The 144,179-nt window shown below is 39.1% G+C and overlaps 2 protein-coding genes across 2 annotated transcripts; one reads left to right on the forward strand and one right to left on the reverse strand.

Annotated features, from left to right (window-relative positions):
- The first annotated feature begins 12,867 nt into the window (after positions 1-12,867).
- On the forward strand, positions 12,868-99,890 carry LOC149226406 (cullin-4-like). The gene is made up of 17 exons (XM_089377481.1): positions 12,868-13,514; positions 28,257-28,372; positions 28,477-28,823; positions 74,552-74,732; positions 74,828-74,950; positions 75,059-75,346; positions 76,079-76,204; positions 76,325-76,426; positions 76,526-76,579; positions 97,498-97,604; positions 97,809-97,869; positions 98,047-98,178; positions 98,279-98,416; positions 98,547-98,627; positions 98,716-98,796; positions 98,892-98,972; positions 99,278-99,890. Exons 1-17 carry the CDS (start codon positions 13,223-13,225, stop codon positions 99,389-99,391), a joined length of 2,424 nt encoding a protein of 807 aa, XP_089233607.1. The 5' UTR covers positions 12,868-13,222; the 3' UTR covers positions 99,392-99,890.
- Positions 99,891-139,395: 39,505 nt separating this feature from the next.
- LOC149226407 (uncharacterized) lies at positions 139,396-143,369 on the reverse strand. The gene is made up of 4 exons (XM_089380191.1): positions 142,902-143,369; positions 141,965-142,761; positions 139,659-141,440; positions 139,396-139,549 (listed from the first exon to the last, which is right to left on the reverse strand). The coding sequence occupies exons 1-4, from the start codon at positions 143,367-143,369 to the stop codon at positions 139,396-139,398; spliced, it is 3,201 nt and encodes a 1,066-aa protein (XP_089236317.1).
- Positions 143,370-144,179: the final 810 nt, after the last annotated feature.

The following is a 144,179-nucleotide window of genomic DNA, read 5'->3' on the forward strand; positions in this document are numbered from 1 at the left end:
TCATGTAAGTGATATCAATTCTTGTGTAAAGATGGCAAATCATAAAGTCCAAAGGAAAAGTTCCCAAAGCATGATGATGGATGGGGTTATTAGAGACAACTACTATAATTATATATATAATTGGTAAAGGCATGACAATGCCTTGGAAGAGACCACACATTTCAACCTGGTTGTTAAAGGCTATGCTTAGGCTCCATGAGTATTTCAGTTCTATTTGTCCTTCAGGGTCAAAGAGCCCTCCCCCAATTGCCGCACTTGGATTTTTCTTGGATTCCCCATTGAAGGATAATATATGAGAGTTATGTGAGCATATCCAAATCCGAAGTTGTTCTTTTATGAGAGAGAGTTGCCATGATTATTCCCCAAGTGTTGGAGATGAATTTAAAATTTGCAGACTAAATTGATAAGTCCATGTACCTTCATATCTATACAATGATTAAGGATTTGAGAGCTCTATATTTTCACGTGCTTTGCTAAGATGACTTTAACTTTTCTAGCAACCATTTTAGGTAAAGGCAAATAGTCTTGAAAGTGCATCGTTTCTAGCTATCCATATTTCCCAACAAAGAATCTTTGGGTGAGCCATCCAAATTCTTTTGGAAGGAGGTTTCCCTTTGAAGGGGACTCTATAAAGCTCATTTGGTGATTCAAATAATTGAAGAATTATTTTTGGCCACTTGAATCAATGCAGTAATGATTGTAGAATCAATTTTCAAAAATGTTTAGTAAATTTGCATTTCATAAATAAATCCTTGATGGTTTAATTTAATTGTGGCCTAGAGGACATCTTGATGCACCTTGGATCCCTCTCTTGCTAAGACTTTCCATAGTAATGATTTTTTGATGAGCTAAAGTTCAACATAAGTTTAGATCTAAGACTTTTGTGATCCATAATGTAGAGATAAGTCTTTTGGATTAATCACATTGTTAGGATTTGGTCGACGTTTCGAACCAACTAATGTGGTTCATCCTCAAGACAAGGTGAGAAATCCATTGATCAGAAGGAATAAATAGTAAGGATGCAGCATTGCCCAGAGTTAGCCGTTAGAAATTAGCTGTTGGTGAATTAGTTAGTAGGTCAAGAAATTAATTATTTTGGAATTAGGGGTGAGGAAAAATATTCTAAATTTAGTTAAAAATAGATGTTAAGGAATAATTAAATATAAAATAATATTTTAATATTATTTATTGATGTAGAAATCATCTTGTTTGTTATGGGTTGACTTATTCATAATAGAAAACTAGTTGTTAGGAAAATATATTTAATCCCAAAATAATTCATTAATTAATAACATTAATTTCTATATTAAGATTATATAATAATAATATCATGTTTATATTATTGGATAGGGGGATGCTTAAAAAAAAGGGAAAAAAAAAGGAGGGAATCCAAGATAAATTAAAACAAAACAGAGTCAAAGGATAACTGGAAAATATTTAATGTGATGTATAAAAAAAAAAATATTGATCTTATGAAAGCTATCAATATTCCAAATATTTTACCATAAATTAGAAGTGGGGTGTGGAGCACGCATTTGGGATTCATATTCTTTCGTTGTTGTGTAAATGGACTTTCCTAATTCCCTTTTATTAGATTCAAAAGTTGAAAGAGATGCACAACTAGCGAATGACATCTTCACCTCATGGGATAAATATATTAGCTATAGAGGGATGGAAAACAAATTCCACCTACACCATTGACCCTTGTGGTTCCATATTGAGATATCAAAAAGGGAATGCCAACTCACTTGAGATAGTTATGGTTTGAGAGAGAGGAGAGATGGTTTTTATTCCAATGGAGAGTTTCTCAAAATACTATTCCTCCAAATGTTGATTTTGTTTCCATTACATGGTATCCATGTGAGCTTATCTTAGAGTACATGAAGAGCAACTGCCATTAGTTTCTAGATTTGTGACCCTCCTTTTGAGTTTTTGTGTTGATGCAAACTTCTACTTCTATCTCCACTTAAGTATTGTTGATGAATTACTTATTCCCACTAGTTGTAATCTTCAAAGGTTGGCTGCCATAATAACTTCCCACCTAGAGCCAAGTTCATTAAGGATGGATCTTTCACACCAAGGCCACCATGATTCATAGGAGTTTTGACAGTTTCCCAATTGACCAAATGATATCTTTTGGTATTTGTTTTCCTACCTTGCCATAAAAACTTTCTTAACTCTCGAGCAATGGAATTTCTAACACATGGGAGCAAGCATTACATAGAATTGGAATATTGGAAGGGATAATAGGACCATCTTTAGAAGGACCAATCGCCTAGCCGGATTTTCTGTTGGGCTCCCCATGAAGAAAAAAATGATTTTAGCTTATTCAAGACTATTTACCAAGAATGAGAAGAAGTCTTAAGGCTTATGGAGAGACCTAAATATTTGAAGAACAACCGTTAATCTTAGGTAGGGATTTGGAGTTTAACTTGCATGGTTGCTTTCCTAAAGGTAGTATTCCATGTGAGGAGAAGGTGTTTTCTTTTGTTTATAGGACCCCTTGAAGCCTAAATGAATTGTTCAAGAATGTCATTGAATTTGGTAATTATAATTGTCGAGGCTCTACCCAATAGAAGCATGTCATCGATGAACTAAACATGGTTAAATTCCTTGACAACTCTGACTCTTATGATCTAAGGAAGACTAGAAATCCTTCTTTCACACTATAGCTTTCTACATAAAGAATCAGTCTTTGAGATATAAAGCAAAGGGGACAAAGGACACCCTTGTCGAAGACTATGAGAGGCTTTAAAAAAACGAGTTGATCTACCATTGACTAGGGGCAAAATCCAAGGGGAGCTTATACAAGCAAAGACCCAAGAAATAAATTCAAAGTTGAAACAATATTTCCACAAAAGATCAGATATAAAACTATGTCTAACCTGATCAAAGGCATTAGCTAGGTCAAACTTGATAATCACTCATTTTTTTCCATCGCTGCTTGCTTGAGTGAATGGCTTCTTGCACCAGTATGATGTTATCAATTATTATATGATTATGAATAAATCCACCTTGATTTTCAGAAGACTGGCTTTCCAAAAGAGGTTGATCATGTTTGCAATGTTTTTTGTTATTATCTTGTAGAAGGCATTACAAAGAGAAATGGGTCAAAATATATCAAAGGAGGATGGGTTAACTTCTTTCAAAATTTGGACTAGGAATGCAGAGTTGAACCAACCTTCCATTTGGAAAATTTGGGAACATGAGATACCATTCTGATTAAATCCTTCTTTATTAATACTCAATAGTGCTTGTAGAAGTGTACTGAGAAACACTTTGGGCCAGGGCCTTTATCAAGATCAAAGGAATCTAGAGCTTCTTGAACCTTATCAACTAAATTTGATTTTTTTTTAGGTTGTTGTTTTGTTTTAGAGAGACTAAACAAGGGATAGGTTCAAGCATAGATGCTTTTACTTCTACATCCAACATAGGTTGTTCTTTGTAAAGGTTAGCAAAGTGCTTTTTTGTAGTTTCCTTTATTCAAGTACAAGTGGATAAAGTGGCACCCCCAAAAGTGGTGATTTTATCGTTAGTGTTCCTCCATACTCGTTGTTTGGCTTGCTTATGGAAACAAATTTTGTTTCGATCTCTTGCCTTTGGCCACATACTTATAGATTTGAGTTACCAAAGTCTCCTTCGTTCTCAATTATGTTTGAATTTTTTTATTTTTTTTTTGCCATAAGAAGTCTATCAGTCATGGTTCGTTGCTTTAATTTTTTCTTGGATTTCTTTTAGCCAAAGTGTAAGAGATAAGATCAACTTCTTTTCTTTTGATACTTTGTTCTTAGCCCAACTTCTGAGAGCTAGCTTGTCTTGCTTTATTTATTACTCCTGATTGTGAATCAAAGAGCCCTTGATCCATTGGTTCCACGCAATGGAAACAAGCTCGAAGAAGTGGCGATTGGGTCTAGATGGGGTTGTATCCCAAGAGAGGATTTAAGATTGGGGAGTGACATTTTCTTAAAGCAGGGAGTTGTTGACTATAAATCTATTGAGCACAGCCATGATGTGGCTAGGTACTGGATGTCTGTTTGACCAAGTGAGTTTTCCTTCAAGGGGCTTCAGATCTACCAAGTCAAGGATTGAGATAAAGGTCTCTCATAGATTCTCTAAAAGGATCTATGATCAAAGACCCCCTTTTTTTCCCCAAGCATGAATGGTGGTATTGAAATCTCTTAAAAAATGCTATTATGTTCCCAAATTGTATCTTTTAGACTTAAGAGATAATTTCAACAAGCAAGTTTGTAAAAGATATGAGTTTGACACATACACATTAACAAACTTGACCGTCTTACATGATGAATTGTTTTGCTTTTCTAAAGAGAATTTTTTCTTCTAATTTGGTCTCTTGGGGCAAAAGAACTTGACGGTTCCCATCTTTGATTAGATTCCTTACTAATTTCCATTTTTCATCACTTCTCAGGGCTCCACAGTTCCATGACATGGCTTTCATTATCTATTGTTTGTTTTGGGAACTCATTTTGTAGGAGGAACTAAATTTTCTTTAGAGTTTCTCGTGTTTTTGCTATAACAACATTTTACAGTGTATTATCTCCCTATTCCTTTTTCTTGATATGCCTGTTCTTCTTGTTTTTACTTACTGTATTTTCTTCCTTGCTTCTTTATAAATTTACTAAAAGCAAAATCATTGATTGCTTCATCTTTTGATTGTTCCTCTCTCTTGTCAAGTTCCAGGAGAACAACACCTATCCTTGATCTACAGTTCCCTGCATTTTTAGAGATCGCAGAGCTAGCTAGTTGAGAAGTGGGGAATCCTATTTTCGAGGTGTGGAAAGGAGCATCTTCAAGAGTAGACATTTCGGTTTTTCCCATTCTTTTCTCGTTGTTTCGATTCAATAGGGTATCCACGTGCACCAGTACTAGGAGAGGAGTGAGGGTTCAAACTTGAGGGTGGGGGTTCTTTTAATGGATCTCGAGAACCTAAGGGTTGAGGAGGCTTTTGTGGGGGGCTAGGAGGGGGGTCATGGCTGGCTCTCCTTCTCTTAGGTTATTACAATTGTTCTTCTTATTATGGTTGAGATTCTCCTATAGGTTTTTAAGGGCATCCAAGAGCAAAACACCCATACTCGTGGTAGGTTTTATACTTAAATGGAATCTGATCTTGATCCACTTGTTGTAAGAAAGTCCAATTGTATAGTTTTAATTAGATTGCTTCTGGTAATCCTTTCTCTAGGTCTACTTCCACACAACTTATGACACATGCAAATATTCCATCATTAGGTTCAACTTTATCTATGTATTTTCCGAGGGCAGTTCCTCTATTTTAAATGTTCTCTTCATTCCAATTATGGAGAGGGAAATATAGAGGCTTTATCAAGATCAAGACTACTTAGGGTACATTACTTTTAGGGTTTAAGTCCAATTTCCATTTATTTAAATACAATCCCTGAACCCCCTATGAAATATGGTCCACTCTTGAAGATCAAATCTCTAATTGACTTTTCTTTGAATAAAAAGGTGAAAAAACATCTCCCATAAAAGGATAATGACAACTTACCTTTTATCAATCGTTTCAAATTCTTTTCTACCCATAAGCGTGAGTGAGTGGGGTGACGACTATATACCTGTGCATTACTCGATGAGACCCCTTTTTACCAGACAAAAAGGCATGGGCCATGACTGTGATAGAACTACAATTTTTGGAATGTCTTTCAATCTTTTCACAAAATGTGAGTACTGCAACTTTGTTGATTTTCCCTGGGCTAAGACAAGGGTGTTAAAAGCTTTGATATTTGATTGCGGGGGGGGGGTTGGGGAGAGAGGCCTTCTCATGAGGAGCAACTCATTCTCAAGTGCATAACTACCAACAGCAAGGGTTTGGTGTGCAAAGCTCTTCAAGGCTATTGTATGTTTCTATATGTTGAATTATCATTGTAGAATCCCCCACCACAACTAGTTACTTAGTCCCTTTATCGTTAAGAATTGGAAAACCTTATAGCGATGCCAATATCTTAGGTTGATTATCGATGATCTCGCTTATTCCCCAAACGAAACTTATTACTTTATTTCTTTTGGGATCTAAAACATTGCCTCTCTCTATTTGTTTTTTGGCATTAAGAGGAATCAACAACTCAGTCGAGCTCGTACTCACATGACATAGGGTCGATTCCAATCGCTACCACAATAACTTCTAGGTCAACACATATACGTCCCTACACATGATTCATATAATAAATCAATAAATTTGAACCTCAAATTTACATAACATCTTCATATCATGGTGATCGTCGATCAAATTACACCTCGAGGGCAAAACATCATCTCACTTAACGTTCATTAAAATTAATTACGCCGTAAGGCATTCCCTCTGAAATAATCTATCCTAACTACCTCCGTGTCATAATCTATACCATTAGATATTTTGTTAGACGATTGAGTCAAGATGATTTGTAGATTTGAATTCCCTGACAGTTGTTAGCTTTCCCAACTGTACAAACTAATTTAGCTGGTGAGTCAAACGTGTTTATTTCCCCCCTTGTTTCACTTTGGATAGCTAATCGATTGCAACCGCTCTGGATAGTTACTTGGCTACTGAGTCAAGCGTGTCCGTTGCAACTGCTCTGGATAGTTACTCTGGCTGGTGGAACTTATGCGCTTGGGCTTGTTGCATGTACTCAGTGTGCTTGAGATGGGCAATTTTTCAGAAAGGAAACAAGGCACTCAAGAGTGTAGAGACTACCTTGTTTGGATCTGTGCTCGGGGTTGTTGCATGTACTCAGTGTGCTTGAGATGGGAAATTTTCCAGAAAGAAAACGGTTTGACGGTTGCCATTTGTTAAACGGTTTGACTATTTCTTAACAGTGGGATGCCCTATTCAGTGGGATGCCCTATTCTCTGAGTCGCAGCACCAGCGCGACGCAGTCGCCATGGATCTTCACTAATAAAACACCAGCCAAAGCATGTAAGGGATGAAGATGACATCGTTTCAAACGTTTGTTCAACCGCCGTGTCTTCCCCTGTTTCTGCTGCTTCGGAACGGAAGGCTTGTTATTGTAATCTGCATAGTTTTCTGGAATCTACTGCAATTCCTCTTCAGTATCTGCCAAAGGTACTTGTTGTGAAATCCTATTTAGATGAGCATTTATTTTATTTCTAATACTTTTCTAGTATTTAAAGTGTATTTATTTTCCCCTAGTAATGTTTGACTTGTGGCTGGATGTACATTTGGGGATTTTTATATCTTCTGTTATGAACACTGTATTTTCAAGAACATAATGTTTTTTTAGTTGTTCTTTCGTTGGCTCTTCATTAATTAATAGGAATAATTCTTGGTTTTACGGACATGCATGAAAGGATGGAAGGATTGTGAAGTCCAATCCATGCCCTTCTTCGACCCTAGTGATCTGTGGGAGTCGTTTAACGAGTGGAGTGCATATGGTGCAGGAGTAGCGATAGTGTTGAATGGAAGCGAAACTGTTATGCAATATTATGTATCGTATCTTTTTGCTTTCAATCTTTATTTATAATATAAAACCACTTTCTAAATTATAATATTATGTTCATAGCATTATTATTCACATCTACAATCCAAAAACAAGCTAAAGAGATAGCAGGTTTCTTTTCAACGAAGATATGGTTGGAGTTAAATAGCATAACAGAAAAGATCCTACGTTTGGATTCTCATATTCATTTACAAAATACAGTTGCTCTTTGTATTATAATGTTATGTTGAGAAACCCCTTTTACATGGAAAATGGGATAGAGATGTTAATTTAATAAACTTGGGTCAAGTAGATTTGTCAATGCAATAAGCGTAATTTAAGAAAATGCGGAAACAAGGTATTTAGATGTGAGTATCAATCTAATCTGGCATGTATATCTTTGGTCGTTAAAATATAGCTATTTTCCATTACTAACATCGGATGGCGAAGAGCTGCCCAACACTGAGCGTTCTACGTTCGATGTGCCTGTATATTGCAAATTGCAGTGGGGTGGGATAGTAGTCGAGCAATTGCTCATATGATAGCATAGCAGAAGAATGCAGGTTTACTTTCCATTACTAACATCAGATGGTGAAGAGCTGCCCAGAACTGAACGTTCTACGTTCGATGTGCTTGTATATTGCAAACTGCAGTGGGGTGGGACAGTGGTCGAGCAACTGCTCATATGATAGCATAGCAGAAGAATGCAGGTTTACTTTCCATTACTAACATCAGATGGCGAAGAGCTGCCCAACACTGAACATTCTACGTTCGATGTGCTTGTATATTGCAAACTGCAGTGGGGTGGGATAGTAGTCGAGCAACTGCTCATATGATAGCATAGCAAAAGAATGCAGGTTTACCAACCATTTAAGAAATAGTCATGTTTTTGCTTTTTTATATGACCACCATAGGGATAATCACAGAAAATGCATTTGATAAAGATCCTACGTTTGGCTTCTCATATTCATTTACAAAATATAGTTGATCTTTGTATTATAATGTTATGTTGAAAAACCCTTTTTACACGGAAAATGGGATAGAGATGTTAATTTAATAAACTTGGGTTAAGTAGATTTGTCAATGCAATAAGCGTAATTTAAGAAAATGCGGAAACAAGGTATTTAGATGTAAGTATCAATCTAATGTGGCATGTATATCTTTGGTCGTTAAAATAGAGCAATTTTCCATTACTAACATCAGATGGCGAAGAGCTGCCCAACACTGAACGTTCTACGTTTGATGTGCTTGTATATTGCAAACTGCAGTGGGGTGGGACAGTAGTCGAGCAACTGCTCATATGATAGCATAGCAGAAGAATGCAGGTTTACCAACCATTTAAGAAATAGTCATGCTGCGCAGTAAAGGTTGTATATATTAATGTTTGATGTGGTGCAAGATATGTTTTATTAATAAAAATGACTATTCTGTATCTTTTGTTGTAGTGTAGTGCAAGAACCGTAAGAGAGCTTGAGTTTTATCTGATAAAAATATAATTTTATCACTAATATAAATAGTATTTTATTTGTGTGGCCTTCTCAGGTCAACTTTAGTTTAGGGTATTACAAAAGGTATTCTTAATGGCTTCACCAACAGGGTATTTCATAATAAATCGAAATAGAATATTCTTTGGCATCAACCCGACAACGTACTCTGTAAATTCCTTCCTTTTTTGCTTTGTGATGGTTGTTTTCTAGTATTTTGTTTTATTTATAGAAAATATATTTGTTGTTGGATATTTATTTTAGATCATTGGACAATATTTAATTACTTGAAAAAACGTTTTAGGAAGGCTCATTTTGGTGGATTATTTGGCAGCCGATGCCTGCCATCTAAAATATTAAAGGAGAATATTTTAATGTTGTATATAATAAAATATTCAATGCCCAAAAAAATAAAAAATTGAATGTTAAATAAAATAAAAAGAAATATCTCCCAGATGCGGGTGCTTAAGGTGAGCGGTGGACAGATGGGGAGTCACATGGGCAGGGGTCAGCCCATGTGTGACACGCAGTACCTCGCGGGATGTAAGAGAGGTTCGCATGCTGGAATATCAACGAGGGCATTAATGCTGGTCTTGTCTTCCATAATTCGTCTCCTGGCTAACTGTGCGATGGCGATTAATAAACCGGGAGCTCCTGCTACACTTGCGCATTCTTCTGCAATCGTCTGGCATTCCGCTGCAACATTGGCGCATTACTCGGTGGAGCGGGGGAATGAGCAAGGGCATTCATGCTCTGTGGCCAATTCAGGGACTGTCACAAGCTTAAGAGCAATTCCCAGGCGTTGTGAGCCAAATTCAGCGGCCCCCGTCCTAATTAATCCCTCCTCTCTGGGTTTCTGCAAGCGGGTTCTTCTTTATCCAGCAATGCGGGGTGAGAGACTGAGAATGTGGCCTGCCCCCATTTCTCCTTCCTCCTCCGTCGAAGTCACGTCTGAGCAGCAGCACCTCCATGGTAACAGAGCCGGACGAGGCAGAGGGCTGGGGAGCGAATGCATAATTGATTGTGGACATGAGGCGCATCCTACGGTTAGGTATCGGTTACCCTGCACACTCGCCAATTCTACTTTTATTGTCTCTGTAATTGTTGAGCATTGTGATATTTTCAGAGATCAGGCAGATGCAACTCTGGAAAACCCACCTCAAGTTCAAGGGACAGTGCCTATAATTGACCTGCAACGCCCTGTTAGGGAAAGCTCCCCCTTAGCTACTCTAGCAGCTCTTGCGGGTCCAAGCGAGCCTGTTCAGGGTCTCCTTTCCAGCGCGGTGGTCCCTCTCTCCGATTCTGACGACTCTCTGCAATTTGGGTGCCGAGTTGAGGAAGCGCCCTACACCACGGACGATGAATGATCAAGTCAAGCAGTTCGCTCTCGGCAGCCTAGGCCGCAGGAGCATCACTTTGTCTTTGAATCCTGTGTTTATGTATCAGTTCGGCAGTATGGGTTTGTAAGTCTATGTGTCGGCAGTATGGGTCTATATGTCAGTCAGTCCATGTTTAAGCGGTGCTCATCATCGCCATGTTTGTCTATCTCAGCATGTCCCTGTTACGTACTGTTTAGAGTCACTGTTTCGAGTCTTAGGAGAAGACACAACAGAAGATAGTAATCCAAATTTTGACTGTGTTCAATTTTGGAAGGTGTAAATCTGGGCAAACTGTCAATTTCTGGCAGGATTTACAAGGCCATGGCCTGTTGTAACTCTGATGTAATTTTTGACCTTTTTGTACTATAATAGAATTAGCCTTATTCATAAAAAAATAAAAATAAAAAGAAATATCAATTACTATAAAATATGTGAATGTCAAGATATTTTAATGTCAAATGTGTATATATTTATATATTGTTTTAAAACCAACCTAGAAGTCATGACTTTTTTAGTGTATAAACTGTTATTGTAAGTTTTTTAAATAGGCAGGTGAAAATGTTGTAAACAATAGTGATAAGTGAACTTATTGCTATTTTTGTATATTACTTTACATATAAAAATGCATCTCTTTAATGTAATGGAGATTGTTGTTTATATTTTCAACCTTTTGATAAATATATATTTAAGTGTATGCCATATGATAACGATGCAAATACACTGATAAAATGCTTTTATCCTTGTAAATTAATATTGGACTTTGGTATATGGGCATTGGAATCTGTATATTAAATTACAATATTTTTTGTTACAGTACATACTTTTGGGTGGTGAAAAGAACAACCAAGTAGCCTAACCACCCAAGATAACTTCAATTGACAAATTAAATACCATAATTAGTTATAAATTATCATAAATTTAGTTATAATTTGAAAAATAAAAAAATATTATAAAAATTTAGACAGAACTTTTTTATAATTTGAATTATATATTTTCTAAAATATTTTTTAATTAATATTTTATATAATTATTAAAATAAATAAATGAATGAAATTAGCATCACTCTCGCAATAAAATAGAAAATGATATAATGCTTATAAGTAACCAATCTAAAATAGAAAGTGATATAATGCTTATAAGTAACAAATTTATTAATCAAATACTAAAAATTCGTATTTAAATCAAAATGTGAGCCCGACAAATCTAAGAAGTTGTTTGGTTTTTAGAGTACTAATGAGAATTTTGTAAAAATAATATATAAAAGTTAAATGTTTTAAAGCCACAACAATGGTCATACATAAATGCCCTTGGGTTGTGTTTTTTATTTATGATGAAAATAAAAAGGACATATACAATGTAATCACATCATGATGTGATTTTGTATTAATGATAGGGATAGGGTTTTATAGATAACAATTTGATTGCATGATGCAGATGGAACTTCAATCAAATTAAAAAGCATTTTTGTTGCACTTCAAATGCTATGTTTGAGATGCATAATTTTTCATGTGACACCATAATTTTTTCCACACTTATTAGCAATATTAATGGCACAACATTATACATAGTAATTGAATTTGGAGGGGCCTTGGGTATGATTCCTCTGATATAGATTGTAAATGAGTCTCACCATGTGTATAGTCAAACAGGTCTATGCTTCAATCCTAAGTATTGTGGCATGAAAAATAGACGAAATCCATTATATGAAGATCATCAAGTCCATTTGGGATCTAAAGCCATTATGGAATATTTGAGGCTTTTCTTTTTTGTTTTTTTATATGACCACCATAGGCATAATCACAGACAATGCATTTGATTTTGAAGTAGATTTTTTAAATGATATGAGATTTTTTAACTCCTAAATTTGGGTGCAGTAAAATGCGATTTCTCTTCTTATTCTCGATCCTCTTACTCAGAAGCAACTCATCCCTCGGCATCCTATGACCCCCAAAATATATGGGCAATCAATGGTTCATAAATAAGATATCCCGTTAAGACCCATCCTTACGGTGTTTCCTTTGCAACATCTGATGCAAATGCTAGTATATTCCTATATAGCTTTGCTTTTACATTTCTCTTAACCATGGGTGATTAATAAAATAACAATAATATTTTTAAACCTCTTCCTTTCTAGGAAAAAAAATATATTAAAAAGTATATAAAGGTAAATTTTTTTTTTTTTTTAAACATAAATAAATATAACATGTTATATTGCTAAATAAAGTAACAATAATATTTTTAAACCTCTTCCTATCTTGAAAAATTAAATTATTATACATAAATAAATATAACATGTTATATTATTTAATAAAGTAACAATAATATTTTTAAACTTCTTCCTATAAACAAAAATTTAAAGATAAAATAAAATTAGTATATTTTTAAACATAAATAAATATGACATTTATCATCTAACATAACCATGGCAACACTTCTTGTCGATGCAATAAGTTACATACAATGCAATGCTGAAACCATCCCCAACTCAATATTGACTATGGAATGTTAGATAAGGGAATCTTACCACTACTTTTGGGGTCTTCTCCCTTCCATCCAAGGAACACCTGACCCTGCCGAGGACGGTGCTTCGTCGGACGCCAAACACGAATGAAATGAGGCAAAATGTACCCAGTTTACGAAGGTAAATTGGTTTATATAGTCGATCCTCACCAAGATTATTATTGTTTGGGCGAAGAATCGAGTGTTGCTCCCATTCTAAAATTCTCTGTAAGACCATTGAAGGCCTCTGTTCCCATTGAAGGCAGCGGGGTTTGCTCTTGACAGCGTCACGGATTGACAGGGACTTGCTGGGGATCGAAGGTGGGAAGCGACCGGCGAGGAAATTCGCTGTTTGGTATCGTTAATTTGCAGAAAAACCCTGAGAACGGAGAGCCGAAATGCATGATTTTGATTAATGTCTCACCTAAAGAGGCCAATCAGCAGCATTAACAGCGGCAGTAATACGAACAATAACAACAACAATAATAATAGTGGGACAGGTTCGGCCATGAAGAAGCCCAAGGGACAGTCTGTTCTTTATTCATTCGATAAGAACGGTGTCCAGCATTATGTCTCTTCGGAGGACGCAATGTTGGTGGATCTCAAGAATGAAGGATCCTCGGCCTCCGCAACGGCCGCCAATTTGTCAAGAAAGAAGGCCACCCCCCCCCAGCCCGTCAAGAAATTGGTCATCAAACCCTTTAAAGGTAAAACCCTGTTCAAGGGTTTCTTTGAATTTTGGATATTTTCTTTTTCGGAAATCTTGTGCTGGATTCTGGTTCTTTTCGTTCCTTTTTGATGTATTCAGTGCACACGCTACAAAATTTGCGAATTCTCAAACAAAGCCCTTTAACAAAATCCTCAAACAGAGAATAAGATAAATACACACAGACTACTCCGATAACATCAATCTATTCTTGCAATTTGCATAAAACGGGAAGCTTTTACCAATGCAAGGTTTTGCGAGTAGCAGTTGGGGGGCGGGGGGAGATGTTGAGGGAGTAAGGTGACTACTCGGGCGCTGTTGCCAATTTACACAATCTGGAAAGTTTGGGTGTAGGAAGGGATTTAGGGTTACTGGTGAAATTGTAGAGGAGTTGCAAATAAAATACGGTGTTTGCAGATGGGGCTCTGTTCTTTTCATGATTACAGAATTCATGCAATGAAACGAGTTTTTTCATCTCTGCAACTGCGCTATGGAAGTGTAATGATAGAAACCTATGTTACCAGACAATTGACCAATAGGCCTGTTTCTCGTTCTTGTTTCCGTTACCATCTCGATACTACATTAGAATATTGCTGATCAATTTCAAATACATAATATATTCACGCATCTGGAGGGGTGTCGCATATCTCGTCCCTTGAAACCTTCTAGCACCGTTTCATTGCCGCTCTCCCCACCCCCCTTTTCATTATTGTCTCTTATTTCTGCAACACTGGCTGGAGCCATCTATCCCTGTATATGCGTTTGCCCGTGTCTGATGTAGATGCATCAAGCGGTCAATAGGCTAGAAAGTGTCTGTATTTGACTCGAAGAATTCCTTTAGTTACTTTGACCTCTGTGATGCAAATGAGGGAGGGGTCATATATCCCGGCCATGCCAGAACCTGGGCACCTAACAAGTATGAATAGTAGTTTGGTTTTAAACCTTGTATCTTTCAAAAGGAACGATAGTACTGTAATAGAGCTATGGATCAAGAAATCATGGTAGAGATGACTTTTTAAATACTATCTTCTTTGAATTTATATCTCCCATTTAAAAGTAGAGTGAAAACCAGGATCAATTACATAACATAACTAGGCTGGTTTCCAATGACTTCTCTCTCTCTCTCTCTTACACACGTGCAGAATAGTTTCAACAAGAACAAAAAGAAATATAAGTTCTCTCACAGGAAAATTGTTCAAAAGATAACATCTCCCAACGTCTCTGAAAATGTGTAGAGCTGTTACAGCCAATTCATACTTCAGAGTATTAGTTAAATTAAGGTGAATGAGACTTAAAGAGTTTTCCTGCCTTTTGAACCAGAAGTTGTTAAGTTTTGTTATGAATAATTGATGTTAACATTTATGAGACACTTTCTTCTTAGAGATAAGAGGTTTTAAATTTTAATTGCTCTGTTTGTTGTCAATAGCTTCTGCTAGCTTCCATTACAATATCTGAAGATAATGGGCAGTCCTAACCCATAAATCAATCAACAAACAACATGCAGAGTGGGAGACATAGATGGCAAGGTATTTTTGTCAGGCACCAAATTGGACAATCATAGACCCCAGGAGAGAAATGGTAAGTTCAAAAGTCATGATGCAAAACTGAAACACTAGCTACATCAATCTGGAGCTGAGAAGTGTGGCACTGCAGGAAGAATTTGAAAAAATTGCAAGTGTGCTTGATATTGAAAGTTCAATGCCAAAATTGCAGTACTGCAGTTCTGATCTATGATAAGATTTGTGCCAAGAATCCATGATAGACACAATAGGAACCCACTCTAGCATGGCAATTAAACATGTGGTATTGAAGGTTGTGAAGAGTACTGTGATTGCAGAAAATTTATGGAAGGCTATGGAGAAATGGATAAAGAAGCTGGAGTGGGAAGGTGTTAAATGCATGTCTATTGACCTGCTAATAGGAGAGGAGAGCGTTCATTTGCTATGGATTGCTAGAATAGCTTGGAGATGAGATTTTGAGTAGAGTTCTGAATAAAAGCAACACCAAGGAAGCTGGAATTTCAGAATTCCCAAAGTAGTTGATCTGAGGTTTTGATACTAACTGATATTAGTATGGTCAATAACAATGCAAAAACAAGAATGCGAATTATAAAAGAAGATTGTTGCAACTATGCATGATGTACACTCTATATTGTATTAGGTATTTATGAAAGCACAAAATTGGTGGAGAGTGATCATCTTTGGCCAAGATTTTCAGGGTCACGAAATAGAAATTAGAGTTAGGTGAGTGATCATTGTTGATCAAGTCATACATGAGATATTCACATTGAGGTGGGTGGGATACAAAATATAAAAATCCATTTCTACACATGTTTGGTCTAAGTACACTGGGAATTAGTGACCAAGTCTCATCATTACCTCCATTCCTTTCAGGATTGCCTCCAACAATAAGTTAAACATTGTGGATATTAAGTTAAAAAATAATGGCATATAATTAATGGGAAATAAAACAGCACACTAATGAGAATCTAAAATGCTATATTAAAAGTTGCAATTGCTAATCTGCTATCTTGCATATATATGATAAAGGATAAATGCTATGGTGAGAGATTAAAAGTACGTATTGTTACACCTCATTGTATGAGGTCTCACATTGTGATTTTCATCACATTGATGGGGTTTGCAATTGGTACTTATGGAGCATTTGGATGGATTTGAGGGCACACACCTTTATGGAGTGTCTTCTCTTCTTGATAATAGATTACTTGATTGAGATCTTTGGTGGAGTGGATTCAGTTCTCTATGGTGGATGGTCATCTTATGGTTTGGTGCCACTTTCATGCCTCTAGTTTATGGATCATCCAATTTACATATGGATGCTTGCTACTTTGTTAGGTTTTTTCTTTGAGCATCATGGTGTTATTTGTTTGTTTCTAGGAGAGGGTGTTCTACATGATCCCTTGTTATTGAGTGTGTGGTGGTGACTTACTTAATGTTTGACAAAGTTAACACCCTTCATATGTTTTTATTTCGCATGGTGCAGATTTGGTGTGGTGATACACTTTTCCTTGGTGGGATCTCCCTAGGTGATATAACTTTACATCTTTGTAGCATTGCTATCACCTAGGGGGGTATCTATTTGATGATGCAAATGCCCTTGTTGATGTTAATTTCCTAACCCCAACAACTTGGTTAATTACATCATAGTAGATCAGATCTATTGAATAAAAGATATGGCTAAGATTTTAACATGTAAACAAAATATAACAATGGAAGTAAATTAAAACACCATTCTTGTACAAATGCACACATAATTTCTACCCTTTAAATTTGTTTTTTCATTAATTAAAGTCTACAACATACAATGGCCCGCTTCTTTAGTTAATGTATCTCTAGGGAAAAATACCAATACATCAAAAACCTGGAATTAATTGAGCCGATCAAATCCTTGATTTGTCCTTTTGGTTTGCTATTTGATTTGGATCCTTCCCCTTGCTACCTCACACACTCTTCCTCAAACACTTCACACTTAGATGAAAGTCCTTCGCCCAATTAGTGAGATCTCATTTTCACAGTCTAGTGCTCAAGGTGTGTCTTCTCACTTAGCTAAGCATTCCTTTTATATGTTTGATTTATTGACCAAATCCACAACCCTAATCTCCATAGTGATTTAAGATTGAGATTAGATCTCATCGTCACTTGAGAATATAGGTTGAGATTCATCTAATTCACCAATGCCAATAACCTTTGAATTTCATTGGATAACTCACTATATCTTATGAAAGTCAACTACTTAGTCATTAAAGTAATTACTAAGATTAAAGGTCAGTTAGGTGACTTCCACATGGCTAAACACTTAGGATTGTGAAGAAGTACTTGCTTGAGCTACTAACATCAACAATCTCTCTTAGTGAAAAAGGTACTTTTGGAAGAGCCACTTGGAACTAGTTGTCCCTTCGGTCTTGGCACATTGCTCCATACCTCATCCTTCACCATGGCTTTCCTCCAAACCTTCTGGTTTGTTGCGTCTTCAATGATTTTACTCATTGGTGCCATGTAGTTCGAAGACTTCTTTGGAGGCTTGCTCTCGTTGAATGTGCTCTTAGGAGCCTCCACATGCACCTGTGTATCCCTCAATGTTTGGTCAAACCACTTGGGTGTCTTGACAAAACTTGAAGGCGCTATTGACTCCTCCCCACCTGAAGCTTGACTCCCTAAATTGGAAGCCTTCGCTTGCTACTCTACCTTTGGAGTCTCCTGCTCCTATTCCTTTGTCATTGCTTGTGGCAACTTATGAGACTTCCTAAATGCCAAGTTTTCCTTGAACTTAACATGCCTGTTGACATTTGTCTTCCTCTGTGCTAGTATGAAGATCCTGCAAGTGTTTTAGGTCTCACTATACCTAACAAATATCCCCTTCTATCTTGACGGACCCATCTTCGTCCTTTCTCCATGGGCACATGGATCTATATTGGAAAACCAAAGATCCTCATATTTTCTCTTTGGTGTCACCCCTATGAATATGTCCTTTGGATTCTTGTCCCCCAAGATATTGGGAGGATTCCTATTCTACACATATATTGCAGTGTTACATGCCTTGTCCCAAAGAAACATAGCTGACTCTTTATCATGTAGCGTACTTTTGCAGAATCAGTGATGGGCTGATTCATTCTCTCGACAACCCATTTTATTGAGGGTTGTATGACACTGTCATCTCCCTCTTTATTCCTGCCATTGTTTTAAGATTCGGTTGAACCGACTTCGAAACGGTCGAGCCAGACCGAGTCAAAGCCTGGCCGGGTCGGCTCGGTGGCCAGCGCGGTTCGGCCGGTCGGGTTGTTACTGAGCTGGCTGAGCTTGAGCTAACTCGGCTAGCTCGGTGGGTGCGGCTGAAAAGTGGCTTTTTTGTTGTTGTGTGATTTTTTGAGGACCCCAAAGCCCATTCTTATATGCCTTTGGGTTCTTTGGGGTCCATTTCCCTCTCCCAAATCCTATAAAAGCTACTCGACCCCTCTCATTTCCTCACAACCATCTCATTGCATTTGAGTGAGAATTTGTGAGGAGTTGTGGAGTTTGTTTTTGGAGTGTTATTTCCTCACAACCATCTCATTGCATTTGAGTGAGAATTTGTGAGGAGTTGTGGAGTTTGTTTTTGGAGTAGCAGTGAGGAGTCTTGGGCAAGCATTTGTGCAGGAGTGAGGAGCTTCTTGGGTAGCCATTGGAGCAACATTGAGGAGTTGGATTGTTGGAGCAACTTTGAGGAGGCAGTTTGTGTTTAGGTATTTTTTTCACTTCTAAAAATTTGTTTTTGCTTATTTATTTTTTTTGTGCAAATCTAGAAATTGAAAAGAGTGTTTTTTGTGAAAGAATGTACATTGAAACAATGCTATTTTTTTTGTTTTCCTTTTCAGAATTTTTCCTTTCATTTCCAAGTCAAAAAATGGCTCCTAGAGTGAAAGATGCTGCTTGGGCATATGCTGAAATGGTTGATAGTCAAATGCATCGCAAATTTTTCCATAGAAAAATTAAGGATGGTCCTGGGGGCATTAATAGGTTGAAACAACACTTGGCAGGGATTAGAGGCCAAATTAATACATGTGAATCACCACAAATTGGGGAGATTAGGAAGGAGTTGTTAAATAGATTTGAGAAGTTTCAAGAAGAAAAAGCTAGGCAAAAAGAAATAGAGGCTAAAATTGGGAGGAAGAGGAGTATACAAAAAATGATGGCCACCAACCCCTATTTTGATTTCGAGGGTTCTTCTTCTATCCCTTGTACTGATGCATCCAACCCATTTCACTATGTTCCTCCCTATTTGGAGTCTATTCAAGAAAAGGGTAAGGGTAAAATGAAAAAGAAGGGTGATATGAATATCAAAAGTTATTTAACTGTCACACCCTCCTCTCCATCAGATGCACATGGTCTTGAAGTTAGTAGAACTTTGTAACCCACTTTAGATGACCATTGGAAGAAAGAATTGAGGGAGATTTCTTGTGATTACATATGTAGATGGCGGTATGATGCTGATATCCCCTTCAATGCTTCTTGTTAACCATATTTTGAGCCTATGTTTGATGCCATATTTGCTGCTGGAAAAGGCTTCAAAGGCCCTACTATGCATGAGTTAAGGGGGTATCATTTGCAGAAAGAAATTTCCTCCATTAATGAGTATTTGAAAGATTTCAAAAACTCATGGGCAAAAACAGGATGTACCATCATGTTAGATGGATGGACTGATCAAAGGAATCGTACCATCATAAACTTTCTTATCTTCTGTCCACAGGGAACCATGTTTCTAAAATCAGTTGATGCATCTGATAGGGTGAAAGATGGACACTTGTTTTTTCAACTATTGGATGAGGTTGTTGACGAGGTGGGGGTGGCTAATGTTGTCCAAGTCATCATAGATAATGCCTCTAAGAGTCTAACCATGTTCTTGCTAGTAAACTGTTAGAGGAAAAATACAAAACCATCTTTTGGACCCCATGTGCTGCACATTGCATAGACCTCATGCTTGAGGATATTGGCAAATTAGATTGGGTCAAAAACATTGTAGATCATGCCAAAAGCATAACAAGATTTGTCTACAATCATTCATGGATTTTGAGCCTTATGAGAAGACACACAAGGGGTAGGGGTATTATTAGGCCTGCCATCACTAGATTTGCAACTCATTTTTTGACATTGCAATCTATGCTTTCACAACATAGAAACTTGCAAAAATATTTTCCAGTGATGAATGGAATCAAAGCCAGTGGTCTCTCAAATAGGAAGGCAAAGAATTGAAAAAGAAAGTTAAAGAAGAAATATTTTGGAGAAAGGCAACAGAGATTGTGAAGGTTGCTGAGCCACTGGTTAAGGTGTTGCGGTTGGTGGATGGGGAAATATTAGATATGGGCTTCATTTATGAGGTAATGGATCAAGAAAAGGAGCAAATAAAGAGGGCATACAAGGATCAAGTGGCTAAGTATGGGCCCATTTGGGCAATCATTGATGAAAGCTGGAACAATCAACTCCATTGCTCTATACATGCAGTTAGGTATTTTTTGAACCCACGGTATCATTATAAAGCTTTGGCGGTAGGAGCTTTGAGTGGGGAGGTTAGAGATGGATTGATTGATTGCATTGATCGCATGAATCCATTGGAGTGTGATCAGCTAGAGATACACCGATAGATCACAACATTCAGTAAAGCCATAGCTACCTTTGGGGAAGAACCTAGTAAAGATTGCAAGGGGAGGAGATAAGCTAGGTAAACAAAAATTTCAATTTTCAAATTCTTAATACTTATTTTGTTAAATTGTTTATAATTTGAAAGTTGGATATAATTTGTTGAAAGTTGAAACTTGAGCTAACTCATTACACTACTATGTTTTTTGCAGCACAATGGTGGGAGGCTTTTGGTAGCCATTGTCCTCAATTGCAGAAGTTTGCAATTCGTATTTTGAGTCAAACTTGTAGTGCTACTGGGTGTGAGTGCAATTGGTCTGTCTTTGAGAGGATTCACACAAAGAAGAGAAACCATTTGGATAAAAAATGGTTAAATAACCTAGTTTATGTCCAATACAACCTTTGGCTCAAACACAACCAATTGCTGAACAAAAGTCCTGATTCAGATCCCATTGTGTTGGAAGATATTGATCCAACATCAGATTGGGTAGTGGAGAGTCATCCAGTAGAGTTTGATTTTGATGAGGATCTTGATTTGGATGTACAGGTGGTGGCATCACTTGAAGAAAATGTTCAGTTGAATGCAGATCCACTTGTACCATCCTCAGGCCCAGCCCCAAGTCCTCTAATTGCAGGTGATTCCTTTGCTCAGCCACGACGGAAGCGCATATCTCGTCTATCGCAGTGTCCAACTGTTGCACAACCTGCTAGTGCTACCACTACTACAGTTGCAGTTGGAGATGATGATGATGAGGAGCCATGGGTTTCCTTGCCTGACTCTGGTTCAGAGGTTGAGCCAGATGACGTTGGCTCCTCTAGCAGTAGCCAGTAGTACTGGTCAATGGTGACTAGTGATGTTTCACAGTTTACTTTTGTTGTAGAGGCCATTTCTAGCCTCCTTGGTTATGTGTTTTTTTTTTTAATCTCTATATCATCATCATGTATGTATTGGACAGTGCACTGGGTGTCATTTTAATATAATGAATATATTCATGAGCCTACTTTGATCATATGTTGTCTTCTATCTATATTCTAAAGCTTTGTGTTTGGAAACATGAATGAAAATCTTTGAAATTAATAAAATATGTTTTAAAAATAAATAAATATTTAATGTATTTTTTATAACAATCGAGTCTTTGAAATCAAATTGGTCGAGTTGATACCGAGTTGGAGTTGGAGTTTTAAAACATTGATTCCTGCCTCCTTGCATAATCCTTGAAGTTGATGGATGTGTATCCCCCCCCCCCCCCCCCCAAATTATTTGATCTTAAGACCTTGATCTTCTTGTCTGTCTGGTTCTCCACTTAGGCCTTGAACTCTCAGAATCCATTGAAGACCTCTTCCTTGGTCTTCATGAAGGAGATCAAAGTTTTCTTGGAATAGTGACCAGTCAATGTGACGTAGTCCTGTGCTCCTTGTATAGTTGCGACTAGTATCAGTCCCCACACATTTGAGTGAATAAGATCCCAAATCCCCTTGGGCCTAGTTTCACTGTCTGGAAAGGTAACCTTGGCATTCTTGCCAAGTGCACACCCTCTACAGATGCCCTCAGGATCAACAACACCCTGTAGTGTAAGTGTCCCACCCTACTTTGCCACAACTCACAGAGGTTGTCACTGTCATGTACCAATGCCTGAATAGGTTTGCCCATCAAATTGTATAAGTTGCCCTTGACTTATTCACTTAGCCTTCTACATTATCTAGTTATATACATGTTTATGAGGCTGTCCTATTATTGTATCTTTCTTTACTTCATTTTATCCTAGATTTAGCTTTGGGATTTTCTAGGAGTTGCATTTACACTGCTACATTGTACTTGTATTGGTTTTATTTTTGTCCCATTGATCAATTTATGGTCATTCGTTGGACATTAATAAAATTATCTTATTTTATCTTATCTGTAACATGGATAACCATTGTTGCGTTTGGGCGAGACTCCTATGGACGAATGAGCACCTATCCATTCTTGAACATGACTACATATCTCTTGTCTTCAAACACTGAGACTATGAGCAAGTTTTTCTTTAGTCATGGTACATCCAATATGTTTTTAGCTTCCAACGTCCTTCTGATTCTAGTCGGAAATACATAGTTCCAACACACTTCATTGCATACTTGGCATCATTGCCAAGATCCACATGTAAATCTCAATCTCTCTTTGTCAGACTGCTCAATATTTCATGTGCCTTTGTCATATGGTGTGATGCACCACTAGCCAAGTACGAAGCACTCTTAGTGATGATGTTGGTAGATAGACATGAGACAAATTAGAAGTCCTTCTTGCACTTCACTGCAAACTCATCAAGATGCACCTCTATTGTTGCTTCTTTTTTCTACGATTGTCCCCTCCCCTTCTTCTTCTCCAAGCACTGTGTTGCATAGTGCCCATTCTTGTGGTAGATGAAGCACTTGAGCTTGCTCAAGTCCTCCTCCTTTGGTTGAGAGGTTTCTCCCTCATTATTACCATTAGAACCCTTCCCTTTGCCCTTCTTTGTCAAATTGACCAGGCCTGGGTTCTCCACTCCATTTCCTTGCTTAACAGACGTAGACTCCTCCCGAGTCCATTTCTAGATGTAGTCATTTTAAAGTCTCTCCTAATTGGCAACTTTCTCTTGAGTGTAGATTCTCTTCACCAATGGTTCTGATGACTTGGGAAAACCATTCAATGCCACATTTATGAGCTCTATGTCCTCCACATTCTCCCCAATCTCTGCAAGTTGATATTGTGTCTAGTTGATCATCATGAAGTAACTCGTAACATTTTCAAGCCTTGACATGTGGATGGATCTGAGCTTGTTTCTCAAGAACTTCTTCATGTTCATGGTGTCATTTTGGAATAGGTCCACTAGAGCTTTGAACATCTCCTTCGTTGTCTTCTTTTTTGCCAAGTGAGGGATCAAATTATCCTTCATGGTAACCATGATGACTTGCTAAGTTCTAATGTCCTTTTCATGGGCTAACAACTGTGTTGGATTTGTTGGTAATTGAATCTCCTTATCAACAATCTCGTCAGGGTCACTTTCTTTCAACAACAAAGTAACCCTTGCCTTTCAGGGCAGGAAGTTAGATGCTCCATCCAACCTATCCTCAAATCTCAAATTGGTTGTTGCCATCTCTAGATCTAATAATTTTTCTGCTTTATGCTATGACTTTCTAGCATCCATAAGAAAAGAAATAAAGTTGTTTGTTTGTAGATTTTCTAAGGCTTCTTTTGGATTTATGTTTTGGCCCTTTGAAACACCCACAAAAAATTATTTTTCACCAAACTTTTGATCAATATGGTCTCCCTTTCTCTATGAAGAGTGACCTTCGCCAATCACTTCTAGCCTTATGCTGTGCAACTAGGCAACTTTTCTTGCCCATGTACCTGGATTTTGTTACTTGTACTCTTCTTAATCATTGTGTGTACGAGGCCGTCCCCTGTTACTATTGTAGCTTTACTGTATTCGTGCATATTGCCTTCATATGATTGTACTTCCCGTGTCCTGCTGTTGATGTATGGTATAGGTCTCTTGCACATTGTTTGTTGTTGGCGGTCACCACTGTACGATGGCTATTATAATTTCTTTGTGTGTCTGACACACAACTGCCGTTTTTCATCACTTGAGCCGTCATACGACTGCATACATAATTACTTGGCGACTAGTACTCGTGTGGGCAACGACTATCCTTATCTGCTTGTACTATACAACGTGATGTCTTAGGTGTGGCTCTAGCAATTTTCTTTAGCAGCTTGTGCCCTTCGTGCAACATTTTTGACCCACGACCGCATGTCCATCCACCCTCAACTTGTCACCTTGTGACATGCTGACGACTCACTTTCCTTTGGTGACTCTTTCTCTGTCAGTGGCGGTCCTTTAAACTTTTATTGTATTTTTGTCTTACCTCTGCCGCCTCTGAAGCATGCATCCTATAATCACTTGTGTGCGCAACTCCTCGGTGTAGAGACTTAAACTTTTATGCTTGGTTGTGTCTACATATGGCTTGATTCGTACAACTATGCTTATGTATGTTACTTGTACGATTGATTCTTCTTGTTCTACATATGGCTTGATTCGTACAACTTTGATTCTTTATGTTACAACTTTGATTCTGTATGTTACTCGTATGACCAATTCATTGTGCAATTCTTAGAGATTGGTCTTCAGAGGTTGTGCTTTGATACCATGTTAATTTCCTAACCCTAACAACGTTGGTTAATTACTTCCTAGTAGATTAGGTCTACTGAATAAAAAATACATGACTGATGTTTTAAAACAAACAAAATATAACAATGGAAGTAAATTAAAACACCAATCTCATACACATGCACAAATAATTTCTCCTCTTTAAATCTGTTGTTTCATTAATTAAAGTCTATAACATACAAGGGCCCCCTTCTTGGGATAATGACCCTGTAAGGAAAAATATCAATACAACAAGACCCTGGAATTGATCTAGTTGATTTGTCTTTCCACTCTACTGGTTGATTTGGATCCCTTCCCTTATTGTCGCTTGCACTCTTCCTTGAACCTTGCACACTTTGATGGAGTCGTTCTTCACCCAATCACTGAGATGTCACTCTGACACTCTGACTGTGTCTTGGCTCAAGATGTGTCTCCTCCCTTAACTTAACAACCTTTCTTTTATAAGTTTGAGTTATTGACTGAATCCACAACCCTAATATCTAAAGTCATTGACGGTTGAGATTAGATCTCAACATCACTTGAGATCAATGGTTGAGATTTCATCTAATTCAGTAATGCAAATAAACTTTGCATTTCATTAGATTAACTCACTATATCTTATAAAAGTCAATTATTTAATAATTGAAGTAATTTCTAAGGTTAAAGGTCAATTAGGCGACTTCCCCACACCTAGGCACTTAGGCCTGTGCGGAAGTACTCACTCGAGCTACTAACATCAACAATTGATGTCTATTATTTCTCGAATTTGAGTTAGAGGGGAGTAGTACATGGGCTTTCATGGTGATATAATACTTTCCTAAAGCTTTGTTGATGTGATATTGATGTAGTAGTCCCTTGGTGGTGGTGCGCCCTAGGGTCAAGCCTTATTTCTTTTATAGTGGCTTAACTTGGTACTATGATGGGGTTTTGGTTTGTAGACAACTTTATGTAACATGGTACAATTCTTCGATGGAATGCACCCCTTCTTTGCTACACATGTTGAGGTAGATCATCAATATTTATTATTATTTTGCTTGAGTGGAGAGGCCATCTCCATTGTCTTGGAGTTTGTTGGGTTGCATGTGGATCTATGGCATGGTGGGGCATTATTTAATGATTTTTTGGAGGTTGGCACACTTTTCTAGGGCACATCTTTATGGAGTTAGTTGAGTGCATTTGAATGATTACTATATTGTTGTTGACTCCTTACACAAGTTTTGAGGAGTTGTAATCACCATCGAACATATTTTGTTATTCATTGGGGAAGTGGTTACACATTGGAGAAAGAGCTTGAGAGGAATCTTTCTACTTTGGGAGGTTGTTGAAGGTCCCAAGGTTGTTGACTTGTCTTACATGTGAAGCACTCCACTTATTGAAGGCATCTTGCATACTTATCTATGTATAATTTGGAGTGGCCTACTTTGGAGTTCACATGTAGAAAGGAGTTCCTTGTTGACTTGGTTCTTGCACACCTTTCCACACTTCCCACATGTGATGGGACATACTACCCATGGAGATCCATATGTGCTTCATGGAGGATACTTAATGCACACGTGATCATGCAGCTTGTGGACCACACTAACTATTTTGAGGAGGTGGTTGAAGAGTGCTCTCTTGGTGAGGGATTATATTATGTTCTTATCTCATGCATCTTGGAGGGCACACTTGGAGAATTTTTCTCGGTGGACCATGGAGCACACTCCCTTATGTTATGGAGTATTTTAATGTACTTCTAATTGTGCATCTTGGAGTGTGCTCTTGATGTGGACATTTTTAGCATCTTAACATGGTCAAAATCTTATCTCTAGTGATGCACCCTCTCTCTTGGAGGTTTGTATTTCACATTACTTCATTAATTTTAGACAGTGTGACTTCTCTTGGAGAGAATGGAGACTAGGGATCATAGTTGACAAGTCAACCTTGATGGTGATGAGACCTAACTACAATATTTTATTTTTGTTTGACTTGTCATAGAGTTAGGAAAATATTGTATTTTATTGAGAAAGGATTAAGCTTCCTCTATAAAAGGATTTTTCTTTACATTCATAGTAGATGGGGGGATTTGGAACATGGAGAGACTGAGAAGTGATAGGAGAATAGGAGTTTGGAGTCGAAGGTCAATGTTGGGCTTCTTTGTATATCAAACATGAAAACTTAATGAAGAAGTGAGCTATTGCTTTATTTTGTTGTATGGGCTTGTTATGCTCTTTTGTTGTTAATGTGTTGAGAAAACTACCTTTCTATCATGCTAATGTGTAAGCCTATCCATTTACAAGTAAAGCAATATGAGGAGGTTCTCCCTCTTGTTTTTCTTGCTGTTTTATTTCTCCGGTGTTATCCATCTTCTATCAAACTAGTTGCTGATTGGAATCATAATGCATCCATAAAAGCAATACCTTAATATTTGTGGGATGAGTGGCAAATCCAACCCTTCAAGACTAGTTTCCACAGCAAATACACTTAAAGTTATTTGTATCAAACTTAGCTCTTTTTACCTGGAGTACATAATTAAATTATGAATGTACCAAAACTAGTTATTTTTTCTAAATAAGTTGAATGCACCAAATTAGGCTTTTCTACCATATATCCTATCTTAAAATAGTTGATTGTTGCAAATTGACTCTTTCATTCATGCGGTATTTCATGATTCCATTGGTCCCATAGGTTGATAGGCACTGGTCTCCTAACATATCATTTCATTCCTTGTCACCTTCTTCTTCCCATTTTTTCCCCATATCCCTGCCCTCATTTCCATTTCCTTATACTAAAACCTTTGTTAATGCTTACTTTTCAAACTTCGCTTTGAGCCTCCATTTTATAGTCTTAACAATCCTGCCTCAGGGAAACCCCCTTTGCATTGGAGAAGAGCCAACCTATAGTGCGGGGAAGAGCTGCTGAAGTGACAATTGGCAATCTTCTTGGATTCCACAAAGCTATCAGCTTGGGGCTTGGAACTTTACACTTTTATGTTATAACACATACTAAGGATTATGCCAAAGAGAATGGAATCACTTGAGTAGTTTCAAGTAAGAATAATTTTGAAGTGAAGTAGAGCAAAGGGGACGGCAATGTTTTTAAATTTTTGGATCACCATGGCCTTTGGGTGTTGCAGATCTTATGGGTTAGCGGTGAAACTGGCCTATAGTCATTTCTTCTTTTCTCTCGTCTGGCTTGAGAATGCTTCTAAATCATTCTTTTCAAAAGCAGCTTTAGAAGTTGTAAAACAAATGGGTCCGTAACATTGCTTGCCTTTATACATTGTCTTGTCTAGACTGGAGATTTTGCTATGTGTTTGAGAATTTTATGTCACACCGTCATATGAATAATCCTTTTAAGTTGCACCTTATTTAATTGTGTTCTTTAGTTGCATTCTGTTTGTGTCTATGCATTTTGCAGTATTTAATGAAGTGGTTCTAAGATTGTAATCCTATATTTTGGTGTTTGTAGAGAAGCCAAAGATACCCTCTAATTTTGAAGAGGTTACATGGGAAAAACTTAAAGAAGCTGTTAATGCCATTCATATGAAGCAACCAGTATCCTGCAGCCTGGAGGAACTTTATCAGGTACGGAATGCTCTTCACATGGTCTACTTTCAGGACTACAACAGATTTATTACATTTAAAACTTACTGACCTTGACATCAATTGTGTTTTAATTGTTGTCATAGGCTGTAGAGGACCTTTGTTTGCACAAAATGGCAGGCAACCTTTACAGTCGGCTTCAGCAAGAATGTGAGGCACATATTGCTGACACATTACAGTCTTTAGTTGGGCAGAGTCCTGATCCCCTAGTATTTCTGTCACTTGTTGAAAAATGTTGGCAAGATCTTTGTGATCAAATGCTAATGATTCGAAGCATAGCTCTATATCTTGATCGTACATATGTTATACAAACTGCAAATATTCGTTCTCTTTGGGACATGGGATTGCAATTATTCCGCAAGCATCTGTCGCTATGTACAGAAGTTGAGCATAAGACAGTTACTGGCCTTTTGAGATTGATTGAGAAGGAGAGGTAAGTTTTGTCAACTATGACGATTCTTTTATGTATGAATGTTCTGTAATTCGTAATAATGTTGTAGTTTCTAGTTTTTAAACAATGAATGAAAATGATGGAAGCTCTCTCTTTCCTGCTTGTTTGTGTGAAAATGATGGAAGCTCTCGCTTCCCTACTTGTTTGAATTTGCTCTCTATGTGTTAAATATGTTGGGATGCCCATTTCTGGCCTACTTTGATGGTAAGTTTTACTTCAACTATGATGACACTTTTATTCTTGTATGTTCTGTAATTTTCATTCATATTGTAGTTTCTAGTTTTTAAACAGTGAAATAAAATAATGGAAGCTTTCCATTTCGTTTTTGTTTGAATTTGTACTATATGCATTAAATGTTTTGCTGTTATTTTATGTTTCTCCTTGATTTGTAAGAGTTTATTCCCGTCACTCAACGAAAGAGCATTACTTAAGCAGCTCAAAAGATTTTGGAAGGTGGAATATGAAAGTCAAAGTACCCGCTGGGAGTATGTTTAGTTATGGGAGTATTTTGAAAGTGAGAGCTACTTCCCATTTGAAGGGTGGGATTTTTCCATTTGGTAGCACCTTGGGATGGCATAGCCTTGAATGACGAGGTTCAAATGAGGCTTTTCATTGCCTTTCACTCCTTTTATCACAGAGGGAAGTGATTGATTGATTTCGTCAAATATATCACATTGAAAACTTCTGTTAATGAAGCTTAAAGGAAACAACATTATGAAGCATATGAGTATGTCAGACTTTGGAGTGGAAGCTAAAGGAAATAAGAAACATTTAAAACCTAAACAATCTGCTTGGTGGTGCTATTACCAGAGTTTTTAAGCCTTTTGCAGTGTTATTATCGAATATTATTTTGTTCAGGCTCTGCAGAATTCATGAAGCCTGCCTAGATGAAGGTTTAGATGGTTGAAATCAAGCAAGGCATGAAATATTGGTTGAGAGCTGAAATGTTACTGGAGGGGATTACTGACCTTATAGGAAAGACAAATCTGTGAAGAGGAACTAAGTGACAAATTGGAAATCAAAATATTGTCTAACATTAAAAGGCCTTTTCCATGTTATAAGATCCTCCTCCATAGACATTATTTCACATTTTATTAACATACTATATATGTATTTGTTTCCTGCATTTTTATTTTCTAGTCATGATAACGATGAAGGGTTGATTGGGTTTACCATAATGATAATGGTGTGAGGGTGGTTGGGTTTACCAGTATCCAGCCATGATAATATTCAGAAGATCATAACAGAGGGGTGGTTGGGTCTCCCAATGGAGCAAATATTTTTAAGATCAGTAAATGAATTTTATTGCTGTGGTTATGCAAGTTGTTACTACATGCCAACAAGAGAGAAGTCAAATAGTATTAAGATCAGTAAATGAATTTTATTGTTCCAGATAATGCGAGTTATTAATGCATGCAGGCAAGAAATAAAAATAACGATGGATTCTTATGGTTGTCAAAATACGGTGACAGAATTTTCTGCCTTGGCTTTTTCTCTATGTCGAGTTCCAATTTTCATTTTAAAGTTATTTATGGCAACAGAAATAATGGCATTTAAAATTATGTAAATCTATTGGTATTGTGTTTAACTTGAAGTGTGTATTATTTTTCCTACAAATGGTAGTAACCTTGAAATACACCACCTCATTTGGATGTTTCTAGTTCAAGAATTATGGGCTTTCGTTATGTTTATGTTTAGTTTTTGAATGAATCCGAGATGATGAATTGTGGCTCCAGAAATTACTTTTTAAACAATAAAGGAATTTGGAAATTTTAATGAAGTCAATATTCAGAGTTGGCCAGGAAAGTGTTTGCAAGAACATATAAGGAACAATGATATTAAGAATTCGGCCTTTGGAAAGGAATTGTAACAACAAACAAGAAATTGTAATTTGCAACATGCCTCAATCAGGGCTGAAAGTAGTTAGAAAATAAAAAACAGGGAACTTCAATCTGGATCCCAAAATATCAAAGTCAAACAAAATAATCTGAAGACTAGGTATGATTTAACATTAGACAACCAAACAATGCCTGTATAAGGAAGGAAGTCTAGAATGATGTTCCATGGTGTTACTGGGCACTTGCAATCCTGTAACTTGTACACTCCGTGTCATGAGCTGTATTATCTAGTTTGGTTTGATCGTTATTGTGTGAACACCAAGCTCTAAAATAGTATGTCTATCATTGCCTGCCTTTGGCCTGTAATACTAAGGTGACATTGTGTTAATTTTCCTCTGAACCTAGCACCCTTTATTGGCTTATCAGATTACAGATCTATTGAATAAATACATGGCTAAGTTCTTAACATTCAGTGGAAGCAAAAATATAACAACCAATCTCAACACACATTGATTCTGCCTAATCAAATCAGTTCATCATTAACAATGATTCAGAACCTACTTTGGCTCCCGTCTTGGGATAATGGCTCAATTGAGAAAATGCATAATACAAAATAAACCTAGATCTGATGCAGCAGATCTGCCCTAAATCGGTGCTCAATTTTCTCTGCAGATGTGAATCTCTAGCCTCTGTGCACTCCCTCGGACCCAACACTCATTGGGATGCCTCTCTCATTCTTGTGTTGCTGCAGTGTACAGTGTTATCAGAACTGGACCGGAACCAGAATAAACTGGTTCAGGATGGGTTTTGTACAGGCTCTACCTGTGCGGGTCAGCTTAAACTAATTTCTTTTTTTATTTTTTGATTTTTTAATTGGTGGGCCCACTTCTAATTCTCCCCTAGGCCAACTTAATATTCAAGCCTATGGCCCTAGTATTGCTATGCAATTCATGGCAACGTTAAATTCTTAAAGTCAAAGTGACATTCTTTTTTGTCCTTCATTTTCATCCTTTTACTTAAATTTTTAACATTACCATTGAATGACGCAGGATGCTTGAGAGTGGTTCCAACCTCTTTGGATTTCATATGGAGAAAGTAGAATTCTAGATTTCACTCAAAATCCAGCAGACTTAACAGTTTTTGAGGATTTTAGGATTGGGGGGATTGCAACATTTCCATTGGATTCTGTCATGTATGAGAGTATGGAACTGGTATTTAATAAAGAGCACCAAACCCTTTATGTACTTTTATGTTAGTGGCATTGGTTGTCGAACATCTCTATCACGACTTTACTAAAAATGTATCCATCACTCATTCAGGATGCTTGAGAGTGGTTCCAACCTCTTTGGATTTCATATGGAGAAAGTAGAATTTTAGATTTCACTCAAAATCCAGTAGACTTAACAGTGTTTCAGGATTTCAGGATTGGGGGGATTGCAACGTTTCCATTGGATTTTGGCATGTACGAGAGTATGGAACTAGTATTTAATAAAGAGCACCAAACCCTCTATGTACTTTGATGTTAGTGGTGTTGGTTGTCGAACATCTCTATCATGAATCTGCTAAAAATGTACCCATCACTCAAACAAAATCTTGACATGACATGCTACATTTTGTGTTTTTGGTCAACTATTTTTTGGTCCCTTTTTACTGGTTCCGGTCTGGTTTTGACCAGTTCTTGGTCCACAAAGATTTCCAATTTGATCACTGGTTTGGTATTGATAACATTAGTAGTGTATCTTTGTCCTCTCCTTAGCCTTTCTTTTATATCTTTACATTGAGTTAAATCCCTAACCCTAGCCTTATTCTCCAAAGTGATTGACAACTAAAATTAGATCTCGCCTCACTTGAGATCAATGGCTAAGATTAATACATAATCACTAAAGTAAATTATTTACTTTTCCTAAGTTTCCTTTAGCTCAATAAGCCAACATAATAATATGTGTTTTTTCCTAAGACTTAAGTTAAGTTACATTAGCAATCTTGGTCGCACTTAAGCAAGTGTTCTAAGGAGAATGTAGGCGACTTTTGCACGCCTAGACATAAGGCCTGTGCAAAGCTAGTTGTCCAAGCTACAAACATCGACACTCCCTCAACGCGTGACACATTTTTGCCACCTGGAACTAGTTCCGATCCTGTACTTGCATTAGTTGCTATGGCTGCTTCTTTTGAGTTGGATGGCTTCCTTGCCATGATCCTTGAAGACCTGCTCCCTGTGAACTTGTTCCTTGAAGCCTATTGCTCTTGAACATCGTGTAAGGTCATCTCATACCAAGAGGCCTTCTTTACAGATTGGGAGGAATCTGTTGGCTGCCCCTCCCCTCTTGAACCTGAAGGCTGGCTCCCTCTTAGTTGCTCAACTTTTGGAGCTACCAGCTACTTGTTCTTAGTCACGGTTTTTCTTCTTGACATTGCTTAAATAGGTTATCCCTTTAGCCTATATAGGTTGCTCTCTCTAACTCCAATGACACAACCACTGTCTAAGCTAGATCCCCTGGGTCTGATTAGTGCTTGTCCATCCTGTGACACTACAACAAACCTCTTCTTGATCATCGAGACTGAGAGCAAACTCCACCCAAGTTTCAACACCCATAGTGTTGTGGCTTTTCTCTAAACCCTCTAGTCTACTGCCTTATCCCTTGTGCCTCTGAGCTACTCAACTTTCAGAGCTACCAACTCCTTGTTCTTAGTCATAGTTTTGCTTCCTAACATTGCTTAAATAGGTTGGCCCTTTAGCCTATATAGGTTGCTCTCTCTAAGTCCAATGACGTAGCCACTGTCTAAGCTAGATCTCTTGGGTCCGATCAGTGCTTGTCCATCCTGGGACACTACACCAAACCTCTTCTTGATCATCGAGACTGAGAGCAAACTCCACCCGAGTTTCAACACCCATAGTACTGTGGCTTTTCTCCAAACCCTTTAGTCTATTTCCATATCCCTTGTGTTAAGTCCTTTTAGCACCACTGTTGGTTTGTAGGTTTACCAAGGTCTTCCTTGTGGGTCGACCTAGATCCTTTGAGACACCCTCTGAAATAACTTGTTGCCAATCCCTTGACTGGCATAGTCTCCCTTTCTCCCTTTGAATGTTGACCTCTGCCAATCTTGTTGCCAAGCTTGGTACTATCCTTTGTACCTACTCCGTTGGCCACTACCAACTCATGAATGTTGCAACAGATTCTCTATCTAGTGACTTCTAGCTAGCCATTGGATTGTGCAACAACTTAACCATACCCAACACAACATTTTGCCTGCGACATGATCCTCTGTAGACTAGTTGTTTCACTCGTGGAATTGGGCGCCAAATCCTCACTCAACTTGACCTATGCTCATCTACTAACTATACCGCCATGCGACCTAAACAACTTGTTCAAATTGGCAACTAGGGCCAACTTCCACTTTAGGACAACTCATATGATGGAGATGATTATTGCATTGGATTCCTCTCTCCAAGAGGTACAATTTTGATATAAAGATCGTCTCATTTTGACAAGCAGTAATGGAATTTTGAATTTATTCTCTCATGGGCAAATTGTCAAGGTCAGCCTCAGTCAAATGTAGGCTCATGAAGCCCAATCGGTGTGTCTCCTCACCCTCAACGATTTGTATAAATAGGAGTGACCCTTCTCTCATTTGAACATCACTCATCTCATCACATAATCTTCTCTCTCCTCTCTTGATTGGTTCGTACACTTGGAGGCTCTCTCTTCTTTGCACGTGTGGAAGGAAGGCAGATTTCAGGAGGCTGAAATTTTTGTGATTAGGGCGTTGTTGACCAATGTTGATGTGGGCACTTTGACCATGCGTTGAATTTTGTTTTGGGGGCATAATTTCGATCTTTTCAAGCCGCATTCTTTAGCACGAAATTCAAGGCGATTGGGGACTGTTTGACTGTGTTGACTGCAATGTTGAGTTTTTGGTTTGGCCGCAGAAATTACATGGTTTGATCGATCTGTTTTGGGTTGACTTTGACCCTCTTTGGAGGCCTCCTTTTTCTATTGTTGATCGAGCTGATTAGAGGATGATTTGGGGCAACTTTGATCACCGTTGACTTTATGGTTAGGGTTGCATTGACTGTTGATTTGGCAGATCTGTTTTGGGCTTGTATTCATGATATTTGTACTCTCTTTCTTTGCTGAACTATTGAAGAATAATAAGAAGATTTGATCAAAGGGTTTCACCACATTAGGGTTTGGCACTAGCATCCGCCACATCTTGTGTCCTCTTGTCTTGGCTTGTCTTCTGCATATGATTTTATGTTCTATCTGCATTTACTGTCAATGTTTATATGTTAGTGTCATTGTTACTGGATATAATTGGAAATTGTCATTGGGTTGCTAAAGGAACATTGAAGTAAATTGTGCTTAAGCATAAAACATACCATTGTTATCTAAAATTAACATGGTATCAGAGCTCAGGTGAAGACAAAGCACAAGCAGGAGTGAAACAAAGCAATCACCAAGGGAACTTGTTGGACAAGGACTTAGAATTAGTCCCAGTGACGACTACATCTTTCTTTAAATCTGAGGACAAGCTCAAGGACAAATCTGACTATCATGCATGGAAGATGACTTTGGATTTGACATTAGAAGAAAATGATGCTGTGGACTATGTCAAAGGAAGAATAACAAAGCCTCCTTCAATTGCATCTGCTACTGCACAAACCAAGTACAAGAAAGGTGAGGTTAAATCTAAAAAGATTATTGTTGATTCCATTCATAAGCCTTTGGTTGCCTATATTTCTGATTTGGAAACATCTAAGGTGATGTATGAAAAGTTGGTTTGGATGTTCAAAATAAATAATGCAAATCAAATTCTCTTTCTCAAGAACAAGTTGAAAGATATCAAGATGGAGAGACGAGAATCTATCCAATCCTACTTTGTGAGGATTACCGAGATCAAGAATGATCTCCTAGCTATTGGTGAAGTCACTGGTGACAAAGAGCTCTCTCTTATTGGCCTTACAAGATATTGGGTGTGTTCAACACTACCATTCTCAATGACATGATTCCGAGATTTGATGAACTATTGTTTTGATGCACTCAAGAAGAAATAAGGATGATGGAAAGAGACAAGCCCTCCAATGGAAAAAATCCTACCGCCTTCTTCGCTCATTATAAGAGAAGGAGCAATGATGGTCCTAGGAATCAAGGAAAAGGATTCAAGCCGGGATTCAAACAAGGAAGGAAAGGAAGATGCTTCGATTATAATAGGTTTGGCCACTTCGCTAGAGAGTGTCCTCACAAGAAGGATACTGCAAGTGTTAATTTTAGGTATGTTCTATGCTTAGAGCAATTTATTTCAATTTTCACATTAGCTCAATATCTTTTCTAGATTAGCAATCACATCAGCAATCACATTAGCAATCACATCAACGTAATAGTAAATTGCAGATAGAACATAAACATAAATCGCAGAAGGCAAGCCAAGACAAGAGGACACAAGATGTGGCGCTAGCTAGGGAGAAACCCCAATGTGGGGAAACCCTTGATCAATTCTTCTTATATGTTCTTCAATAGTTCAGTAGAGAGAGAGAGAGAGTACATATACAATAGAAGTCAACACTTTGACTTATCTAAATAAGAGCATAGATCATCTTTAAGAAGATGATACGTGAGGAAGCTGAACTTAGTTGAAGACATGGTGCTTCAACTGATTCTCTAATGTGACTCCATCGCCTTTCTGCACCCATCATTGTGCTGCTCCTCATCATCATGCTACACCTCACTGTGCTGCACCATGTTGCACCCATCATCACTATGTTGCATCTCATCATGCTTCACCAATGATGACTGTACCCATCACTGTACTGCATCATGTGCCATTGCTGCACCATGTTGCCACACCGCTATCCCATGTGGTATGTTGTACCACGTTGCCATATTGTCTCATGTGCTTGCTACACCATGCTTGTCACCATGTGCTTGCTGCACCTTGCTTACCATACTGCTGTCCTAATGTGCTTGCAGCACCATGCTTGCCACCATGTGCTTGCTGCACCTTGCTGTTGCTGCTGTCCCATTGTGCCATTGCTGCCACATGTTATTGCTGCTGTACCTTTGTGCCATTGCTGTCCCATTGTTGGTTATTACTGCTATCCCTTTGTGCCATTGCTGTCCCACTGTTAGTTATTGTTGTTGTCCCTTTGTGCCATTGTTGTCCCACTGTTCCTATGTGGCAGTATATAAAATCTCATCATCAATGAAGAGACCTCTCCAATCAAACAAGTCAAAGCACAAGTTGCCATACTTCTGCACTTCTGTTTATAGGCAGTGTTTTGGTCACTGGTTAGGGCTCCCACTGTAACCTACAACAACCCAACAGTCATGCCCAAAACACATCTTAAATTATGCGGCCTCCTCTCCTCTCCAAGTTGAGTGATCACGCTGTTTGAGGAGGCACCTACAATTACTTGTATAGGTGTGTTTGACCCTCAAAATAGTACCTACAGGCCTATGGCCTAGTCACAACAGAAAGGTCCCTTTACTCAGCTGTTACAAGAGAATATCCCTGCATTTTTCTTGCCCAGAACAGTGCCAAGTTATGGCAGCCCTCCAGCAAGGTACTTCGGCCCTCCTTCCAGCACTTGGTCACCTGAGAACGTCCCTACAAACCCTCGCTGGCCTAATCTTCCTTACTGCGGCTAGGGCATGTTAGTAACCCTCCTTGACTGCGGCTAGGTACAACGTATGATCTTCCTTAGACAGCCTATAGAGGGCTTCTCCTTGCAGCGTAGATAACCTTCCTTGACTGCGGCTAGGTCACCCTTGGGACAACGTGGAGGATTAGGGCATCTCTTCATGACTGTGTCCTCTAGGTTGTGCGTAGGCTAGGGCTGTGCTAGGACTGTGGCTAGGGCAGATTGTTAAGCCTCCTTCCTCCTGTGTCTTAGGGCTACATCCTCCTAGATTTCTCTCACACTAAAACCCAAAGCGAGTGGAGAGAAATCAAGAGTGTAGTGTGTGTGAAATGACTCTCAAGTCATCTCCTTTTATACTAAAACGTTGAGCACAGGTGGGGTTATTTGGTTGCTGGCCGACCTTGAGGAATTGCCTTATAACACAAATAAATTCATAACTCCATGAATACTTATCGGAATAAGATGATCTTTAGATCAATCCTACACCTCTCAATGAGAGGAGTCCAAGAAAAATATCAACTACCATAAATAAGATGACCCACATGGAGTTTGGCCCTAGTTGCCAATTTTAACACTCCCTCTCAACTAGGGAGAACTCCTGCTGCTGATCCATCTGCCAGATTGTACTATCTTTGCCAATAATGCCCTGCTCTGTTCCGCTGAACCATGAAGAAGAAGAATTGATCAAGAATGTCTCATACCATTCTCTATTGACCTGAAGTTAGTCCCATATGAAAAGAGTCTGTCATTCCACTCTTACTGATCCCATATCAGTTCTAAAAGAGAGTGAGTTATGTCACTCTTACTGACCCGAAGTCAATTTCATTGATCCTAGATCAGTATCACAAGAGAGTGTCTCAAACCACTCATACTGATCCCAGATCAATGGAGGTCATCCTAGCATAGGGAGTATGGTAGATATAACGATGCGTCCATCGATAGTACTACTATGGTCTCTAACCCCATTTCCTTACTCATTGGCTAGATGAGAGGTACTTACCATGAGTCCCAAACTGCATGGGTAGGATGCCTCGACAGGAGAACCACTCGTCCTGCCCATAAGTCGCCATGGGGTATCACAAGGGAAGGCTGAACCATTCACCCTGTACACAACGCACCATTAGGGGAGGGTGAGTCGCCCTATGGTTACTTGTTGCTCCAAGAAGTGCCCCAAGCTCGCCGGAGCTCCAGAGCTCAATGTATGCATCATGCATGACCCTCATAAGAGGGTCTCTCAGCGACTCCAAGTCGTTCTGGAAAGTCACAAATGTGACCTTTCCTCGGGGCTTTGACAGAATGTTTGCGACTTGCACATCAGTCCCAATGCGATGGAGCCTTCTTGCTCATTGATGTACCATATCCCAGATGAGGTAGTATCTGATGTCTATATGATGGAGCAATCATAGAATACGAGATTCCTCAACAATCGAATCCCCTTCTGGTTGTCACAAAAGATCACGGTGGTATCCATCATTTTTCAAACAGCTCACTGCAGAGCTTTTGCAACTAGGCAACTTCACACGAGGTCATACTCGTAGCTATGTATTCGGTCTTAGCGGTGCTCAAAGCAACCATCTTTTGCTTCCTGCTCATCTAGGATATCAAGCAAAACCCAAAGAGAACCAACACCCAGAAGTGCTCTTGCGATTCTCCACACTGCCTGCTTAATCAACATCAGAATAATCATGCAGCTTCACATTTCTGGGAGTGTATCTCAATCCATGAGAGATTGTGCCTAGAAGATATCTCAAATGATTCTTGGCATCAATCCAGTGAGGCTCAACCAAATATGAGCCCAACATGCTATCCGCAAAACATATACCTGGACGAGAGTTCACGAAGAACATCAATGTTAGTATGAGTTTGTGAAACTTAGAGGCATTTCCCAAATCAGGTCCCATATCCTTACCACGTAATTTCTGAAAGTTAAGATCCATCGAGGTAGTCGTGGGTTTGCAGTTCACCATTTTAAATTTGGAATCCAACTCCCTCTTACTTTTGCAAATGAGAGTGTCTGCACCTATCAGAAAGAGGTCGTCCTCGTAAGGTGCCAGTATGAGAGGTCTATCATCCACAACCTTTAAGCAATGGTTTGGATCGGCTTCACTCTTAGTCAATCTCAGCTTCATCAGACAACTATCAATCCTCTCATATTAAGCTCGGCGTGTTTGCTTCAAGCCATAGAGGGCTTTCTTCCACCTGCATACATGAGATTCCCAATCATGAATTTCAAACCCCTCGGGTTGTTTCAAATCCGTGGACCTGCTACATGAGGGGAATGGTCCGCTTGTAAGAGTTTCCTTTGGTACATCTCGAACATGTACCTTCATGCTCTTCTTGAATTCAGGCATCCCTGTCACCATTTGACTCACATCGGGTAGGGCCCCATAATAAGTAGACCTCCAGTGCTATAGATGAGATGTGTCAACTGACATGGTCCCCAATGGACCATCCCGCAACTTGATACAAATTGCCAATCTTGAACTCAAGGATAAAAGTATCTTTGAAAATTTTATTTTCAAACATGTACCTTTCCATCGATGAATGCCACCTTGAAACCTTTGACTTCCATTTCCGAATTGGACACTAGGTTTTTCTTGCGACTAGGTACATAAAGAGATTCTTATAAATGAATCGAGTTACCCTCCTTAAATTGAGGGGTATCATTCCCTACACCCTTTCCGGGATAGGTGGCATTGACTCCAAGTATAATCCCACGATTGTTTCCATTTCTACCAAATTAGAGAGAGCACCCTTCTATTTGATGAAGTGCCTTGAAGCACTACAATCAATAAGCCAGATTCCCAAAGAGTCCGAAGGAGAGGGCCAATATAAGATAACGCTTCTTTATCTTATTAGAAACAACATTTTATTCTCTATACTTGGGGTTCCTTGCTTTCTTTGAAGAGTCAGCTATTTCCTTGATGACCTGCATTATCTGTCATTCCTCCGACCATTGAAGATGTCCCTGGAATCATTGTTATCATCATCAAATGATGTGTCCCTACCATTCAGACTTCTTCGCATAAAGGTCGAACTTATTATAAACAAGGCATCTGCCTTTCCTTCCACCCTTAGCTTCGGACTTCCCATTGAAGTGATCTTTAGGTAGGCCATCAGAAAGTTCTGCTGCGCCATTCTGATAATATTCTCTGCTTCGACTTCACTCTTGGTGAATTTGAAGAGGGATGAGGAATCCTTGATCCTTTTGTCCTTTCCCAACTGTCTTCGGTGATTTCTCTTTCACTCTTGCTTGGGCTTTGTCTTCACCTCAGCTATGATACCATGTTAATTTTAGGTATGCTCTATGCTTAGAGCAATTTATTTCAATTTTCACAGTTAGCCCAATATCTTTTCCAGATTAGCAATCACATCAGCAATCACATCAGTATAATAGTAAATTGCAGATAGAACATAAACATAAATCGCAGAAGGCAAACCAAGGCAGGATTACACAATATGTGGCGCTAGCCAGGGACAAACCCCAATGTGGGGAAACCCTTTATCAATTCTTCTTATATGTCCTTCAATAGTTCAGTAGAGAGAGAGAGATAATACATATACAACAGAAGTCAACACTTTGACTTATCTAAATAAGAGCATAGATCATCTCTAAGAAGATGATACATGAGGTAGCTGAACTCAGTTGAAGACATGCTTCTTCAATTGATTCTCCAAGGTGACTCCATTGGCTTGCTGCACACATCATTGTGTTGCTCCTCATCATCATGCTACACCTCACTGTGCTGCACCATGTTGCACACATCATCACTATGCTACATCTCATCATGCTTCACTAATCATGACTGTACCCATCACTGTACTGTACCCATCAAGATTGTACCCCTCACTGTGCTTCACCCATCATCACTATGCTGCATCTCATCATGCTTCACCAATCATGACTGTACCCGAGGGGTTCGAGGTTCAAGATCGTGAGACAAATGTCTGCAGGTTGAAGAAAGCCCTCTGTGGGTTAAAGCAAGCCCTTAGGGCTCGGTGTGAGAGGATCGATAGCTATCTTATGAAGTAGGGAATTACAAGAAGCGATTCTGCTGAACCTATACTTCAAGGTTGAAAGGGACAAACCTCTCATTTTGGTCCTTTATGTGGATGATCTCTTTCTGACAGATGATGACCCTCTCATTCATCAATGCAAGAGGGAGTTGGCTTCTGAGTTCGTGGTGTAGGACCTAGGATTGATGCATTATTTCCTAGGGTTGGAGGTCTGGCAAAAGCCAGGTGAGATTTTCCTTTCTCAAGGAAAATATATTGTGAAGCTTCTTGAGAGATGTGGGATGGTGGACTGCAAGTCTGTGACTATTTCGATGGAACTCAACTTTAAGAAGCTATGTGACAGTGTTGCTGGGCTTGGATTGGCAAACCCTACCGAGTATCATCAATTTGTGGGGGCCTTGATGTTTTTGGTCAACTCTTGTCTTGACATATGCTTCGCTGTGAACACGTTGAGTCAATATATGGTCGAGCCTCATCACATTCATTGGATTGTTGCCAAGAATCTCTTGAGATATCTTAGGGGCACAATCCACTATGGACTGAGATATACTGCCGAGAATTTGAGGCTACATGGATATACAGATGTTGACTGGGCTGGTAGTGTGGTGGATTGTAAGAGCACGTTTGGGTGTTGCTTCTCTTTGGGGTCTGCTTCTATATCTTGGATGAGCAGGAAGCAAAAATCGGTTGCACTAAGCACCGCCAAGGCCGAATACATTGTTGCGAGTATGGCCTGTTATGAAGTAGTTTGGTTGAGGAAGCTCTTCGGTGAGCTATTTGGGCACATGCTAGATACCACCGCGGTCTTTTGCGACAACTAGAGTGGGATTCGTCTATCAAAGAATCCCATGTTCCACGACCGCTCCAAGCACATTGATATCAGGTACCAGCCGTACCATCCCCCATCCACCCCAGCTAGTCCATCCATCCCATCCAGCCCGTACAGCCACTCCTTACAGCAAGTAAGCGATCCCATCTGACCAAGCAAGTAGTTACGGGATTATCACTGGGACACGTCACTCGTGCTGCTATTGCGCTGGTTACCTCGTGAAACACCAGCGCGTGGAACCTTTAGCCAACCAAATAGACCAAAGCATACTCATATGGACTGTACAGTTGGTCAAGTCAAGCTAGTAATGACCTAACCCAAGCCACCTTACCTCCCTACCTGAACTGATTTCAACGAACCATACAAGCCATACATCCAAGCTAGTTAACCCCATACCCCCCTATCCATCTCACTAGACCTACTACCAATAGATATTATCCCTACCTACCTCACCCAATCAACCAAACATACACTTAGTTACTGGTACAAGGAGAGCTATAGGTACTAGTACTGGTACAGCTATAGGTGTTACAGCCACTTTATCTGGGATATGATACAACGAGGACCAGTTAGGGTCCAACACATTAGGAAAGATGAGAATGTTGCAGACATTCTCACAAAGTCTTTAGCGAAGGTCAAATTCTTAACCTTTCGATAGAGACTTGGAGTCGTGGAACAACCCTCCTATGAGGGTCTCGTATGAGTTGGACACAAAGCTTAGGGAGCTCCTGGGGCGTGGGTTAGTCCTTGGAGCTAGCTATGAGCGACCATAGGGTGAGTTGTTCACCTTCTCCTAGTGGTGCCCTGGATACAGGGCGAGTGGTTCACCTTACCCTATGATTGACATATGCATAAGATGAGTGGTTCACCTTCTCCTATGGCATATGAGCAGGATGAGTGGCTCACCTTCTCCAACTGATGCCTCAACACACATCCTTCATGAGTCCGAGACTCATGGGAAGCACCTCTCATCTGGCCAATGAGTTGGGAAAAAATGGTTAGGGACCACAACACAGTTGATGGATGCATTGTGTACTGCCGTACTCCTTATGACTAGGATGCATGGTGTTCAACAACTTGATCTTGGATCAAGGATTGACTTTTGTCAGTGGAGAGTGGTATGATCTTATGACTCACTCTCGATCACTTCTTCTTCATTATTACTTCATGGTTCAACAGAGCAGAGCAAAGCAATACAAGACAATGATGGCAAGGATGGTACAGGATGACAAGTTGGCATGATGATGGATTGGTAGGTGGAATTCCCCCTAGTTGAGAGGGAGTGTTAAAATTGGCAACTAGGGCCAACTTCCACCTTAGGAAAACTCATATGATGGAGATGACTATTGCATTGGATTCATCTTTCCGAGAGCTATAATTTTGATATAAAGATCATCTCATTCTGCCAAGCAGTAATGGAATATTGACTTTATTCTCTCTCTTAGATAAATTGTCAAGGTCGACCTCAGTCAAATGTAGGCTCATGAAGCCCAATGGATGTGTCTCTTCACCCTCAACGAATTGTAGAAGTAGGAGTGACCCTTCTATCATTTAGACATCACTAATCTCATCACATCATCTTCTCTCTCCTCTATTGATTGGTTCATACACTTGGAGGCTCTCTCTTCTTCGGACGTGTGGAAGAAAGGCAAATTTTAGGAGGTCGAAGTTTTTGTGATTAGGGCAGTGTTGACCAACGTTGACTTGGGCACTTTGGCCATGAGTTGACTTTTGTTTTGGGGGTACTATTTCGATCTTTTCATGCTGCATTCTTTGGCACGCAATTCGAGGTGATTGGGCATTGTTTGAATGTGTCGACTACAACGTTGACTTTTTGGTTTGGCCACAGAAATTACAACAAGGTTTCATCAAGTTGTTTTGGGTTGACTTTGACCCTCTTTGTAGGCAACATTTTTCTACTATTGACCGAGCTGATTAGAGGATGATTTGGGGCAACTTTGACCATCGTTGACTTTCTGGTTAGGGCTGCATTGACTGCCGATTTGGCAGATCTGTTTTGGGCTTGTATTCATGATATTTGTACTCTCTCTCTCTCTCTCTACTGAACTATTGAAGAATAATAAGAAGATTTGATCAAAGGGTTTCCCCACATTGGGGTTTGTCCCTGGCATACGCCACATCTTGTGCCCTCTTGTCTTGGCTTGTCTTCTGCATGTGATTTTATGTTATATATGCATTTACTGTCAATGTTTATATGTTAATGTGATTGTTACTGGATATTGTTGGAAATTGTCATTGGGCTGCTAAAAGAACATTGAAGTAAATTGTGCTTAAGCATAGAACATACCATTGTTATCTAAAATTAACACGACCTTACATCTGCGTTCACGTTGTCTTGATGGTTGGTTGCTTATTGTTTTGACAAACTTTGACAAATCCCCTTGTGCTGGCCTTTTTTGTCTCGCTTCTCCCCCAACTCGTTGCACTCAGGCAGCGGTGAGGCTACTGAGTCCCCCATTGTAGAATTTCTTTGCGCGATGTCTTTGTATTCCTCTGTATAGCTTCCTTGAATTTACACGATATATGACTAATGCAACCCAATCTTTTTTTTGTGCTTGTTCCATAGCTATCGTTACTACCTTTGCTGTTTACGTGCTATGTTGAGACTGTTAGCTTGCACACTCATCCTTGCGACCAGATCTGTCTTGGTTCCTTATTTCAATGGCCCATTCCGCTTGGCACTCGACCAACGCGACCCTGACCCCTTGCACATATCCCTCCCTTTCACTTTGCTCGTGGCATCGCTGACTATCGGTTGGTTGTCGCCCATAATCCTTTCCTTGCGTGACTGTTTGCAATGGACTTTTGGCTATTGACGACGTCTCATTGGTACATGCCTATGACCTTTGTACGACTAACTGTTTTCTTGTGCGGCCAACTGTTTTCTTGACGACCAATCTCGTTGACAGTCCTCTGCCAGACCCCCATTTGTGGATTGTCTTAGCTTGTCGATTCTGGTCTCTGTGTGCGTAGCCTGTGTTAGTCGCTGCGTCTTGATGGGTGGTGACTGTGATGCTATTTTGACTGTGCTTTCCAAACTCTCAACTGTAGCCCAACTGCCTACACAGTGTATCTTTGATTGTGACACTTTGCTGGTGGTCCCCTCGCGGTTTGTGTCGAGTCACATTTCCACCCGTTGACGCTGTTGGCTGTTGGACTCGAGCCTATCCCTGTCCACCCATGCACATAGACCTTGCTGAGCCGCGACTCACCTTTGCCATGTTAGCTTCTTCACTGTTGTCACCTTAACTCTACCTTATTCATGTATCAATGGCTTCTATGTCACGACAAAGTTCCTCGTCGTAGTTTTCGCCATAGCTTGGACTTGTTGAACCTTTAGATTTGTGGCTGGTGTTAGTCGGCCCAAGTGGCCTTGGTGGTTGGGTTGGCCATCAGTGTTGTTGGCCACCCATCACTTCCACGTTCCTTTTTATTTATTTAATTTTTAAATTTATGATCAAGCTCAGTGCATTTTTTTTTTCTTGGGCTCAATTTTGCAGTAAAAAAAATCATTTTCATATAGTGGTACGGATTTGACTGCCCTGATGATCCTGTACGAAGCTGTCTCCTTAGGAGATTTAGAGATTGGTTTTCAATGTTTCAACATTGGTACCATGTTAGTTTTCCACTAAACCTAGCATTGACACTTTGTCGACCTAGCAGATTATAGATGTACTGAATAAATACAAGACAAAGTTTTTAACATTCAACGAAAGCAAAAAATGTAACAACCAATCTCATAAAATGACACTGTTCCACAGGGACGTGCCCCCCAGGGTCGCGTGCGCACACCCAAGACGGGGGAACTCTTGGGGGTGTGTGGGGAGCATTTCCCCACACACCCCTTTTGGGAAGATTTGGGGAGACGCATGGGGGTTCGTTTCCCCAATGTGGGAGACTTGACTCCCCAAAAGGGGTGCTTCTGGGCGTCCCCCTTTGTTGGGGGACGCGACCCCTTCGAATTTGTCTAATGACCCCTAATATAAAAAATTTGAAAATTAGTGTATTAAAAAACTAAAAAAAATAAAACTAAGCTAACAAATAAAAATTAAACAATGAAAACTTAGGTTTCCTTTTTCATTTCCGCAATCGAGATTTCATTTCCGCTCTTTGAAGTTTGCTCTGCTGACATCGAGTTTTCACCAAAAATTAAACAATGAAAACTTAGGTTTCCTTTTTCATTTCCGCAGTCGAGATTTCATTTCTGCTCTTTGAAGTTTGCTTTGCCGCCATCGAGTTTTCACCTTTGCAGCCATCGAGTTTTCACTTGCGCCCACGTCGAGCTTAGCCACCATCGATTCATAGTCGAGCTCTTGCCTGTTGAACCCATGCTCTCCACAGTCGAGCTCGCCCTTACGCCCACGCTCTCCATAGTCGAGCTCGTCCCTGCACCCACGCTCTGCATACTATCGTCGAGGCTCCACAGTCGCTCGACGCTCCACACTCCACATTCGCTGCTCGACGCTCCACACTCCACATTCGCTGCTTGACGCTCGACTTCCATAGCGCTGCTCGACGATCGACTTCCATAGTTGTTGCTCGACGCTCGACTCCACAGTTAAGGCTCGACGCTTCGTACTACACAGGTCGCCATCGACCTTGCCGTCAAGCCTCGTTGCCCCACACTACACTAGCCGCTTGTGGCTTCCACACTTCTCCTTACCAACCGCCGTCCACTCCAACGTAACGCTGTCGAACGCTGCAGGGTGCAGCTGGCTTGCTATCGTCGACCCTTTGTTACAACTTACAACATTGCTTGCCGCCGTCGACCGTTGATCCTTTGTTGCAGCGTTGCTTGCCACTGACTCTCTGTTGTAGAGCCACAGGTGACTGCAAAGTTGCTTAATGCATATACGATTTTTTTTTCAACCAACAATTTTGTGGGATTTCTTGACCAAGCTCATCAAAATATTGATGAAGCCACAAGCTCCAAATGAAAATTAAAAGAGATGAAAAATATGCCTCCACCATCTCCTGTTGGGACTGAGGGTTCCCGTTCTTGTGCAGTGGGACCAACTCTTGCAAGGATGTATAGTACGCTGAACTGTGATGATACAAATGATGCCTTTCTCAAATTTCATTTATGCCATTCTCAAATTTAATTTTGCCAATGGCATCCTTTCCATGTTAGTCGTTCTCCTTACTACAAGGAGATGGTCAGGGCAATTGCAGCAACAGGACCCTCATATGTGCCCCTTGGTGAACATAAGTTGAGGATAATGATATTAGAAAGGCAAATGGCCAACATTAATGTGCAAAAGGGAACTTTGAGGCAAATATGGGCGAGGGAAGGTTGTTCTATTGTTATGGATGGGTGGATAGACATTGCTAAACGTCCACTTATCAACATCATTGTTACTTTCCGAGAGGGGTCTTTCTTTCTTAGAGCTATTGATTGTTCTGGAGAGCGTAAAGATGCAACTTTCCAATTTGAGCTTCATCGTGATGCTATAGAGGAGGTTGGCTCTACAAATGTTGTACAAGTTGTGACAGATGCAACAACAGTGTAGATCAACAACATCAATGATTCAGAGTAAATACAGACATATTTTATGGACTCCTCGTTGTGTGCATGCGCTCAATAATGCACTGAAAGACATTGGCAAAATTGAGTGGGTATCTAACTTGGTGACAACTGCAAGAAATGTGCAAATGTTTATCTGCAATCATCACACCTCTTTAGCCATGTACATGTCTCATATGAGGAAGGAATTCCTCAAGCCTACTAATACCTGATATGTTAGTTATTTTCTTTTATTAGAGAGGATGTTAGAGGTGTAGTCAGCATTGCAGGCCATGGTTGTGACTCCAAATTGGAACAGATGGGTAGAACCCAAGACAGAGGAAGGGAAGAAAATTAGGATTTAGATATTGGATAATAATTGGTGGACAATTGTGGTTATTTGGTGTCACTCTTACGTTCGGTAGTTGAGGTCATTCGCTACATTGACACAGATTCTCCTACTCTTGAAGAAATCTATGAGACTTTTGATAGTATGTTGGATCAAGTAAGGGTGGCCATTTGTGAGAAAAATCCTTCCTTAAAGTTCTGTACTGCCCAGATTTGACCCATTATTTGGCGTAGGTGGGATCAAAAGAATACACCTTTGCACATGGCAGCATATGCACTCAACCCAAAATGTTATGTGGCAAGGACTGGTAGAATTCTTCCCATTGAAGATCCAGAGGTCAAAAAGGGATTCCGAGCTGCCATTCGAAAGATGTATAGTTCAGAAGAAGGGACAACAATTAGAAGACAATGGATGCAATTTGCAAGTCTCAATGGTCCCTTCAGCAAGCTTGATGCAAGGGAAGATCGCAATGATTTAGGCCAGACTGACCCCATTGTTTGGTGGACCATGCATGGGGATGATGCTTTAGAGATCCAATAACTTGCTATTAGCTTATTGTCTCAGATTGCTAGTTCCTCTGCAGCAGAGAGGAATTGGTCCACATATAGCTTCATCCACTCTATCAAGAGGAATAGACTTTCCTCTAGGAGAGCAGAGAAGCTAGTTGCAGTGCACAGTTCTCTATGTCTTGCACATAGGAAGACACCAGAGTATTGGAGGGGACCAACAACACGATGGGATGTGGATCCAGAGGATTGTGCACCGATAGATGATGAGGATGGACTAGATGAGTTACAACATGGTTTGGTTGGAGTTCTGTTGGTTACTCAACAGAACGACTCTGACTCAGATACTCAGATAATGACATAACCATTGATGGTCTTGATGACTTCATGCAACAGATGGATGTAGAGGACCAATCATTGAGATTGAGTCCTTGATGTTGATTTTATTTTCAGTGCTCATTATCCATTTTTACTTTTCAATTTGAACATTTGAGTTGTGACACTAGATATTAATGACCTTAGACTGATTCTTGACTCCACTCTTAACTACTTTTGAGTTTGAAACTTTGAGTAATATAAATTTAGTGTTCAAACTTCAATATCTAGTATATAGTATATACTAATATTAAATATACTAGTATGTTTTGCTTTCAATTTAGATTCTAAAATGATGAATGATGAATATAATTTTTAAATCAATGTAGATTGTAGAATGATGAATGATATGGATCAATGTACATTGTATTTGAATATTTCATTATTGAAATTTGAATCTCATGGTATGGATGAATAAAGAGTATGTCATAGGAATGATGTATGTATCAAAATTAATGATGAGGATGGGTCAAGATTCAATATATGTCATTATTTGATTCAATTAAGAATTTAAATTTTGTGTGTGGATCAAATTTCAATGTATTGGTATTACTATTAGTCTATTTAATATGCTTTCATTATTGAACAATGAATATGAACTTGAATTTTATATATATATATATAATCAATCAAAATTTATATACCCCTCGTCGCCCCTAAATTTCCCTAAAATTTGAGGGTACTACCACACGTCCCCTTTGTGCGTCTCCCCCAACCCGCATCTCCCTCTCCCAGAGTCTTGGTGGAATATTGTAAAATGACACACAGATTTTGCCCAATCAAATTTTCCATCGTTAACAATGATTTAGAACCTACTTGGGCTCTTGTCCTAGGATAATGGCCCAATTGAGAAAACACAGAATACAAAATAAAACTGTATTTGATCCAACAGATCTGCCCTAGATCGGTGCTCGATCTTCTCTGGATATCTGGATCTCCAACCTCTTTTCACTCACTAGGACCTTGCACACTACTCATTGAGATACCTCTTTCAGTCTTGTCTTGCTGTAGTGTATCTTTCTCCTCTCCCCAACCTTGCTTTTATAACTGTACATTGAGCTAAATCCCTAACCCTAACATCAATAGTAAAGATTAAAACATAATCACTAAATTAAATTAATTACTTACTTAGGTTAAGTTACATTAACAATCTTTGCTCACACTTGAGCCAGTGTTCTGAGTAGAATGTGGGCGATTTTTGCATTCCTAGACACATGGTTTGTGCATAATTACCTACCTGAGCTACAAACATCAACACATTGAGCATTTCTGAGTGTGCCAAAATGTCAGTTGACACTAAACTTTTGAAAAATATTTCTTTTTTGACTTTGTGGGGCTAATAATGTCCTTTGCTATTGTTGCATGGGCTTCTTGAATACTTGGGTACTATTGTAAATGATTGGAGGGGAACCTGTTTGATATTGTAATTTTGATTTCATCAAAGTATTAATTAATAATGTAATAAAGCGGAAATAAGTCACATGTAATAGATATCATTTGTTACATGCTACTTATTTCCACTTTATCAGATTATTAAATAATACATTAATGAAATCAACATTACAATATTTAAAACCTTTTCTTAGTGGTGATTTCATTTTCCACAAGTCCTAGCATCTCTCAAAGATTTTTTAAAAACTTCTAAGTTCTCCCTATTGAGTGCTTTGTTGAAGATGTCTGCCACTTGATCTTAGGGTCTGCAGTAAATCATCTCCATGTCTTTGTTTTACCCTTGTTCTCTGATACAATGATGTTGAATTTCAACATGTTTTGTTTTCGAATGATAAATTGGATTTTTCGTCATCTTGATGGCACTTTGGTTTTCACAATGTAAAGTTGTAGGTTGCATTTGTGAGGTTCAAATCACTTGAAATTCTCTGCAATCACATTGTTTCACTAGTTGTGTTGACAATTGCTTTGTATTTTGCTTTCATTGTTGAATGTGCAACCAAACGTTGCCTTATACTTGCCCATGAAATCACTTCACTACAAAGGGTAAAAGCATAACTTATTGTAGATTTCCTATCATTTGTGTCACTTATTTCATTTGTATTTGAAAAGCCTTTCAACATGAAGTTATCATTCTTCTCCAATACAACACCAAACTGTGAGGTACCTTTGATATATATATATATATATATAAGTAGTACTTCTTTGTTGCATTTCAATGTGCGTGCTTGAACCAATTTAAAAACTTTGAGAACATTTTAACTGCAAAAGTTATGTCTAGTCTAGTTGTTGTAAGTTGTAACTAGTAAGATAACCAATCCTTATACAATTTGACAATAATGCAATTTGCTCACTACCTCAGATTCATCATCTTTCAAAGGCTTTAAGCTTACCTCCATTGGTGTTTTGTTGGGATTACCTTTTCCATTTTGAATTTTGCCAATGATTTCAAAGTTTGTGAGATGAAATTCCTATTTGGTTGTTGCCAAAATTTAAAGCCAAAACAGTAATGTAACAATCATGGAATGTCCCTAGTGAATTTTTGACCGTAGGGTTGATAACATATGACAAGATTTGATCCAGAATCACAATAAACTTTCAACAATATGAAAGTGGAAATGCAATGAAATAAGTAAACAATGTTAAACAATATATATCTGATTTCAATGTCCATCTTAGGGCTATTGCAAGCAGTAGAATTTCCTGTACAACTCTCGATAACTTAATAACATAATTGTGCCAAATATTCTAAAAACTAGCTATATATCAACTCTATTATTTACTACTTTAGCAACTCACTATTTATCAATTGTAAATCTATTCAGATCCTTGATGCTCACTATGTTGCTCCCAAGACTTACTATGTTGTTAAGGAGGGTTTGTGATAGACCCTTCCTATCCAAAAATATCCTTGCTAAAGAAAGCCACTCTCTAGAAAGGTTATTTGGATGCTCTGCTATCCTAATTCAAACCTTTATATGTTACAGACTGGGCTTCAAGGTCATGTGTGATCCCAGATGATTTGAATAAGGTATCTGCTGCCTCAAGATAGGTTCAATGCTATACCGCTACCCTAAAATTAGTGTAAGGAAGGGGCACTAACCTCAGACCATGCCCTTGAGGATCTTTGTTGTCCTTGCTATGAGTATGTTGCTCCTAGAATCTTGATGTAAACCTCAGGGAACTCGGTTAGACGAAGAAATACCACGACAAGCTTCTGCACTAATTTTGTCCAAAGAAAATTTCCCTTTTTTGCTTGCCAAATAAACCAGATGAAGGATTGCCTTTAGAAGAATTAAGCCAGACAAATAAGAAGGAGAGAAGACCGACTAGGGTGGAATCTTTCACCACTGAAATCACTCAAAGAAAAAAGGGGTCTTAAAACCCTTAGAGCCTCAACTCACAAAACAAAAATGTCTAATTCAACCTTGATGTGAAAATGATTTCTCCTCTCTCTTATTTATAGATTCCTTATGGGGTCTCTTCTTTTTATTTTGCCTCTATTACAAGTTTAGCCCCCATTTTTGGCTCTTTCGCAAGTTTTGCCCCAGTTACCCCAAATTTACCCAATGTTGCCCCAAAAACATTTGATAATGGGTTTCGCCCTTTATCATTGACTATAACCTACGGGGTTGGATAACGTCCTCTTTAGGTAGGTTCAACCATCTAATGAGATATTCTAAGATCATTTCGTCCTTCAATCTCCTTTCTCGAACTGCCATGTTTGCTTTCAGAATCAATTCTAGCTGTCCTTCTTTGTCCAAATGGGGAAACTCCATTGAAGCAGTAACATGCTGCCCAGTGGCCTTCTTAAGACATGATACATGGAAGATGTTGTGAATTTTGCTTCCATCTGGCAACTCCAGTTCATATGCTACCTTATCGATTTGCCAGAGTAATTTGTAAGGTCCATAAAACCTTGACTTAAGTTTTTCTGCATCGTTTTTCTTGAGTGTAGATTGTGTATATGGTTGTAATCTTAAGTAAACAATGTCTCTAATCCCAATATTGCATTTTGTCCGGTGCCGGTTTGCATATATCTTTTGCTGGTTTTGGGCAGTTCATAGGTTCTCCTTGAGTATCTTAAGAAAGTCTTGGCTCTCTTGTATCCTTTTGGGGCCTTGCTATCCCGAAAGGACAAATCAATAAAAGATGGGGCTTCATATCCATAGTGCCCTGAATGGGGTCATCCCAATAGACAAGTGATAAGTGGTGTTATAATAGTGCTCCATGAAATGCAACCACTTGATCCATGCCTTCTACTTTCCCGTCACATAGTGACACAAGCACCCCTCAATCAATTTATTCACGATCTCTGTTTGGCCATCTGTTTGAGGGTGATAACTAGTACTAGGGGTCAATTCTGTTCGCACTAGCATGAAGAGTTCCTGTTAGAATTCACTCATAAATCTGCTATCCCGATCACTAACTATATTTTTAGGTAGTCCATGGAGTCTGATCACCTCTTTGAAGAAAAAATTTGCTACCTGCATGACGTTATAATTAGTTGGAATCTCAAAGCAATGTACAAATTTAGTCAACTTGTCAACCATTGCATAGATGCATTCCTTGCCTTGTACCTTGGGTAGACCTATGATGAAATCCATTGAGATGCTCTCCCACTTTTGTTCAAAATCGACAAGGGTTGGAGTAGGCCTATAGAATGCATGTGCTCGATCTTTTTTTGCTCACAACTTACACACTCCTTGACATATCTCAATACATCATCCTTGAGGTCCTTGCATGAAAACCTTTCCTTGACCTGTTAGTAAGTTTTGGAGAAACCTTGGTCTCCTGCTAATGGCGTGTCATGTGTAGCCTTCAAGACTTCTCCTTGATTCTGGATTGAAAGACCAAATATATTCTGTCCGTATAGAAAATGATGTCATCTACTATTTTGTACCTGTCATCTTGGATGATGCTGTGTGTGAAAGCACAATTAAACCTATTTTTGGAGTATTCCACCAATAGGTGGGCCTTCCAATCTTCTGTGATTCTCATGAGTGAAGATGTTGCTGGGTTCCTAGAAAGTGCATTGGCCACAATGTTCTTTTTGCCTTTTACTTACTCGATATCGGAATCATAGGCGTGGATCTTACTTACCCACTTATGTTGTCTTTCATTAAGGTCCCTTTGCTCCAAGAAGTGACGTGAGCTGTTGTGATTTGTTTTGGCCAGAACCTGCACCCTACCAAGTATTGCCTGAATTTCCCCAAAGCGCGCATAATGGCAACATCTCTTTGTTGTATATGGAGTTGAGTCTCTCTGGATCTTGGAGTTTTCGACTTTCAAATGCAATTGGGTGTCCGTTTTGCATTAATACAACTCCTTTGCCTTCTCTTGACGCATTGCACTTCAATACAAAAGGTTAGTTGAAGTTGGTAAGTGCCAATGCTAGGCATGAGCCCATCACTAGCTTGTTAAATGCTTTATCCGACTCTTCTATCCACTTGAATGTCCCTTTCTTTGTCAAATCTGTTAGCGATGTGCCTAACTGAGAGAATCTTTTGACGAATCACCTGTAATACTTGCAAACATGAAAGAATCCCCGTAACTTTGCTAGGTTTCTTGGTGTAGGCCAATCAAATATTGCTTGATCTTCTCTTGATGCATGTGTACTTTTTGCACACTGATAATCTGTCCCAAATACAGTATCTTGGTCATCCTGCATTTACACTTTGATGCCTTGGCATAGAGTGGTTGCTTCTCCATAATGCTCAAAATCTCATCCATATGTTCCAAGTGTTCCTTCCATGTTTTGCTGTATATGAGGAGGTCATCGAAGAATACGAGTAGGAATTTCTGAACTGCTTGTTGAAGATGTAGTTCATACAAGACTGGAAGGTGGTTGGCGCATTAGTCATTCCAAATGGCATGACCAGGAATTCAAAATGCCCATAGTGGCACTTGAAAGTTGTCTTAGGCACATTTTGTTCTCGGACCCAAATATGATGATATCCTGATCACAGATCATTCTTTGAGAAATATACAACTCCATGCAATTCAGTTTGCCGATCCTGGGAATAGGGTAACTATACTTGATGGTATTTTTGTTTAGCGCTCAATAGTCAATGCACTTCCTCCATGTGCCATCCTTCTTCACCAAAACTACCGATGAGGCAAATGGGCTTGAACTTGGTCTGATGTGGCCCATAGCTAAGATTTCTTTGATGGCCTTTTCAATTTCATCCTTGAACTTCTTCGGGAGCTTGTAAGGTGTGGCAATTACAGGTTTGGCCCCTTCTTCAAGTTTCACGGTCTGCTCAAAGCCTTTGTTAGGAGGCCTTATCGAGGGAATCTCACCAAACACTTGGTTGTGCGTATTCAACAATAGCTGAATGTTTGCTTGGTACTGCTGTTTACTATCAGACGTCTTCTAGCTTGTAATCATACATTTTGTTGCATAAGCTATATTCCCCTGCCTAAATATGGCCTCCATTCTTTTATGTGAAACTGTTTGGGGGCCGCCATTAGACATACCTCTCAATTCTGCCTTACTTCCATTCGATGCTTTGAATTCCATCTCCATTGCTTGGTAGTCCATTGTGATCTTTCCCAATGAGTATAACCACTGAACTCCCAACACAACATTGGTATTTATGAGTTCTATTACATAAAAATCATTAGTGAATGTATAGTTACCTAGTGTTACGCTCTGACGTGGGATCATCTGCGTGCGAGCCAGGATCTACCCATCAACTACCATCACGTCGAAGCCCTCAAATTCTTTTGTGGGAAGACTGCTTCTTGTTACCAAAGCTGTATCAGTAAAATTGTGTGTAGCTCATTGTCCCTTTATGACCCCCCTGATCCTCAAAGTTTAATATTTGGGGGTTCATGAAAGAGTGGCGATAGTACCACCCTTGATTTTTGGATGGGGTTCGTCCTCGCTGTTGGACACGACCTCAATATAGTGGATTTTACCTTTGCCCAAGCATCGGTAACCAGGGTCCCATGGTTCTTTGCAAGTGAAATAAGGCTTCTTCCTCCTAAACTCGCTTCGAGTTTCATTGTACAACGTATCCTTTCTGGTCCAATCTTTCTGAAACTGATTCTTATTTTTGTCCTTCAAAGGGACTAGTGGCTTAGATGGGAATTTTGCCTTTGGTGCAACATCACTCATATTTCGAGTCTTGGTGATGGTGTCATATAAGGTAGTATGCTTGAAAGCCCTTACCCATCCATGCAGCGGCTCAGCTAAAATTTCTAGAAAGAGCATATTCAACCTCTGCTCAGAAATATGTCACCATGACTGCTAATTGCTGGAATTCTGAGATGTATGATTCCAGTGTCCCGGTCTGCTCGAGTTGTTCTAGATCTCCAAAGTGTATATTAGGATCCTTCCTGTCGAAAAGATCTATCAATATTTGAGTAAAGTCCACATAAGAGGTTATGCTGGAGTGCCCCAAGGTGACCAGTCCATGGTACCACCATTCATGTGCCTCCCCTTCCAAGTGTAATGTGGCAAATTTGATAGTGTCTACTTCCAACATGGGATTAAGTTGGAAGTAGGTGTCCAACTTTTGTACCCAAGCCCTTGTTGAACACTTAGATGATCCATCAAAAGAGGGAATGGATAGTTTACTCACCTTGCGCATTAGATCATGATTATGTTGTCCCCTAGGTCTATTCTTGTATTTGATGTTGCTGTACTCTTGAAAAGTCATGGCAGGCATACATTTTCCCTTAGTGCTGCATACTCCCGAAAGTATTCATCAAAGTTTATTTTCTGTTTTTCTGTTCCTTGGGTTGTTAACAATTGGGATAGTAGGGGCCTATGATTTCTTCCATTGGTTGCCCCTGCATTAGATTGTGCAAAGATATTGAAAAAGCCAGGATTATGGCTGCTGCTCCCTTCAGCAAAAGCCTTGTTACCAACGTTCAGTCCATTAGCAGCTTTGTTACCTATGTTGTTTAGATTTCCCATGATCTGGGCAAAAAACTGTGTCATTTACTGCTTTCCTTGGGCTCTTTGCTGTTGCCCCTATATTAACAATTGGGCTATTTTCTGCTGCCCTTGGATTAGGACATTCAAGAGGTCACTAGGATCTTGTTCTCCTTGCCCGCCCCTATCCTCCATAACTGAACTGTGGGTAATTCTTTTCCTTTTGGCTGTAACGTTACTCCTATCTTTTGGAAGCATACAAGGCTCATATACTCACACACTAGCAGGATGCATAGCTCTGATACCAGTGTAGTGCCCTTAGGTAATTTTTACCCTTACGGTTGATAACATATGACAAGATTTGATCTAGAATCACAATAACTTTTCAACAATATGAAAGTGGAAATGCAATGATATAAGTAAACAATGTTCAATAATACATATCAGATTTCAATGTCCATACTAGGGCTATAGCAAGCAGTAGAATTTCGTGTACAACTATTAATAATATAACAACAGAATAGTCTAACGAATAGCTATATAGTCTAATAACTAGCTATATATCAACAGCTCTAAAGAGTCTAACAACTAGCTATATATCAACTCTGCTGTTTACTACTTAGCAACTCACTGTTTATCAATTGTAAGTCTTTCAAGATCCTTGATGCTCACTATTATGCTGCATGCAAGACTTACCACACTGTCGAGGAGGGTTCATGACAGACTCTTTCTACCCAAAATTTTCCTTGCCATGTAGTATCCTCAGACCTTGCTATGCTGACATCTATTTTGAAGTTGTGGGCATCATAAAATTAGTTGTAAGTAAGTTGACTATCAATATTAAGTTGTTCAAGTTTGCATAAGTTACTTATTGTAAATGTTGTGAAAAGTTGTCACCACAATATAAGTAGAAAAATGAATCTCCGAAATGAGGTGGACATGGAAAATCATGTCATTCGTTTCATTTCAAAATTGTTACGGGGGCATTGAAGCAAATCCTAATCAAGGGGTTACAAGCACATCAAAGTAGCACAACATTGGTTGCGGATATGCATTTGGTGGACGAGAAAACATCCCAAATACCAAATTAGTTGTGGAAGACATGAAAACATACATATTTTTACATAATTCAAGATAGCTATGGCATCCATGATTCCATTGTACATCAATGATAAATTATTCGAGCATCAACCATTTAGATTCTAGCAATTACAAACATACATCAAATTTCTAAGCAAATCATAAAACATAAAACATTTAGAAGATAAAAACATCAAATATTCAAGTAACTTATCTAGCAAGTGAGGAACTGTCAACACGAGTCATGTCCAAAATTCAAATAATAATGTTTACAAAATAGGCCACTTGGCCACCACCAAAGCTCAAGTACACACCGAACTAGGAAGATTAAGACAAAAACATTCAAATTCACAACACGAGTCTACAAGTCTAATCTATGACAAAAGTAGTAAAATATGAATATATCTACTAATCTCTCCTCCTTCCACCATGAACAGGACACGAGTCTCCATGTGGTGGCAATGAAGAAGATGGTAGCTCTAGAAGTTGTGGCATTGAATGTGGAACTGATGAAGATGAAGCCCTTGCTGTTGGTGTTGAATCATGGAACCTAGGAACCAGATGGGGGTGGCATCTCAACTTGATCATTATCATCATCTTGGATAAGAGCATCCTCCAATTGCTCTAATTGCAACACTCCATCCTCCAAATTGGGCTCCTTAGATTTCTGTCCCAAACCTTAGGTCTTTATTAGTCTTTGCATCATCACAGTGATGGGACAGCAATCACAAGTTGTAGTGAACATTAACCAAGCTCTCCGCCCGGTCTAAATTTACCCTTTTTTTTAACAATGTGGATGAAAGAATAAGAGCTCCAACACCTCTTTGCAGAAGAAGTGTTTACCACTTGTGATACCACCCGCAATGCCAAAGTTTGTAGAAGTGGAGTAGCACCTCCATGCTTGTTGCACCCTCAAGAGACGAAAAATTATCTCGATCTCTAATTACATGCATGCTCCCAAATGGACTAGTGCTAAGCGTATAGTTGCTCAAATGTTTCCGTACCATGGCAGCCTCCTCCTCATTAGGGACTAATTTATCCAATGCTTTCATATAACCAGATAGAACCTTTGGATCTAGGTGTGTTTTTTTCCTGCTACCCCTAGGTGCTGGTGTTGAAAGCCATGATGGATGATAGTATTTAGGTGTCAAAACATATGTTAAGGCACACAATGGAACGTTTAGCATATCCCATCGTTTTTCCACCTCTGCACGAATATAATTATACAAGGTGATATCTCTAGGCTCAGTAATGTCTTTAATCTGCCCCAACATGCTATGCATTTGCTCATACACCTCCCCAATTATTGGTTGATCTGAATTTGCAAATTTGATCATGTAATAAATTGGTTTGGTGAATTGCAAAACATATTTAACCTGTGACCAAAAGGACCTGTCAAGAATAGTGTCCTTGGCTACATTAGCACCATCTCTATTAGTGTTAATTTTCTCCCATGATTCAGAGGTCACCATATTAGTTAAAGCTTGTCTCACCTTCACTAGTCGCCTAAAGGTGAGGTAATAACTTCCAAATTTTGTCTTTGCAAGTTTATGCAACTTCAACTTGGAGTAAGTGCCGTAAAAGTAGTTTACCCTTGTATGCCCTCTAGGCTGTGATAAATTTAATGAGTTGCTTCTCTCTCTTGTAAAGCTCATTATTCCATCCACATTCTCTATGCTTTATAAGATCATGCACTAAAAGGTTCAATGTGTGCACCAAGCACCCAAACTGAAAGATGTGTGGATGAGTACGTTCGATAATTTTTCCTGCTGTGTCACAATTTGCTGCAGTATGTAGAAATTTCTCACTTCCCACTCCAGTTTTCAGTTTCACCTTATTTCTCCCATGTAGTTAAATGCCCTTTCCCATAACCATACATTTAACAAGCTGAAAAAATAAATATTGCTGAAAACACAAATTCTGGAAATTTTACAGAATGCTGGAAATTGCAGAAATAAAAATCAGCGGTAATAAACAGCCATTAAAACACATTTAAACACTGAGATTTTTGGTCAACTTGACCCTGGAAAACCCCCTACAATTCTTGGGGAAAACCAGTTTGAGTGCTCTTCTTTATTTCTGAAAATTGCCTTTTTCATAGTGAGAAATATTCAGCAAAAAAATCAGCAAGCAAATTTACAACTTATCTCTTTTCCCATGCCTCACAGCAAACTAGAAATTATAGTAGACAGGACAGCAATAAATGCTATACGGCCTCCTCCATTTTGTGCCCACTTTCAGGATTAAATGCTGCTGTACGTCCAACATTAAATGCACTGTACGAACTGCAATAAATGCGCTGTACGGCCCTCATTTTGCGTGCAGAAAAATCAGCAAACTGCTCCTCGATTTTTGTGCAAACCACTCCTCGAAAATCGTGCCAAAATCTGCCTTTCACTGTGTGCTGAACCAGCTGTACAAATCTGATCAACTGCTGCCTTGGAATGTGTGCCAAGCTGCTGTCTCCTTCTCCTCCCTGCTCAGAAATCTCTCTTGCTCTCCTTCTCCCAATCTGCTCATGAAAGAATGAATGAACTTTTCCTCCTTTTCCTCCTTTAATCTAACCCCAAGTGACTTTGGGTGATCCAAGTGACTTTTGGGTGATCCCTAAATCCAATGGCTGAAATAGATTGAGATCTAAGGCTGAGATTAAATGCTCATTTAAATCTCACTTTTTATTTTTTAATTCACCCCACTTTAATAAAGACCCACTTAGTCATTTGTTTTCAAAGTCACTTTTCCTTTCTAATTTTTCATTGACTTTATAAAAGTCACTTTAAAATTAGACTTAGTAACTTTATCACTTAAAGTCACTTTTAAATTAGATTTAACTTTATAAAAAAAATTACAAAGTCACTTTAGGAGAAAAATTAAATTCTTTTGGACACTTTTCCCTAGGCCAAAGATCAAAGCTTTAGGGAACCACCTGTCCTCTGGTACCAAATTTCAACACTCCCTCTTACCGAGGAAGGTGTTCCTCACCACACCCATCTTGTCTCTGAAGTAGACAGGCTTGCCCCGTGGTAAGGCTTTGGTAAGAATATCTGCAACCTGCTCATCAGTGGAAATATACTCAAGCTTCACAGCTCCCTTCTGAACGTAGTCTCTGATGAAATGATATCTGATCCCGATATGCTTTGACCTGTCATGAAATACTGGATTCCCCGTGAGTTTAATGCAACTCTGATTATCACAGTAAATCACTGAAGGTCTCAACGGCTGACCAAATAAGCCAAACAACATCTTGCGAAGCTAGATAGCCTCACAACTAGCTAGACTCGCTGCCATATACTCTGCTTCCGCTGAACTCAGTGCTACTGACTGCTGCTTCTGGCTGAACCATGACACTACTGTTGAACCCAACCCAAAACAGCACCCTGAAGTGCTCTTCCTATCAGAAGCACAACCTGCCCAATCAGAATCAGTGTATCCTGCCAATCTCACTCCATCTCCCTGCCTGTAGTCCAGACCATAATCCACTGTCCCCTGCAAGTACCGCAAAATGTGTTTTGCAGACACCCAGTGAACCTTCCTAGGCTCACACATAAACTGACTCATCGTGTTGACTGCAAAACAGATATCTGGTCTAGTGTTGACCAAATACATCAAGGAACCAATCAGCTGCCTGTACAATGTGGGATCCACCAACTCGGAATCCGAAGCATGAAGCTTCTTCCAGTTGGTGATCATCGGTGTCGACATGGGTCTACAATCTTCCATGTGGAATCTGCTAAGGATGTCCACAATATACTTCCCCTGTCCGAGGAAGAAATGCCCCTCCTCTTGCCACACCTCCAAGCCCAAAAAGTAATGCATCAAGCCGATGTCCTTCATCTCAAACTCCGTCGCAAGATCTCTCTTGCAGTGCTCTATGAGTCCCTCTGCACCTGTAATGACCAATTCATCCACATACAACACCAGAATGAGAGGCTCCTCACCAATCAAAATAAAGTAAAGGTTCGGATCTACCTCACTCTTTGTGAAACCCATCCCCTGCAAATATGTATCTATCCTGGAGTACCAAGCTCTTGGAGCTTGCTTCAGGCCATAAAGGGCCTTCTTCAGTCTGCACACATGGGACTCCTTCCCATGCACCTCAAAGCCCTGTGGCTGCTCAATGTACACCTCCTCCTGTATGAAGCCATTGAGAAATGCGGTCTTCACATCCATCTGGTGGATCTTCCAACCCATCTCTGCTGCTATCGATATAATGGAGCGGATCGAAGTATATCGAGCCACGGGAGCGAAGGTCTCCTCTTAATCAACTCCCTCTACCTGGGAGAACCCTCTAGCCACAAACCTTGCTTTGAATTTCTCAACGCTGCCATCTGCAGCATGCTTTAACTTGTAAAGCCATCTGGAAGTAACCACGGATTTGCCCTCAGGCCTCGGCACCACCTCCCAAACATCATTCTTCATGATAGAAGAATACTCCTCCTGCATGGCCTCTCTCCAGACCTGCTGGCCAGCTGCCTCCTCCTAGCTAGAAGGCTCAGAGTCAAGGATGCTGGTAACCATCGCCATATAGCTACTCTCTCTGACCGGCCTCTTCGGCTCAGCAACAGATGTGGCATCTCTCAAGGTACATGGTCTGCGAAAGGGAAGCATGCTGATAACATGTACAATGCCCTGAGCTAGGAAAATGAAAAAGACAATTGAGAAAAATCAATGCACTGGCTTTGCCAAGACTGAACAAACACTTCATATAATCTTGAGTAATGCCTGATGTGTTTTAGGAAACCCTGTACCATGATACCATCCAAGCTTGGGAGCATTTATGCAGAAAGGGCAGTTGTTAGTGTAAACAGTGGGACCTGCAATGGTTTTATACATGCATAGAAAATCTCCTGACTTCTGCATAGATTGAATACATGATGAGCTTTGGATAAATCTATGTTGTGGAAGTCTGTATCATCCTCATGGTCAGTTTGGATGAAGCAAATGGATAGTAGCAACCACAGAGATTCTGTTACCTTTGGGGATCTTGATTGTGGGATCTCTCTCTTCTTTAAAATGATATTCAAGTGTACTTGCTTGTGTGGGGTAGACTTATCTCTGGGCTTTGACATGTCTCTGGGGTAGACTTATCTCTGGGCTGGTACACTTCAACAATTAATGTGTCTCGTAGGCAGGTCTGGGATGATATCTTGATTATTCCATGCTGAATTAAATCTTTCTGTCTCCCAGGCAGGTCTGGCATCATATGTTGATTGATAAAGCAGGTGGTCAATGCTTAGTCCAGCCAGGTATTGGATCATCCCTAAATTAAATGTCACAGTTCCTGGTTACTACTAACTTGCCGACCATATTTATTTTTCCAAGAAGATGGCTAATTCCTGCTCTATTTTCTTTTAGGGACTGTATATTGTAGCCTGTCATCTGGAAAAGTGCATGATCTGTCCTATCATCCATGTATTCCAACTGAATTATGAGAGATGGGGCTTATTTCAACAACACAATCTGCAAATTAATCTAAAAAATAAAGAAAGAGATTATATTTATTTGACCGAAGTGGGTCAATGTTAGAAGGAAAGTACACAAAGTAACAACGATGGAGTGTCTAGAGTGTTATGTACCTCAGATCTGAATATGCAATCACACACAATATTCAAAGGATAATATAGCAATTCACCAAACCTTACTAATACCAAAACCCTTAAAGTAGGGAAACACCTTATATTGGTTCTTTTATAGAAGGAACATATCCACTCATGTTCACTTGCCTCTTCGAGGGAGCAGCCTCTAAATGAGCTAAGCTCGAAGTACAATATACTTCCACACTTCTCCTAAGGAAGACCCCATCTTTATTTTTAATTAATCAAGAGAACCGTAATCATAAAAACCTCCTTCCTACCTAGTGGATCTTCTTTAATGAGGCCCCATTATATTTATTCAATACTACTTTAGTGGGTCTTATTTAGTAAATACAAGCATAGTGGACCTAGTCCTCCTTACATTGAATGAGCTACACTATTATTATTCTACGATGGGCCCTTTGGTCCACCATTACACCGCTAGGGAGGACGCCAACATTCCAACCATTTTAGAAAAGCATTGCCTTCAATGCTTGTTATGAGGAGGTACAATCATATACTAGAGTCCCATGGATAAGTGTTGATCAGAATGTTAGGGTAAGCCAAAGAACCAAGCTTCCATGTACAAATGCTAGCCTCTATGTTGAAGTAGTCCAATAAGCTGCACTTTAAACTCAAGTTCCATGTCGAAGTGCTGATGTTGATTCCTCTTTGAAGATACCTGAAGTCAATGGCTGATAGAAAATGGTGCTGCAAATGCCTACCTTGGTCACGTGGATACAAATGTATAGATCCTACCATCCATCCATATCTGAAAATTCATCCACACAACACACTATTACTAATGAATAGGCAAATTGAAAACTCAGTCATAACAAGATGATGAGTTACCTCCATCTCTACATAAGGTCGTGTAGAGTGATCAAATATAAGATAAAAGTAATTGTCATCTTAAAAAGGACAACCATCCATGTATTAATCATCTTAATCATCCTCTAAATTATACCAGGCATATCTTTCTTGATTATACCCTTCACTGATGAAAGGTTATGTGGTCTCAATAATATAGGTCTCGTTAAATTTAACAATCACTGCTTCTGTATCTTGGATCCTTGACCAATCTTGGAGAGCTTTTTCCAACAACATTATCACATTACCCTTCTTCTCGTCCATTAGGGTTTGAAAGCAGAAATTTGTAAGGGATATAACTTACCAGATATTGATTAGAATCACAAATGTATAATAATACCCAATCAATCTCTGAAAAACCATCTATCCAATGGCGTTGGTTTGGTGGCAATCTAAGACCTTGTCTAAAGATATTAGTGCCTTAGTCCACATGGTCATCACAGGAAACCCTAAAGTAACTAATTTTAAGTCAGCAATATCTTTATTTCTTGAACTGAGATTCAAATGTCTTTTTTGTTTTGAAATTAGTTGGTTTTTCTAGAGGAACTCAAATATACAGTTGGTTTTGTTGAATTCCACAGCAAAAACTATAGGAATTGGTCAAGTGTCATGATTGTCTTCTTTGTTAATTCTTTTGAAAACTGACAAAACAAGGAAAACAATTCTTCTTTTTGGTGCAAAAAAGAGCTTTGATACCAAATGTTATGTTACATAGATCTGAGGATAAAATCACACACAAGATATAAAGGAAAGATATAAAATGTTCTTTACTTGGTTAATATCGGAACCCTTAAGGTAAGGCAACACCTTACAATTGATTCTTTTGTGGAAGGAATGTGTGTGGTTTTCTATTCAGATTTGTAGTACATGACATAAACCATCTTTAAAAGCAAGAAATAAAAAAAAACCTAATTGGGTACATTTAAAAGTGTAAATTGCAGAAAATATGATAGAGACAGACTCTATAGTAGAAACACGTTGTTGTAGGGGGGAGTTGACAATGTCATAAGCAAAATGACTATAGCCAATGTGGTTTTTACATGCTCCTTTAAGTTGTTCAATATTATAAAAACTGTTGGGAGTTGCGACTAAAATTCCATATTTTTTAATGCTTTCAACAAGCCTTAATAGCTTTGTCAATTTCTTTGTAGGCAAAAGTACAATTTCTTGGTTTCATGGGTTGGAGATACATGTCTTATGCCACTGAAGATTGGTCAGAAAAATATAACATTTTTAATGTCTATGGATGGACAAAATCTAGATCAATATGACTCGACAACAACAACAATAGAGTATTGTTGTGCCAGGGAAGGAATATTTCAAATCAGCTGGAGAAGTGCGCTGAAAGGAGAATGATTGATAGGGGATTGATTGATAGAGTATTGTTGTGCCAGGGAAGGAATATTTCAAATCAGCTGGAGAAGTGCATTGAAAGGAGAATGATTGGTAGGGGATTGTTTAACCAAATGAAGTTGTGGAGAGGTACTATTGAGATGGTGGTTCAAAACTTGATTTTCTCCTTGTTCGAGCTATCAATATGAAGTAGGGTCTTGAAATTCTAACCTTGAATTGATTGAAGGACAAGAACCCGGGATCTTCATCTCCAAGGATGGGATTGGGCCAAAGGGTATTCGTTTCAGTGGATGGTTTCAAGGATAGAAAGAAGTGAAGCATTCACTTAACCACTCTAATATGGAATGTTTTATGAAGAAAGAGATATGGATGTGTTAATTTAAAAACCTATATAGAGTACAATCCATATTAACAAGTTGCACCAATGCAATTCTCAGAAGCTAAAATATAAAGTACAATACACTAACCTAATGAATAAGTGTTAGCCAAAAGCATATACTTTGATAAAGCATGATATAGGGCTGCTCATCATAAGCAGGAGCTATATGAGAGGGTGAAGAGGGAAGCCCTCGTATCCACATTGCAAACAGATGTGAAAGTATAGGTGGAGGATGAAGTTGTTCTTGTTCTACAACCAACCACATTGTAGGAGCCAATATAGTATGATAATGTACTTAAGGGTGATTCTAGAGTCAAGATGACATGATGTTGTAGAAAAGTTGTGTCGAATGTGTCGTGGATCTTTGCTAGTTGCTTACAACCACCAACATATGTAATAGAAGGAAGAAATAAAGTGATTTGACCAATCAGGTTTGGCCTCAGATGTTCTTGTAAGATCTTTATTGTGTCATAACACCTCCCGTGTAGAATTTAGGCATCTTTGGTTTTGATGTAGAAATAAAGTAGTAAGGAAACCCCTTGAGTTACAATATAGGTATTGGAACCTCCCTCTTGTATTGTAGTAAACAATTCACTTGAAGATGAGGTGCTTCTTTGACTCAGTGTTCAACATGCAACATAGATAACAAATCCTCTCCAACTACGAAATGTGATCATTTATATTAATTTGAACTAGTGAGTGCAAACCTAGACTTGGTCTAAAGGAATCTTGAAGCTATACATCTAGTGTCTACGGGTATGCTAGGTTCATCAATAAGATCATCCTTTAGTTGCATGAGGTGCTTGAAGTAGAATGCCATCTTAGGGTTGAGGCCATTGAGGTGGGCGATATAGGTGACCTCAATGTATTATTGATGGATATTCTCTCTAACCAACATGTTTAACTCTTGTTCAAGGGTGAGACACGACTAGGGTCATCCATGAAGTCCTTCAAAGGGGGGATGTGATCATCAAAGATGCCAGTAGGCTTAGAAACGAAAAAGCTTCAAAGAACCAATATCCTCTTTGCTTGAGGGGCTTGTGGAAGCAAATATCTAATAAGGAGTACCTCTCCCTCCCCAAGATTGAGTATCCAAAAGTTTGGTTTTAACAGAGGAAGAAGACAAAACTTTGTTTGAATAATAGCCTTGGAGGCAGTTCCTGTGTAGTGAATCATCCATTCTAGCATAATTCCTTGCATTCTATCAACCTTAACTTAGTGATGTGGAAGTAAGCTAGGCCCTTATATGCTAGCGCTGTTATAGAATACACTAGCATTGATAATCAAGTTTTAGAGAAGCATCTTGGAAGAGATTTCTGAAAATGAATTTGAAGCAGCGTCCCTTGAGCACGTAGAGTGATCCATATGCATTTGCTAAGTTGGGGTAGGAAGCATTTCATTGAGCTAAACCTTGAGGATTTTGAACTTACCCCCCAAGTATGTTTATGTTGTGGTCAACTTGATCTCACTACTTTTGAAGAACACATTGTAATGTGACAAACAACTCTTGGACACATTAAGAGTCAATACCATAACATTATTTTTGCTAAGGTTTATCAATGTTTGCAAAGGATGGAAATGCCAAAAACTAGTAGAAGACATCAATCTATGTTTGAAGCTCATTTATGAGACTATTCAAGAAGAATCACATCATCATCAAATAGGAGTTTGGTAATTAGGACATTTTGTACAAGACATCCATATTACTCCCTAATGTATTATTTTTGTAGAGACTCTATCTCATAAATGAATATTCCCAATATGTATGGAGAGAGGGGCAACTTTACTTCCTATGATGCTCTAAATAAAAGTAGAAAGGTTGTAGGATGCCCATTAATAACCTACTCATAGAGTCTCTTGGAAATACCAATGTCACACGATGTTTAGAGTCATGACATTTTGTTGATGTTTATTGCTCTGACTGATACTTTTGCACAGACCTAAGTGTCTAGGTGTGCATAAATTGTCCAAAGTCTCCTTAGGACAACTACTCCACTGTGAGCAAGTTGCTATTGTAAATTAGCATAGGTTTTAATCTTTGGAAAGGCACATAATTATTATGTTGGCTAATTAATCTAAAGTAAGCTTAGGAAAAGTAGAAGTAGAGTAAATTACTTTAATGATTATTTTTTAATCTCCACCATTGATCTCAAGTGAGGTGAGATATAATATAGGTCATCAATCATTTTGGAGATTAGGGCTAGGGATTTAGCTCAATGTAAAAGTTATAAAGGAAAGGCAAAAGTTATAAAAGAAAGGCTAAGGAGATGAGAAGACACCATACAACAACACAAGATATTGAGAGAGGAATCTTAATGGGGAGTGGAGAAGGACTTCCATTCTAGTGTGCTGGGTTCGAGGAAGTGTAAAAGGGGAGAATTGGAGATCCAGATCAACGAAGGAGATCGAGGACCAATCTAGGGCCTGATTTGCTGAATCAGATCCAAAGTATTGTATATATGTAATTTTCTTAGTTGGGCCATTATCCCAGGACGAGAACCCAACAAGTAAGTTCAAAATTTTAATGATGAACTATTGATTGAGCAAAATTTGTTTGTGTCATTGTGATTGAGATTGGTTATGTAAAATTTTGCTTCTACTAATTAAGTTAATAACTTGGTTGTGCTTTCATTCGATAGATTTGTAATCTGCTAGGTTAGTGAATTATCGGGTTCTAGGTTCAAGGAAAAATTAACATGGTATTAGAGCTTGAAACTTTGAGAATCGATCTTTGAATCACGCAAGTGCCAAGTTTGTAAAGGGGTCATTGGGGCTAGGTTACCCTGTGATCATATGATGCACAAATCTAAAATTTTTCAGCTCAAAAATCAAAATATCAGAGGCTGTACGTTGTATGACGGCTAAAGGTGAATTGAAAAGTTAATAAAAAAATATAAAATAAAAAGGAGGCAACGATCGACAAGCCAACTGTCAGCTAACCTGTAGTCGACTCCACTAGCCACCAAGCTGAAACACCTAGTGTAGAGTACAAGGTTGCGTACATGCACGAAAGGAAGGTGGCAGGTCGTGGGGAGGTCCAACAGACAATAGGTAACAGATAAGAGAGCAACGACAAAGGGTTCAAAGTTGGTCAAATTTCTAGTAGGTGCAGTTGGGATGTGCATGTTAAGATGATTGTAGTTGCTAAGGGCCGCAAAATACTGATAGAGAATCCATAGTAGAGGATCCATGACAGGGCAACCAAGTTAGGGAAAACAACTAACCAAGAATTAGCAAGGAAACAAGCATGCAACAAAGATGAGGCCCAAAGAGGCTTCCATCACACAACAGTGTGGGGTTGTAGACATTTTATGGAGTTTGGGTGTAGATAGCCAACTGAAAGCAGAATAGTTAGGGGTTAAAGGAACCACAAGCAGGTAACTACACCTAATCGTATGGACAAAGCTGACATTCGGGGGTATAGTGCATTGGAAAGTGGCTACGGAGGGGTCGAGCAATAGCATAGCCCTAGCCGATGTCCGTGTGTACCACCACCAAGATAGCGTGAAACACTAGCAGAGACTCACAAGCACATTGGAGGGCTGGTTGTATGGCAACAAACATGCCGGGTTTGGCTGTAATCGCTGGTATAGAGGAAGTTGGTACCAAGCAAGGGTTAGGTAGAGTGGTGTTGGGTCAATATTATTAAGTTTGCACATGGATGACGGTAGAGCAACTAGCAGGGCCAGATTGCTAGAGCCAAGAGGTCAACGTGGGAGCACAAACTTGAAGTTGTTAGGGGTAGGTGGAAGAGAATAGTTTTGTAAATCGTCGAGGAAGACAATGACTAGTTGCGAGGAGTTGTTGCAAGGAGCAATTGTAGCATAGGTGGTTAGCCACGAGTAGGGCTAAGTGGGCTATGAGCAAGCCAACCCCGAGGGGTTGTAGGGTTGCCAGACAGGGGATTTGTCACGACAGGCACGATTTGGCAGTTATAGCCAACAACAGGGTATGAAGGACAACACCAAGTTTGTTAGTAGGATTGCCAATGGTCATCCTTGAGGGGTAGAGAGTGAGATTGTACTAGTTGAGAGTTTGGGAGAAACTTAGTTTTAGTGGATGTCTCAAAGGATTGAGACATATCCACAAGGGAGATCCTAATGGATTTATAAACTAATAATTTTCTTGTGGGTCCTGAAAGGACTTATCACAAGCACCAAGGTGGGAGCATGTGAGTTGTTTGGCAGCCTAATTGAGTGGCACTCAGAACTACATGAATAGTTTGATGTTGATTCCAAACATGTGATGAAGGGGGTTGGAACACTGATATTCCAACTTGAGTCAAGAGGTAGATTGGAGGTGAAGGATGTGGTATGGGTGCAAGAACTCAGGTGGAGTCTGCGCTTAGTATCTATGATAGAGAAGGAGTTTTCTGAAATGTTCCTAGATGGACAAACATTGATTTGACCATGAGATCTAGCTTTGAAGAGGGCCATGCCATTGGAGTTAGAGAGAGAAACCTATATAGACCAAAGGGCTAGCGTATTCGAGCAATGGAAAGAAGTAGCAGAGTGATAAAGACCAAGGAACAGGTAGCTTCAAAGGTTAAGCAACTTAGAGGGAGTTAGGATTTAGGTTTGGGTGGGGAGGAGTAGTCAACAGATTCATCCAAGTTTGTCTGGGTCTCTTGGCATGAGATGACCTTATAGGACATTTAGGAGCGGGAGCTTTTTGGGAACCAGTCTAAGGGGAGCAAGACTTAGAGGATGTTTCAAGACTAGGGGGTAGGGGAGGCTTCTAGTTTAGAGGGACTAGCCATGTCAATGGATGCAATTAAAGACCAAAGCCAATTCTAGGGGACAAAAGTACCTTTGCTAAGAGGGAGTGTTGATGTTTGTAGCTCAAGTAGGTACTTCTACATAGGCCTAAGTGTTTAGACATGCAAAAGTTGCCCAAAGTCTCCTCGGGACACTTGCTCAAATGTGAGCAAGTTGTTATTGTAACTTAGCCTAAGTTTTAATCTTAGGAAAAGCACACAATTATTATGTTGGCTAATTAAGCTAAAGTAATCTCAGGAAAAGTAAAATAATTTACTCTAAATGATTATATTTTAATCTCAATTGTTGATCTCAAGTGAGCCAAGGTCCAACCTTAATGATTAGTCACTTTGGAGATTATGGTTAATGATTTAGCTCAATGAAAATTTATAGAGAGCATGGATAAGGAGAGGAGAAATGCAGAAGGGAAGCATTAGAGATCCAGATCAACCAAGGAGATTGAGGATCCATATAGGGTTTGATCTTTTGAAATTGTAACGAGGTTCAGTCTTCATAATTATGATTTTTTAATGATTCAAAAAGAATTTATTTGAGTCAAAAGAAAAATTATTCTATTATGTCACATTTGGACATTTAAAAGAAAGAAAATTGGATTTTAAAAGTATATATTTTTATGTTTCCAAGTAGACCAAGTCGACCCTTTGGAAGACAAGTTGGCTTGCCCAAAAGGTTTGTCCCTTCACATGAACAAACAACTATAAATAGAGCCAATTTGTCTCCATTAAACACAAGCTTCGATGATCTGATCTAAGGCGAGAAGAAGGAGATTCCCCAGGCAGAAATGCGAGATTCTGAGGCAGTAATGTGAGGTTTCTGAGGCTAACTTATGAGCAGTTCGAACTTTCATGTCAGTTCCATATATACGGAGTTTTGAAAAGGCTCTTTTTGTGAATATACGAAGTTCCTTCTTTGTGATAATGTGAGCTACTTGAGGACTATTGTCTCTGTGGAATACGAGCTACCTGAGGCACTCTATCTCTATGGGACATGGGATCTAAGGAGAGACACGTGACAAACTTGTTGAATATATTGTGGACAGAGTTGTGGTAGCGTTTGGGCTATTGGCGGTGGGATGACTTGGCACTTGGATAATTGGTCTATTAGTCTGGTGAGATGTGACTTGGATTTATCTTGTTGATAAAGATTCTATAAGGAAAGGATTGTTGGGTTTTCCCCTTGTGGGTTTTTCCTTGGCCTCTGGCCTAATTTCTGGTGTCTCTTGTTTCTTGTGCACTATGATCTCTACTTAATTTATCCATTTTGGATGTTTAATTGCTTGATGACATAACTAAATAAAAGTAAATGCTAGAAATAAAGAGATATATCTGTCACAAGTAATTATCATGCTCAGTAATTCTAGAGTGCACTTGAATTTCAACATGTTGTTAGAGCTAGTCATTTCTGCCATAGTTCAGGATCTATTTTGAGATACAAGCAGCCCAAGATGCTTAATCAAAGCCAGAAAAGATATCTACCAGAATTTGCTTGTATCATGAGGTCACCACCAGAATAGCCATTCGTATCACTCTTAAAGCACACGGATCTGAACTTAGATATGTCTGTTTTGAAGAAAAGAAGGACGAAGTAATACGGGCCGAAGTCTGAAGCATCTTGATCATCATATTTACCTCGATCTAGTATTCCTTTGAAGGAAAAAATCTTCCCTATATCTATGTGTGCCTATTTCAATGGTAAATCTCTGTGACAAAGACGAAGTCTGTGGAGCATAAGTTATCTGTGATTCATACGAAGTTCTGAAGCTATTCTCAATGTGGAAGAATTTGAATCTGGTAGCAGAGTCTTGAGGCTATTGCGAAGTCTGTGGGGATCTTATACTTTTGTTGAAAGGCATATTCTTTGTCATAATATCCTAGTTCTATATATATGTGATGCGAAGTCTTTGAATCCATTCTATGCAAAGTTCTGGAATTATACCATCTCATATTTCCGTAATCTAGGGCAAAATCTCGTGGATCGAACTCATAAATCTCATCTCAATGGGCTGAAGAGGCCTCATAGTAGAATACATTAAATCAAAACTCAGTTCCTTGGACCAAAGTTACCTCAGAAGGTTCAAGAGTCTGAAAGCCTTGGTAAGATTGGGAAAATCAGTCTCAATAGATTGGTTCAGAAAGGCAAGGTTACAAGAAACTCAAATCCAATGGTGAAAGAATACTAAAGGTCGAAAGCTTCTCATGAAGTCTCAGATGCAAAATCAAGAAAAGTACTGCCATAAAATTCGAAGGACAAAAGGAAAGTTGCCTCAGTAAAAAATTCAAGTATGTATTAAGTGATCCTTATTTTGGCTCTGAAAAGATTGAAGTACCTTTATTTGGAAAAGTTGCATTATAGACATCAAGTGTCTCTGCATTGTATAAAATCATTAGTATGACATCTTGAAGACCTATATATATCTCATGAACAATAGAAACTCAGTTTCTAATAGAGAAGGAAAGAAGGATCACTGTCATAAAAAACATCTTAATAAATGAAGTTTGCTTCATTGGAAGAAAGGTTGTGCTGCTCCTCAAAACATTTGCAAATCTAGTGGAACCAAAAGTCTGAATCTATGGCATCCAATTATTCAACTCATCTGAACTCTCTGTGGTATGTCCAATAGTTCAAACTCGTCTTTGTGGCACAAGTCTGTGGAAGATTCAGCTCTATAGTGTAACAACGATACCAAGACTGCTTGAAGGAGACACTTTTGAGAATGACAATATACACTACAAAGAATCGATTCAAGCAAGAAAAGTCAAGTCTGTTGATCATTGAAGCTACAAAGTCATGTATTGGCAAAATCAAGTTCCTCGTCAATTCTGATTGAACCTTGCAAGTATGTTTATTCATCGTATATGCTGATGTTGAGAGTGATGATGATATGCAAACACGATATAATGTCCTCTCTTCGATTGGGTCTTTTTGCAAAATCTGGAATACGTCTGTAATATGGAAAATGGCAGTTCTTGTAATTTTTTTTAAAACACAATCGGGTATTGAGTTTCATTCAAAAAAGATGTGGGAGTGAACTCCCTTTACAAAGATTTTGGCACCAGCCAGCTGAGAAGGAAGGCTAGAAGAGCACAAAGCCAATCAACATGTAGACTGAGTTCGTATGATCCTAGTTTGCCTACTACAGACTGTTTGTAAATTCTTAAAAACTGAAACAAGAAGACATTACATTTTCATTTCATAAAAAACTACTTAAGTAAGACAAAACAAAAATAGAAATGCTGAAAGCCCCTTTCACTTGCAGGAGTCCATTGCCTACCTGAAAGGAATTCAAGCAATTGGAGTCATAAGTTTGAAGGATTTGAACCATTCCTACCTTGGCATGCCCATTTAAGACATTTAACTATTCTTTGAGCATCCACAGTGACTGAGCTTTTATTCATCTTAATGGTTATCAATATTGTACAAATTGTGTTTGATAATAGTTAGTGTTTTGTGCTCTGATACTTGGTGGTGCTAGCAGACTTGTTTTCAATAATAGTAGTGTTCTCTTTCTATGTTATTGTCTATCTTTATCTATAACCTTGATGGTTAAATTCATATGTAAAACTGGTACCGATATTGTATTATATGCAGTCAGTTTTCTGCCAGGTAATACATTTACAAATGTTTAGAGGTGAAAAGCTGTTATACCTCACATGTTAATTTCATCATGTTTAAAAGCTGGGAGTAGTTGTTGGATGTGTAAGCAGATGATCATTTATTTGCTAAGGTTTCTTATTGTAAGTGTTTGGCATTGATTCTGTCGGTGACTAGAATGGGCGAAGCAGTTGACAGGACTCTGCTAAACCATCTTTTGAGGATGTTCACTGCACTTGGAATTTATTCAGAGAGTTTTGAAAAGCCGTTCCTCGAAGGCACTGCAGAGTTTTATGCATCTGAAGGTGTAAGATATATGCAGCTGTCTGATGTTCCAGATTATTTAAAACATGTTGAGGTTGGTTGCCATCCTTTATGCAAAATGCACTGATGTTATTTATGAGATTTTTGCTGAGCACTTAATAACATGATCTTCATCTAGAGAATTCACAGGCAAGGTTGCACGAGGAGCACGAACGTTGTGTTCTTTACTTGGATGCATGTACTAGAAAAGCATTGGTGGCCACTGCAGAGAAGCAACTGCTGGATCGTCACACGCATGCAATTCTGGATAAGGTTAATTGTCTAGTCTGAGTGCATGTCTCTATGCTGAAAAGTTGTTTGATGAGCCAATTAATCACTTACTATTGATAGTTCTGTATTTATTTGACATGATTTTCCCAGGGATTTACGTTGCTCATGGATGCCAATCGCATTCCCGACCTTCAGCGCATGTACTCTCTTTTTTCTAGGGTGAGTGCACTTGAGCTGCTTCGGCAGGCTCTTAGTGCATACATTAAAGCTACTGGGCAAGGCATTGTATTGGATGAAATGAAAGACAAGGACATGGTGTCATCACTTCTAGACTTGAAAGCTCGGCTTGATACAATATGGGAAGAAAGTTTTTTGAAAAATGAAGCCTTTTCTAATACTATCAAGGATGCCTTTGAGCATCTGATAAACCTAAGGCAGGTTAGTTACTATATGTTTATGCACATTTTCTTTCTGTTTATACAGATTTAACTTTCCATTCTGTCTGTTGTTTCATCTTGTATATCTTGGTAGCTCCTTCAAATTACCTAAATCATAAAGTACATGATTCTTGCTGTAAAGGTTATCTTTATTAATTAATCGAGGGAGTGATTAGAGGATAAGAACTTGGAGATTTCTACTCAGAAAAATTAAAATATTTAATTGTATTTCTCTCAATATTTGTATGCTGCCCTTAGCTGAAATTCAAAATCTCCTTAGCATTCTCTGCTTGAAGATTATTGCACACCCAAGTTTCAAATTTTGTAAGTTCATCATGCTACAAACCTTATACTTGTTTTCTGGGAATTCTTAACTCAATACTTCCAAACATTGATGCGTTAACTTAAAAGTAACATCGTGAACAGCATTAGTACTCAGCTAACAGTCAGCAAGGGGTTTGATTTACTATCAAACATGGATCTTACTTAAAGTCATACTTAAGGTGATATATTGTTTGAATTCTAATATCATTCTCAAAATAAAGAATAAGAACTAGGAATGTTTCATTGAATTCATGCTCTTGATTATCAAATTGAGACAAGAAGTTTGAAAGGATTAATGACAGAATAGCTAAATGTGAGTAATGAAAGAATGTTTTTAGGCAGGCAATTGCATTCATAATATTAGATATATTGCTTTTGCATTTATCTGAATTATGGCCTTTGGCTGCAGAACCGGCCAGCAGAACTTATTGCCAAATTTCTTGATGAGAAACTTCGATCTGGTAACAAGGGTACTTCAGAGGAGGAGTTGGAGAACACACTAGATAGAGTTCTTGTTTTGTTCAGGTTCATTCAAGTAAGTGACCAACTGATATTTATTTATAAAAGTCTTATATAACATGTTCAAGCTGGATCACCAGCTTCATCTAAGATGATACAATTAAGATGTTTACCTTTGCATTTTTTGATAACTCAGGGAAAAGATGTCTTTGAAGCATTCTATAAAAAAGATCTTGCAAAAAGACTGCTTTTAGGAAAAAGTGCATCCATTGATGCAGAGAAGTCAATGATTTCTAAGGTATATCTATCCCAACCCTAGATCACAAGTTCACGTCTGTTGTTATTATCTGGTTATGTATTTTCTAATATCTTTTGGCCCTTCTCCTTAAACTTGCAGCTGAAGACAGAGTGTGGAAGCCAGTTCACAAATAAACTTGAAGGAATGTTCAAGGTTTGTTTACTATAAATTACTTTTCATTAGTCCCCTTTAAGTTTATTTCTGGATATTTGATAGGAGATATTCACTTGAGATAGTCGTAACATTGTGTTGAAGCCCAGATTGCCATGTTGAAGACCATTTTCTGTCACCATCCTGTGTACTTTGTCTGGACTTTTTAACAACAGCTATCAATTTGATGATCTGCTATTGCAATTCCCAAGGCATGGTCACGTCTCAAACTTACCAGAAATGTCGTCCTGTAGGATGCTTCCATCATTTGGAGCACCTTAGACACCAGTGTATAGCTTGATGCCCACCTAAGAAGCGACCATATACACTCTTACTGGCCTAGGTGAAAGTTGTCTTGTCATTTAGTGACTGAAAAGAGTCAGGTGGATTTTGTCTGTCAATGCCCAACGAATTGGAGGCATAGGGGTGATTGAAATGCTGCCATCGACCTTGATGTTATAGGAATATGAACAATGTCCATAGTTTTGGGGAGTTGTTGCAAGTGGCAGCTTCTGGTCGCGATGCCTGAAAGTCCAACTAGATGCAGAGGTATATATTTGCCTTAAACATAGGGGTGGAATCAACTCACGAGAGACAGTATTATTTTAGCCTGTCCAAAGGATTTCTCATATATTCAATTATTTCCTAACGATCTGTTCAGCCTAAACATTGGTAAAGACACTGGAAGTTCCATTAATTGGAGCAGTATCCCAGCATTTCACGATGGTGTCATCAGCATAGAATCTTTCTTGCTATTGGTGGATCCTCACTTCTATGCATTATTTTAACAGTCCCCAGAAACATTATAATTGTTAGATGGACTGCAAAGGCCTACTTTTTAATGATGAGGATTATGTATTCCTGTTGAGGTCCACTTTATTTTAAAACAATCATGAGGAGATGGACATTCTTGCGCAGTGTTGATTTACTATTACAGGGCAGTGCATGGTTTCCACCATTTTAGTAGTAGATATTATCATATTAGATACCCTCGTACTCAAATTAGGTCAAGTATTATTGAATGATGGTTTGAGGAAATTCTATGCAACACTCTTAATGAGTAATGAATGATCTTTCTTCATAAGCATTTCACCTAGTAATTTCCAGTGGCATGTTCAGCTTGTTCTTCAAAGAGGCTTATTGATATTCATTGGTTTTCATGGTTCTTCTCTTTTAAGCTTACACAGGAGATAGTTCAGTGCATTTAAATTGGATAGTGATATTTGTTAGATGGATTTCCGAGGGCTATTTTTAGTAATGAGGATTATGGTTTGCTGTTGGGTTCCACTTTATTTTGAACAATCATGAGGAGATGGGCATTCTTGTGCAGTGTTGATTTACTATTATAGGGCAGTTCATGGTTCCACTAATTTAGTAGTAGATATTAGAGACCCCGATACTCAAATTAGGCCAAGTATTACTGAATGATGGTTTGAGGAAAATCTATGTACCACACTTAATGAGTAATGAACAACCATGTTTCACAAGCATTTCACTTAATAATTTCCAGAGGCATGTAAAGCTTGTTCTTCAAAGAGGTATTTATTGATATTCATTGGTTTTCACAGTTCTTTCCTTTTAAACTTAGAAGATAGTTCAGTGCATTTAAATTGGATGGTGTGTTGTGATGATTTAGAGTGTCTTGTTGACATAGTTTGCGAACATTTTTTGTCAGAGTTCTACATATTGATTCCCGTGGAATTAGGTAAGTTTATTGGGCTACTAGAGACATCAGAATATTAATCTCAGATATTACATCAATGCTCAACCCAGGATAGCTGTTCTTCCAAATGTTTTCTTGATCCAAATTTTGATGGAGTTTCTTCTTAAATCCCCTTGAGAAGAACAGAAAACAGAAATCCTACAAGCAACATAGAAGGTAAGTTAGAAAAAGAGGTATAACTTGTGACCAACTGTATTGGTGACAAGTGCATTTTTACATCTAAGATGCCAATTTAGCCAGCCATTCTTCTTCAGTATATGATGAACATGTATATGTTTCAGAAATACAGTTTACCTTGGGTTAAATAAATCCATGTTTTCCTCGGGATTATGACATGATGATTGTCTGAGATAGGCTGGTAGCTTTTGCACAGGATATTGACGGAGACTATCACTATTGTGCAAAGGATGATAGAATGAACGTGCCACAACCTAAATACTGTTATTGCAGGTAAAATGTCACCATAATTTGTTGAATATTTACGTTGTGGAGTGATGTAGGTAACAGATTAAAGAATTGGGATTGGAAGATAGTATTTGTGACTGCCTGAGGGAGTTCGTTTGAGGCTTTTCCAGATAGCATTTGGCAAGCTTCTGACACAGGTGGCAATTATAGGCACAGACTATAGATAACAACTGGAAACTATAATCAGAACCGCCACATAAGCTTATCTATTTTATTTACAGGTTTATGTAGGTACCTTAAAGGAGATAAGGGAGATTGTATTAATCCTGTAGAATCATTTGAAGATATTATATGTTGCACTGGTTTTGGGAACGGTGCGGATGGGGGGATGAATCCCCGGAATAGCTAGAGCACACCCCCAAATTTTCAGGGGACGGCAATATCTATCTATCTATCTATCTATCTATATATATATATATATATATATATATATATATATATATGCAGAATTCAATATTAACATTTGTAGTTGTTTCAAGCTAGTATTATGCACAACCCTTACACACACTAATTAAAATCTCAAACAATTCGAAAAGGGGTTGGGTGACATTCCATTATTGGCCACTAGACATGAGCTTTAGTTTTAGGAAACTTAAGTATAACTATAAATTTGTAATAAGGCCCATGAACAATTTATCAAGGAGAACTGTCTTTATCAAGGTTACTTGGGAGCAGGAGCGAAAATGGGTAGCGGGAGCGGGAGTGACATTTTCAGAAGCTCTCAGTTTGGGAGTGATTCCGGGAGTGTCAACAAAGCATGTGGAATGATGAATTAGATATAAAAAACATGGATTGAACCATATAACAACAATCATCTAGAAGTTATAATCTTCCATCAACCATGTCCACAAGTTAGTAACATATAACATATTGAGTCTCATGATTCATCAATCTTAACGTTTCAAGCTTTCAAATTTCAATATATAACATTTATCATAATTGATCACCAAAGTTGTACTTGTAAGCTAATTGTAACCATTACAACAAAGAATATCTAACATGAAATGAAACAACTTTCAACTTTCACGAAGCATCCTATTCATAATGCATTACCAATGAGTTATAATTTCTAACCTTAAACTTCAAACTTAAATTGTCACATGTTGTTTACAAAAAATATCATAATAAATATGAAAGGGTCAACAATTATTAAAAGTTAAAACTACTAGAAACTAGAAAAGACAAGTAAATCTATCATTTACAACTTCCTCTTGTCGCCACGAATAATGTCTAATTTCTGAGTAGGTCGTGTTGGTCTTCTAGGAGTCTCCTCCCGCACAGTCCCATGACTAGAACCAGAAGGCACATGCCCTCCAAGTGAGGATGTACATGGAGGCAGTGATAGCAAAGGAACAAGACTTGGAACTCGAGCATTGCTATTGGATGGTGGGGGTGGCATGGTTGTTGTTGCTTCATCTTCATCTCTCATAAGTTCTGCTTCCAGTTCTTCAAGATGTATAGTGCCATCCTCCAAATTATCGTCCATCGGGAGGTTGTCCCAAATTTTATAGCTTGGATTCTCATAAGCTCCAACATCTCTCTGCAAAAGAAGTATTTACAACCTGTGAGAGAACTTTTTTTGCCAATTTTGGCAAAAGTCCCATGCCGCCATATGCTTCCCACCATGTGAGAGCATCAGATCTGTCTCTCTTACATTGCATGCAAAGAACCAAACAAACCAGTGCAATTGAAGTATCTGCCTAATTCAAGACGCAGATTAGCACACTCCTCCTTGTCAGGTACCAACTTGTCTAATGCTTGCATAGATCCTCCTATAGATACCTCTGGATTTGTATGGGGTTTGACACTAACACCACCATGCAGATTAGCACACTCCTCCCTGTCAGGTACCAACTTGTCTAATGCTTGCATATATCCTCCTGTAGATACCTCTGGATCTGTGTGGGGTTTGACACTAACCCCACACCCTGGTGCAGGTTGGCCCAACCAATATGGAGAGTGGTATTTTGGCATAAGTATATACGCCAAGGCATGTAGTGCAACATTAAGTTTATTCCACCATGTACACACACAATTGTGAATCAATGTATACAAGTTGGGATCATCTTTCAGAACAATATCTTTTATTTGCCCCAACATGGTATGCATCTGCTCATACACCTCCCCAATCATTGGTTTATCTGTATCTGCAAAACGGATCATGTGATAAATGGGCTTGGTGAATTCCAATACTTGCCTCACACGTGCTCAAAACTGACCATCAAGACCGGTCTCGTCCACTTGTTCAAAACCTTGCTTGTCAGTTGCATTTGTAGACCTTTCCTTTAATATCTACTAGTGTGGACTTGATACCATGATAGCCAATGTCTCTCTTACCTTCAAAGGGCGTCTGAAGGTGAGATAATAGCTAGCAAATCTTGAGTGACTGCAGAAAAGCCCATGGGTATTGCTATGATTTGTAATAAATTTTATTATTTGTTTGCCTCTCTTGTACAAATCCCTGTTTTAAGAAACGGCCGTTTCGAAACCGAAACGGCCGGCTTGATCCGAGTCAGAAGGTTGGAGAGTGACCCGGCCTAGGAAACGGTCCGGTTGGCCGAGTCACCCATGACTCGGCCAACCCGGCCGTTTCCGATATGACTCGGCCGAGTCACAAAGGGACGGCCCAGGCGCGTAAACAACAAACAAATCAACCTTTTTTAATGTATTTTTTAACTGTTTTATGTTTGGTTTGGACCCCAAACAACTATTTGAATATGGTAAATGATTTTTGGGGTCCATTTCCCCCTCCCAAACCCTATTTAACACACCCAAGTGCTCTCATTCACTCACAACAGTCTTATGCATTTGAGTGAGAGTCTTCTTTGAGAGTTAGTGAGCAGTTCTTGAGCTTGTTTTGGAGCAGCAGTGAGGAGTCTTGGAGGAGCATTGTAGCTGGAGTGAGGAGCTTCTTGGGCAGCCATTTGGAGCAGCATTGAGGAGCTGATTCTTGGAGCAAGCTTGAGGAGGCAGTTTGTGCCTGGAGGTATTTTTTTCCACCTCTATAAATCTGTTTTTGCTTAGTAAATTTTAGGTGCATATCTAGAAAGCTTAGAGAGTGTTTTTTGTCAAATAAATGAACATTGAATCAATGTTTTTTTTTGTCATTTTCAGATTGTTTGCTTTCATTTCCTAGTCAAAAAATGGCACCTAGAGCAAGAGATCTTGCTTGGGCATATGTTGAAATTGTTGATAGTCAAATGCAATGCAAATTTTGCCATAGGAAAATTAAGGAAGGTCCTGGGGGCATTAATAGGCTGAAACAACACTTGGCAAGGATTAGAGGCCAAATTACCCCATGTACCTCACCAGAAATTGGGGAGATTAGAAAGAATTTGTTGGCCAGCTTTGAGAAATTTAAAGAAGATAAGGCTAGGCAAAAAGACATACAGGCTGAAATTGGGAGGAAGAGGGAGATACAAAAAATGATGGCTACCAACCCACTATGATTTTGAGGGTTCTTCCTCTATCCCTCAAATTGAGGCATCCAACCCTTTCCGATATGTTCCTCCCTCTTTTGCTTCTGTTCAAGATAAGGGAAAGGGTAGAATGAATTTGAAAAAGGGTGATGTGACTATCAAAAGTTATTTCACTCCCTCCTCTCCATCTGATGCACATGGTCCTGAAGTTAGTAAAACTCAAATGCATTACACTTTAGATGACCATTGGAAGAAAGAATTGAGGGAGACTGCTTGTGATTACATAGCTAGATGGTGGTATGATGCTGATATCCCCTTTAATGCTGCTCGTTCACCATATTATGAGCCTATGTTTGATGCCATACATGCTGCTGGAAAAGGCTTCAAAGGCCCTACTATGCATGAGCTAAGGGGGTTTCGTTTGCAGAAAGAAATTCAATCCATTAATGAGTATTTGCAAGAGTTCAGGGACTCATGGGCAAGAACAGGGTGTACCATCATGTCAGATGGATGGACTGATCAAAGAAACCGTACCATCATAAACTTTCTTGTCTTCTGCCCACAGGGAACCATGTTTTTAAAATCAGTTGATGCATCTAATAAGTTATAAGATGGCCACTTGTTGTTTCAACTATTGGATCAGGTTGTTGAGGAGGTGGGGGTGGCTAATGTTGTTCAAATCATCACAGATAATGCCTCTAACTATGTTCTTGCTGGTAAACTGTTAGAGGAAAAACACAAGACCATATTTTGGACCCCATGCGCTGCACATTGCATAGACCTCATGCTTGAGGATATTGGAAAATTAGATTGGGTGAAAAACACTATAAATCATGCCAAAAGCATAACAAAATTTATCTACAATCATACATTGGTTTTGAGCCTCATGAGGAAACACACTGGGGGCAAGGATATTATTAGGCCTGCCATCACTAGATTTGCTACACATTTTTTGACATTGCAATCTATGCTTTCCCAACATAGAAACTTGCAAAAGATGTTTTCCGGTGATGAATGGAATCAAAGCAATTGGTCTAACAAACCAGAAGGCAAAGAATTGAAAAGGAAAGTCCATGAAGAAACTTTTTGGAGAAAGGCAGCAGAGATTGTGAAGCTTGCTGAGCCACTAGTTAAGGTGTTGCGGTTGGTGGATGGGGAAAGGTTGGCTATGGGCTTCATTTATGAGGCTATGGATCAAGCATAGGAGCAAATAAAGACGGTATACAAGGATAGAGTGGCAAAGTATGGGCCCATTTGGGCAATCATTGATGAAAGATGGAACAATCAACTCCATCGCCCTATACATGCAGCTGGGTATTTTTTGAACCCACGGTATCATTATAAAGCTAAGGAGTTAGGAGCTTTGAGGGTGGAGGTCAGAGATGGACTGGTTGATTGCATTGAACGCATGATCCCATTGGAGTCTGCTCAGCTGGAGATACACCGACATGCCAATATCTTCAGCAGTGCATCAGGTACCTTTGGGAAGAACCTAGCAAAGATTGCAAGAGAAGCAGATGAGCCAGGTAAACAAAAATTTCAATTTTCAAATTCTTAATAGTTTTACTTTTTTTTTAAAAGTTTGTTAAATCGTTTATAATTTGAAAGTTAGATATAATTTATAATTTTGTTGAGCTAACTCATTACACTCCTATGTTTTTTGCAGCACAATGGTGGGAGGCCTTTGGTTGCCATTGTCCTGAATTGCAAAGGTTTGCAATTCGTATTTTGAGTCAAACTTGCAGTGCATCTGGGTGTGAGCGCAATTGGGCTGTCTTTGAGAGGATTCACACAAAGAAGAGAAACCGTTTGGATAAAAAACGGTTAAATGATCTAGTTTTTGTCCAATACAACCTCCGGCTCAGACGAAACCATTTGCTGAACAAAAGACCGGATTCAGACCCCATTGTGTTGGAAGACATTGATCCAACATCAGATTGGGTAGTGGAGAGTTGTCCAGGGGAGTTTGATCCTGATGAGGATCTTGATTTAGATTTAGATCTGGAGACATCAGTTGAACTTGAACATGCTGTTCAACTTCAGCCTATTCAGTTGAATGCAGATCCCAATCCACCAACCTCAGTCTCGCAGCCAGCAGGGACTCCAGTTGTAGGTGCTTCCTTTGCTCAGCCACGACAGAAGCGCAGCCGCATATCTACTCTATCTCAGCTTGCATCTGCTGTAGTTGCACAGCCTGCTAGTGGTACCACTTCTATAGTTGCAGTTGGGGATGATGATGATGAGGAGCCATGGGGCCCCCTGTCTAACTCTGATGATGATGATCCAGAGATTGATCGACGTGATCTTGGCTCTTCTGACAGTAGCTACTAGCCAGTGGCCCAGTAGTACTGTAGTACTAGTACTGGAGTCTGGTCACCGTCACAGTTTACTTTTGTTGTAGAGGCCATTTCTAGCCTCCTTGGTTATGTGTTTTTTGTTTTGAGTCTTCGATCATGTATGACAGTTGACTATGTATTGCCATTGGGTACCATTTTGATATAATGGATTGGTTCATGAGCCTACTTTGATCATATGTTGTCTTCCATCTATATTATAATGCTGTGTGTTTGGAAACATGAATGAAAATCTTTAAAATTATGTTTAAAATCTTTAAAATTATGTTTTTTATAAAAAAAATAAATATTTAATGTATGTTTTACAACGACCGAGTCATTGAAATCGAGCCGGCCGAGTCATTATCGTTTCAGAGTCGGAGTCGATCCTCGACCGAGTCAGAGTCGGAGTCGGAGTCTTAAAACATTGGTACAAATCACCAATCCATTGTGTTGTTGGTTTTTGTTCTTCATAATATCATGCATCAAAAGGTTCATTGTGTGAACCAAACACCCATGCCAAAATATGTTGGGGTATTTATCCTCAATAATTGCTCTCGCTGCCTTACAATTAGCAACATTATCAGTGATGACTTCGCTGACATTGTATGGCCCAATACGTTCAATTGTTTCAAGTAATGTTTCTGCAGTGTTGATGTCAGTGTTGAACTTCTTTGAGTAATCATATGCTGAAAAAAAGATTCCACCACTAACAGACACAACAAAAACACTTATCAATGGCTTGCCTTTTACATTTTTCCATCCATCAAATACAATGGACACCCCATGCTCAGTCCAAGAATTTGTCATTCTACTCAAAGAATGTGATATTTTTGCTTTTTCATGATCAAGCCCAGTGGTTCTAGCCTTGTCATACCCAGGGCTCTTGTATCCTTTAGGGGCATCATTTATGGTAGAAACCGTTTCATGCCAATGAGGTGAGCGAAGAACATTGAATGGTATCCCACATGCATAGAGAAACTATTAAACTTTTGAATCCACATCATTCCTACGCCCTTCATCAAGAAAATCTGATATGGTTCTATGCCTTACAGAGATGTTTGGTGACTCTGTGCCTCCATATCCACTGCCATGGGAGGATGCTAAAGGAGTTCTTTGTGCATGTTGATGTGATTGTGAGCTTGGTTCAAAGAAACCCTTTGGTATTTTAGATTTGTATTGGGCTTCTAACTCTTCCCTTATGTATTTGGTTCTATCTGTTGTTGACACACCTGCACAAGTTTTGATTCCTATTGCTTTATCTTCATCCCATGGCCTTTTCCCACATAGGTGCCTTCTGACACGGGTGTATGAACCTGTGTAAGTTTTGTTGCAATGGGGCCAGTCAAATTTAGTGGTTCCACCCCCTTTCCCTGCTTCAAGCCTAGAAACATATTTTCACAATGGGGTTGGTCTTGTTTAGTTTTTTTTTGGTTGAATCATGTTCACTCTCTTTGTTATGAAACCAGCTCACAAAAAGATAGAAAAGAGAGATCCACGACTTAGAATTCAGCCTCTTCGAGGGGGAAACCTCCTTTACATTACATAAATGAACAATTCTTGGATGATACAAATGAAAATACCTCCTTTCTATATATAGGAGTCTAAGTGGTCCCAATACAATCAAAGCCTACATAACAATAATATTGTAGGGCACAACAGTAACAATGGTGGGCTTCTATGTGGCATAATAGTAACAATATGGGCCTACATGGGTACATCAATATAATAAGTGGGTTATACTAATAACAATAAGGGGTTACACTAGTAGTATAGGGGCCTAACATGCCCCTCTCCTTCAAAAAGCGTTGTCCTCAACGCTTGAGTAGTTCTTGATGCTTCTATATAAAATTCTTGTCCTCCCATGTGGAATATTCAGCGGGTAAGTTCTTCCACTTGATGAGATACTCTGAAATTGATCGATTTCGTAGCTTTCGGGTTCTTGTTTCTGTGACTGCTCTAGGTTCCAATATGATTTTTCCTTCCTCTTCAATTTCTGGCAATATTGCTTGAATTGGGATCTTTTGCAACTTTTGAATAAGTGTCCATACTTCTTCGTTCTTCTTCCATTCATCTGTTGCTTCGTTTATCCAATTTGGTTGGATAATATAAATAGCACAAAACAATGCTTCCACATCCTCATCCTTGAAGCGTCTTCCCATTCGGTAAGGTCGCCATTTTTTAAGTGCATGTAGTATTGCCAACATTTCCTTCTCATAAATAGCTTGCTTGAGATGTAGCAGTAAAAATACCCAATCACTCACATCAAAACATTTTTCACTACGATGTTGATCTACCTGTTGTTTCATTTGATTTTGCACCGAAGTGGCGTTATCCTTTAAAAGTTGGAGAACTTGTTGTTGATGCTCGATATGATCTTTCTCTACTTGAACCTTTTTCTTCTTGATATGTCCTTCTATCTTTTGAGGAGTGGTAATTTCTTCCATTCCTTTACAAGATATGGTCGGATTCATTTCTTGATGCTCGATGTGATCTTTCACTTCTTGAACATTTTTCTTCTTGATGTGCCCTTCTATCTTGATAGTTTGAGGAGTGGTAATTTCATCCATTGAATTACAAGATATGGTTGGATTCATTTCTTCTTTCTCGATGTGATCTTTCACTTCTTGCACCTTTTTCTTCTTGATATGTGCTTCTATCTTGAGAGTTTGAGGAGTGGTAATTTTTGCCAATGCTTTACAAGATATGGTCTGATACATTTCTTCTTTCTCTGGGGTGGTGTCCTGACGTATATCCTCTTCTTTTGATGTTTCTTGATCCTTTTCTTCCTCCTCTTCATATTCAATGTAAAATAATTTCTTCTCAGCACACCTATGACCTTTAGTGCATTTGCTATCGCAATTGTAACAAAGCCCTTTTTCTCTTTTTTCTTCCAATTGTTGTGGTGTAACCCTTGTAGGTTGTGGAAGGCTGGGAGAAACAACACTTCCATCTTTATAGTTGTGAGGGGTATGCTTCCTGGTTTCCATAATTTTGGTTTCCATTATGTCACAAAGCCCTTTTACTCTTTCCAATTGTTGTGGTGTTGCTCTAAAGAAGGTGTTGCTCTTTATATCCTCATAATGTGCTATCATTTCCTCCGTGAAAATTGACCACGTAACAAGTTTTTTACGAGAACAAAGCCCTTTGTACCATAAAAATTGATCTGGTTCTAAATATGAAGATGCAATACATACCTTTTGTAACAGTTGTACACCATGTATATCAAAATATTGCTCCATCTGAAGTATCCAATTTACCGGATCCTTGCCATCAAACTTCCTCATCTTGTTTTTTCTTGATTTTAGGAGCTCTACCTTCAAACGACTGTAACTTTGTACTTTCGGAACTTTAAGTTCTGAACCTATGACCTGTAGTAGCCCTCTGTGTCCTCTTTCCAATGCCACAAGTCTGAACCAAATTGGATTCTCCAGTAAAAAGTTATGCACAATCTCCCGTAGTGACCTGATTATAGACTAGTTCAGTAGAGCGAACTTGTATGAAGTGCCACGTGTCACTGTTTCAACCTTTGACTCTAAAAAATATATAAACAGAAACTGCAGTTCGTCCTCTTTCTATACCTTCTTACGAAATTTCAATCCGATGCTCAGAAAGAAAGTTATGACGATTTTCCCCAGGTCACCTGTTTTGAGTGTAATTCAGGAGTCTGCAAAAAGACCAACTTCCGCAGATCATATCTCCGAAAATATCGCGCGAAAAGATCTGAAATTCGGACCCAAGATTCAGCGCCAATTCTTCTCAAATGGGTCTTTTTTGCAACTTCTGAAACGTCACAGAAAAAAAGTTATAGCGAAAATTCCACGATGACCTGTTTGGAGCAGCGAAACCCTAGAATCCAAAGCTCTGATACCAAATGTTATGAAACCAGCTCACAAAAAGATAGAAAAGAGAGATCCACGACTTAGAATTCAGCCTCTTCGAGGGGGAAACCTCCTTTACATTACATAAATGAACAATTCTTGGATGATACAAATGAAAATACCTCCTTTCTATATATAGGAGTCTAAGTGGTCCCAATACAATCAAAGCCTACATAACAATAATATTGTAGGGCACAACAGTAACAATGGTGGGCTTCTATGTGGCATAATAGTAACAATATGGGCCTACATGGGTACATCAATATAATAAGTGGGTTATACTAATAACAATAAGGGGTTACACTAGTAGTATAGGGGCCTAACACTCTTCCTCCTCACCAAGGTAATTGCCTCTGGGGTTTTCATCAAATCCACTATAACCCACTTCTTCATCCTCTTCTTCGTGATCAACTCTCCTCCTCCTACTCTCCAACATCATAATAACCTAAAAAAGAACCAAGAAGAAGAAAATGCCAAGCCATATAACCATGATGTTTGAAATTTGAAGTTTTGGTTCTGCAAAAAAATGGAGGAATGGGGGAAATAGAGAAAAATTTTATTTATTTATTTAGCAATGAACATAAAAAAATGCTAGATTAGAGTGTAGATCCTACCTCTTTGGCCTTCAATCTCAAGCTCCAATCTCCCCTTGCAAGCCCCTCAAGCTCCTTTCTCACCAAGCTCCTCTCTCCAAGCTTCAAACTCTCTCTTGCTCCTCTTTCTCTCAATGGATGAAGTGAATAATGGGAGGGGAGAGGGTCTTTATTTTTTTCCCACTCCCCTTTCCCTCCCTTTCCTCTATCCTCTCTGCTGTCAGCTGTCACCCTCCCTCTCGGCCGTGCGGCCTTTTTTTTTGCCGGAAGGGTGCGTTTTTCGAGAGGTGGAGTGGTTGGGAGTGACAGCGCCGCCTCTGAAAAACACTCTCGGAGCGTACGGGACGGTCAAGGAGCGAACGCTCATGACCGCTTCGGCAAAACCAGGGAGTGTTTTTTTTTTGCCAGGAGCGCGCTCACGACTACCTCCCGCCCGAAGGGCGAATTGGAAGCAGGGACGTGCGGGGGGACATTCCCTTTTCAATAGGTTTTGCAAACTTTTATAGCTTTGTTGAAAACCACTATAAAATAAGTTGGTTTTCTAATGATATTAAATTCATATTTCAGACTAAGAAGGGGATTGAATAGGAATTTATTTAAACAGTTAGTACTCAATCCAATTCACAACTATGTGATTGTTTTCACAATGCTTGGGGTTGGGATGATGGAAGCACTGAACTTGAATGATTCCTCGAAACCCACCTACAATATGTAAAAGCTGAGATGATCCTAAGAAAGAACAAGAAAAATAACCGCCAGGATCATCCTTTTAAAACGTTGTATTTTCTGTTGTTTTGACATGGAGGGTGCCTTTTGTAATTTTACCATTGAAAATCCAATATCTAAATCACTAGAAATCCAAAATGAAACCCATCATACAAAACCCATGTTTTGAGTTGCAACTTGTAAAAAAAATTTAGATTCAATGCATTCCAAAAAAAATGATTGGGAAAAATGATCATATTGTTCAATCATCAATGTCCATGATTGTCAAAACTGAAGCTCTTTGCCTGAATTTTCCCTAAAACCTTCTCAAACATCCCTGAAATCTGTCAAGAAAACCCTTGAAATCTGCCAAAAACATCCTTGAAATCTGTTCAGAACATGCCTGAAATCTGTTTGGAACGTCTTGGGGATGGCTAGCAAGTCCCCAAGTCCCCAAACAGTATTGGGACATTTCCTAAGTGTCCAAAAGTCCTTGGAACGCGGGGACATGGGGTACACATGAGTATTTTTGGGGGGACGGGTCCCTGTGCAAAATAGAAGATATTCCATTTTCCATGGAAGGGGCATTGCTAACCTGTGACATCTCGTCCCATCCTAAGGCTTGTAAGCAAGGATGAGATTGTTGGTACCTTGCCAACCCCAATCAACAATTAGCTCATGAAGAGCAATCATGTCACAAGCGATATTTGAATGTGTGTGGGGAGGATAACATTTCTCCATTATTATGTAGATGAGAATCATGAATTCTTGTTAGGGTCATAAGGTAATAGGGATGGTTGAAGAGATCCCCTGTATTTCAGGGGATGATAGGGTATGTGAAATGGAGGATCCTTTTGAGTATAAACAAATTAGAAAGTATAAAGAAATTGGTAATTTTTATCATTAAATCATGATGAATCAAAAACAAATATGGCATCCAATTTTGAATTCACATACGTGAATCCTTCTATTATCGGATATGTCGAATGTGGGGATTCGATCTACGGATCCCCAGAATGGATTCAGATTTGGTTGGGTCCACCCAGGATCTGTTTCATAACCAGTTCCTATGCTGATGGAACCAGATCCCTCCACTTTAAAATGGATTTTGGAGTATCATTCATGGATCTTGCAATTTTGGATTTTTGAAAATATGAAAATAAAAAGTTTTCCCTGTCACTTTCTGTTTGTCGAACCTTGGTCTTCATGCTCACTCGTAGCTCAATTGCAAGTTTGCGTTGAACTAATTTACGGGTTCCACCTTGAAATTCATGGCTGGTAAGTCACAGGTTCGAGCTTGAAGGTTAGATTAAATCTTATCTCAAATTATTGAGGATTGATGCATTTTGATTTTAGAAGGCAGAGTTGTCTTTTGTGGTTTATCACAGACCAACAAAAATGAACGAATCAAACTATTCTGATTTGTGTGTAGTGTGTAGTTATAGGAGTAATGTAGACATGGGTACACAATAGGGCAAAGTCAAAGTAGGTACAGTTATTGTGGGAGCTTGAGGACGGTCGACCCCAGTTACATATGTGATGAATCTCGAAGAGGGTCACAGGATGGTGAGTGGGAATCAGTAGCTGGGCAGAATCACACTGGGATGACACAGGGTCAATCTACTGGGCTGCCACTATAACCCTGTATTTTTACACCGATAGCTTGCATTCATGCACTGGGGTTAACCAGGGTATTTGAATCGAGGTGGGAGTCATTTACACTGTTATCCCCAATCACTTGGGCTGGTCCTGATGGGCTCATTTAAATAAATATATTTATTAATATAGTGTTGAGTTCTATATATATGGTCAATCCACTGGGCTGCCACTATAACCCTATATTTTTACGCAGACAGCTTGCAATCGTGCACTGGGGTTAACCAGGGTATTTGAATAGAGGTGGGAGTCATTGACACTGTTAGCCCCAACCACTTGGGCTGGCCCTGATGGGTTGAGTTCTCTTTCTCTGTCTCTGTCTCTGTCTCTGTCTCTGTCTCTCTCTATATATATATATCTTATGCTTTATATTTATATCACAATTCATAATTTATATATTGAAGTATAAATTAAATTATAAATTTTTATGTATTCATAAAATTTAGTAGTTAAAATTTGATATATCAATTTATCTAATATATATATTTAATTTTTTTATATAAGATTTATTTTTACAAATTAAAAAAAATTCAATTGGTTAAGAGTTCATCTTCTTCAAAAGGAAACTGGATAACAGCCCAAGATGTGAAGGTATTGGGCAGGAGTGGCATTCTGCCCCTTCACATACCATTAGTGGGCTATTTCAAGTGGACAGGTTCAGTCTAAACTCTAGACATAGTGAAGGAGTTGCATGCTGGGGTCTTGAGATTGTATCAACAGATGTTAATCTGGTAGCCCCCAGTATTGTAATTTTTTTTCCCGATTTGGAATATATATAGTTTGTACCTGTTGTTTCCCTGCTGTATCTGTATACTAGTTCTTCAAAAATCCTATAGATCTGTATTCAGATCTGCATTGTGGCAACTTAGGTGAATCCATACACAAATACACACTACGTTGATAACTGCATTGTGTATACACACTAATGCAATTTTGTGTATTGTAGTGTTAGATATATGATCAATGATCATGGATGATGCAAAAATGAAAACAAAGGAAAAAAAGGAGCAAGCTAGGCTTAAGTGCTAATTTGCTAAATAGTTTGTGCTAGGGATTCTTCTTGTATGCAAATTAAAATTTAGGGTTTTGAGACCAAATAGGGTGTTTGAAAGTACTAGCGGGCCCTTTATATAAAAAGGGTTTTTTTTTTAATATTTGATGCAAAAATCAGGCCCACTGGGTTGAGGGCCGTTTTGGTGTCCCTTAACACAGCGTATGGCATTTGATCCCTGCATTGGACCAGGGGCAACTGAGGGATTTTTTCTGACTGTCCCCTGCATTTTAGGGAATGGCATGTGACATCCCTGAGCTGCCTTGCCTTTCCCAATAGGTGGTGGTGCAGGGGGCATGCACCCAATGCTCAGTGATGCATCCCTTTGGAGCATGAGATTTATTTATTTTATTTTATTTTTATAAAATAAGTGAGGTTAATTTCTTCTTCTAATGATTCATGCATAAAGTTAGATCTACAGATTCAGTCTAGAATATGTAGTGTTGCTATAAGGATCCAGACCCCTAGCCTACAGGGGCAGAGGTGGGAGCAGATCCAAATCCATCCATTGACCTAACAGCACCTATAGCAAATACAGGAGCAAAGGAAGGGTCTTCAGAGAGAAGCTAAACAAATAATTCATCAGTCGCCATTCAACAGAAGTCACCTTTCAACATTCACTTTACGAAATGACCCATGAGCCATTAGCCATAAGCCTCTCACCTTGAGCCATTAGACAGAAGCCTTTAGCCTTTTGCCAGTCGATTTCATACATGCTGTTACTTACGTTGATTCAGCATTTGTCTAATTCCGATGATACTTTATACCTAAAGGCATATTTACAAATACCAGCTACAAGAGGGATGGTAAATAGTAATACCAAGGCTTAAAATACTTTACACGTACAATAAAAATTGTGTGGATATGAAAACGTCAGGGAAAATGTGTCTGTACTTACTATGAAAAATATCATGAAACTCATTTAAGCAAGAAAGGTCTACTTTGAAACTGCAAATTTTCTCTACCCCTTTTACAGTGATAGAAGACACACAGGAGACCTCCCTCCCTTAACTTTTGGCCATGGCCGCCAGCTCCTGTTGCACCACCTGATATTCTCTTTCTGGAATCTGGAGTTATTATTCTTGTACTCATTTGTTTTCATTTAGCTGTCTTCTTTTCTTGTCGGACTAGTTACTTAGGTTGCTATGGCTTAGTTCTTAGGTCAATTTATCCTGACTTATTGCTGATAGCTCAGAACTAAGAGCTACCGTGCCACTCCCATTTTTTATTGCACTGGTGGTACTCTATAAGTCCTCTTGACCTATATTTGTGGTCATTTGTTGGACATAATTATCTTTCTTATCTAACCTGCTATAACGATGTGGAGGCTTTATCAACATGTGCTAACCTGGGATTATATTATATAATAGCTAAGTCACATGCTTTGGGTTAGAGTTTGGGTTTGGCAGTGATTAGGTTCGCTTCGAGTTTGAATATTTAATAAGTCTTGGATGAGGTTTGCTATTAGGTTTGTAAATATAGCATAAAATAGTAAAAAAATCAACACCATTAGCTATAAAAAATGGACTTGGAAACTGCAAGGATAGATTACAACTTTAGCTGTAAGATTAGCTTGAGTGCTATGGACTTGGTCAATGGCCACGAGGTTTGCCGAAACTCAATTTTTTTAGGCTTGCTTGATTTTGAACCTCAAGGTACAAGTTCAGCAAACCTTGTGACAGTATAAAAGAGATCTACCTAGCCTCTAAAAGATATGTAGGGGTTTTGAACCACTCAACCACTGAAGCTAACCCATTAGCTTTACTCATTTGGTTATTTGTCTGCTAAGTTACCAGGATCCGGATACGAATCTGGATCCAGATCCACCAGAATTTTGAAAAGCCATGGTCCAGATACGGTAGAGAAACAACAGGTATTAAGTCCTTGAGGTGGTTGCGTTGCTTTTGTTGAGTGAGGCTTACTATAGTCTACACCACACCAGATGTTCATCCTGATTACTTTTGTTGAGTGAGGCTTACTATAGTCTACACCACACCAGAAGTTCATCCTGATTACCAACGATCAACAACGATAAAGTTTATAGGTTTCCTGTGCTTGTAAGGTACTTAAATTGCCCCCTGATTTCAACAATTAGGTATTTTCCAATATTTGATATAATTTCCAAGATTATAAGAAAAACTTCTTTCCTTCACTTGCACTGGCTATCTGGCCGACAACTTCTTAATTGCCCCCTGATTTCAACAACTAGGTATTTTCCAATGTTTGATATAATTTCCAAGATTATGAGAACAACTTCTTTCCTTCGCTTTCACTGGCTATCTGCCCAACAACTTCTTTCCTTGCAGCCCTTGCCGAGCGAAGGGCTGTAAGGAAGGAAGAAAAACATGTGGAACTTATATTTAATAATTAATATAATACATTAATTATGGTATAAAAGTTAAATTATAAATGATAAAGAATAATTAAATGATAACTAATAATGTTTTAACTTTTAATACATTAATTAATCTATATGAATTGAATTAATTGGTTTGAAAAACATCAAAGCACTTATTTCATGATACATGTCACATTGCCAAGATTTAAAGAAAAATAAAATTAACTAAATTATAACTTTATTTTAAATATTTATTGCTATTATCAATTATAAATAGATCTAGTACGAGTTAAACATATACATTTAGAAAAACATGCAACAATATTCTTAACCATGGGGATTCACCCTACTTAACCATGGGGATCTTTAACCTGTAAATAGGCTTTGTTACAATACCATAAGTCAATACCATGACTTACCAATATCACATGCCCAAAAAACCATAACTCATTTGACATGGCACTTATTTATATGATATTTTTTCTAAATAGTCAATTTAATTAAAAGGGAAGAAAAGGCATAACTACTTTTGAGATGAATCTGAACTTTTTCTCTGTGACTACAACTAAGAATATTCTAAAATATTCTGTGGAGGTTAAGTCTTTACTGTCAACCTAATAATTATTGATAATTAAATTAAATTTTTAGAACCCCTATTCCAAAATAGACATGCCTATTGGCTTAATAATTAAATTATAATATATAAAAGTTTAATATCTCTTGCTATATGTAAGTTATAACAAATTAAACTATAAAGTGTTAACCTATCTAAAACATAACCCATACCTGAGGTCAAATATGTTTAGCTTATGGCCACATTTGGAGTCATCAAACTACTATCAGCCCGAGCCCACCTTACCAAGTATTGAAGCGGCAGACAAGGTTGAGAAGAAAATAAAATATCCTTCCGAATGAAGCCGTTGAGCCAGGTCTTAACATTTCAGTCAGGTCAAAAAAAACAACGACCTGCCTTTGTGCGGTGTGCTCCACCAAACAACCACATGCCAGGATGAATTAATTAATGAAAGGGGTGAGATATACTTTGGAGACAGGAAGGACAAGATTTGGAGACAGGTCAGAATAATGCTGAGACGAGGTTTAGAGTCTAGACATAGGTTGGAAAGAGAGTTGCTTCAAAGCGTAAATTTCTTTTGGGGTCCTGGTGTGGAGTTGTCTCGGCTGGGATCCATTTCTAGTGACAAAGGATTAGTTTTGTTGGTGGATCCCTCATGCAATTCTAGATCCAGGTCCGGATTTAAAAACCAGATCTTCAGATCCAGCATCAAGATCCCATAAATCCAGTAAGATACATAGTTTTGAAACTCGGAAGTGGTTTTTGGCTCATCTGCCTACCAAACCAGGTTCTGGTTCGGTATAAATAATTAGTCTTAAATTAAAAAAATTATCTTTAAGATTCCAAACCATTAGAGGCAAAATATGCAAAGTTTGCTCATCTATATACCATGTAAGGGGGAATATATCAACACGTCTCTAAGTGCAATACATTACAGCAACAAAATACATAATCAGTGAGGCTCTAGATGGCCTATAGAGTACAAAAACCATGCCACAAGCTATTGGGCCACTGGCCTAGTACAAATCACTGATCAACATTATCACATATCGATCTCATCACCACTTCAAGAAATGGGATGATCAGAAGAAGCTACATAAACATCATCTGGCTCAGAGACTTTAAACTCCTTGGATTCCTCAACTTTATAATATGATAGGAAAATATTCACATGCCTAACCAAATATTTTGGTTTGAGTGAAGGGTTCATCTCCTCAACCTTATAATATGGTAAGCTTAACATGCCTAACCAATTATTTTGGTTTGAATGAAGGGTACATTTTTGTTAAGGTCACGGCAAAGTTCAACAATCAATGCCACAACATCAGACTCTCAACAATCACTTCCACCAACATCAGAGGAGTTCAACAATCAGTATGATCAACATCAAGGTATATAGAGGGCTTAGTGTTGTTGATTAAATGTCAATCCCATGCCCTAATACATGATATAATTCAATAAAAATGTTGCAATCCTACCAATCCTAAAATCTTTAACTATTAGGTCTGCTAACTTTTGAGTGGTATATGAAATTCTACTCTCTATATGAAGTCTGATAAGGTTGGAAATAATTTAACATTACCATTGATTGCCAGCATTGCTAGTGTTTATGGTTTAGGAGTAAGGTTTTTATGGCGTGACCAGGTCAGGATGAGACTGGTTGATCAGACCGGTTTGATACCAAACTGGTCCACAAGTCCAGGTCGTTGGCTGGTTTTACCCCTGGCACTATCCAACTAACCAGTTTGACTGGTTCCGGTTTGGACCAGGCTTGTTTTAAAACTATGCTAACATAGTTTATCTATACTTTGTATTGTTTAAAAAATATTTAATAGGTATTTTGCATTGTGCTCTAAATTATGTATTCCCAAGTCTAATTTGGTGGAATTCCTATTTTTGGTAACAAAAATAATGCTGCAACAAGGGCAGTTTTTGGTGCCCAACTTCAGTTGAAATCATTTTTTCTTTGGTGGCAGAGTCTTGAATTATTGCTTGACTTCTAATGAATATTACCTTGTGATGAGGAGATTTTAGATACTTCATATATGAATATTAACATAGAGTCCATGCTACGAATATAGTCTTAAAGAATTTTTCTGTGTAATACGAACTTTTCAAGGTTCAAGATGGCTAGTTGAAATAATAAGCTTAAAACAAACCAACTAATTCTCTATCTGAAACAGGACATTGAATTATCAAAGGAGATCAACGAGTCATTCAAACAGTCATCACAGGCAAGGACGAAGCTTCCTTCAGGAATTGAAATGAGTGTGCATGTTTTAACAACTGGGTAAGTTTCAAAATAAGCCACAGATCTTTTTTTTTTCAAGTGTTTTGGCATTGCACTGAGCTATGCTGTTACAAAACCTTATCTTGCGTGAAAAGCAGAGAAATTTCACATGGTAAGCCATGATAGCTATTTGAATGCGTCTGCAACAGCATATACCTGAGTAATTGATTGATCCACCTGATATTTATTTTTATTTCTCTGTAGGTACTGGCCAACATATCCACCCATGGAAGTAAGACTTCCTCATGAGCTCAATGTATATCAGGTTGAGTAAGCTCTCTTTATAAGATGCCATGAAAGATATGTCTAATACTCATTTATGGCTTGATAAACAATAAGATAATTGTTATTGATATCATAATAGCACAAAGGTTAAACTGACTTCTATCTTCTAATATTAGTTTGTTTCTTACGCCTGTAAAAACATATTTTATAATGACAGGATATCTTCAAAGAATTTTATTTGAGTAAATATAGTGGGCGACGTTTAATGTGGCAAAACTCTCTAGGCCACTGTGTTTTGAAAGCCGAATTTCCCAAAGGCAGAAAGGAACTCGCTGTATCACTTTTTCAGGTTATTTTAGATGAATTCATTTTGTAATCTAATACTCAATTTCTTCGCTGTTGGTTGCCATTCCAATGTTAATGATGGCAATATCTTTTTTGGACTGTAGACTGTTGTTCTGATGCTCTTTAACGATACACAAAGGCTGAGCCTTCAGGATATCAAGGATGCAACTGGTATAGAAGACAAAGAACTACGGAGGACTTTGCAGTCACTTGCCTGTGGAAAAGTGAGGGTTCTTCAAAAGGTAACACAGTAAAAGTTCGTGTGCTTCTAGCATGTAGTAGTTAAATGTAACACCAGCAGTCTACTGTAATTCCTTACTTCGTTTGATGGTTAAGCTGAAGTGGGTGTTATTTTTGGATGATCAATGACAGCAACCAAAGGGAAGAGACGTTGAGGATGAGGACCAGTTTGTATTTAATGATGATTTTAATGCTCCTCTTTTCCGGATAAAGGTATCAGTGTTATAATTTTGGTGTATATGTAAAAGATTCAAATCATCTTTTTTCAAAATATTTGCTACTAAACATCCTTTGGGGGTAGGTTAATGCCATCCAAATGAAAGAGACAGTGGAGGAGAATGCAAGTACTACAGAGAGAGTTTTCCAGGATCGTCAGTATCAGGTTCGTGGTGAAATCCCTATTTTTCATCCTTGTTAACCACTAACCAGTGAGCATGTGGGATAGTCATATGACATCCATGTTACTGTGCATTACAGATTGATGCAGCAATAGTGCGTATTATGAAGACCAGAAAAGTACTGAGTCATACACTTCTCATTACTGAGCTCTTTCAACAGGTATGTATAGAAGGGCTGAACATGAATGAGCAAGGAATTGGTATTTCCTATTGAACTAGACTTTTGATGATGGAAATTACCGCAGTTTTATTTAAAATGATTATAAAACTGTTCTATATAATTTTCTTATTACGAAGTGTTTTGACTTTTTAGTAATGGCATGCTTTTCATTATAAGATTGTTTTATTTATTGTTTTCTCAGTTTGATGGCCTGCTTTTACTTCCAGTCAATCTAGTACCTGACATAGAGTGCTCACTACTGCCTTTTGGCTATTGACTTTTTTCTTGTAAAAATTCTTTTGCAGTTGAAGTTTCCAATCAAGCCTGCAGATTTGAAGAAAAGGATTGAAAGCCTTATTGATCGTGAGTATCTGGAGAGAGATAAAAGTAACCCTCAAATATACAATTATCTTGCTTAGCGAGCTCTCTTGACAAAGATATCTTGCAAATCAGAATATTGTATCTGGTTGGTTCTGTTATCAGAATGGTGTTAATAGAGGGCTCACCGTAGTTCTCTTCTCTGCATTCTTAACAACCAAAGTAATTGCGGAGAGCATGCTTTGATTGTCACAGAATGCGTTCCAATTATCAGTGAATCATAAAACACTTTTTCATGTTTGTATCGCTTACAACCAATGGATGCCTTACAATTATCAATGAATCATAAAGGACTGTTGTAAAATGCACACTTAAAGCTATTTGAGTTTTGGTTGCTGAATTAGGAACACCATTACTCTGTGAGTCATGATGGGGCATGACTGAAAGGCAAGCATTTTAAAAGTGGGTTCTGAGTGGATGGTGAACACAATCTATAAACAAATTGTGAAGCCTTGTATACAAGGGCCCGTCTTATTCAGTGTACAGAATCGCAGTATATTTTTTCAATGTAAAGCAGAAGGTGGGTTGTATTTTTTGGCACTTCTGTTTTTCTAATTCATATTTCAACTGAGACAAGGAGCGGCATGGCATGTAAGTCTTGGTGCTCAAGTGTGATTTTTTGATGTGTTTATAACTTTATATCACTGGTTACTGGAGGATCCATCTTTTCTGATGTTTTGTCACGTTTTTAATCCGGTAGAATTGTTTACCTGTGTGAACCTTTCAAATGTGTTACCCACTGAAGTACATTTCTGTTTTAAAAATGTCTGTTTATAGAACAGTTCTTAGCAACTTACCTTCAAAATGTCTGGTATGCAATTTTAGCCATTTTCTGCTGTACTAAACATTTAATCTTGGTTGTGCAAGTGGTCCATGTTGCCAGTTCACAGTGGTTGAGATCCTGACTGCATTGAGAAATTATTCTGAAGTTGATGTATATGTTTTATCATCACTTCAGTGGCTACTTCTCTGGAAAGTTATGGGCCTTATGAATAATTGAAACAAGTCTATGATAAACAACAGCGACTTGTTATCTACTGAGATAAAATTTGTGTTCAGTTGTTGATTGTTAGTCAGTTCTTGGTTGGTTAGAAACTGGACAGTAGACTGGTGTCGTTTGGAGGTCAAAATAGGTGTGTTGTCTTAAAATGACCTGAGTTGCAACTTTTTGATTCAGTCCACAAGATTTTCTAATGTGATTTAGAGAAATATCATTCTGCCTTGGGCAGAGGAGGGTGAATGTTCAGAGTAAGGCATTGGCTGTATTGGTTTGTCAGATGCTATAGCCAAATGTGGGAAGAATGTTCGTGCCTTTGTTCCTCAGTTTGATAATTTTCTCAAGAGGTTGCAGTAAAGACACTTCATAAGATAATAGCACTATCTGGCTCTACAGTGATGGTGACTTTTTATTAATTATGCAGTCAAGGTACCCCAGCAGGGGACCATGGCTCCCAGAGTGTGCAACAGGCATTATAGCCCGCGCGATCTCCAAGACATTAACCCTTCAACCTTGCCTCCACACTTTAGTTCAACAATCCTATCTGCAGCATTATCCTTTCCTTAATGGGGAACTCTCTCACTCAATCAACAGGGATAACATTCAGACATGATTTTTGTCTTAGAAACAATTTGTCTCAGTGCACACAATGAATCTGGTTCTCTCTCAATACAGACACATATGCACATCGTATCTTTACTTAGACTATTTTCATGGAATTCTCATGAAATCACATGCCGGTGGACTATTTTCCTGGACATCTCATAGAATCATATGCCGTCCATCTTCACATATTTCATGTATCATATCTCATACATTGCATGGAAATGTTATACCTAATAATGCCTTCTGTTTAAACTCATCTTTATACACATGGAGGGCATTACATATGGTGTCACAGGCCCTCGGCTTCCTTGGGTATGTCAACGTGGAACTCATTCTCAATCACAAAGATATTAGAGAGGCACTCAAACTCTACAGAATGATGCAGATTAAGTCTTTGTAAATCCCCATGGAGGAATTTCACCATATTCATTGTCATTTCAGCAATTATCTAAAGCAACATATCATACCCAACACAGCAATTCTCCCTTATCATACAAACATCATTTCACAGCCTATCGACCTGATGTCCTTACGCAGGGATCTCAGATAAACAGGTGTCCGTCCATTTCAATGACTTGGTTCATACTTCGTATATAATACCTTGGACCTCTCAATATCATTATTCAAACATCTTCACAAAGACATGGAAGTACAGTCTACTCACAAAATAAAACAGGTGCCTTAACACAGATTACTCTATGCCTATGGTTTCTACGAGCATAACTTTCTGTTCTGGTACCCTTGTATCTCTTTGAATATATCTTGTCCTGAAACTGCTGTAACGGTCTTCCTTGTGGTCTTTTCTTGGGTTTCCATATCTTGCAGTGACTACTCCAATGCCTGTTCTGTAATATTGTTCCAATTCTCTACTTGGCATCAGTTCACATTGTGGTTTTATATCCATGTAACTTCCCTTCACGTGGTGTGCCGTCATTCATGTGCCGCTGTCACATTCATTTTGGTCTCAGCTCCGATCTCCGTTCTTTGAACTTGCTGCCATCTTAGTTCTGTCATCGTGCTGTTTCACTCCTCTTGCATCCTCAACCATGGAGTAGAGTAACGTGGCTTACTTCATCTTTGTCCAAGTCAATTTTGCAAAGATTAAGGTCTTGCTTTATTCATGGTCAAACTTAAAGGTAATCTTTATGTCTATCAGTTACAGTGCTTCTAGGATTTCCTTGAGATGGGCCTGACTTTGGAAATGTTAGGTTTTTCTACCATATTTCTTTAAGAGTGTTGCACTTGACTTCGGAAATGCTAGGTTTTTCAATTATATTTCTTTAAGAGTGTTGTACTTGGCTTTGGAAATGCTAGGTTTTTCCACCATATTTCTTTATGAACATTGCACTTGACTTTGAAAATGCGAAGCTTTTCAACCGGATTTCTTGAAAGCTTTGGAATGTATATTCAAGATTTGCGACTTTTTATCTTCACAACATAGCAACATACTTGAGACTTGAAAATTACAAAGCTTATGAAAACAGTTCAAATCAGAAACACCCAGAGGAAAAGGTGGCCCAGCAAATGACCAGCTAACTTGACTTCAGAAATCCTCGAGTGTTTCACCAGATTTCTAAAAGATCTTTGGACTTGGCTATGTAAATCCCAAGTACTTCCACCAGATTTACTGTGGAACTTTGGAACATATGTGATAGCCAAATCTGTACTGGATTAGAGGTGCAATCAGTCATTTGACATAATAAGAGATTTACAACTTTTTATCATCACAACATTAATTTTAAACTTACAAATTACAAAGCTTAGGAAAACCGGGGAAATCAGAGACACCCGGTGTCAAGGTAGCCTAACACATCACTAGCTTCCCCATGGAGTGAAGTAGCGAAGTGTCTGACGATTTCATCATTTGTGCAAGTCCATTTTGATGAATAGGGTCTAGATTTATTCGTGGTCAAACTTTGAGGCAATCTTTCTGTCGTTATTATACTGCTTTAGGATTTCCTTCAGAATTTTGGGCTTTAACGTTGGAAATACTCAGTTTTTTCGACCAGATTGCTTTAAGAACTGGACTTTGTATATGCTGAGTTTTCCCACATTATTTTCAAAAAACTTAGGAACTTTGGATTAGGTTTTTGTTGTTTTTCTCAAAAAAATTAGGACATTTTGAATGCAATCTTGGAAATCTCAAGGTTTTTACTTTAGGCTTTTTGGCTCTAGTTACTTTGTTAAGGCAATGATAAAGTCACTTGCAAAGCCAATTATAATTGGTTAATGACAATGGGTTGTTGTTTGGTTGACTGGAAATTTCCTCATTTATTTTTTACCTTTGGTTGACTGGCAATTTCCTCTTTTACTTTTTGATTTGGCAATGACAATTTTTCCTTTTGTTCTTTCCCTCGGTAATGGTAACTATAATCTGTCATTGACCCGTTGCTTGGTTAACTGACGATATCCTCGTAAGCTTTTTGCCCCAAGGAGTGTAATGGTAACTATAATCTGTCATTGACACGTTGGTTGGTTAACTGACGATATCCTCGTAAGCTTTTTGCCCCAAGGAGTAATACAATGGTGGCCCTTAATTTTTCGAGTGAGGTTCTCTATCTTATTAAGGAATGTGCTTTTGTTTTCTTTTTCGTGGCTTTCTTGTGCATAATGCAATTGAAATGTTTTTATATATAAATAATAACAACTCATAATGTTTTTATATATAAATAGTAACAACTCATAAAGTTTAGACATAAACATTTATTATATATGAAATTATATATGTTAATTTTTTTTATATACCAAATTATTTAGACCACACCCAATTATACAGCGTTGTCTAAAGAACTCACAAATTAATTTGGAAAATAATTGGAATTCTGGCTAGATTAAGCAGAAATTTTTGAAAATTTGGGTTACGACTGTCAAACTTCAGGATTTTAAGTGCTCTGGGATTCTTGATGGTGCTGAATTCATTTCCAAACACTAGCATTTTGATTTTTTAAATTTTTTTTTACTGGATTCCGACAGGAAATCTGCCGATAGACAACGCCAAAGTAAGTATATATATATATATATATATATATATATATATATATATATATGGGGTAGACAATGCCAAAGTATATATATATATATATATATAGGGTAGACAATGCCAATATTATATATATATGTTTTGGACATTTTTATATGATCACATATAAAAATACATGTATAGTTTTGAATATTTATGTTATCATATTTTTTTAATGATGGGGTGGTCTGTTATTATTATTATTATTATTTTTGTTAAACAATTTTATGCTTTGGTTATGTTGTAGTTATTTTTTTTTGATGTTTTTAAAATAGGTGAAATTGAAATGAAATTTTATATTATCTCATAGGGTTTGTAAAAATATGTTGTATGTTTTGATGAAATAAATTAATGAAAAGCATAATAAAATTTCTAATTCAAAATTTTAAAATAAAGCAATCTTAATCCTTTAATCATAATTGGTGAAATTTAGTGTAGATTTTGTTTCTTCTAATTTAATAAAATGTAATGTTATACAATTTAATTCTAAGATGTAATGATGGTATATTTATAACAACTTAATCTTATGTATGAGATGAGTAATTTGCGAGCGTAGATTTCACTCCAAAATTTGCTTAGGTTGTTGTTGTTGTTGTCTTTTTTTTCATGGAAAAAAGTCGTAATTTCTATCGATATAAAGAAATTACATTTTGCAGATGCTAAGTGCATATGCATATAGAGGCAAAGATGCTATAGATCGTAAGGAAAGTCTGTTATATCTCCACGCAGGGAGTCCACTAAGACTGTACTAGTTGTCACTGATATAAGTTGATAAAAAATAAGTCTTGCTCTACGCAGAGAGCAACAAAAAACTGTAAGTTACCAAAAAATGAGTTGTAACTCATGACAAAGTAGTGGAAATATATACATGATAATACAAGAGATATTCTATATATATGAGGGCCTTATAGCCCATTGTCTATAGGATCATCAAAAGGTCTATGATAATGCTGGTAGAAAGTTCCATCTATCTCCTCCTGTATCAACCAGTGATTTCCTTGTCTATGTGCTGCCTCTTTTGATAGTTGATCTGCCTGTGTGTTTTGTTCCCTGTAAATGTGTTGATAGACAAAAGAGTCAAATGAAGTAATTAGTCTTTTAGCTTCATCTAATATATGTCTCAATGAAAATGCATAGCAATATGATGCATCATTCAACCAATTGCAAACCATTTTAGAATCTCCAAAAAGTTGTAGGTGTCTGCACTGTTTTTGCAATGCAAAGTGAATAATATGTTTTGCTGTGCAGAGTTCAGCAAAATTATTGGTGCCCCTGCCTAAGTTAATTTGGATCTTGAAGCAATGAATTTCATTAAGGTAAAGGATGGCTCCACCCCCACAACCTGCCTCTTGAGCAAAGCCATCAAAATATGCCTAGGGCTTAGATTTGTCGATGTTTTTGGGTCTGATAGTGCGGGGTGGGATACTGGTATCCTCAGCTGGAAGCAAGTCAAAATCGGCGATAGTATGGTGCAAGATGACAGGCCAAGACTTGTAGTTGAAAATGGCCTGGTTACGAGCTATCCAAAGTGCCCAACATACTAGCAGTGGCATATTAATGTTTTTTCCTTTGTGATTTTGACACCATAAATTCCATGCATCCATTAGATTGTGCCCCTGCCAGTTCTTTAAGGAAGGATAGTGAGTGATGATGGATTGCCAAAATTCCATTGCTGTAGGGCATTTTAGAAAAAGGTGCTCTGTACTTTCTTCATCTTTGCGGCACAAGTGGCACCAGAAAGGGCCATAAAACGATCTCTTCATCAGGTTGGTCTCGGTAGGGATCTTGTCAAAGAGGATGTTCCACATCAGTAAACGTGAGCGGGGGGCTGCCTTGAGCTTCCAGAGTATTTTCCAAGTTGGAAGGATGTCCTGTGGCCTGTAAGATTCCATAAGCCTTATATAACCTTTCCTCGGTGTGTATACTCCATGTTTTGCGAAGGCCCAGATTATCTCATCCGGTCCATCAGTGAGTCGGATGTGTGCTTGGGTGAGGGCGTCCGTATAGTCCTGCCATTCATGCTGCCACTGAACCGGTATCTCCAACTCTCGTGCCGATACCCATGCCTGCTGAAGAAAAGAAGAATTGTCGTTGTCGCCGATGTGCTTGATGTGTGTAACTCCTCTGCTGTGTAGGTACCTTAATAAGTCTGCAGATAGTCTATGGGCGTTGCCACAGCCTACCCACGAATCCAAACCGATTCAGGCAACATTGCCTTCCTTGATACGCCATGTGATGCCTTCTCGCAGAAGAGGAAGTGAGCCGATGACCGCTTTCCAGATATTAGATATGTTATGTCTTGTTTCATGCTGCTGTCAGAACCAATCCATCAGAGTCATTGGCCTGATGTACTTCACTTGTGCAACTCGAGACCAGAGACTGTTAGTGGTAATGAGTTGCCAACCGAGCTTGGCCGCTAATGCTCTGGAAAATAGATCAAGCCTCTTGATGCCCCACCCTCCCCATCGCTTGGGTTTTGCAATGGTATCCCATTTAACCCAGGCAAAAAGCTTTCCCGGTTGGTGTCCCTTCCATAAAAATCTGCAGCATATACTTTGTAATCTATTCAATATACCTTTAGGTATCCAGGCCAGGGTCATCCAGTAGACTGGAGTGGCTTAAATCACTACTTTGATGAGAATCAGTCTGCCTGCCCGAGAGAGATATTTATGGTACCATACCTGTAGTCTTTTTTCCACTTTCGCAATGAGCCAAGTCCAGTCCGCTATCCTGTAACCGAGAGGCTTTAGTCTAAACCCCAGATATTTTATACCCTCTGCCAAGTTCAAAGAGGTGAACGGGAAGCGCTGTGATGTGTATGTGATCTCATGTTGTGTGCAACCAACAGTAGTAATCGTGGATTTGCTGTCATTTATCACCATCCCTGTGGCTTGTTGAAAAAGAATGAATATGTTCTGGAGGGTCGTGGTGTCCCCAATACTGCCATTTAAGAAAATCAGAATGTCATCAACAAATAATAGATGAGTGAGAAAAAAATTCTCAGCTATTTTGATGCCTGACAGTTGATTTCTATCTCGAGCAGATATAATAGTCCTACTTAGTCCTTCCATAATAAGTAAGAAAAGCAAGGGCGAGAGTGGGCATCCCTGTCTGAGGCCTCTCTCCGAATTGAAAAAGGATGTAGCTTCCCCATTAAGTAGCACACTGTAAGATACATCTGTTATACAACTCATTATCCATTTGATATATGCAAAAGGAAATCCTAGATGGGTCAGCAACAGTCTGATGTAGAGCCAATTTGTTCTATCGAAAGCCTTTGATAGGTCCACCTTTAGTATCATTCCTTTCTACTTTTTGAGCTGCATAGTATGAAGGAGTTCCTGTGCTGTAGCAATAGCTTCATGAATCTGTCTGTGGTGTAGGAAGGCAAACTGTTCTGGAGATATATGACGAGATAGAATAGGTTTCAGACGATTGGCAATGATCTTTGCTATGATCTTGTATAGACAATTACAGAGGGATATGGGGCGGAAATCGTTGAATGAGAGGGGATTGTTCGATTTTGGAATAAGTGCTATGAATGTGGATTTGATGGCTGAGGATATTCTGCCACTCCTTCTGCGGTTCTCCACGATCTTGAGTAGGTCATTCCCAAGGATATCAAAGAAAGCAATGTAAAACTCAATGGTCCACCCATCTGGACCAGGGCTCTTATATTTTTTAAACCATTTTAAAATTGCCTCCAGCTCTTCCATGGTTACTTCCTTCAGTAGATCTTTTGTGTTTTCATGTTGTACAAACCTGGGGAAATGTTTAGCCACCCGCATGATCTCCATGATGTTTACATCTCTAGGGGCTTTATATATACCCCTAAAGTGCTCTGTAGCTAGTCTGGCCAGATCCCTCTGAGTTGATACTGTCTGTCCTTGCTCATCCCGCAATTCCCAAATAGTATTAATGGCTTTGCGCCCATTGGCAAATTTATGATAAAACTTTGTGTTATCGTCTCCCTCGGTGAGCCATATTGCCCTGCTCCTAAGCCTCCAGTTTTCTTCTCTTTCCTTCAAAATATGTGAACGCTTCATGATGAGGGAGGAGTAGAGTTATTTGCTCTCAGGTGTAGGGAAGGTGCCATTTGATGTGTCCTCATGCGCAACAATGACCTTTTCTGCCTCCCTCAGAGAGTTGTCATCACTGATATGCTTCTGATGTGCCTAGATTTTAGAGATCCTCTTAAGTTCAGATAATTTCCTAATAAAGCCTTCAGTATGACCCTCTCCTTCCAGTATAGGGTTGGTCTGCCAATGGTTAGTTACCAACTGTATAATGAAGGGTCCTTTAGCCATGAGGCATTAAATTTGAATGGGCACCTGATCTTTTGATTTATGTCGGCCATTTCCAAGAAAATTGGTCGATGGTCAGAGATGCCTCCAATTCCAACCCATTGTCGAATGCGGGGAAGTCTGTTGAGAAGAACTTCCTTGATGAGGAACCTGTCAAGTCTTCTGGCCAAGCTTTGATCTCCACTGCGATTGTTAGTCCAAGTATACAGTAACCTGGCCGAAGGTATGTCCACCCACTGATGTTCCTCAAGTAGGTTGGAAATAGTATCTGATAAGGAGTCTACCTGAGCCGAGTGTCCCCAAGATTCACAAAAACCCATCGAAAAATTTAAGTCCCCTCCAAGATAATGTTATCTCCCTGTAGAAGGTCAGATTCCAGTAAGGATCTCCAGTAGTTAACCCTGTCCGCATAAGGAACATAGACATTCATAATGCGAATATCCATCTCAATGGAGAGTGCAAAAATGTCCAACCCAATGAAGCCTCTACCTCCCCAAATATTTCTGATCTCCAATGCTTTGTTACTTATCCCAATAGCAGAACCTCCTGATCTCCCAGACGCATCCAAAGCATGAAAGGTCCAATTGGGCAGCCAGGAGTTAAGAGTGTGAATTAGAGGTTCAGCTAAACAGAGGGTTTCTTGAAGAAATATAATGTCCGACTAAGACGAGGTGAGCAGTCTCCTGAGCGCTAGTTTTTTGGGCAAGCTAGCAAACCCTCTGCAGTTGAAAGATAGGATCTTCATGAAGGGTGAAATAGAGGGCCATTCTTCGCTCTAAGGGCCCTGAAAATGGTTTGTTGTCGCCCAAGGGCAACTTCTTCATCCGTAGTGTGTCTGGCTTTTGTGATGCGAGAGGGTCGGCCTCGTGAGTTCTTATGGGTGACAGGGGCGGCCTCAGAGTCCAGACCAATTGCATCAAAGCCTCTATCCTTCGATCGAGATCGAAGAGAGTACCGGGGAGATACAAAGGGGGAGGGGATGGGGTGAGATGGGAGAGAGGAAGATGACAGGGATGGCAGGCAAGGGGATGTGGCGGGAGAGGGGAGAGGGAGGGAGCATATAAGGGAGGATGGAGGGGCGAGGCCCTGGGTTCTATGCAAAACCACAGAGGTCAAGTGTGCCGATAGAGAAGACGTGCACATGATGTGATGAGATGCAGTAACATCAGATATGCAAGACACAGGAGGCAAGTGAGAGGGGGATGAAAGCAACATACCCGTTGTCGCGATGTCCTCCAGTTCAGTCGCAGAGTGTATTGGAGATGGCGAAGGTGGGTGAGAAACAGAGCTTTCTTTTACTACTTCCGCATTATTAGGTAAACCATGGGGTTCTCCAGCGACTTTTGCACGCTCCTCTTGACTCTTCTCAGTATTTTGCCGAGGGGGATTATCCAAGGGATGCTCAGTCTCCCATCCCTGTACATTATCCCTGATTTTCCGGAGGAGTGGACAATCCCTGTATAGATGCCCCACTTTGTGGCATCTGCGGCAGCGATACGAGATACCTTCATAGTCAATTATCTGTTTGCGAGCTGTGTCCCTCCATTTTATGGTAATGAACTCTTGTAATCCTCCCCTGGTGTCTAGATTGATAAGAATCCGAGCATAAGCCATCATACCTGTGTGCTGGTAGGATTTATCATAGTCCATGTAGGAGCCTATCGCATTGCTAATCCGCCTGAAGATATCTTCTGACCAGTATTGCAATGGAAGGCCTGGGAGTCGAATCCAAACAAGTCCAATGCCTATCTGCTCTGTCTCGGGGTCAAAGAGGGGAGTCCAACGCTTAAGGAGCACCGGGGCATGTTCAAAATTCCAGTAAGAGGACAAGACCTAATTGGTGTGATCAGCACGAGCGAATCTCAACGCAAACCATCCCCTCACGAATGTTTGCATGAAGGGGATGTCCACCAGATGTTGACCACAAACTTCAGTTGCCCAGGACTTCAAGCGAGCAGCCGTGTAGTTCCGACCTCTGATGCGCCCAACCAGTACCCTGTCAGCAAGTTCCATGGTCTCTCCCCACTGAATGTCCTCCTCTAGTCTGAGAAAGATGTCGTCCGCCTTGGAATTGAAACACCTGTACTTCTTCTTAGGGCCCAGTGGAGGAGGTTGGTTATGTGGCTGTCCCGGGGAAGGGGCTGAAGCAACCAGGGGGGTAGGGTTAGGGTACGAAGAGGATGGGTTAGCGAAGCCCTCAGTGACATGGGGGACTCGGCGAGCGGAGGAGCAGTGGTGAAACTGCCAGACGGAGGGGCGTGAGAGACTTGTGAGGTAAAATCGACTGATATTATGGGAAACAAAGGGGGAAAAAACGGCCGGGTAAAAGTACCAGACGCCGAGGGATCCAATCCAGGGTTAGGGTTCAAACAGCGGGAAACGAAACCAAGGGTTGCCAGAGAGTGAGGGGGGGTAAAAAGCGCAGGCCAGGTTGGAGGGACATTCGGAAGGACCACAGGGTATGACCGCGACGGTTCCCCAAGAGAATACGAAGGGTAATTCTCGGTGAGGCCAGAGTTATACATACCTTCTGATGTGGAGAAAGCGGAGCGCCAGATGGATACCCCCTCCAGCGGGTCTTTAGTGTAATCAACGGCTTCGAGATCCTCCATGACGCCAGCTGCTTCTCGGAACGGCGGACACCTCAGAGAGTAGTAGAAACCGGAGAGTATGATAGTTCTCAGGGAATGGACCGACTTATGTAGGGAAAGCGAAATCGTCTGCGGGTTATCAACCGGGAGTTGCGGCACAGTGTAATCCCCTCGAACTCCCAACAGGTCAACCAGCTCGGAGCGTAGGGGAAGGTGACAAACGGGTTGTGATAGCAAACGGCAGATGTGCAGGTTAACGGTGGTCTAGCATGGTAACAGTGAACTGCAGAGGAACCTGTAACCCTAACCCTAAAATTTGCTTAGGTTATTTGATGAAAAGGTTAAATGTCCAAGTCAAAAGAATGAAAATAAATTTAAAATAAAGTAGGAAGTTAAAATTTCAAATTAGATTAAAAGTGAATTAAATTTTAAAATAAAAAAATATTTATGTTTTTAGTTGAATAACGTTGGTGGAATCTTGTTTTAGAGATAAATATATTTAGAAAGTAATTTAGTTTTATGTGGGGGGTTTGAAGTTAATGTGTGGCAAACGATTGTTGATAAATATTTCATTAAAGTGGCTTAATTGAACTGGGGTAATACATCAAAAATGTGTAAATGGTGTCTCACTATATGAATGATGGTGGATACTCGTTTTGTTAAAGCCAAGATAAGCTTCTTAAGGTCCCTTAAGATAGATTTCTAGTGCAATTTAAATTTAGTCTTTACATTATGTTTAGAAATGTTTATTTAATTAACTATAATGCATTTATAAAGCTATTGGTACATCTCTTCTACATGATATGAAAGAAAGAAATTATTTTAACGTCCATGAGGCTAAAGATAGCCTATGGGACAGATTACTTCTTCATCTGCTTGATGTATTCGGCCTATTTTCTGTGAAGCTTCACAATAAATGCTTTCAGCTTCTCGAAAAACCCCTCGCTAAATAGATTATCCCAAGAGTTAGCTGCCAGCATATCTGCATAATTTTCCTTCTTGTCTTTGAAGGCCCCACATTCTAAAATGAAATGTTTTTCTGTTTCCACTTTTCCGAAAGAACAAAAAATGCATACCCTTTCCTTTCACACTTCCTTTGGCCTTTTCCAGTGCCTTGTTTCACAACGGAGTTGATGAGAATTAGTCATTAACTGAGCAATAAGAATTTTGGCTCTCCAAGAGATATTGGCCTCTATGTATGCTTTTGGTTGATGATTATGAGTGGGATTAAACCTTTCAATATAATAATTTTTCTTTCTTCCTAGCTCCTTATCCCAAGTATGTTTGGGAAACTTTTCCACAACAAAAGCTTTTATCTCTTTGTTGTTTATGGAAGACGTGTTCAAGCAAATACCCCATTTACTAAAGCATTTGTTATTTTGCTGCATCCAAGTGTTTTTGCTCTTGCACAATCTATCATTAAAGACAACCTTAGGCCATCTACCCTCTTCCAAGAGAACCAAGCAACATCTTTTTTTTTTATAAGTTGTTGGAAACCCATAAAGGAAAAGTGTGCGGAGACGCAATACAAATTATAATAACTATTCCATGCCCATTTCTTTTTAAAAGTATAAATGATATTTCGAGAAATGAAAATAAAAAAATTATATCCTTTTCAAGGAAAGGTTCATGTGAAATCAAAGGGATGTTTCCCCAAATTTATGAATGACATTCTAAGTAAAAATGTTAATAGAACTGAAGGAAATTGAATTCAAGTTGGACACCTAAACTAAAAGGTTTACACTTTTACTTAAAAATCTTGTATTGCAATAAAGTTGGACATGGTGGGGTAAATGGATTCTTGAGACTAGCAAGTTGCTTGCTAAGAACAATCAATCATAAATGACTATGATAATCATGATTGCATAGAAAACTCCTTGAAGATTCAAGATTTCAAGGGGGAAATGCCTTTGACATTTGTACAATTTTCCTTGAGTTTGCTAATTGTTCAATGTCTTCTTGGATTAGTCTTTTGTTGCTCTTGCACCCTTGTTTCTAGACTTCTTTGTCTTGTTTGGAGACCATCTTGAAATCCTTTTTTGAACCCCAAGATCAGTCTGTGAAGAACTTCAGCCCAATTGGTTTCTTTCCTTATTTCGAAGATAGGGGTTATACAAAATCGTAGCTTAATGGTATGGTATGTCCTTGTATTTTCCATGCCATTCTTCTACAACGGAAATCGGTAGTGATGGGACCAGCCCGTGACTTAAGGTTCAACACTAATCAACAATGATTAATACAAATGATTCAATCAATGTAATTTGATTAATCGTTAATCAAAAGGGTTAGCGCATATTTTTTTGTGTGTATTGATTTATTTGTACGTTGAGAGGACCACTGTCCTAGCCTTGGGTTTCCTTCCTGCTCTTGGACTAAACCTTAACCCTCACTCCATTCACTCCGGCATTTTCATTCTGCATTGTTCTGTGGCGAGAGCTCTGTCTGCCGGTTTTATTGGTGACAATAACGAATTCAAGCCCGATGCTCTGTCCACGCCCAACTATGGGTTTCTCTGTTGGTTGGTTGGATAACTCTGCTCAATATTTGTCTTGGCTATCTGGTTAGTTCGGCTCTGTCATTAAGTTGTTGGCTTCGTTGATTTTACACGAGGGTTTCTCTGTTTTCTCGGTGGTCTGGTGCTCTTCCGGTGGTCACTGTTTCTCCTTCCGTTCCTTAAGGCGTTCTGCTGAATTTCTTCAATGATATTTTCCAGCTGCCTGTATGATTATTTCTTCGTTTGACTTGTCTGCAATGTATTTGTGAACGCAGGGCGTGGCCACGAAGGACCCTTTCCTCTGCGTCGTTCGGCTCTGGCAAGGTAACTGCTCTTTCCTTGCTAAAATGTATTTCCTCGGGTTTTCTTAGGAACTAACAATTGTTGCTCCTCGTGAGCAGGTTTTCCTTCAATGGCCGTGACCCAAATGTGGGTTCATTCGTCCAACGCTAGCTAATAAGCTGGAAAGTTCTCTTGGGGTTTCTTGTTCTTCACTGTCCGTCGTTGATTCCTTTAAATTTTTTGTATATCAACACGAATATTCACTGTGGTCTTTGTGCAGGTTTGTTATGGCTCCTAGTCGGACCGCTATTCAGACTTCCTCCAAACTAAATCGGTAGGATCATTCCCTGTTACAGTTTGTTTGTTTGAGGGTTTCCCAAGTCGGTTTCTTCTTTGGTGTAGTCGGTCGATAGGCTAGGCACTAAGACTCTGTTGTCTTGTTTGTTGGTTGATGTCAAATGGCCTTCGAGCCTAGTTGTAAATAATCTTGTTTTTTTTTTCGACAGACTGTAGTTGTTTAGGGTTATAACCCTAATCCTCGTTCACTGTCTTTCTCCTGGAGGAGGGTTTGTTCGGCCTTATGGTTTGCTGGACTTTAGAACTTTGTATTTATATACTATATACTGGTCTTGACGTTGAAATGATTTTAAAGATGAATAAAAAAAAAAGAAATTTCAAGGTATAGGGTTACCTTTCTTATGAATGCATTTCACTGTGGTTGTATTTGTTTAGTTAACAGTTATCGCTGTTGCTTGTTATTGCATTTCTATAATTATAGATGTGGCTAGAACTACCTGCTCAGTCTCGCATTAATATGATGTCTCCATCTGTCATACGATTCCTGTAACTACGCCTTTGCTTGTCACTCGATTTCTGGAACTTCGTCACTGCTTGTCTGGAAGGATTTCTGGTAAAATAAAATACACAATTTGTCTATTTGTATAGATGATAGTAATTAGATAAAAATAAGTCTTGGACAGATGGATTCAAAATGAAAGTGTTTCACTTTGTATTACTTTTCTGTGTTGGTATATCGAACCCTTTCCACAATGTGGTACATTCGCTTTTGTATTGTTACAATACAATTATTCAAATTGTTTGCAGTGGTTTCTTCCGTTACACAGTTGATAACTATTTTTCTGTTTGAGTTTTATCGTTCTGTGGAATACATATATGATATATATCTTTTTGTTTTTAAAAGTAAACAGCTGTAAAATAAATAAAAGAAAAAAAACAACAGTGTGGTTGTAACCACCTTCACCTCACTGTGCTGTCCCTAATTATCTATTCACTGATAATGAAATAAAACAAGTTCCTAACACTGTTTTAATCAACAAACATAAATGAAATCAAATGATGATGAACCTCTCCTCCTTAGCTGAGACCAAACACCTGGTCATGATGCCCTTAGCTGGATGTTCCTGCATCAAGCTCCCGGGGTAAGAAAGATTCATGACTCCTGTCCATGAGCTTCTCGATTGAATAACTTTCTTGCGGTATTTGTCTGGCGTTAAGCCATGAATTGTCCTCAATGGGACGGTGCTTCCACTTGACCAGATACTATAGGTATTCTTTCCGCCGAGTTCCCCTGGCCACCTAAGTGTCGAGGATTCTCTCGATCTCAAGGCGTTGAGCTGAAGGCATTTCTCTCATCCAAGTGTCCCTTCCTGTGTGTCCCGTGCAGGCCGTGCTATAATGTCTTCCTCAGGACTGGCAGTATATGAAAAAAACTTTGCCACATTGAAGATGGGTGTGATGCCTATTCCTGGTGGCAACTGTATTTCATAAGCATTGGCTGAAAATTTTCGAAGAATTTTGCAAGGGCCAATTTTCTTGTATTTCAGTTTGTTGTATGCACCTCTAGGAAAACATTCCTTGCGCAAATGCGCGAGGAATTCAGCGCCCACATTAAACTGTACCTCTCGTTGTTTCAGATATGCTCGCTGCTTATACTTTTGACTGCTGTCCTGCAACTTCATTTTTACCTGATCGTGTAGATCATTCATTGCTTTGGCGAAATCTTCTCCATCAGCACTTCGTCTTTCCTGTTGTCCTAGATCTCGTAACTCATGCACTCCGCGAGGATGCATGCCATATAAGATCTGAAAAGGACTGTAACCCGTGCTGCGATTGGGTGAGTCATTGTAAGCAAACTCCGCCTGAGTAAGTACACGATCCCATATTCCTGAATTTTCCCCGATCAAACTTCGTAGCAGGTTCCCCAAGCTCTTGTTTACCACCTTTGTTTGCTTGTCAGTCTGCGGGTGATAAGCAGAGCTGAAACTTAACTGTGTATCCATCTTTTTCCACAAGATACGCCATAAATGCCCTGTAAACTTCACGTCCTTGTCGGAAAGAATGGACTTAGGTAGGCCGTGTAGCCTAACGATCTCTGTGAAAAATAAGTGGGCCATGTGAGTGGCATCGCTAGTTTTTTTACAAGGGATGAAATGTGCCATCTTTGAGAACCAGTCTACTACTACCATCACCGAATCATAACCCCGCTGCGTCCTTGGTAGACCCAAGACGAAGTCCAAACTGACTGAGTCCCACGGTCTACTCAGAATGGGCAATGGTGTGTAGAGTCTCGTATTTTGACTGTGTCCTTTCGCCAACTGACACACTTTACATTTGGTCACAAATCTCTACACATCCCTTCACATTCTTGGCCAATAACAAAAATAGCTGAGCTGATCAAATGTTTTGTCTATGCCGAAATGTCTGGCTAGATCTCCACTATGCTTCTCCCAAATGATATTCTCTCTCATTGAACAATCGGGAATGCATAACTGTCCCCCTTTAAACAATAGTTTCTCCTGCAAATTATAGTCCAACCATGGACTATTGTTTCTCAGCAAAGGATTCTGACAGGCTTCATAAGCCTCTTTGAAATCCGCGTCGGTTTGATATAAGTCTTTCAAATGCTCAAAGCCCAACACTTGTATCGTACTCTCCTGCAAGAGCAAGGCTCTTCTGCTCAATGCATCTGCCACCTTGTTGGCCTACCCACTAATGTATTTCAACACAAAGGTGAAACTCTATAAATATTCAATCCACTTAGCATGTTTGTGATTCAGCTTATGTTGTTGCATCACGTATTGCAGCACAAAATTATCAGAAAATAAAACAAACTCACTTCCCAGCAGATAGTGTCTCCAATGCTTTAGTGCTTGGACGACAACATAGAATTCTTTTTCGTAGGATGAATACCTTTGCTTGCTCTCATTCAACTTCTCGTTGAAAAACGCAACAAGTTTGTCTTCTTGGCTAAGTACAACTCTAATAGCTGTACCTCTTGCATCACAGCGAACCTGAAAAAGATTTTTAAAATCTAGCAATCTCAGGATTGGTCTTTCTGTGATCTTCTTCTTCAGTCGCTGAAAGCTCTTCTCTATTGCCTCAGTCCAACGAAAACGCTGACTTGCATTTTTATAGTGTCCAACATAGGTGCGCAGATTTCACTGAAATTCCTTATAAATTTATGGTAAAAACTTGCCAGCCCATGAAAACTATGTACCTCAAACAAACTTTTTGGGGATGGCCAGTTAACGATTGCTGCAATCTTCTCTGGGTCCATCTTCAACTCATTCTCTGCAATCACAAAACCCAGATAAACCAGTTCTCTTTGAAGAAAAGTACATTTTTTCAGATTTATCAGCAACTTATTCTGCTGCAATTTTTCCAGCACACTTCGAACATGTCGAAAGTGTTCCTCCTTAGTCTTGTTGAAAATTAATATATCATCAAGATACACTATTACAAACTTTCCAATGAACTCTTTCAGCATTTCGTTCATCAGTCGCATAAAGGTACTAGGGGCGTTACTTAATCCGAATGGCATTACTAGCCACTCATAAAACCCTTCATTGGGCTTGAAAGCTGTCTTCCACTCATCCCCTTCCCTGATTCGAATCTGATGGTAACCACTCTTCAGATCAATCTTCGAGAAGTATGCTGCCCCGCTCAGGTAGTCCATCATATTGTCCATCCGTGGCAGTGGAAATCTGTACCTGATGGTAATCTTGTTGATGGCCCTCGGGTCTGTGCACATTCGCCATTCTCCTCCTTTATTGGGAGCGAGGACTGTTGGAACTACGCAGGGGCTCAAACTCTCCCATATCAGCCCGTTATCCAACAATTCCTGCACTTGTTTTTTGATTTCCTCATTATCTTTGGGGCTCGTCCGGTATGCTGCCTTGTTCGGTAGACTTGCTCTAGGTATAAAGTCAATATGATGACTTATACTTCTCTTAGGAGGCAATTTATCTGGTAAATTATCCACTACTATATCGCTGAATTCTTGCAGCATTTTCTGAATTTCTGCAGGCAAATCAGACACTTCTGTGTGTAACAACACTGTTTTTGCCCTTCTCACAACAACATAGTTCACTTCACTATCTTCAATCTGCTTCAAAAACTGTTTTCCACCCATTAGTAACACTTTCGTCCCGCTTGTTTCTTCTGTATCCTCCTCCTTGATGGGCACAAGTGTGTGCTTGATCACATCTTTGACAAACTTGTAACAGTGTGTCTTCCCATCATGCACTAGCTTCCGGTCATACTGCCATGGCCTCCCTAGCAGTATATGACATACGTTCGTTGGCATAATATCACAAATAACCTTGTCTTTATACCTGCCAATATGGAACTCAACTTCACACTGTTCGTCAACCAACAGCTGATGGCCTTTCTGCAACCATGATACCTTATAAGGAGTGGGATGCTTCAGCTGCTGCAAACCCAACTTCTCTACCATCTCCGTGACAACCAGATTATCCGTGCTCCCATTGTCGACAATCAATTTGCAGCATTTTCCGTGCGACTTACGAACTGTCCGGAATAATACTTTCCTTTAAGTTTGTTCAGCGGTCTCCTTGGCTGGTTTTAATAGCACTTTATTCAGAACTAAGGCTTCCACTGTTTCCGACACATTTTCTGTTTCTTGAGGTGGTGCCTCTGCTTCCTCTGGTTGTGCCACAAACGCTCCTCTTTGACCAGCTTGTTCCGCTTCAGGACATTCGAAAGACCTGTGCCCCCACTTGTGGCACTTGTAGCATTGATAGTTAGCTCCTCTGCCTCGGCCATTTCCTCTTCCTCGCTGATATGGCCTTCCACCTCTAGTGTTGTCTCCTTTTTTTGCTGTCCCAGAAGTCTTGGAACTGCTGCCTTCTTCACTATTGCTGGCAGTTCGTCCTCTGCCATAGGACTGTCCTCTTCCTCTGCCGGTTCCCTATCCTCTCCTAGCATTTTTTTTTCTGGTGATCTTCTCCTTTGCCTTCATGGCACTCTGGTAGGCTTCCTCTATATTTTTCGGGGAAAGAATGTTGATTTCATCCAATATTTCCAATCTCAGACCATTTACATACCTTGCTGTTTTTTCCGGGGTGTCCTCCATATAACCAGCTCTTAAATTTACCCGGTAGAATTCTTCAGTATACTCTCTCACTGTCATCCCTTTTTGCCTCAAATTCTGCACTTGCCGATGCAGTGCAATCTGGTAGTCTTTGGGCAGAAATCTGCCTTTCAACTTGGCCACCATTCTTGGCCATTTCTTTATTGGCAACTTGTTCATCCTTCTTCTTTCTACCTGGACACTGTCCCACCACAAGGTTGCGTGTCCCTTTAGCTTTGTTGCAGCGAACTTAACTCTCCGATCTTCACTGACCTCTTCACACTCGAAATATTTGTCCAATTCGCTGATCCAGTCCAACAAAACTTCTGTGGACAAGCTACCGTCATAATTTGGAATTTCTGGTTTAGGCTTGCTACTAGCCAATAGGACCGACCTCAACAATCTCATTTCCGGCCCTTCTTCATCCGATCCATCTGTTGTAACTATGGCTTCTTCTTCGCTATCATCTCCTACCTCTGGATCCCTTCTCCTTCCTGCTTCAACTGCCTCCAAACGGGCAGTAAGGATCCTAATTTCCTCCCGCAATCCTTCCTCTACTGCTCTCCGAGCACCTCTTCCATGACCTCGTCTTCCAACTTCCATTTCTCAGGAAAACTCTAAATCCTGCTCTGATACCACAATATGATGGGACCAGCCCGTGACTTAAGGTTCAACACTAATCAACAATGATTAATACAAATGATTCAATCAACGTAATTTGATTAACTGTTAATCAAAAGGGTTAGCACATATTTTTTTGTGTGTATTGATGGCTGTATTGATTTATTTGTACGTTGAGAGGACAACTGTCCTAGCCTCAGGTTTCCTTCCCGCTCTTGGACTAAACCCTAACCCTCACTTCATTCACTCCGGCATTTTCATTCTGCATTGTTCAGTGGTGAGAGCTCCGTCTGCCGGTTTTGTTGGTGACAATGACGAATTCGAGCCTGATGCTCTGTCCACGCCCAACTATGGGTTTCTCTGTTGGTTGGTTGGATAACTCTGCTCAGTATTTGTCTTAGCTATCTGGTTAGTTCGGCTCTGTCATTAAGTTGTTGGCTTCGTTGATTTTACGTGAGGGTTTCTCTATTTTCTCAGTGGTCTGGTGCTCTTCCGGTGGTCACTGATTCTCCTTCCGTTCCTTAAGGCATTTTGCTGAATTTCTTCAATGATATTTTCCAGCTGCCTGTATGATTATTTCTTCATTTGACTTGTCTGCAATGTATTTGTGAATGCAAGGCGTGGCCACGAAGGATCCTTTCCTCTGCGTCGTTCAACTCTGGCAAGGTAACTGCTCTTTCCTTGCTAAAATGTATTTCCTCGGGTTTTCTTAGGAACTAACAATTGTTGCTCCTAGTGAGTAGGTTTTCCTTCAATGGCCGCGACCCAAATGTGGGTTCATTCGTCCAATGCTAACTAATAAGCTGGTAAGTTCTCTTGGGGTTTCTTGTTCTTCACTGTCCGTCGTTCATTCCTTTAACCTTTCTGTATATCAACACTAATATTTACTGTGGTCTCTGTGTAGGTTTGTTATGGCTCCTAGTCGGACCATTACTCGGACTTCCTCCAAACGGAACCGGTAGGATCGTTCCCTGTTACAGTTTGTTTGTTTGAGGGTTTCCCAAGTCGGTTTCTTCTTTGGTGTATTCGGTCGATAAGCTAGGCACTGAGACTTTGTTGTCTTGTTTGCTGGTTGATATCAAATGGCCTTTGGGCCTAGTGGTAAGTAATCTTGTTTGTTTTTCAACGGATTGTAGCTATTCAGGGTTATAACCCTAACCCTTGTTCACTGTCTTTCTCCTGGAGGAGGGTTTGTTTGGCCTTATGGTTTGCTAGACTTTTTAACTTTCTATTTATATACTATATACTGATCTTGACATTGAAATGCTTTTAAATATGAATAAAAAAAAAAGGAAATTTCAGGGTACAGGGTCACCTTTCTTATGAATGCATTTCACTGTGGTTGTATTTGTTTAGTTAGTGGTTACCGCTGTTGCTTGTTCTTGTATTTATATAATTATTGATGTGTCTGGAACTGCCTGCTCAGTCTCGCGTTAATATGATGTCTCCATCTGTCATGCGATTCCTGTAACTACGCCTCTGCTTGTCACTCGATTTCTAGGACTTTGTCACTACTTGTCTGGAAGGATTTCTGGTAAAATAATATACACAATTTGTCTATTCGTAAAAGTGATAGAATTAGATAAAAACAACAAGTCTTGGACAGATGTATTCAAAATGAAGGTGTTTCACTTTGTATTACTTTTCTGTGCTCGTATATCGAACCCTTTCCACAATGTGGTACATTCGCTTTTGTATTGTTACAATACAGTTATTCAAACTGTTTGTAGTTGTTTCTTCCGTTACACAGTTGATAACTATTTCGCTGTTTGAGTTTTCTCATTCTGTGGAATACATAGATGATATATATCTTTTTGTTTTTAAAAGTAAACAACTATAAAATAAATAAAAGAAAAAAACAACAGTGTGGTCGTAACCACCTTCACTTAACTGTGTTGTCACTAAATATCTATTAATTGATAATGAAATAAAACAAGTTGCTAGCACTGTTTTAATCAACAAAAATAAATGAAATCAAATGATTATGAACCTCTCCTTCTTAGTTGAGACCAAACACCCGGTCATGGTACCTTAGCTGGATGCTCCTGCATCAGGTAGTGGGTCATTCAGATCCATGTGTTTTGGTAGGACTTCTGCATCAACTTCTTATGAAGGGGATCTACCCATTTCCCGTCGAGATGGATTTCGTTGGTGCTCTTCAAGAGACTTGCACAGGCTCTGTATGATTTGATAGAGGGTTATGGGATTTTCCTTATGTTGATTGCATGCTTGATTGGATGTTGTCTTGCTATGGAGACCTATTCATAGAAGAGATAGACTCACACTTATTTTCAGATCTAGGGATTTAGTTAGGATTTGAGGTACCTCGAGGTTTCAAATTTCTTCTTTTTTGGGGGAGTTTTCCTAAATTATCTTGCTTTGTTTGAGAATGGTATTCTTCAGGTGATTCCTTAGTATTCATTGGACAATCCCTAATAAGATGCACACGTTCATTATTACGTCTACATCTAAAGGGGATGTTCATGATCTAGAGATTGCTTCCAAACATATCCCGATAATAAATATGTATGGAGGTTGGAAGAGGTTGGGAGATATTCATTTAAACAAGGATCCCAACATATGATGTGTACCTCCCTTTCTTAGTAGCCTTCAATATTTTGACAAAGTTTCCAATGGCATTGCCAATGACTTCAGGGGTTCCTTTTTCCAATATTCGTTGGGAAGAGAAAAGAGACGTACCCATGCTGGGGCAACAAGGAAATCTTCTTTCTCCAGATTATACTAGTCTTTCCAAAATCACATGAAGAGCCTTACATTGCTGAAAAGATACAACCCTCCTTAAAAAGTCCTCAATCAGTGTTCCAAGCCGAAGAAAATGACCATAAAGAATCCTTTTGCCTCTAACTCCAATTCTATTTGACCCTAAATGTTCCATTTATTTTGGATCCACCCAATTAGAGACATTTCAGAGGGTCATAATCCAATGAATTTGTAGATTAGAAACATGACCCTACATATATTGGATATATTCTCTGATCTTGTTAGTTTTAACCTCATGTTTTGGATCTTACACTGCTTTTGTTAGACAACACTTAGGATTTCTAGCTTACTATGATGCACCCAATGAAAGTTTTGCCGCAAAACCAAAAACCCCAATTTGCCCAGTTACTTGATGAAAAGGATGTCGAAGATGAGGAGATTGAAGGGGAATACAAGTAGATCTAGAATTGTTATAAACTCCTAAAACAATCTGGCTAAAGGAGGGGTAGATCCCCCTCTTGCGAAGCCGAGCATAGATAATTATGCAGAAGAAACTCTAAAATTTAAAAAGAAAATAGGTCCTCAAAACCAACTCAGTTATGCATAATAAATTTGTATTCCAAGGAATTTTGAAAATAATATTCATTCATAAAAAAATAAAAAAAATAAATTATTTATAATACTTAATAACTCATTTAATAAGCAAAACTTTAATTAAAAATATAAAATTTAGTAATTTATTATAATACTTAATAACTCATTTAATAAACAAAACTTTAATATTTTAAACATAATTTAAAAATCTTTGACAAAATACTAGGATATTAAAGAAAAGTTTTATATACATACCTTAAATTTAATTATTATATAATGGGTTGACTCTGGGATTAATCAAGGTTGACAAAAAATTAAACAATATGTAACGATAATTATTTTTTAATTCTATTTAATCAATGAATGAATTGAATTGATTTACAATGAGCAGTGAAGCTCAATAAATAATACAACTATATTTACAGAAACAACAAGTTTCTACTAAGAAAGTAGAAACAAAAAGTTTCTACTAAGAATATAGAAACAACAAGTTTCTAACAAGACACTGCTAATTACAATCACATATGAACACACGAAAATAGCATTATTCTAATACCCTCCCTTAATGCTCAATATATTTACAACACCTATAGACCCTCTGAATTTTACAAACTTATCAGGACCAAGAGGCTTGGGAAGATGTCTGCTGGGTGCTTCGTTGTGGGAACATACAACCACTGAATGGATCGGTCTTCAACAAGCTGTCAAATGTAGTGACAATGGGTTTCCACATGCTTTGTTCGTTCATGGAAGACTGAATTTTTGGCGAGTTTGAGCACTCCCTGATTATCATAGAAGAAGGGAGTAGGACCTGCCTGGGAAACATGCATATCTGCAAGCATATGTCGAAGCCAAACTGCCTCACAAGATACCTTAATTGCTCCCCGATACTCTGCTTCTGTCGAAATCGAGAGGTTGTTATGCTTCTCAAACTTTCTGTGACTGATGATCAGTTACCACAGATTCCCTCCGGGAAGACAGCTGCCGAAATCTGGCAACATTTGAAGGAATTGCATGAAACATCTAACAAGAGCAGAGCTTTGTTTCTAAAGAATCAGTTGTTTTCCATCATGATGGATGAACATATGTCTTTACAGAAACATCTTAACAAGATTAAAGACATTCGAGATCAACTCGAAGCCATTGGTCGGACCATGGAGGAAGAAGATATGGTAGTCATCACTCTGAAAAGTCTACCGAAACCTTATGAACACTTCATAGAAACACTCAACATAACCACCACTAATGTTGATCTGAAGTTTCCAGAGTTATGCACCAAACTCTTGTAGCAGGATCATTGGAAATAGCAGTTTGGTAGTGGTGCTTCATCAGCCTCCTCAGAAAATGCTTTTGCTGCCCAATACCAGTCTTCTAAGTGCTTTCAGCAGAAAGGTTCTTCTCAACCTTCTGATCCTGTTAGGAAGAAAAATGTGCAGTGTAATTATTGTCACAAGTTCGGCCACATGAAGAAGGATTGCCGATAGAGGATTGCTTCTGGACAGAAGAAACAGGGAGGGTCTCATAAGACAACGAATGTTGCAGAACATTCCGAGCAGACGGAATCTGCTTTTTACACCTTTATGGCTAAGAGGTCCTTAGATCATGCCCCGTCGTTTACCTAGTACATTGACTCTGGTGCATCACGTCATTTCTCTCACAGGCGTGACTGGTTTATTGACTTTTCATCTTTCAGTGATTCCGTGGTATTCAGTGGAGGTGAGGAGTACACAGTGGTTGGCAGAGGTACAGTTCAGATCCAGTCTGGTGGGCGCACACTCATCTTCCTGAATGTGTACTATGTTCCTGGTATGGAAATTAATCTGCTGTCTATCAGCCAGATTATGAGGAACTCTCCTCAGCTCGATGTGGTGTTCAGTGCACACAAGTGCTCCATTATTGACAGGGAAACTCGTCTTACGGTTGCTGTTGGCCTAGAAGATCATGGCCTGTACAGGCTTCTTCCTGTAAGTCTCGGCTCTTGCCAAAATCATAAGAAATTAGTATATCTACTTGCAGGTTGTCGGATGTACTCTTGGTGTTATAGTGGAAGTGATGAGAATTGATCCTGGTGCAGGTTGTTGGATGTACTCTTGGTGTTATAGTGGCAGCTACGAGAATTGAACCTGGGTCTTCCTTAGATTAGGTCTGGCAGTGACCGATTCACCCTGTGCCTAAAAAAAAAAAGAATAACCATTATCCTGCTAGACCTTTGGCTCCACCGTATTAAAATGCTTCTATATTGTCCAATGTGCTATGAGTAAAATATAAGATACTTAAGATCCTATTCCATATCTGTACAACCCATAGGCATTGCAAAAAAATGTGTAGATTATTCTCCTCCATTTTGCAAAATACATAAATAGCTCAAGCATTCACATCCATGCAAAATTTGAACTTGAAATGGGTAATATATACAATAAAGAATCAGTTGTAAAAGATCCTCCTTAAGTTTTAAGTAAACATATAGAAGTTTTCAAATTTGAACTTGAAATGGGTAATATATACAATAAAGAATCAGTTGTAAAAGATCCTCCTTAAGTTTTAAGTAAACATATAGAAGTTTTCATGTTTTACAAATTTCAGGTTTCTAATTATTATTTGATATATTATGAAAAATTGTGGTGTATATTTTCAATTCTAAAATATGTAAACGAAGGTATTAACTAATATTTTATTTAAATATTCCATCCCAGCGTGGTCTCATCAGTTATTTAATTCTAAAACATGTAAGTGAAGGAATTACCTAATATCTTATTTAAATGATTGGTTGGTCATTTATAAATAGAACCACGGCAAATTTTTAACTCAAAATATATATCTTTTTCAGCATGAAAAAAAGCTATATATTTGTATTATATTCAGCAAAGAAAATTGTACAACACTATACATGTATATGAAACATCATCAGATATGACAGACATGAGGTTTAAAGCCACATAAAATGAATGGACAAAGAAAATATACCTTGTTCAGCAACATATAGTTCTTATGGAGAAATACATGCATAAAGGCACAACGGATAGGAAGGAATCTGCTCCATATGACGAATATATATGAGAATTATATAAAAAATGGAAAGACTAAATAGTGGGGAAACAGATACATACCAGATAGTCCTCATTAAAAAGAAAATTTATGTACCCGGCAAGCAAAAGTCTTGAATCTGGTAAGAAATATTGTCCACCGTTATCAGCATCCTCCAGACACCTTGAGGAGATGAAAGGCCCATTTTGGATAAAGCATATGCCCTTTTGTTTTTATCCCTGTCAATGTGTGAAATTGTGTAGTCCCTCTTGCAACTCCATAAAGCCTCAACGCTGTCCAGCCATCGGGAAAGATTGATATTTTTTATGATGTGTTTAGACTGAACATGATCGATGATGACTTTCGAATCTCCAAAAATTTGTAGTTTCGGAAAGTCAAGGAAGACACAAAGAGATAAAAGACCAGCAAAGGCCATAGCTTCTGCTCTATTGTTAGATCCTGCACCTCTATTCCAATGTATTTTATAGAGTTGACCAGCTTCTAGAATAATATATACTCCGCACACGAACCATGTTGAACTTCTCAGTCAAAAAAAGCGCTTGGAGTAACCGTGGGCTCTCTTGTTGGGAAAGAGCTAACCAGCCATCCCCAGGGTATTTAATGCCCGGGGATATGCACGCCGGTTAACGTGATATCACGCGAAAACCAAATTTCGGCATTAACTAATATTTTGGCTTTCGCGTGTTATCGGGCTAAGCTGCGTGCATATCCCCGGGCATTAAATACCCTGGGGATGGCTGGTTAGCTCTTTCCCTCTTGTTGTAAAGAAATTCATTAAATCAAATCACTAATATATTATTTCTTTATAAATAATTGTATTATTTATATATATTAATAAATGCAATATTAAATAAAAAAGTAAATTTTTTCTAATTTTTATGGTTTGGGACTTGAAAATTTACTATCGTTCTTTACAAATAAATATAAAGAATATTTTTAATTTAATGATTTCATTGGCTTTTTAATTATTGAAAATATTTTTAATTTATATTGGTCTAATCTTAACTTTTTTCATGGTAATTTGGCAATTCAAATCAAGTAAGAATGTTATTTTTGTTGTTTAAATACATTTTAAAATGCATAAATGAATTCAACACAGGGACACTCAAATTTTACAAATTAAACAAGTTAAACTCAAATGTGGTTAAAATTAACCAAAATAATATCTTGAAAATGCTATTTCTATAAATTAGACTACATCATTTTTATTAATAATAGATCAATTAATTAATTTAAACATTATATCTTTATTCGAGAATCAAACAAATTAAATTAACATACATAAAAGTAATACTTTTTATTATAAATATTGTTGAAATATTTATCAACAATTTATTAAAAAAAAAGAGAGTTGGAGTTACCTATATGTTTACAACTTGTTCAAGATACAAGTAAATGTATATCATATCCTTATTATAAGTATTGAAATTTGAAAACCATTTTTATTTATCAATTTAATAATTTACATTAATCTAAAATATATTTAAATATATTATTATGAATTAATTAATATATATATATAAATATATTATTATTAATTATTATTATTATAAATTTATTGAGGGAAGTTGAATTTGATTAACTGATTGGACTAATTAAAATAATTATCAATTAAATATAAAGAAAATAAATAAACAAAATATATTTAACTATATTAATCATTTTAATAATGAAAAAACAATTTAATAATAAAACATATTTTAACAAATAAAATATTAAATGAAAAGTAGGTAATTTTTCATACTTTCCTTGAAAAATTTCATAAATTTCATTCACACACAAACACCTATTTGGTAGGTAGTTCAATTGTAACTCAATTCCTACATGGATTTGGTTTATATGGTTTATAGTACAACAGAGCGTTAATAAGAACATACATTGCATTAATCATTGTTTAGTAATCACTAATTAACAAATTAAACATGGTATTTTGTTTATAAGCTAAATTATGTCAAATGTCTCCTATATCTTTATGATTTTGATATTTCGGCATATAAAGAATTTCCTTGGTATACTATTATTTGTAGTTTGATTAATTTTAACATTTGTTGCTTCAAAATATTTTACATGATAAGAACATGTTTCAATTATTATTTTATTTATTTATTTATTTTTTAATTCAAAATACCAATGGCAGGATAACACTATTTTTTAAACTATTTTTCAATATTCTCTCTTTGTAATAAGGTAGAAACAAATTTTGGTTTGGAAGTATGATTCTAGGATTTTGATTCCAACGTCCACATACTATTAATCCGAGAGTATTGTATGGCTACTGGAAAACACATTGTTCATTCATTCATGTATGTTTTTATTGTTTTTGACTCTAATTTAACTATATTTAGATTAAACCAGAATATCTACAATATAGCCTGTTAGCGCTCGAATTTGGCCTCAGGCTGAAGAAGGCAAAATCCAAGGCAACATCAAACCACTTAGCCTCGTAGCTAGCCCTACGAGGACAGGAGAGGGATCTCTCCGGGTCTATCTCGGCAAAAGGTTTTCAAAGGGCTGAGATGACCAATAAAGAACACTGATTTTAGGCTAGTAAACTGATAAGGAAAGTTTGATTTCAAATTTTTAGGGTTTTGTTGGAAAACTGAGCACGACAATTTTGGGTGCAGGGATGAGACACAATTTTTGCAGAGGTCTTTTTGGGGCAAGGTAGGAGATTGTCTTGATGCCTTTAAAGGAGCTGAATGGATAGGTATGACTGGTGAGGAGCTAAGGAGAGCAAGAAACCATCAGGAGTTCTCCTTAAACAGATGAAAACATAGATATTAAGCAAACTTAAAGGCAGAGCATAGAAACCATGAATTCTACCTTAACACTTCATTTACTTAATTTGCAGAAGAGAAGAGTAAGAAAATGATACACATAACACACTTACAAGTACATGAGAGAAACACACCATCAACACAAATCACCACAGAAATCCCAAATAGTGCTGCAAAACCCTGGTCTTTCCTTTGCCAAAATTGCAGAGATACAAAGAGTAATACAGTGTAAGCTTATCCCTCAAGAGTCCAACCATGAAAATGACTAAGAAAATACATAATATAGGCAAGCTAACACATTCCCTTGCCTCTAGGGGTCGAGCTCATCATCCTAGGAGCTATTTCAATCAGTTCTAAACTGAGCACTACAATCTAGGCAATCAAAACAACTTGCCTCTATAAGCTAGGAAACCAATTCATTCATTAATTTTTTGCCATTTTATGAATGAATCTTCAAGAATAGGTAAAAAAAGTGTCATGTCAACATAAAATTACATCAATTACATCAAGGAGGAAAAAATCCCACCAAAAAGTCAAAACTGGTCAAATGCTGCGTTTTCCTGAGCTGAAGGTGCAAAACTGGCAAATTTCCCTGATGCGTAGCACGCCATTTCTCAACGCGTAGCGCGCCTTTCAGCCCACTTTTGGGGCACTTCCCGGCATCCAAATGAGGCACAAGTGGGCTTGTTGGAAAGGTCTGGATGTCTACTCTCCCGCCCAAGTGGAATTTCTCAATTTGGTGGCCATTTTCCCCTCCAAAAATGCAAGCTCCCAATACTGCTTCCTGTGTGTCCAAAAAGTGGCAGAAGGTCATTTTTTGCTTGTTTTTTGACCTTTTGAGGGCCCAAATCTCAATGAAATGTCTTGGCAGTGGCTGAGCAAGTGTATTTGTCATGAAAAATCCAAAAGTACTGAGTTTTCGTGAAATGGACCTCCCCAACTTAAGGGTAGCGCGCGGCGCGCTACGCGTTGAGGGCAAAAACCTGTTTTTGGCAAAAAAAATTCAAAATTGACCAAAATTGCTCCAAATTTCCTGAATTTTGAGCTGGAGGTGTATCATTGAGCACTATGCTCCTTCAAGGTGGCTTCAGCCAAAATCTGAAGTGGATCGAGCCTTTTCCTCCGTTTTAGTGCCTTGGTCAAGCGTGCTTTGAGTACCTTCATTTTTGCTTTGCACACATGCATGCGGGCCCAATAATGATTCTTCATGTGGCGGAGCATGTCTTTGTCCCTGTTTGCCTTGGCTAGCAACTTCTCTAAATGAGTGTTCACCCGAATGAGCATAGACCCTTGCTCAATAGGTGTCAAATCACCAGGTCTCTTGCGAGCCAAGTTCCGGTCTTCTCGGATTCTCCGCAACTCATCAAGAGTATGCTCATCCTCTAACTACTTGTCGCGTTGCTCTAAGTATGTGATTTTCCAATTTGCCATTTCCAACTTTTGCTGCAACATGTCATTTTCAACCTTTTATTGCTGAATGATCTCCTTAAGCTCTAAGCTAGGAGAACTGATATCAAGGTCAACAATATCTATGTCTGGATCACCTGATGGCCCCTCATCAATCTTGGGCTGCTTGCCTCTCTCTTGTACCTGTGCTGCTGTCGAAAGCGAGGCCCCTTCCACCTGATGTGGAGATAACACTCGCTGTGCTGATGAAGAAGGCGAGACCCCTTGCACCTGGTGTGGAGATAATACTCGTCGTGCATATGCAAATAAGGCCCTGTGGCCTCTCTGGTATGTAACCCATGCTGGAGTGCTGACATGCTCGGGATCAGGAATCTCAAACTGATGTGAAGGCTCTCCCTCATCATGGACAATCTCGGGAGGTGGCTGTGGCACCGTGAAAAAGTCGCGAGAAATGAAATCCTCCCAAGCAATACCCTGTAGTTTGCTTGAGTTAAGAAAGGATTTGAATTCTTGCTGGCAAGTTTCTGGGTGAAAAACCCAATGCGTAGCGCGCCTTGCCCAATGCGTAGCGCCCCTCTGACGCGTAGCGCCTGAACAAAATTACACTGAGAAAATCGCGCTGATGCGTAGCGCGCCCCTGACGCGTAGCGCGCCCTCCCTGATGCGTAGCGCGCACTCAGCTACATAGTTCATTTTGCAGTAGGCTTTTGGAGGCCTTCCTGGTGTCCAAATTGGGTGTAGGATAGCTCGTTGGAAAGGTCTTTGAGTCTAATTTCTAAAAAAATTATAATTTTTTATTTTGGAGTTCATTTGACCTGTCAAAAATCAAATCTCCCAAGACTGGTCAAAATGTGCCAAATGAGGCTGCCTCAAGGCAGAGTGCTGTCGCAGTCAACTTTTGAATGCCTTCCTCAACTCCAAATTGAGCTCATGATAGATCATTGGAAAGATATTTGTGTCTAGTTATCATTTGACTCATCAAGAAAGTCATTTTGCCAACCAAGATAGGAGAAAACTTGATTTTCCCAAGGTCACTTCAGAGGTGCATTAGATTCTCCTGAGGCGATTGTATTTTTGACATTTCTCTAAAACCATGACACCTGTGTAAAAAGTGAGGGAGGTTTTTCTTCTTTGGCATGTTTGAGACAAAAACCTCTCTCAGTTTTCCAAAATTCATCTTTTATTGCTTTGAAACATCTTTTGAGTGAAACTTATCCCGATGTGTGAAACTAGGAATTTTGTGGAAATGAAGCGAAATGAAGGGGATGAGGGGCTTGTAAATTCTTGGAGAAATTTTGGGGAGTAGGGAGGGATGTTAGGAAGTAGGGAAAAGTGGAATCTCAGATATTGAGTGAGGGGAAGGGGTCCAAAAGGGCAAAACACAGGCCCAACCTAGAAAATTGCCAAGTTGTAGCAAGAAACTAGGGTTTGCGCGAAAATGAGGAATTTGGGGGATCTCAGTGATGGGAAGCATTTGATAAGGTTATTTAAGGATAGGAGAAGGTGTATGAACATCAGGATACAAGTTTTGCCGATGATTTGACCGTCCAAGAGAAATTACCTCCAAAACCCTAAGAGAGGGAAATGGACCTTACCAGGGCACAACTGAAGCATGAACAAGGTGTAAAATGACTCATTAGACACTGACATGATAATGACAACCCTATGAATGATGATAGACTCAGCTGAATAGTGACATAGATTGGCATTTGGACAATTTTGAAAAGAGTGAAAGCAAACCCTAGACCTAATGCCTAGTGACCAAATTTTGCTTGAAGACTCTTTGAAATGACAAAATTTGACCTTGACACTCTGAGACCACTTTGTAAGAGCATATTTGATCACTGGAGGAAGGCTGGAAAGTCTAACACTAACATTGGCTCCAATGGGGATGGTAGCTCCTTGGAGGTGCCAAGAACGACAAATCTCTGGAAGAGCTAGACAGTGCCTTCATCCATTGGGCAATGGAGTCAAAAACTCAAGCTGAAATGCATGACTAAAAACTAATGACTTGACAACACAAATTGACTCTCAATCGACTAAAAACTGACTCGATACTTAAACACAACCGACAAACTGGAAATGATGCTCAAGGTTGAGCTTATTCATCAAAACCTACTCTAATAGTTTCATTCATCACCTGATCAAGTGAAATGAAACAACAAATGCAACCAAGTAAGTATCCCGTTTGCTGTTTGAATTCTCTGCAATTGCTCGCTTATGAACAACAAGAGAGAACTACTGAAAGGAAACTCCGATGGCAACTTGGGAACAGATCCATTGAATGATATGAATTCTCTATCCACCTCCAAAAACACTGCATAAGGATCTTGAAATTCAAGCACACTGGAACCTAGCTCATCTACTGGATTACTTCTCTTCTCCTCATACCATGAATGCAAACTTTGATCTGAGCCTTGTGATGAGACCTCTGCTAAAAATGACAAAGAAACCGGCTGCCAGATCAAGTTCATGTCAGCACATGTTTCAAGCTCACATGTAGTCAATGGAGAAAGACTTTGACTGCAAACCTCATCCAAAACATCAGCTATTGGATCATGAAAAACTTGAAAAGACTGCTGTAATGTATCCATTGAAAATGTATGACATCCTTCTAGCTGTTCATCTTTTTCTTGAGAGATTTTACGAAAATTCTGCCTTATAAACTGAAATGCTTCGAAACAAAAGGGTATAGAATTTTCCTGCATCATCAAATCATGTATTTCGTCTTCCACAGCTTCATCTGTAATCTGCCCTTCAATTTCATTTGTTGGTTGCAAATCTAATGCTACAGGCTACTCAAGAATTTTGTTATCTGTCTCATCCTCAACATTAACACTGAGAGATTGTTGATTTGTTATAGGCTGTTCATTTGAAGATTTACTATGCAATCTACCCTTCAAAAACTGAAATGATTCAAAACAGAATGGTACGGAGTCACCTTGAATCATTAAATCATGTGTGTCCACTTCCAAGTCTTCAGCTGCAACTTGACAGTCAATGGCTTTCAGGGGTTGCAAATCTGTATATGAGAAGTCTTGAACAAAATTTTCATTGCTCTCAAGATGATTCAAATCAAGACTTGTTGACATTTGATTTCTGATTGCATGGTAGTTATCTCTGATGAACTGAAACGAATCAAAACAAAAAGGCAAAGATCCTTCACTTACTCCAAACTTTGATGCACTTTCCTCATCATTGTCATAGCTCATATGCATCGGTTGATCACTGTATTCGAGCTGCTGAAAGTGAACTTCCTCCACCCACAAACTAGCTGCTGATTCGTCTGCAAGATTAGCTTCTTTTTGGAGAACATAATCATCATCATACTGATCAAACTGAGGCAATTCATCATCAAACATACACATGATATCAACAACTCTCTCTTCTTCACAATGATCTATAAAACAATCACTATGACAACTGGGATCAGAAACAAAATGTTTTGGGTCAGCAACTTGTTCTTCTTCAATCAGCGAGCCATGAGCTTGAACATCATAATCATTCCTTGGGGTGGTCCTTTGTATCATCTCTTCTACTGCACTTACCAAAATGTCAAACTTTACCTCTAGAGATGTTGATTCGGCCGGATCTATGTTTTTCATCTCTTCTTCTTTCAACCTTGCCCTTCGGATCAGTAGATGAGCCTCTACATTTACTGCATTGTTTTTCATCTCGTGAAGTGTTGCAATATCCCTTTCTCTCAGCTGAAACTCCATCTCCGGATCAAAGGCACCCGGATAGTGCAAGAGAGCCGATCTAGGAGAAGGTCTTATATCAACTGGCATTGAATAATAAACTTGGTTAAATCTGGCTGAAAACTGTTGTACTGTCTCTCCTGGCAATCTTTTCAGCTGGTTATACTCTTCTACAATCAAGAAAAGCTTCTGCCCGATCATCCACCTGTCGAGAAAAACTTTGACAAACTGCTGGAAATCTGAAATGCTTGCATCAGGCAGGGCTTTGAACCAACTCTTCACTTTGGCTTGCAAAGAAAGAGCAAAAAGCCTTATACTAACATCTTCTTCATCAACTTCAAAAATATCTAGAAAATTCTCAAAATTCTGCACATGTTGCTCAGCGTTGACATTCTTACTTTCACCATCGAACCTCGGCAAGTATAGATCATAGTTTTTGGGGAAAGCATGGAGAACAGAAGGTAAAACAAGAGGTTTATACCGATCTGGAATTTTACAAGGTGTAGGGGTATGTACAGCAGGTATAGAATCAGTCTTGGTTTCTTGGGGCTCATCAATTAGAAGATGATCATCACAAAATTCGGAAAAAGGAACCTGATCAAGCTCAAAGGCATGCAAATCTTTGGTATTTACAATCTTCAAAGGGAAGGAATCAAATGCAGGCCTGAGATCTTTTCTCAAGCATAGTATACTTTGCAACGCAATCTTGACATTCTTGGGAAAAGAGAAGAAATAATTTATGACAAAGAACAAAATGTCTTGGATGAAATTCCAACTTGAATACCTAATTTGTCCAAGTTGTCCTTTCATGTTTTTGCTGGTCGGGATCATCCTCCAGTGGAGTCTTTGGATCTGATCTCGAAACTGATTTAGAGTCGCCAAGTGAATGATTTTAGCCTTTCCAGTGTCTGATCGTTGTCCACCATCAACAATCAGATCTGAACTTGATACATGTACTGGGGTAATTAACAAGTTAAATGTCACGGTTACAAGCTAGATCGGAGATTGACTGAAGCAGCGTTTATCTACTTTCGCTTATGCAAAGCAAAAGCGTTTCGAAGGCTACCTGGCATAACTTCAGGCTCCGTCTGTAGCTTATAAAACAAATGACATCAACAAGTAAACCATTTATTCTTCCCCAGTATGGTCGCCAATATGTTAGCGCTCGAATTTGGCCTCAGGCTGAAGAAGGCAAAATCCAAGGCAACATCAAACCACTTAGCCTCGTAGCTAGCCCTACGAGGACAGGAGAGGGCTCTCTCCAGGTCTATCCGGCAAAAGGTTTTCAAAGGGCTGAGATGACCAATAAAGAACACTGATTTTAGGCTAGTAAACTGATAGGGAAAGTTTGATTTCAAATTTTTAGGGTTTTGTTGGAAAACTGAGCACGACAATTTTGGGTGCAGGAATGAGACACAGTTTTTGCAGAGGTCTTTTTGGGGCAAGGTAGGAGATTGTCTTGATGCCTTTAAAGGAGCTGAATGGATAGGTATGACTGGTGAGGAGCTAAGGAGAGCAAGAAACCATCGGGAGTTCTCCTTAAACAGATGAAAACATAGATATTAAGCAAACTTAAAGGCAGAGCATAGAAACCATGAATTCTACCTTAACACTTCATTTACTTAATTTGCAGAAGAGAAGAGTAAGAAAATGATACACATAACACACTTACAAGTACATGAGAGAAACACACCATCAACACAAATCACCACAGGAATCCCAAATAGTGCTGCAAAACCCTGGTCTTTCCTTTGCCAAAATTGCAGAGATACAAAGAGTAATACAGTGTAAGCTTATCCCTCAAGAGTCCAACCATGAAAATGACTAAGAAAATACATAATATAGGCAAGCTAACACATTCCCTTGCCTCTAGGGGTCGAGCTCATCATCCTAGGAGCTGTTTCAACCAATTCTAAACTGAGCACTACAATCTAGGCAATCAAAACAACTTGTCTTTATAAGCTAGGAAACCAATTCATTCATTAATTTTTTGCCATTTTATGAATGAATCTTCTAGAATAGGTAAAAAAGCGTCATGTCAACAAAAATTACACCAATTACATCAAGGAGGATGAAAAATCCCACCAAAAAGTCAAAACTGGTCAAATGCTGCGTTTTCCTGAGCTGAAGGTGCAAAACTGGCAAATTTCCCTGATGCGTAGCGCGCCATTTCTCAACGGGTAGCACGCCTTTCAGCCCACTTTTGGGGCGCTTCCCGGCATCCAAATGAGGCACAAGTGGTCTTGTTGGAAAGGTCTGGATGTCTACTCTCCAGACCAAGTGGAATTTCTCAATTTGGTGGCCATTTGCCCCTCCAAAAATGCAATCTCCCAAGACTTCTTCCTGTGTGTCCAAAAAGTGGCAGAAGGTCATTTTTTGCTTGTTTTTTGACCTTTTGAGGGCCCAAATCTCAATGAAATGTCTTGGCAGTGCCTGAGAAAGTGTATTTTTTCATGAAAAATCCAAAAATACTGAGTTTTCGTGAAATGGACCTCCCCAACTTAAGGGTAGCGCGCGGCGCGCTACGCGTTGAGGGCAAAAACCTGTTTTTGGCAAAAAAAATTCAAAATTGACCAAAATTGCTCCAAATTTCCTGAATTTTGAGCTGGAGGTGTATCATTGAGCACTATGCTCCTTCAAGGTGGCTTCAGCCAAAATCTGAAGTGGATCGAGCCTTTTCCTCCGTTTTAGTGCCTTGGCCAAGCGTGCTTTGAGTACCTTCATTTTTGCTTTGCACACATGCATGCGGGCCCAATAATGATTCTTCATGTGGCGGAGCATGTCTTTGTCCCTGTTTGCTTTGGCTAGAAACTTCTCTAAATGAGTGTTCACCCGAATGAGCATAGACCCTTGCTCAATAGGTGTCAAATCACCGGGTCTCTTGCGAGCCAAGTTCCGGTCTTCTCGGATCCTCCGCAACTCATCAAGAGTATGCTCATCCTCTAACTGCTTGTTGCGCTGCTCTAAGTATGTGATTGTCCAATTTTCCATTTCCAACTTTTGCTGCAACAAGTCATTTTCAGTCTTTTGTTGCTGAATGATCTCCTTAAGCTCTAAGCTAGGAGAACTGATATCAAGGTCAACAATATCTATGTCTGGATCACCTGATGGCCCCTCATCAATCTTGGGCTTATTGCCTCTCTCTTGTACTTGTGCTACTGTCGAAAGCGAGGCCCCTTCCACCTGATGTGGAGATAACACTCGCTGTGCTGATGAAGAAGGCGAGACCCCTTCCACCTGGTGTGGAGATAATACTCGCTGTGCAGATGAAAATAAGGCCCTGTGGCCTCTCTGGTATGTAACCCATGCTGGAGTGCTGACATGCTCGGGCTCAGGAATGTCAAACTGATTTGAAGGCTCTCCCTCATCATGGACAATCTCGGGAGGTGGCTGTGGCACCGTGAAAAAGTCGCGAGAAATGAAATCCTCCCAAGCAATACCCTGTAGTTTGCTTGAGTTAAGAAAGGATTTGAATGCTTGCTGGCAAGTTTCTGGGCGAAAAACCCAACGCGTAGCGCACCTTCCCCAATGCGTAGCACCCCTATGACGCATAGCACCTGAACAAAATTACACTGAGAAAATCGCGCTGATGCGTAGCGCGCCCTCCCTGATGCGTAGCGCGCACTCCGCTACATAGTGAGTTTTGCAGTAGGCTTTTGGAGGCCTTCCCGGTGTCCAAATTGGGTGCATGATAGCTCGTTGGAAAGGTATTTGAGTCTAATTTCCAACAAAACTGGAATGTTTCATTTTGGAGTTCATTTGACCTGTCAAAAATAAAATCTCCCAAGACTGGTCAAAATGTGCCAAATGAGGCTGCCTCAAGGCAGAGTGCTGTTGCAGTCAACTTTTGAATGCCTTACTCAACTCCAAATTGAGCTCATGATAGCTCATTGGAAATCTCTTTGTGTCTAGTTATCATTTAACTCATCAATAAAGTCATTTGGCAAACCAAGCTAGTAGAAAACTTGATTTTCCCAAGGTCACTTCAGAGGTGCATTCGATTCTCCTGAGGCGATTGTATTTTTGACATTTCTCTAAAATCATGACACCTGTGTAAAAAGTGAGGGAGGTGTTTCTTCTTTGGCATGTTTTGGACAAAAATCTCTCTCAGTTTTCCAAAATTCATCTTTGATTGCTCTGAAACATCTTTTGAGTGAAACTTATCCCGATGTGTGAAACTTGGAATTTTGTGGAAATGAAGCGAAATGAAGGGGATGAGGGGCTTGTAAATTCTTGGGAAAATTTTGGGGAGTAGGGAGGGATTTTAGGAAGTAGGAAAAGTGGAATATCAAATATTGAGTGAGGGGAAGGGGTCCAAAAGGGCAAAACACAGGCCCAACCTAGAAAATTGCCAAGTTGTAGCAAGAAACTAGGGTTTGCGCGAAAATGAGGAATTTGGGGGATCTCAGTGATGGGAAGCATTTGATAAGGTACTTTAAGGATAGGGGAAGGTGTATGAACATCAGGATACAAGTTTTGCCGATGATTTGACCGTCCAAGAGAAATTACCTCCAAAATCCTAAGAGAGGGAAATGGACCTTACCAAGGCACAACTGAAGCATGAACAAGGTGTAAAATGACTCATTAGACACTGACATGATAATGAAAACCCTATGAATGATGATAGACTCATCTGAATAGTGACATAGATTGGAATTTGGGCAATTTTGAAAAGAGTGAAAGCAAACCCTAGACCTAATGCCTAGTGACCAAATTTTGCTTGAAGACTCTTTGAAATGACAAAATTTGACCTTGACACTTTGAGACCACTTTGTAAGAGCATATTTGATCACTGGAGGAAGGCTGGAAAGACTGACACTAACATAGCCCTTATTCAAATTTTGATTCATACCTTTCACATACTATTAATCCGAGACTATTGTATGGCTACTGGAAAACACACTGTTCATTCATTCATGTATGTTTTTATTGTTTTTGACTCTAATTTAACTATATTTAAATTAAACCAGAATATCTACAATATCGCCCTTATTCAAATTTTGATTCATACCTTTCAAAATTCAGTAATTAAACTAAAAGACAAGCAACTCTAGCTACTAAACCCTCTTAAATTAAGAAATAAATAATTATTTTATAAATTTGAAAAATTTACACATAAACTAAATTCAATATTTTATATATATATATATAAACTAAATTCAATATTATATATATATAATTATTATTATTATTATTTTTTAATTTAATTTAATTTTATTATTTTTTTTTTTTCGGGGAAAGAAAATTCATAATTTCATAAATAGAAATTACATGTTGTGGATGCCCAAAGGCATATGCTGTAAATGTGGCTATGAAGTCCACTGTCAAAAATAAAAAATAAAGATACAAGGAAACCCAGAGGGTGTACTGTTCTGTTGCATATATCCGCTATGTATAAACCCAAAAATTAACCCACGCAGGGGTTGACAACCATATGGTCTATTCGTTTATGTACAGAGCAAAACTAAAAAGGTTCAGATTCAAAAAGCTGTGTAAATTAGAGGCTGTTGCCCCTCAGAAGTCCCTCTTCTATATATGGTCTGTGGAAATAATGATAGATCCCTGCAGGAGTATGTTCTGCGATCATCCACTCTCCTAGAGGACGATGCGTCGCTTCTTTTGATAGCCTGTCAGCAGTTTCATTTCTTTCCCTGTAGATGTGAGAAACAGAAATCTGATCAAAGAAAGTTTTGAAAAAAAACAATTTCTTCCAATATAGATCTCAGTGAGTATGCAGTGCAAACAGCTGAATTGTTAAACCAATCAGTCACTATCTTTGAATCGCCAAAGATTTGTATGTTTCGGCATTGTTTCAGGATAGCAAAGTATAGCAGATGGCAGAGTGTTATCAATTCAGCATGATTGTTGGTGCCAGGTCCCAGACCCAAACAAATCTGGTAGTAGTGTGTTTCAGAAAGGTAGAGGCAAATACCGCCCCCACAGCCGTGTTGTTGGGCAGCACCGTCATAATAGGCCCACGGGATAGCTTTGTTGATCTGTTCCTGTTGTATAATCCTTTGTCTCTTTTGGCTGTCATCATTTGGAAGCTCTTCGTATGCGGCACAAATCTGTGGGGGGAGAAGATTCCAGTTTACCAAATTATCATCAATTTTTTTTTTATTTCTTTTGAGCCAAATATACCATGAGACGAGGAGAGGAAGGTTTCTTGATTTGGTTACAGCTGATGTACACCACCAGTTCTCCCAAGCCGATGTTATATCAACCCCCTGCCAGTTTCTAGTCATATTTAGAGATAGAAGGACTTGAGTCCATATGCTTCTGGTGGTAGGGCAGGTGAGAAAAAGATGCTGGGTTGATTCTTCTTCTTGGAGGCAAAGTACACATCGGGTAGGCCCCATAAAAGCCCTCCTTTTCAGATAGGAGCCCGTGGGGATCTTATCTTCTAAAATATTCCACATCAACAGTCTGGTACGAGGAGGAGCTTCTAATTTCCATAGGTTATTCCACCAGCTTCTTATGATCTCCGGTTTCTTGTCTGCTATGATTATGTTATACCCCTGTTTCGGTGTGTATTGCCCAGTTTTAGAGTGAGCCCATATTAGTTCATCTTCAACATTTCGTAATCTGACATGTGTTTCTGTAAGAGCCTGAAGGTAGATTTTCCATATTCTACCCCAATCATCTGGAATGTGCCAGTGCGGATCAGTCAGCCAGGCTTGAGTATGGAAAGTGGTATTTTGCTGATCCCCAATCTGTCCCAGATACTTGATACCTCTGTTGTTTAGGTGCTGGATCAGTCCAACAGGTAGTATATGGGAGTTACCACAGCCAATCCAAGGATCAATGCCAATTCGGACAGAAGCTCCATTGCCAATCTTCCATAATAAGCCATCCTTGATGATAGAAATAGAATTTAGAATGGCCCTCCATATCACCGAAATGCCCTTCCTGTGCCAAGATGGGCTTCTGATCCAGTCTATGATAGTCAACGACCAGATGTATTTATGGAGAATAACCTCAGCCCAAAGGCTATTTTGTTTAAGAAGGAGCCAACTCTGTTTGGCTGCCAAGGCTTGAGCAAAAGCCAGAAGTAGTTTAAGTCCCCAGCCTCCCCACTGCTTTGGAGTAGCAATTCTTGTCCATTTTACCCAGGCAAATGGCCTGCCCTCCTCACTTCCATTCCAAAGGAATCTACAACAGATTCTGTGAAGTATTCCTCTAGGAATCCAGGCGAGTGACATCCAATACACCGGGGTGGCTTCAAGGACTGTTTTGATAAGGACAAGTCTGCCTGCCCTAGACAGGAACTTATGACACCAACAACTTATTCTCTTCTCCACTTTTGTGACGAGCCAGGTCCAGTTTGCAATCTTATAACCATATGGTTTTAGTCTGAAGCCCAAATATTTTAATCCCCCCATCAAATTAGTTGCTTGAAAGGGAAAATATTGAGTGGCCAACTGAGATTCCTGAAGGGTGCATTCAGATAGAGAGATGGTGGATTTTTCTCTGTTGATCTCCATTCCCGTGGCTCTGCAGAATAGGTTCAGAATCTCATTCAAAGAAGTCGAGTCCCAGACACTGCCATTCAAGAAGATCAATATGTCATCTACAAAAAGTAGATGTGTCAGGTAGAATTGATCCATGATTTTTAGGCCTTGAAGGCCCCCCCTTCTTTTTTCCGTAGCTATGAGTCTGCTCAATCCTTCCATGACTAATAAGAAAAGAAGTGGTGATAAAGGGCATCCCTGCCTTATCCCTCTATCAATATTGAAGGAGGGCGATGCTGAACCATTAATGAGAATGGCAAAAGAGACAGAGGAGATGCATCCCATGATCCAGCTGATGAGTGCTGGGGAAATCCCAAATGAGTAATAATCATCTTGATGTACAACCAATTCACTTTGTCAAAGGCCTTTGCCAGATCAATTTTGAGTGTGAGTCCCTTGAGATTTCTGAGTTTGATGGAGTGGAGGGCTTCCTGGGCTGTACCAATGGCATCCTAAATATGTCTATGGTGGAGGAAGGCAAATTGCTCCTAGGAGATGTGATTGGATAATATAGGCTTGATGCGGTTGGCGATGATTTTAGAGATGATTTTGTACAGAAAGTTGCAAAGGGAAATAGGCCTGAAGTCGTTAAAAGAGGATGGCGAATCAGTCTTAGGGATCAAGGCCAAGTAAGTGAATTTAATGAGGGGGTTGATGTGCCCCAATGCTTTGCTTTCTTCGATGACAGCAAGTAGATCCCCTCCCAGTAGCTCCAGAAAATCCAAATAGAACTCCACTGGCCAGCCATCCGAGCCAAGACTCTTATCTTTCTTGAACCACTTGAGTGTTCCTTCCAATTCCTCCAGAGTGACCGGTTGATTTAAGTCCTCTGCCTCTTCCTGATCCACAAACCTTGGAAAGTGGCCAGCTAAATTGATGATATCCGGGAGGTTGATGGCTACTGGCGCAGTGAATTGCCTCTTGAAATGTGTAATCCCCAATCTGGCTAATTGTGGGTGAGTAGATGCCCAGCCCTCAGACTCACAGGGCATCTGCCAGATAGTATTTGTGGCCTTTCTTCCATTTGCAAAGTTGTGGAAGAATTTGGTATTACCATCACCCGCTTGGAGCCAGGTGGCTCTACTTTTCAATCTCCATTGTTCTTCCTTTTCCAGAAGCATCTTATTTTTTTGGTTCTCCAACGTGACTAGATTCATTTTAGTCTCCTCTGATAAGAAACCTAGCCCCTGTTCATCCGTTAACTGTGCAATCTGTAATTCAATATCAGCAAGTTGCTGGTCATCACGCAGCTTCTTTCTCTTAGACCACTCCTCTGTCAATGACCTGAGTTTATTTAGCCGAATACAGAAATCCGCAGCCGACCTCTGTTCCCTCAGGGGGGCTTGAGCCCTCTAGAACTCAGTCACCATGTTGATGTATTCAGGATCTTTAAGATGCCTAACGAAAAATTTGAAGGGGGAGCGCGAATTTTTGAGGGTCCAATTATTTGGAGATATATGGGTAGATGATCAAAACATCCCCCGGTTCCCACCCATTGTCGATAAAGGGGGAGGTAACGGATGAGGTCTTCATGAATCAAGAACCGATCCAATCTCCAGCCCATGGCAGCCTCCCCAGTCCGCCTATTGTGTTGGGTGGGCAGTTTCTTATTCATGGGAACGTCTACTAAATTGCAGGTATCTAGTAGAGTACTCATCTGATCGGAAATAGGATCGATTTGAGCTTGGTGTCCCCAGGATTCTTCCATGCCCAAAGAAAAGTTTAGATCCCCCCCTATGATGGTGGTGTTAGTGACAAGATCATGTTCCAACAAATTGTGCCAAAATTCCAATCTGTTCTGATTAGGGGCATATATGTTAATCACTTTTAACTGAAGTCCCAGCTCCCCTACGAAAATGTCCATGCCAATGAATCCCATGCCGCCCCAGGTGGATATAAGCTTTACTGTTTTAGGATTGATGCCAATTGCAAGACCACCAGATCTGCCTATGGCATCCATACCCTGAAATATCCAGCCCGGCAGAATAGAGTGTAGGGTTCGGATAGTGTTGTCAGAAGTGCCCAGAGTTTCTTGAAGGAAGAGTATGTCACAGAATGTATCCTTTAACAATCTTTTGAGAGCCAATTTCTTTTTGGGGTTGGCTAGTCCCCGACAGTTGTAGGAGAGCCAAATCATGAGGAACCATGGGCAGTGGGCTCCAATGCTCTAAGCGCCCTCTCAATGGTATGCTGACGGCCCCTCGCAACATCTGCCACCGCTGACTTGATGGCAGATTTGATCTTTGATGGGCGCCCTCTGGTAGGTTTATGGAGCTTGGTCCTTCCTGGGGATAGGCCCAATCCAAGATGCAGGGTTTTAGGTCGAAGTCTGGAGCGGAGGTTGTAGGGATGGGGATCCGGCCCAGAGGGGGAGGAAGTGTGAGAAGGGGGAGTGGAGAAATCCCTGTGGGAGGTGGGAGTGGTGGAAAAAGTGGGCGGGGGCATGGATAAAGAGCAGGGGATGGAAGGAATAGTGCAAAATGCAGAGGAGGGGGAATGCAGAGATGTATGCAAAACATTTAACATAACATCTGAAAAAAGAGCAGCGGATATGGGGAAAGACTCATTACCCGGTAGAGAAGTAGCTTCCGCTGCAGATTTGGAGCGAGTCCTGGGAGGAGATGATGGAGCTTTTCGCCGGTTCCCAGTCTTCTTTGTAGCCTCCACCGCAGCTTCAGCTGGTGCCCCTCCTTGTTTTTGTTCACCCTTGTTCTGCTCTACAGAGGTCTGTTGCTTCGTCCCCTTTGAGTTTTCCGTGGTCACCGAAGAA

Source organism: Pinus tabuliformis, chromosome J (genome assembly GCF_031772625.1).
Source record: "Pinus tabuliformis cultivar Carrire ecotype Pingquan chromosome J, CPIR1, whole genome shotgun sequence".
Classification (NCBI taxonomy): domain Eukaryota; kingdom Viridiplantae; phylum Streptophyta; class Pinopsida; order Pinales; family Pinaceae; genus Pinus; species Pinus tabuliformis.

What these genes read in the sequence shown, in the direction of transcription:
- LOC149226406 (XM_089377481.1), top strand. Translation starts at nt 13,223, where the DNA reads ATGTCTCACCTAAAGAGGCCAATCAGCAGCATTAACAGCGGCAGTAAT. An exon ending in ATGAGCTCAATGTATATCAG is followed by an intron (nt 97,870 to 98,046) that starts GTTGAGTAAGCT and finishes TTATAATGACAG; the next exon opens with GATATCTTCAAAGAATTTTA. An exon ending in TCCAGGATCGTCAGTATCAG is followed by an intron (nt 98,797 to 98,891) that starts GTTCGTGGTGAA and finishes TGTGCATTACAG; the next exon opens with ATTGATGCAGCAATAGTGCG.
- LOC149226407 (XM_089380191.1), bottom strand. Translation starts at nt 143,369, where the DNA reads ATGGATGCCATAGGCAGATCTGGTGGTCTTGCAATTGGCATCAATCCT. An exon ending in TCCCCCTTTATCGACAATGG is followed by an intron (nt 142,762 to 142,901) that starts GTGGGAACCGGG and finishes ACTGAGTTCTAG; the next exon opens with AGGGCTCAAGCCCCCCTGAG. An exon ending in ATTTCCCTTTGCAACTTTCT is followed by an intron (nt 141,441 to 141,964) that starts GTACAAAATCAT and finishes CTTGAATGGCAG; the next exon opens with TGTCTGGGACTCGACTTCTT.